The 144,179-nt window shown below is 43.6% G+C and overlaps 3 protein-coding genes across 3 annotated transcripts; 2 read left to right on the top strand and 1 right to left on the bottom strand.

The window, feature by feature from the left end:
- Positions 1-5,717: 5,717 nt before the first annotated feature.
- LOC139412966 (tau-tubulin kinase 1-like) lies at positions 5,718-41,914 on the bottom strand. Its single transcript, XM_071159889.1, has 15 exons — positions 41,770-41,914; positions 39,647-39,805; positions 37,851-37,998; positions 36,549-36,622; positions 36,086-36,229; positions 34,585-34,689; positions 32,495-32,560; positions 32,236-32,328; positions 31,789-31,914; positions 31,338-31,495; positions 26,913-27,117; positions 26,183-26,367; positions 23,681-24,230; positions 6,758-8,883; positions 5,718-6,501 (listed from the first exon to the last, which is right to left on the bottom strand). Exons 2-15 carry the CDS (start codon positions 39,752-39,754, stop codon positions 6,045-6,047), a joined length of 4,545 nt encoding a protein of 1,514 aa, XP_071015990.1. The 5' UTR covers positions 39,755-39,805; positions 41,770-41,914; the 3' UTR covers positions 5,718-6,044.
- Positions 41,915-74,424: 32,510 nt separating this feature from the next.
- Positions 74,425-85,763, top strand: LOC139417896 (monocarboxylate transporter 12-B-like). The gene is made up of 6 exons (XM_071166878.1): positions 74,425-74,543; positions 76,789-76,892; positions 83,408-83,551; positions 83,704-84,718; positions 84,959-85,218; positions 85,390-85,763. Exons 1-6 carry the CDS (start codon positions 74,425-74,427, stop codon positions 85,596-85,598), a joined length of 1,851 nt encoding a protein of 616 aa, XP_071022979.1. The 3' UTR covers positions 85,599-85,763.
- A 20,197-nt stretch (positions 85,764-105,960) lies between these two features.
- Positions 105,961-133,421, top strand: LOC139417885 (nephronophthisis 1). The gene is made up of 20 exons (XM_071166865.1): positions 105,961-106,153; positions 106,281-106,345; positions 106,466-106,529; positions 106,696-106,826; positions 107,106-107,337; positions 107,443-107,544; positions 107,641-107,714; positions 107,932-107,968; positions 108,087-108,171; positions 109,592-109,686; positions 118,349-118,477; positions 119,481-119,555; positions 119,690-119,800; positions 119,984-120,066; positions 120,531-120,607; positions 120,751-120,853; positions 120,951-121,063; positions 132,299-132,372; positions 132,547-132,591; positions 132,845-133,421. Exons 1-20 carry the CDS (start codon positions 106,088-106,090, stop codon positions 133,088-133,090), a joined length of 2,007 nt encoding a protein of 668 aa, XP_071022966.1. The 5' UTR covers positions 105,961-106,087; the 3' UTR covers positions 133,091-133,421.
- The last annotated feature ends 10,758 nt before the right edge of the window (positions 133,422-144,179 follow it).

The following is a 144,179-nucleotide window of genomic DNA, read 5'->3' as shown; positions in this document are numbered from 1 at the left end:
TATCGTAGTCATGCCAGATAATATTTTTATTTTATTTAGACTCAGTGGGTTTTGTCCAACATGTCTCGGGACCTACGCATTGCCACAATCATACCCTGGTTCTAGTTTTGTCCCGTGGAATAGATATTGTGGATCTAAATGTTTTTCTTCATAATACTGGAATATTGGACCACCATTTTATTACGTTTTCAATCGCAACAAATAATTAGCTCAGACCCCAACCAAGGATATCAAAAGCCGCGCTATAAATTCTGTGACAACCTAAAGATTCCTTGATGCCCTTCCAGACTTCCCTTTCACACTGGAGTACAAAAACATGTTAACCACCTAACCAAGCAGCTAAACTTAACCTTGCGTAATACCATAGATGCAGTCGCACCGCTAAAAATAAAACATATTTGTCACAAGAAACTATCTTCCTGGCATAAAGAAATTACCAGAGCCCTGAAGGAATGGAAATGGCGCCCCACCAAATTGGAAGTCTTCCGATTAGCTTGGAAAGACAGTACCATGCAATATTGAAAAGCCCTCATTGCTGCTAGATCAGCCTACTTTCCCACCCTGATTGAGGAGAAGAAAAAATATCCTACATTTATTTTTGATACTAAAAAGCAGCATTCCCCAAGTGAGGATGGCCTTCACTTCAGCAGTGATGAATTCATGAACTTCTTCAATGAAAATATCATGATCATTAGAAAGCAAATTAAAGACTATGCGTATTTATTTCTACAAAACTCAGTTGTCCTGAGTCTGCACAGAACTCCCAGGATCTCGGATCAATGGAGAAGTTTTTTAATCCTGTATCTCTAGACACAATAATAGTCATCGCCTCTAAATCTTCCAGCTCTAAACTACTGTAAGAGCTACTTCCTGTGCTTGGCCGTCCTATGTTGAACATAATAAACGGCTACCTATACTCTGGATGTGTACCAAACACACTAAAAGTGGCAGTAATAAAGCCGCTCCTTAAAAAGCCTTGAGAGAGATAAAAAAAAAAACTATCTGCCAATATCGAATCTCCCATTCCTCTGAAATTGTCTGTCCTCGTGCTCCTAGACATTTGTGCCGCTTTTGACACCATCGATCACCACATTCTTTTGGAGAGATTGGAAAGCGTAAGTGGTTTACACAGACGTTTATGTGTGGTTTAGATCTTATCTGTCGAAAATATATAATTCTGTCTCTGTGGATGGTTTATCCTCTGAAAAATCCAAATTAAGTTTGGGTGTTCCTCAAGGTCTGTTTTAGGACCACTATTTTTTTCACAATAGATTCTACCTCTTTTGGATGTAATTCGGAAACACAATGTCAACTTTCACTGCTATGCAGACAACACAGCTGTACATTTTGATGAAACATGGTGAAGCCCCAAAACTGCCTACCCTGGAAGCCTGTGTTTCAGACATAAGGAAGTGAATGGTGGCAAATGTTTTACTTATAAACTCTGACAAAAGAGAGATGCTTGTTCTAGGTCCTAAGAAACAAAGAGACCTTCCGTTGAATCTGACAGTTAATCTTGATGGTTGTACAGTTGTCTCAAATAAAACCTAACCTACAAAGCATTACATGGACTTGCTCCTACCTATCTCTCAGATTTGGTCCTGCCGTACATACCTACACGGTCACAAGACGCAGGTCTCCTCATTGTTCCTAGTGTTTTTAAGTAAGCAGCTAGCGAGGGCTTTCCCCTATAGAACTAAATTTTTATGGAATGGTCTGCCGATCCATGTGAGAGATGCAGAATCGGTCTTGACCTTTAAGTCTTTACTGAAGACTCATCTCTTCAGTAGGCCCTATGATTAAGTGTATTCTGGCAGAGGGGTGCGACGGTGAACGGCAAGGCTCTGGAGTGACGAACCACCCATGCTGTCTCTGACTAGCTGGCTCCCCTCTCTCCACCGGGTTTCTCTGACTCTGTCCTTATTATGGGGGCTGAGCTACTGGCTTGTTAGTGCTCTCCCATCCCGTCCCTAGGAGGGGTGCATCATGTCGTGCCAGGCTTTATTCCCGCTATACTCGACTTGAGTGGGTTGAGTGATTGATGTGATCTTCCTGTCCGGTTTTGCACCCCCTCGGGATTGTGCGGTAGGGGAGATCCACCTTGTCTCAGGGTAGTATGTTGGTGGTCTGTTGATATCCCTGTGGTGGTGTGGGGGCTGTGCTTTGGCAAAATAGGTGGGGTTATATCCTGCCTAGTTGACCCTGTTCGGGGGTATCGTTGGACGGGGCCACAGTGTCCCCCGACCACCCCCTGTGTCAGTCTCCGATATCTATGCCGCAATAGTCTATGTGCCGGGGGGCTAGGGTCAGTCTGTCCTATTTGGTGTAATTATCATGTCTTATCTGATGTCCTGTGTCATCTTAAGTATGCGCCCTCTAATTCTCCAATCTCTCACTTGCTCTCTCTCTCCCCTCCAGGAGGACCTGAGCCCTTGAACCATGACTCAGGACTACTTGGCCTGACAACTCTTGGCTGTTTTCCCTCCCAAGTCCACCTGGTCATGCTACTGCTCAATTATTGCTGATCTGCCTGCGGCTATGGAATCCTGACCCGTTCACTGGACATGCTCCCTCGCACTCTCTCTCCATCCCCTTCTCTCTATACCACACCTGCTGTTTCAACCTCTGAATGCTCAGTTATGAAAAGCAAACTGACATTTACCCCTGAGGTGCTGACCTGTTGCAACCTCTATAAACACTGTGATTATTATTTGACTCTGTTGGTCATCTATGAACGTTTGAGCATCTTGAAGAACGATCTGGCCTTAATGGCCATGTACTCTTATAATCTCCACCCGGCACGGCCAGTAGAGGACTGACCACCCCTCAGAGCCTGATTCCTCTCTAGGTTTCTTCATAGGTTCCAGTCTTTATAAGGAGTTTTTCCTAGCTACCGTGCTTTTACATCTGCATTGCTTTCTGTTTGGGGTTTTAGCCTGGGTTTCTGTAAAAGGGTCTAGTCTGCTATTTAAGAAATACATTGTGAAGGATTTGTGACAAGCTACAGGCAGGCAGGAGTGGTCAGCATTTCAACAGCACATCAAAAACAGCACTTTAACGACATGCCTATACATTTTTCATTAAGGCTGTTTAAAATAATTACTTAGAATGAAATATCAATGAAACAAAAAAATCCTAATTGGGCTACACTGTCATTCTACAGTGCCTTTGAATTGACTTTTAGAAACATGAGTTTGGCACGTCTTTGGTTTGAGGATCATGTGGTGAGCTATGCATGTCTATTTTGTAACAGGAATGTAACGGAATAAAATAGAATGAATTAGAAAATGATAGTTTCACAATTGAAAAAAGTTGCAAGTGCATATAGGCCTATGATCTGCGGCTACTGTGTTAAAAAACAAATGCATTTTCTCTAATTCATTGATGATCAGATACTCAGTCATAACTGGTTCGGTTGTTCTACATGTTTACAGTTGATAGACAACTTTAGCACTGTTCCAAACTGAAGACGATCCTATTTTTTTAACAATAGCGTATAGAAATCAAAATGTCTCCTGTGCTGCAGCATGCGCTCATTCGTTGTCATGCACTGTTGAGGTATTAGACGAAATTCTGCTTCTGAGTTGATAAAAGGCTATTTTTTTCTCAGAACTGCAAATAAGATGATAGATTCATGCAGCGCTTTTATTATAAAGCAGAGCTTTTCACCACTACCCTTGTCCACAGTGGTCTGCGAATCCACAACCTTCTGGCCCACCGCCCTTGCTACTTAGCCATGTAATGCTTACGAAACGGTTTCATGTAATGCTTACAGTTTCTAAAACTGCATATCTAAGGCTCTTGTCTGTCCTACGAGTGAGGGTAAACATTAGGCATGTTGTCTGCTATCCACTTTGTTTGAATTATTTTTTGGGGTATAGGGGAAGGTCACTAGTGTTTTTTCAAGTGTGCAATATTTTTTACTGAAGGGAGGGCCATCAATTTTATAATTTTATCATCATTATAAATAAAGTACAGTCCCTAATACAACAATAACAGAAATCATGCTCATTTGGACACATTCCACAGTATCTATCTTTAAATGTGTTTCTGATTTAATATGAGCCTCAAATGGCAACCTACTCCCTATGGGCTCTGGTCAAAAGTAGTGCATGAATTGGGAATAAAGAGCCATTTGGGACTCTGTAGGTACATCTAATGAACTCCTCCAAAATAAAAGCCACTCATGATCATATCTGGGTGAACCGTTTCCCAAGGTAGACAAGAACACATGCTGACCATTACAAAGCCACAAGTACATCGACTTTATGCATTCATTTCGATTCCCTCAAAATCCTTTTCTATCTAAATGAAAAAGACAGAGGAATAATGAGACTTATTTCGGTAACACTTTACAATAAAGGTACCTTAATTTAAAGCGTCACCCTTAGTTCAAACAGAGATATTGGCCTACTGCATGAAACATTTAGCAGCACTTGAAGCAGCTCCTGGTGAAGTGTGATATTGTCTAATGAACACTTTCATAGGGCTTTATGAGACTGTATACTACTCTATGGCGGTTATCATACAGTAGGTCGGGCACAGGTTTTCATTCCAAAATGCAAATTTACCAGTCCCTGATTATTATCTACATGACGGTAACTTTACTCAAAGCACCTTGTAAAGTGTTATAATGCTTTAAAAACCTTAATAGAATCTCATAGATGCAGTCATTGAGCATTGTGAAACTTGACAATCAAGTAATAAGGCATGAGAGAGATATTCATAATATATAACAGTCTCTGGTACCTAATTGCTTTATTGTAGTTTCATAATGCTCCATGACTTCTATAAGGTGCTATGAACGCTTATAACGCAATATAACAGTTCAGAACTCTTCATAAGAAGGAACGTCAAGTGTTACCTAAACTACTATCCGTGGTCTGACCTAAATAACGTTCATCCTATAATTTAGCTATATTTTATTTTCATATCACACGTAATCATTTTAATTTAAAGCACTTCTTTAAGCAAACTAGTAAGTGAGAACAGAGGAGGCTGCTGCTCTGCTGTTGCAGTTTTTTTTCTTCCCTGGAAGCGTAAGTGATGGGAGGAGTAGACAAGAACTGGTCTTAGAACAGGTCTTATTAAGGCATACGAGGGCTGCTGTACTGAGTCAGAATCACAGGGGGGCTAGGGGAGGCTAGTGGAACCCCATAACAAATCAGGCACCCCACAATCGATATGGACATTGGGCACCATCATCGTGCAGAGCCCCAAGAGTCAATGTGTAATTCGAACCCTGCTAAGGAACAAGTTCCCAGACAGGTGCAGGGAGGCCTCAGCTGCAGAAGGAGGTAACGAACACCCACTTCCATAGTCTGTGGCATTGGGGGTCACACCCACTTCCCTAGTCTGTGGCATTGGGGGGTCACACCCACTTCCCTATTCTGTGGCATTGGGGGGTCACACCCACTTCCCTAGTCTGTGGCATTGGGGGGGGTCACACCCACTTCCCTAGTTTGTGGCATTGGGGGGTTACACCCACTTCCCTAGTCTGTGGCACTGGGGGTCTCACCCACTTCCCTAGTCTGTGGCATTGGGGGTCTCGCCCACTTCCCTAGTATGTGGCATTGGGGGGGGGGGGGGGGGGGGGGTCACACCCACTTCCCTAGTCTGTGGCATTGGGAGTCTCACCCACTTCCCTAGTCTGTGGCATTGGGGGTCTCACCCACTTCCCTAGTCTGTGGCATTGGGGGGTCACACCCATGGTCACACCCACTTCCCTAGTCTGTGGCATTGGGAGTCTCACCCACTTCCCTAGTCTGTGGCATTGGAGGTCACACCCACTTCCCTAGTCTGTGGCATTGGGGGTCTCACCGCTGCCTGGTGCTCTCTATTACTGGTTTTGTTCTTGGCCTTAACTGTGATTAGAAGCAGACCCCTCTTTGTTATCTTAAGCTGAGAGTTGAAACATAGTGTTTTTGCACAAACACGTTTGAGGTCGTGGAGTTACTCTGACATACAGTAGATAAAGGGGTGTGTGAAGTGCAGTGTGGATGTTCTGGTGGATAGATAGCCCTGATACACTAAGCTAGGCTATATTATCTGGTGGTTGTCTTGCTCTCAGAAGCATCTGACTTCCCCTTGGTGGGTGTGGATGTAGATGACAACGGGTAAAGTTTGCCTCGCCTCCTGGGCGTCCCAGGGGCTGAGGAATCATCGGTTTGAGGCGGTCTGGGTTTTAGCGGAAGTGCAGTCTGCGCCCGCACGGATATGAGCTGCCTCCGGACTTCTGTAACTGCAGCCCCCCGGCGTGGGCGCTGAGGGGAGGGGCTGTCGGTCCGGGAAGTGGAGTAGCAACAGGGGGAGGTGCTGAGGCTACGGGGGGAGGGGCATGCAGAGAGAGGGGTTCGGGAGATGACCCCACGCAGGGGGGTCTGGGGGGTGGATAATAAGAAGGAGGAGTTGGCCCCGGGTCCGGGTCGGGACTGCAGAGTCTGGGACCTCTGGTGCAGTGGAACATTTATTCTTGGGGTCCTAGTTTTGTGAGATTGATGCCTGAAACACAGAGATACAATACAGAGATAGTCATATATGTAGAATGATGCTTTGAATTCTGAATTATGTTCTAGAATTATGCTTAAAGATCATAATCTGGAGGTTTTCACATAGTATTATTATCCATTCAGAATATTATGCAAAGGGCTGGGTGAACAACAGAGTGGATAAAAGGCAGCCTTGGCGTGAGCCTCTAGAGATCGGGAATTGATAAGAACATGCGTTTCCTGTCAAATACGCTTTTAATTGAACCTACCTAGCATATATAGTTGAAAGTTGGGGTTTGTGGAGATTAGCGCTGGGGCCAGTTTGGGAGACAGCATGAAATGGTGTAACAGAGGATCCCTGTAGCTTAACAGGCATGACAGGACGGGGTATTCTGCTCCTTTGACGCCCCTCACTCCTCTCCCCCCAAATTCCACTCTCCTTCCTGGGCAGATAGTTGTCCTCATCATGGGTGTCTTCCTCTGACTGGATCTCTGCTGGAACTTTACAGCCATCATCCGCAGAGGACGCAGAGGAAACAGAAGCCAGTCTTAGCATGCGACCTTGCCTCCTTTCCATGACCAGCCGGGCTAGGTGAGGTCGCTTGGCCCTCTGACGAGACTTGAATGACTGGGACGCCGCCGACTGGTCCTGGTCCGAGCTGGTGTCCTCCTCAGACCGGGAGAGAACCGGGATTCGGCTCATTTTCCGAGGCCTGGTCTGTTTGCTGCCCTCTGCCAATTTTTCTGGATCACCAGGGTCCTTGGGTTCCTCCTGTGGAGAAGCCTCATTGTTTTGTTCGAGATGGATCTGGCTCTCCTTCTCTGCTAACATCTCGTCTTGGGCAGGCTCCATCTCAGGCAAAACGACAATAGGGGTGTCCTCTGTTTCAGAGTCTAACTTGGTTTCTATTGAAATGGCCAGGATATCCTGGGCTTCAGGTTCTTCTGGGGCACCAAGAATGGGAGAGGAGAGGTTTGACTGGATCGTTGGCTGGGCTTCGTCCCCAAGTTCTGGCTCTTCTTCCATCTCTTTTTCTGGGAGGATTAACTCCTCAAACTCTTTCTTTGCAACATCCTTTTCCTCCTCCTTAGCCCTGTTGTCTCTCTCTGGGGAACCTGGGATTTCTCTCTCGGGATCTTCCTCCTTGGACCTACTCTCTCTCTTCTCCTCTTCCTCCTCCTCAAACCTGCTCACTTCGTCCCCGTCTTTCTCAAAGACGTTGCTTTCTGATCCACTCTCCCTCCTCTGTACATCGTATGTCTTTTGGAACTCCCCTTCAGATCCACTCTCCCTCCCCTCTTCACTGTCTCTGTTTGGAACCTTGCCCTCAGATCCACTCTCCCTCCCCTCTTCACTGTCTCTGTTTGGAACCTTGCCCTCAGATCCACTCTCCCTCCCCTCTTCACTGTCTCTGTTTGGAACCTCGCCCTCAGATCCACTTTCCCTCTCCTTCTCAAAGTCTGAACGGTCCACATCGGATCTGCTCTCCCTGCTCCTCTCTTTCTCTCCATCCAAGACATCCTGCTCTTTCTCTTCCTCCGAGTGGTTCTCCTGTTCGTCTGTGGGCTCCTCAACCAGCCCAGGGAGCAGCAGCCTGAGCTGCAGAGTCCCTGAGGAGCTCATCACATTATGGTGGGTAGTCTCAGCAATATGTACGAATGTCCGCTCTACTTTGGTGAAAGGAGGGGAGGTGCTGGTGGGGGTAACAACATTGGGCGCCACATTGACCAGGATGGCGGAGATGGCCGTCGAAGGCGGTTTGGGCTCGGACTTCAACTGCGAGAATAAAGTACATGGCTCAGACACGTCCAGCAGGCTTCCCAGAGGTCCCAGAGCTCTCTCGCACTGGGGTGTGATGGCTGCCAGCGTCCCCTGGTGACTCCCGGCATCGTCCGGGGGCAGATCACCCACCACGGCAAGGGACCTCCTCACGTCTCCAGGGGAGAAGAGCACCAGGGTCTTGGAGCCTTCCTCCAGCTCCAGGTCCGGATCACCACCAAACCCCACTCCCGAAGAGGCCCGGCGAGGGTATTCCCGAGGAGGCTCGTCTGCAAGGAGAGTAGAGGGAGCTCCATCATCACCCTCTTGGCTGTGCTCGCTGCTCTTGGGGCTCCCATCACCGCTGTACACTGCCCCAGCCCCAGCCCCAGCCACGACCTCAGCGGCATCCACATTCCCATCCTGATCCTGCTCAACACATGTTCTGGAATCAACCTCAAAGGAGGTTTGGAGTGGTGGAAGGGTGGCGGCGCCGGTGAGCATGGCAGAGAGGAAGTCCACCCGTCGAAAGCGATGCTGGGCCAGCGTGGGTAGTTTAGGCCTCTCTCTCTCTACACCCTGGAAGTTGAGGTTCTCCCCACTGCCACCCTGGTATGGGCTGATCTGCTCCAGGTCCTGCAGCACATCACAAAGAGAGGCTGTAGTACACAAGTATCAAAGAGAAGGAAATACTTTCCCTGAACCCCATACTCTTAGAAAAAAAGGTGTTATTGTGTTATTCAGCTGTCCCCATGGGATAATCCCTTGGAGAACCCTTTTTGCTTCCAGGTAGAGCCCTTTTCACAGTGGGTTCTACATGGAACCAAAAAGGGTTCTATCTGGAACCAAAATGAGCTCTCCTATGGGGACAGCTGAAGAACCCTTTTGGAACCCTTTTTTCTAAGAGTGTAGGACATAATAATGAAATATCAGATGTATTATCTAACAATGAGTTAATGAAATGAAAAGGACAAACATACGAAGAACACCCTCACAAAGACTTCAGTACACATCAATACACACAGACACCTGCAAACTGTTGCAGAGCAGAACCAGTGTATGGCCTTAAAAACATGAATATATCAGAAAACTTTGGATACGTTTAAAAATGACTACCATAGCATCAAACCATTTTCCATTAGCCATTACTGAATAAACGCAAAAGGCAGCAAAGGCTAAATGAAGTACTTCCCAAATCCTTTAATCATATTTTGGTTGTATACAAGCGTCTGAGAAATGTCTAGTATAGTTGACATACATGGATGAAAAAAGGCACAGAAAGTCCATAGCACAGCATGATACATATAATACTGTATATATGTACATGTTATGTTCTCTGTTTTCTTTTAAATTGCTCAACCCAGGTGTGATTTCATGTGTAGCCATGGTTACAAACAGTGCATTGGCAAATATATGTACAGCTGTGATCACACGACGAGATGACATCAAAGTGATGAAGCGTTGTCGATCAATGTACTAATATCCATTTTTTGTGTGTTTCTTTCAAAAATGGCTGGATATACATGCTTTTAAATACATAATGTTATACATAACTCTACAGGGTTATTGTGATACAAAAACAAATGCTTCTAATATATTCACAAAAAGAGAATAGTGACTGTACTGTCCTCTACCGAGAGACACTCACGGATCACGATGTTGTTCAAATAATGGTTGACATATTTTACATTCGCTCCAAAGTGTTAAAAAACTATGATTGCCACTGTATTATCTTACATATTCCCATTCCAACCCACATCCCACATACATTATTTGCAATGAACAGGAGAACAGTTCCGTTTTTCCAGTACTGCGAGTCATTAGACAGCCTTTGAAGAATTTGAGTCGAGAAGGACTTTTATACAAGAGTCTCTTCTTTCACTGAACAGATGTAGGATCTTCATTTGAGCACTCTTTTGATGCTGAGAATTTTCCAGCACGGCGGGAAATGCAAACTTGTAGTGCATTTGAGTTGTGTTTGTCGATTCCACTTGATTTGGATGGTATGAACCATACAAAAATGTCAAATCATTATAATCCAGATAATAATTCACATTTCCTGGTGCTGAAGGATTATTTTCCTTCTGTAGCAAACTGGATCAAATTAAGATCCTACATCTGTATCACTCACAGACCCATTTGTATTTTTTTATTTCTCCTTTATTTAACCAGGTAGGCCAGTTGAGAACACCTTTATTTAACCAGGTAGGCCAGTTGAGAACACCTTTATTTAACCAGGTAGGCCAGTTGAGAACAAGTTCTCATTTGCAACTGCGACCTGGCCAAGATTGGGACACTGGGCAATAAATAAGTGACTCAGAAACCAGACAATGTTTTTCCTCTTGCCGTCTGTCTTTCCACAAGCACAAATAAGTCACCAAGATCTACATGCAATCAGGACAGTACACACAGGACTGGAGCAACATTACACAGGCTACTAAGCAGCATCATTACAGTATATGATTGCATGCCATTTTACATGAGAATGTCTTGAGAATGTGTAGGAAAACTCCCAAAACCCACTTCAACATTACCAGACAAACTAAATGTTTTTAACAAATGTTTTAAACAGATGCCTACCAACCCTACTTAGGTATTCACTGATCCGTGGGTGTACTTTTCTGGTTAAGAAATAAACCAAAGTGCAGCAGATAAACTGTAGACCTGTGTAAACAAGGACCTATCACATCAGACTTTACTAGTTCAAGCGAAGTGGCGTCCGATATTATTTATTGTACGAACTGAACTGATAGGGCCCATATTCACAAAGCATCTCAAGAGAAGGAGTGCTAATCTAGCATACATTTTTCCTTTTAGATCATAGTGAATTAGATTACATGGACAGGGGATACCTGATCTTAGATCAGCACTGCTACCCTAAGATGCTCGACATAGAGCCTCAGAACTAAGCTTCATCAGAGGGTGATGAATACATTCAGTGAATGTCATTATTGGATCACTGAAAACAGTGAAATGGATGGAAGACCAACTGGGCAACTGTATTATAATCCCCCCCCCCCCCCCCATTATACAATCTAGACATGGCCTCAATTCAATTAAACCTGCATTGTGGTGTTAAAGCAGTATAGCTCTTCTTTTCCCATGGTCAAATGAAATGAATTGATAGAGTGGTGTTGGGTCAAATCCATAGAATTAGGAATCAGAATGGATCATAACAGGAGTGGTGTGATGGAAAACATCCAATCATGTTGATTTGATCAACATTGGTGTCATATTGGCTTAGATGTGATGGTAGGAAGATTTGAATTTCACATTGACATAAATCAATGCCTACTAATAATTAAATAGTGTCTCTATGATTAAATCCTGGATTTAACCATGGCCCAAAGCGAGCAGCTCCGGCACCATATAGGCCTACTCCCCCTTGCGGCAGGGATCCCGGTTCAAACCCCAAATGAGCCCTGCTGCTCCTATCCTGTCATTAAATAATTATTATGGAAAGGAGTTTGGAAATTCTCCTTTGTAAAAAAATAAAAAGCACTAGTACTAGGTAGAGAGGTAAGTTTGTAAACAAAGGCACTGCGTAAACATTACTAGGCCAGGTTTAATTGAATTTCAGCCTAAGTCCCCTCCTTTTAAAACAATTACAGTAGTTAGAAACACATCTTGACAATATGGATATTTCACAAATCTATAGTTAAGACTGGTGCATCAAAATGAAGGTGTGTTCTTAACAAGAGCCGTGTCCTCTGTCCAGACTGAAAGGCAAGATTAATTAAATTATTCACAACAGTAAACGAGATACAATTATGGAAAATAAATCATTATTGCTGGTAACACTGGTAATACTGTCACAACTGAAACTGAATACAATATGATAGACATGTTATAAACGTGTATATACATCTTATAAACATTTATATGCAGTAAGAAAGCAGCATTCCACTGCAATGAGGGAAACTATTGCCTATCAATCTACTGTTTATCAATCTACTGCTTATTAATCTATTGCATATCAATCTATTGCCTGTCAATCTACTGCCTATCAATCTACTTCCTATCAATCTACTTCCTATCAATCTACTTCCTATCAATCTACTTCCTATCAATCTACTGTTTATCAATCTACTGCTTATTAATCTATTGCATATCAATCTATTGCCTATCAATCTACTGTTTATTAATCTATTGCATATCAATCTATTGCCTGTCAATCTATTGCCTATCAATCTACTGCTTATTAATCTATTGCATATCAATCTATTGCCTGTCAATCTACTGCCTATCAATCTACTTCCTATCAATCTACTTCCTATCAATCTACTTCCTATCAATCTACTGTTTATCAATCTACTGCTTATTAATCTATTGCATATCAATCTATTGCCTATCAATCTACTGTTTATCAATCTACTGCCTATCAATCTACTTCCTATCAATCTACTTCCTATCAATCTACTTCCTATCAATCTACTGTTTATCAATCTACTGCTTATTAATCTATTGCATATCAATCTACTGCCTATCAATCTACTGCCTATCAATCTACTGCCTATCAATCTATTGCCTATCAATCTACTGCCTATCAATCTACTTCCTATCAATCTACTTCCTATCAATCTACTGCCTATCAATCTATTGCCTATCAATCTACTGCCTATCAATCTACTTCCTATCAATCTACTTCCTATCAATCTACTGCCTATCAATCTACTGTTTATCAATCTACTTCCTATCAATCTACTGCCTATCAATCTATTGCATATCAATCTATTGCATATCAATCTACTGCCTATCAATCTACTGCCTATCAATCTACTGCCTATCAATCTATTGCCTATCAATCTACTGCCTATCAATCTACTTCCTATCAATCTACTTCCTATCAATCTACTGCCTATCAATCTATTGCCTATCAATCTACTGCCTATCAATCTACTTCCTATCAATCTACTTCCTATCAATCTACTGCCTATCAATCTACTGTTTATCAATCTACTTCCTATCAATCTACTGCCTATCAATCTACTTCCTATCAATCTACTTCCTATCAATCTACTGCCTATCAATCTACTTCCTATCAATCTACTTCCTATCAATCTACTTCCTATCAATCTACTGTTTATCAATCTACTGCTTATTAATCTATTGCATATCAATCTACTGCCTATCAATCTACTGCCTATCAATCTACTGCCTATCAATCTATTGCCTATCAATCTACTGCCTATCAATCTACTTCCTATCAATCTACTTCCTATCAATCTACTGCCTATCAATCTACTGCTTATTAATCTATTGCATATCAATCTACTTCCTATCAATCTACTGTTTATCAATCTACTGCTTATTAATCTATTGCATATCAATCTACTTCCTATCAATCTACTGCCTATCAATCTACTTCCTATCAATCTACTGCCTATCAATCTACTGCCTATCAATCTACTGCCTATCAATCTACTGCCTATCAATCTACTGCCTATCAATCTATTTCCTATCAATCTACTTCCTATCAATCTACTGCCTATCAATCTACTGCCTATCAATCTACTGCCTATCAATCTATTTCCTATCAATCTACTTCCTATCAATCTACTGCCTATCAATCTACTGCCTATCAATCTACTGCCTATCAATCTATTTCCTATCAATCTACTTCCTATCAATCTACTGCCTATCAATCTACTGCCTATCAATCTACTGCCTATCAATCTATTTCCTATCAATCTACTTCCTATCAATCTACTGCCTATCAATCTACTGCCTATCAATCTACTGCCTATCAATCTACTGCCTATCAATCTATTTCCTATCAATCTACTTCCTATCAATCTACTGCCTATCAATCTACTGCCTGTCAATCTACTGCCTATCAATCTACTGCCTATCAATCTACTGCCTATCAATCTACTGCCTATCAATCTACTGTTTATCAATCTACTGCCTATCAATCTACTTCCTATCAATCTACTTCCTATCAATCTACTGCCTATCAATCTACTGCCTATCAATCTACTGCCTATCAATCTACTGCCTATCAATCTACTGCCTATCAATCTACTGTTTATCAATCTACTGCCTATCAATCTACTGCCTATCAATCTACTGCCTATCAATCTACTGCCTATCAATCTACTGCCTATCAATCTACTGCCTATCAATCTACTGCCTATCAATCTACTGCCTATCAATCTATTTCCTATCAATCTACTTCCTATCAATCTACTGCCTATCAATCTACTGCCTATCAATCTATTTCCTATCAATCTACTGCCTATCAATCTACTGCCTATCAATCTATTGCCTATCAATATATTGCCTATCAATCTACTGCCTATCAATCTATTGCCTATACTGATCCATGACAGTAATCATGTCTCTCTGTTCATCTCAACATCCTGGCACATTGACTGTGATAAAGCAGCATCTCCAATGACCATTCAACATTTTGCTATGCTTTATTTGAAATAACAAAAACAAACGGATTTTGGCTTTAAACTAGATCAAACAGGAACAACATGTGAATGAAGATGGCAATAGTGGTGGTGGTGATGATCTACACACACGCATGCCTGCACAAGTCCTAAAGCACTTCTAAGCATGTGCAGATGAATGCCCGGGCAGAGCAGAAATGACACAAAGCCCAGACTCTTTGCCTAAAAGTCTACCTCTCAGAAAGATACAGTACTCAGTGCTTGAATAAAAACAGCATCTTTCAAAAAACGAGTGTCAGTGTACAATAAAGTGGTGTGTACAGTGTCTGGAACATGTGGTTCTCTCTCCCCCTCCTGGTTCTCCTTCTCTGTCTCTCCACGGAGCTGTATGCCTCGTGGGGTGGCCTGGTTCGGCTCGGATATCCAGGGACCTTGCCTGCACTTCCTCAAGAATGACAAAATGCAATCCTACTATTCCTGGCCCACGGTCCCACAAACCCACAGGCACACGTGGAGCACAGGGTACAGGCTGGGCCGGGGGGCCTCAGTTTACTGCACAATAAAAAAAACATTTTGTAATATTCCCTTTTTTAAAACCTTCTAACCCCCCTAGATGTAGCCAGGGCGGTGTTGTTTTCTGTGAGGAGGAGGAGGGATATTGTTGTTGTGGTTCGTGAAAAGGCTCTGCATGTGGTTACACAGAATGTCAGATACAACCCCTACTGGGCTTATTTATTCGATCACGTCTTGTTCATTAGTTTAGCCAGCATCTGTTGTATCTGGAGTCGGGACAGGTTGAGGACGGAGTGTCGTGGTCGCGACCCCCCGGGGCTGCCGGGTACCAGGGGCATGTGGCGCCGCGAGGGGAGACGGGCTGGGCTGCTCTCGGCAGAGCGGCTTCTCTGGATCAACGCCCCAGCTTCCAAGTTACCATGGGGATACTGCTCCGTCTCCAGGGTAGAGGACGAGAACACGTACGACGCCAATCTTCTCAATTGGTTGGGCCTCGGGAAAGAGTGGTGCGGGTGGTGGGGGTGGGGCCTATCCTCCTCCAACTGAAAAAGACCAATAAGAGTGGAGGAGAAAGGCATCAGGTGGGGGTGTGGCCAAGAATACTCCGTCTCTTCTCTATCTCTGCTGTCATGGGAATGTCTGTGTGTCTGTCTGGGTCTCTGTGCGTCTGGGTCTCTGTGCGCCTGGGTCTCTGTGCGCCTGGGTCTCTGTGCGCCTGGGTCTCTGTGCGCCTGGGTCTCTGTGCGCCTGGGTCTCTGTTTGTATGTGCGTCTGGGTCTCTGTTTGTATGTGTGTCTGGGTCTCTGTTTGTATGCGCGTCTTGGTCTTTGTTTGTATGCGCGTCTGGGTCTTTGTTTGTATGCGCGTCTGGGTCTTTGTTTGTATGCGCGTCTGGGTCTTTGTTTGTATGCGCGTCTGGGTCTTTGTTTGTATGCGCGTCTGGGTCTTTGTTTGTATGCGCGTCTGGGTCTTTGTTTGTATGCGCGTCTGGGTCTTTGTTTGTATGCACGTCTGGGTCTCTGTTTGTATGCGCGTCTGGGTCTCTGTGTGTCTGGGTCTCTGTTTGTATGCGCGTCTGGGTCTCTGTGTGTCTGGGTCTCTGTTTGTATGCGCGTCTGGGTCTTTGTTTGTATGCGCGTCTGGGTCTCTGTTTGTATGCGCGTCTGGGTCTCTGTGTGTCTGGGTCTCTGTCTGTATGCGCGTCTGGGTCTCTGTTTGTATGTGCGTCTGGGTCTCTGTGTGTCTGGGTCTCTGTTTGTATGCGCGTTTGGGTCTCTGTTTGTTTGTGCGTCTGGGTCTCTGTGTGTCTGGGTCTCTGTTTGTATGCACGTCTGGGTCTCTGTTTGTATGTGCGTCTGGGTCTCTGTTTGTATGTGTGTCTGGGTCTCTGTTTGTATGCGCGTCTGGGTCTTTGTATGCGCGTCTGGGTCTCTGTGTGTCTGGGTCTTTGTTTGTATGCGCGTCTGGGTCTCTGTTTGTATGCGCGTCTGGGTCTTTGTTTGTATGCGCGTCTGGGTCTTTGTTTGTATGCGCGTCTGGGTCTTTGTTTGTATGCGCGTCTGGGTCTTTGTTTGTATGCGCGTCTGGGTCTTTGTTTGTATGCGCGTCTGGGTCTTTGTTTGTATGCGCGTCTGGGTCTTTGTTTGTATGCGCGTCTGGGTCTTTGTTTGTATGCACGTCTGGGTCTCTGTTTGTATGCGCGTCTGGGTCTCTGTGTGTCTGGGTCTCTGTTTGTATGCGCGTCTGGGTCTCTGTGTGTCTGGGTCTCTGTTTGTATGCGCGTCTGGGTCTTTGTTTGTATGCGCGTCTGGGTCTCTGTTTGTATGCGCGTCTGGGTCTCTGTGTGTCTGGGTCTCTGTCTGTATGCGCGTCTGGGTCTCTGTTTGTATGTGCGTCTGGGTCTCTGTGTGTCTGGGTCTCTGTTTGTATGCGCGTTTGGGTCTCTGTTTGTTTGTGCGTCTGGGTCTCTGTGTGTCTGGGTCTCTGTTTGTATGCACGTCTGGGTCTCTGTTTGTATGTGCGTCTGGGTCTCTGTTTGTATGTGTGTCTGGGTCTCTGTTTGTATGCGCGTCTGGGTCTTTGTATGCGCGTCTGGGTCTCTGTGTGTCTGGGTCTTTGTTTGTATGCGCGTCTGGGTCTCTGTTTGTATGCGCGTCTGGGTCTTTGTTTGTATGCGCGTCTGGGTCTCTGTGTGTCTGGGTCTCTGTATGCGCGTCTGGGTCTCTGTGTGTCTGGGTCTCTGTTTGTATGCGCGTCTGGGTATCTGTGTGTCTGTGTCTCTGTGTGTATGCGCGTCTGGGTCTCTGTTTGTACGCGCGTCTGGGTCTCTGTGTGTCTGGGTCTCTGTTTGTATGCGCGTCTGGGTCTCTGTGTGTCTGGGTCTCTGTTTGTATGCGCGTCTGGGTCTCTGTGTGTCTGGGTCTCTGTGTGTATGCGCGTCTGGGTCTCTGTTTGTATGCGCGTCTGGGTGTCTGTTTGTATGCGCGTCTGGGTGTCTGTGCGTCTGGGTCTCTGTGTTTCTGGGTCTCTGTGTGTCTGGGTCTCTGTGTGTCTGGGTCTCTGTGTGTCTGGGTCTCTGTGTGTATGCACGTCTGGGTCTCTGTGTGTCTGGGTCTCTGTGTGTATGCGCGTCTGGGTCTCTGTTTGTATGCGCGTCTGGGTCTCTGTTTGTATGCGCGTCTGGGTCTCTGTGCATCTGGGTCTCTGTTTGTATGTGCGTCTGGGTCTCTGTTTGTATGCGCGTCTGGGTCTCTGTTTGCATGCATGTCTGGGTCTCTGTGTGTCTGGGTCTCTGTGTGTATGCGTGTCTTGGTCTCTGTTTGTATGAGTGTCTGGGTCTCTGTTTGTATGTGCGTCTGGGTCTCTGTGTGTCTGGGTCTCTGTGGGTCTCTGTGCGTCTGGGACCTCTGTGCGTCTGGGACCTCTGTGCGTCTGGGACCTCAGTGCGTCTGGGTCTATGTTTGCAAGGGTGTCTGGGTCTCTGTGTGTCTGGGTCTCTGTGTGTATGCGTGTCTGGGTTTCTGTTTGTATGTGCGTCTGGGTCTCTATTTGTATGTGCGTCTGGGTCTCTGTGTGGCTGGGTCTCTGTGTGTATGAGTGTCTGGGTCTCTGTGTGTATGCGTGTCTGGGTCTCTGTGTGTATGCGTGTCTGGGTCTCTGTGTGTATGCGTGTCTGGGTCTCTGTTTGTATGAGTGTCTGGGTCTCTGTTTGTATGTGCTTCTCGGTCTCTGTGTGTATGTGCGTCTGGGTCTCTGTGTGTCTGGGTCTCTGTTTGTATGAGTGTCTGGATCTCTGTTTGTATGAGTGTATGGGTCTCTGTGTGTCTGGGTCTCTGTGTGTCTGGGTCTCTGTGCGTCTGGGTCTCTGTGCGTCTGGGTCTCTGTGCGTCTGTGCGTCTGGGTCTCTGTTCGTATGTGCGTCTGGGTCTCTGTTCGTATGTGCGTCTGGGTCTCTGTTCGTATGTGCGTCTGGGTCTCTGTTCGTATGTGCGTCTGGGTCTCTGTTCGTATGTGCGTCTGGGTCTCTGTTCGTATGTGCGTCTGGGTCTCTGTTCGTATGTGCGTCTGGGTCTCTGTTCGTATGTGCGTCTGGGTCTCTGTTCGTATGTGCGTCTGGGTCTCTGTTCGTATGTGCGTCTGGGTCTCTGTTCGTATGTGCGTCTGGGTCTCTGTTCGTATGTGCGTCTGGGTCTCTGTTCGTATGTGCGTCTGGGTCTCTGTTCGTAGGTGCGTCTGGGTCTCTGTTCGTAGGTGCGTCTGGGTCTCTGTGTGTCTGGGTCTCTGTGTGTCTGGGTCTCTGTGTGTCTGGGTCTCTGTTTGTATGTGTATCTGGGTCTCTGTTTGTATGTGTATCTGGGTCTCTGTTTGTATGTGTATCTGGGTCTCTGTGTGTCTGGGTCTCTGTGTGTCTGGGTCTCTGTTTGTATGTGTGTCTGGGTCTCTGTTTGTATGTGTGTCTGGGTCTCTGTTTGTATGTGTGTCTGGGTCTCTGTTTGTATGTGCGTCTGGGTCTCTGTTTGTATGTGCGTCTGGGTCTCTGTTTGTATGTGCGTCTGGGTCTCTGTATGTGCGTCTGGGTCTCTGTATGTGCGTCTGGGTGTTTGGGTCTCTGTGTATCTGGGTCTCTGTTTGTATGTGTATCTGGGTCTCTGTGTGTCTGGGTCTCTGTTCGTATGCGTGTCTGGGCCTCTGTTTGTATGCGTGTCTGGGTCTCTGTGTGTATGTGTTTATGTGTGTCTGGGTCTCTGTGTGTATGTGTGTCTGGGTCTCTGTGTGTATGTGTGTCTGGGTCTCTGTGTGTATGTGTGTCTGGGTCTCTGTGTGTATGTGTGTCTGGGTCTCTGTGTGTATGTGTGTCTGGGTCTCTGTGTGTATGTGTGTCTGGGTCTCTGTGTGTATGTGTGTCTGGGTCTCTGTGTGTATGTGTGTCTGGGTCTCTGTGTGTATGTGTGTCTGGGTCTCTGTGTGTATGTGTGTCTGGGTCTCTGTTTGTATGTGTGTCTGGGTCTCTGTGTGTATGTGTGTCTGGGTCTCTGTTTGTATGTGTGTCTGGGTTTCTGCGCGTCTGTATGTCTGGGTCTCTGCGCGTCTGTATGTCTGGGTCTCTGCGCGTCTGTATGTCTGGGTCTCTGCGCGTCTGTATGTCTGGGTCTCTGCGCGTCTGTATGTCTGGGTCTCTGCGCGTCTGGAGTCTCTGTCTGTATGTGTGTCTGGGTCTCTGTCTGTATGTGTGTCTGTCTGTATGGGTGTCCGGGTCTCTGTGTGTTTGAGTCTCTGTTTGTATGTGTGTTTGAGTCTCTGTTTGTATGTGTGTCTGGGTCTCTGTCTGTATGTGTGTCTGTCTGTATGGGTGTCCGGGTCTCTGTGTGTCTGGGTCTCCGCACGTCTGGGTGTCCGCGTCTGGGTCTCTGCGTGTCTGGGTCTCCGCACGTCTGTGTGTCTGGGTCTCTGCGCGTCTGGGTCTCTGCGTGTCTGGGTCTCCGCGCGTCTGGGTCTCCGCGTCTCTGTGTGTCTGGGTCTCCGTGTGTCTGGGTCTCCGTGTGTCTGGGTCTCCGTGTGTCTGGGTCTCCGTGTGTCTGGGTCTCCGTGTGAGTGGGTCTCCGTGTGAGTGGGTCTCCGTGTGAGTGGGTCTCCGTATGTCTGGGTCTCCGTGTGTCTGGGTGCATGTTGCAGTGAGCCCACCACACACACGCACAGACAGCAGAAATATAAAGGGAGGGATCTCTTTTTTGTGAGGGATAAACGAGACCTGTGCACAATCGTTTGGGTGGGGTTTTATTTTGGATGGATGAAAAGGGATGTTGTTCGAGTGTTTCAGTTTTTGCCGACTGTCACTGGACATGGATATGCAGGTACAGGCCAATGTTATTTTGGCAAGATATTTAAATCGGGTTTCGAAGAGGCAGAGATAGACATGGCGCGGAGAGGGAGGAGAGACATATCACTGCTTGTGTTGTGGAACAGTTTTTGTGTACTGGAACAGTTTATCATCATGACCCATGACACTCCTACAGTACATGCTCCTTTGATTGACACATGTCAATCAGACACATATTTGCTATCAGAACATGCACTGACACCACAGCATCATCCTGCATCATCAGCACAACATGGTTGAAATGGCTGCTATCTTGAACAGGTCTCTAGCAAAATATATATTTGTATCAATGAGAAAATAATCATGTTTAAACCAAATAAAAACGAAAGGGAACACTTTATATGGATATTCTATCTGTAGATGCTCTACAGACTATCAGTTACATTTCAACTATCTACTAACTCTAACACCAGTGGTTTAAAGTACTTAAGTAAAAAATATTTTTTGGGGGGTATCTGTACTTTACTTGACAATTTATATTTTTGACAACTTTTACATTTTACTTCACTACATTCCTAAAGAAAACAATTTACTTTTAACACCATACATTTGACAACCTAAATGTACTGCTTAGCAGGACATGAAAATGGTCAAATTTAATTTATCAAGAAAACATCCCTGGTCATCCCTACTGCCTCTGGCCTGGCGGACTCACTAAACACGAATGCTTTGTTTGTAAATGATGTCTGAGTGGCTATGGCTACATTTTGAAAACAAGAAAATGGTGCCGTCTGCTTTGCTTAATATAAGGAATTTTAAATGATTTATACTTTTAGTTTTGATACTGAAGTATATTTTAGCAATTCCATTTACTTTTGATACTTAAGTATATTTAAAACAAAATACTTTTAGACTAACTCAAGTAGTATTTTACTGGCCGACTCACCTCTACTTGAGTAACTTTCTATTAAGATATCTGTACTTTTACTCAAGTATGACAATTGGGTACTTTTTCCACCACTGCCTAACCCTAGCTCTAAACCTGACCTTAACCCTTATCCTATCGCTAAACTTAACCCTTACCCTAACCCTAGCTCTAAACCTGACCTTAACCCTTATCCTATCACTAAACGTAACCCTTACCCTAACCCTAGCTCTAAACCTGACCTTAACCCTTATCCTATCACTAAACTTAACCCTTACCCTAACCCTTTCCCTAACCATAGCTCTAAACCTGACCTTAACCCTTATCCTATCGCTAAACTTAACCCTTACCCTAACCCTAGCTCTAAACCTGACCTTAACCCTTATCCTATCACTAAACTTAACCCTTACCCTAACCCTTTCCCTAACCCTAGCTCTAAACCTGACCTTAACCCTTATCCTATCACTAAACTTAACCCTTACCCTAACCCTAGCTCTAAACCTGACCTTAACCCTTATCCTATCACTAAACTTAACCCTTACCCTAACCCTTTCCCTAACCCTAGCTCTAAACCTGACCTTAACCCTTATCCTATCGCTAAACTTAACCCTTACCCTAACCCTTTCCCTAACCCTAGCTCTAAACCTGACCTTAACCCTTATCCTATCGCTAAACTTAACCCTTTCCCTAACCCTAGCTCTAAACCTGACCTCAACACTTATCCTATCGCTAAACTTAACCCTTACCCTAGCTCTAAACCTGACCTTAACCTTTATCCTATCGCTAAACTTAACCCTTACCCTAACCCTATCTCTAAACCTGACCTTAACCCTTATCCTATCGCTAAACTTAACCCTTACCCTAACCCTAGCTCTAAACCTGACCTTAACCCTTATCCTATCGCTAAACTTAACCCTTACCCTAACCCTTTCCCTAACCCTAGCTCTAAACCTGACCTCAACCCTTATGCTATCGCTAAACTTAACCCTTACCCTAACCCTAGCTCTAAACCTGACCTTAACCCTTATCCTATCGCTAAACTTAACCCTTACCCTAACCCTTTCCCTAACCCTAGCTCTAAACCTGACCTCAACCCTTATCCTATCGCTAAACTTAACCCTTACCCTAGCTCTAAACCTGACCTTAACCTTTATCCTATCGCTAAACTTAACCCTTACCCTAACCCTAGCTCTAAACCTGACCTTAACCCTTATCCTATCGCTAAACTTAACCCTTACCCTAACCCTAGCTCTAAACCTGACCTTAACCCTTATCCTATCGCTAAACTTAACCCTTACCCTAACCCTTTCCCTAACCCTAGCTCTAAACCTGACCTCAACCCTTATGCTATCGCTAAACTTAACCCTTACCCTAACCCTAGCTCTAAACCTGACCTTAACCCTTATCCTATCGCTAAACTTAACCCTTACCCTAACCCTTTCCCTAACCCTAGCTCTAAACCTGACCTTAACCCTTATGCTATCGCTAAACTTAACCCTTACCCTAACCCTAGCTCTAAACCCTTATCCTATCGCTAAACTTAACCCTAACCCTTACCCCTTTCCTAAACCTAACCTTAACAAGCAATTGCTCATCAACAGATAGTTGATAGTATGACCATCTGCAGATCATTTACAGATAGAAAATCAAACTTTCACTGCACCCATTTTAATGATGTAAATCTATGTAACTGCCCAAATTAATGTTAGTAAAACTATGGCTGTAATTCAGTCATTGCAGATAACAGTTCCTCCACACTGCTGTGCTTCATGAAGTTTGTTTGCACAGCTGTGTATCCCGGATGGAGGCAGTACATTTTTTATACGCTACAGGAATCTGCAGTGTTGTTGCATACACTGGATGACTTACCAAATACAACACTACCGGTATAAATACAGTACAAATATTATTCATTGACTTTGTGACAGCTTTGTCAATACAGGCTTTAGTCAGTGGATAGATGAAGCGGAAATACAGTAAGCTCTGCACTGCACTGAAAATGATCAAGTGAACAGTGTGTTTCCATACACGCTTATGGACCTTCAAAAAGTAACTACCAAAGCCTGAGAAGATTAAGAATAAGTATACCATTCTTTCAAATTGTGTCCAGTTACATTGTGGACACAGGAAATAACAGGGTAACCTAGACATAGACCCACAAAAAGACAAACACAGATGCAGACAAAGACAGTCAATTCAGTTCAAATGGACCCCAACCAGACAAACACTCACACACCAACACACAGACCATTTCTCTACCCCACAGCCCATTGCTCTTACCTGTCCGTGAGCTCCAAAGTACTCCGACTGTGGCCGTGGTCTGTGTCCACGGCTATGAGGCAGAGTGTGATAACCTGGGTACCCAGGACTGGCCCCATTAGACCCCTCCCCTTCTGGCTGTGCCCCAATGCCTCCTGCTCGCATCTTTGGCCTCACCACCACCTCTCCACCTCCAGCTCCCCGTAACCTCCTCCACTCCTCCATTTCGTCTAGGGGCCTCAGCTCCTCAGGCTCCTCGTCGGTGGTGGGCCCCGAGGTGGTGGGCTCAGCCCCTGGGCCCAGGAGACCCAGGAAGTCCTGGAGCTCAGTCTCCTTGTCGATGATCACCCACTCCTTGCTGTCAAAGTCTTCCTCCTCGGCGAGTGGTACAGACCGGATGAACGCGTTACTGTGGGCCTCGGGGTCGGCCACAGAGGCTACGGAGACCTCTTGACCTGGTCTACCACTGCCACCCTGCCGGTCCCCACCTCCTCCCTCCAGGGAGTGCATCTGGGCCGGCTGGGAGGACTGCACGTGGCGGGACGGGGATCCCAGGATGTCCATACGAGACCTGGTAGGGAGACACAAAATCATTGTCAAAAACCTTGGTAAATGTTAATTTTGACTGTGTGCATGTGTGTTGTGTTTTAATGTGTTTTCAGTGTATGTATGTGTTTGTGTGTCCCCCCCGGGGGTGCCAGCGGGCTCTGAAAATGTAATAAAAATTGTTTATTTTTGGGGGGTTGGGGGCCCCCTGGATGTCACCCCCCCACTCCCCAGATAGAATATAAACACGTCACAAGCCACAGCAAAAATATTTTGAATTACAGGAGATTAGATATAAAACTGCAATTTTCCTCTCTGCCACATTTCTCTCCCTTGCTCAGACCTTGCAGTGGGGCCCTGTGAAACTGTGGTACACCACTGGTCTCAGCGTAGTAAGTTAGTGGTCTGTTGAAATCCCTTAAGTGGTCGGTGGGGTTAACTCCTTCCTGGTTAGCCCTGTCCAGGGGTGACCCTGTCTCCCGACCCACGTGTCTCAGTCCCAAGTAGTTTTGCTGCAATAGCTTGTGTGTGCCGGGGGAGCTAGGGTCAGCCTGTCTTATCTGGTGTACCGTGATCTTAGGCTCCCACTCCATCTCTTTCTTGTTTTGTTTGCTTCGGGACCCGTGGTCCGTATTGACGCCATTCTGGGTCCGGATCCGAACTGCAGTCGACCTGTTGAGTATGGCTGCTCTATAGCCATGGTTACTATCTGACCCTGTTGGTCATCTATGAACGTTTGAACATCTTGAAAAAACGATCTGGTCCTAATGGCCACGTACTCTTATAATCTCTACCCAATACAACCAGCAGAGGACTGGCCACCCCTCGCAGCCTGGTTCCTCTCTAGGTTTGTTCCCAGGTTCCTGTCTTCTTGGGAGTTTTTCCTAGCCACTGTGTTTCTGCCTCTCCAATGCTTGACCTTTGGGGGTTTACGCTGGTGCTGATGCAAAAAGGGCTTTATAAAATCTATTTGATTGATTGATGTGTGGTGTGTACATAACGTATACATATGCACAACAGTGTTTAACTTGTCTGCACTATACACTGAGTGTACAAAACATTAGAAACACCTTCCTATATTGAGCTGAACCCACTTTTGCACTGAGAACAGCGCAATTGGGGCATGGACTCTACAAGTTGTCAAAAGAATTCCACAGGGATGCTGGCCCATGTTGACTCCATTGCTTCCCAAAGTTGTGTCAAGTTGGCTGGATTTCCTTTGGATGGTGGACTATTCTTGATACACACAGGAAACTGTTGTGCATGAAAACACCAGTAGCATTGCAATTCTTGACTCAAACCAGTGATCCAGGAACCTACTACCATTTATTGATTTTATTTTACCAGGTAAGTTGACTGAGAACACTTTCTAATTTACAGCAATGACCTGGGGAATAGTTACAGGGGAGAGGAATGAGCCAATTGTAACCTGGGGATGATTACGTGACCGTGATGATATGAGGGACAGATTGAGAATTCAGCCGGGACACCAGGGTTAATACCCCTACTCTTATGATAAGTGCATGGGATCTTTAGTGACCACAGAGTCAGGACACCATTTAACATCCCATCCGAAAGACAGAAACCTACACTGGGAAATGCCCCCAATTACTGCCTTGGGAAAGAGTGCCTCCTATTGGCCCTCCAACACCACTTCCAGCAGCATCTGGTCTCCCATCCAGGGCCCAAACAAGACCAACCCTGCTTAGCTTCAAAAGCAAGCCAGCAGCGGGATGCAGTTCAAAAGCACTTCAATATTTTGTCTTGCCCATTCCCCCTCTGAATGGCAGACATACACAATCCATGTCTCTATTGTCTCAAGGGGGTCTCCTCCCCTTTATCCACACTGATTGAAGTGGATTTAACAAGTGACATCAATAAGGGATCATATCTTTTACCTGGACTCACCTGGTCAGTCTGTCATGGAAAGAGCTGGTGTTCCTAATGTTTTGTACACTCAGTGTAGAGCGCCCTCACCCTCGTTTGTCGTAGATGTCTGGTCTCCCGTCTGCAGCGGACAGGCGGTCTGACTCTGGGCTGTTGATCCTCCGGTACCGCAGAGCGCAGACCTGAGCACCAGTCATTTCTGGGGGAGCTCCACCCACGAGAGCATCAGGACACGTCCCTCTAGCAGGCTCCTCTTCCTCCGCAGCCAACTTCCCCTGGGGGAAAGGGCGTTTCTAGGGTTACCACTGTTAACTATCACTGTCAAGAGTTAGACCTATTGTGTACTGCAGGTATATAGCAGCTTGAACTGTATTGTATTGTTATTATTTACTTTGCCATGTTTGAGCACTTTAAATTCATTGTAAACACAGTACCTGAAATACAGTTGAAGTGGGAAGTTTACATACACCTTAGCCAAATACATTTAAACTCAGTTTTTCATAATTCCTGACATTTAATCCAAGTAAACATTTCCTGTTTTAGGTCAGTTAGGATCACCACTTTATTCTAAGAATAAAATGAGTTTACCAGTCAAATTGTCAGGGTTAGAGCTTACAAGCCCATTCTATTCATCTATTTATATGGTCTATATCCTCTGAACGTAATAGGTGGTCATTGAAAACCAACAACAAAGTAAACTATCCCTTCTAATGTACTTCTACCATTTGAATATATTTAAAGACTGTAAGAAAATGTTTCATAGTGCTGACAGTACCATGGTGAGATACAATGAGGACACATTAGATGGTCCCTCCTGTACCTTGCTGATGCTGATCCTGAGTTGGTTGCGGTTTAAGTCGGTGTCGTTCCACGCCTCGGCTTCCATCGGGGGAGGTGTCCCCTCGCAAGGCCTGCTGGGTACTGCAGGTGGAGCGTTCTCCTGGTCACTCAGGTGCTCGTCTTGTAGAACGTCATCTGTGTTCTCCCTCGGCAGCTCCCCAGGAACCAGAGTCACGTTCACCACCCTGGGAAACACAGAACATGGACTGATATAGACTATTTTCTTTATTTTTTATTAATTATTTCATTACCTGTATTTAACAATGTAAGTTATTGAGAACATTCTCAATTATTACATTATTACATTAATGAGAGCACATTCTCTTTTACAAAATGACCAGGCGATTAATTAAATTAGTGTCGTTGTCGAAAATATCCTATATCACTTCAAATGCACTTCAAATGTTACAAATCCTCACAGTTGCATTCTAAATCTGAATGAATTGTTACAACCCAGCATTAGACTGTTTGTTCCTGATTCTTTAAGTCAAATAGACTACAGGTAAATGGGAATTGTGTAATTTCTTGGCTGGCTAGATATTTTCATATTTTATATTGATGTCTCCATTTGTGTGTGTGTGTGTGTGTGTGTGTAGGTAAGTAAAGAAATAAAACAACAGTAAAAAGACATTTGAAAAAAGAGTAGCAAGGCTATATACAGACACCGGTTAGTCAGGCTTATTGAGGTAGTATGTACATGTAGGTATGGTTAAAGTGACTATGCATATATGATGAACAGAGAGTAGCAGTAGCGTAAAAAGAGGGGTTGGCGGGTGGCAGGACACAATGCAGATAGTCCGGTTAGCCAATGTGCGGGAGCGCTGGTTGGTCGGGCCAATTGAGGTAGTATGTACATGCATGTATAGTTAAAGTGACTATGCATATAAGATAAACAGAGTAGCAGAAGTGTAAAAATAGGGGTTGGGGTGGGGGGCACACAATGCAGATAGTCCGGGTAACCATTTGGTTACCTGTTCAGGAGTCTTATGGCTTGGGGGTAAAAACTGTTGAGAAACCCTTTTGTCCTAGACTTGGCACTCCGGTACCGCTTGCCATGCGGTAGTAGAGAGAACAGTCTATGACTGGGGTTGCTGGGGTCTTTGACAATTTTTAGGGCCTTCCTCTGACACCGCCTGGTGTAGAGGTCCTGGATGGCAGGCAGCTTTGCCCCAGTGATGTACTGGGCCGTACGCACTACCCTCTGAAGTGCCTTGCGGTCAGAGGCCGCAACTGTTGCAGCTGTAGAATCTTTTGAGGATCTCAGGACCCATGCCAAATCTTTTTAGTTTCCTGAGGGGGAATAGGCTTTGTTGTGCCCTCTTCACGACTGTCTTGGTGTGTTTGGACCAATCTAGTTGTTGATGTGGACACCAAGGAATTTGAAGCTCTCAAACTGCTCCACTACAGCCTTGTCGATGAGAATGGGGACATGCTCGGTGCTCCTTTTCCTGTAGTCCACAATCATCTCCTTAGTCTTGGTTACGTTGAGGGATAGGTTGTTATTCTGGCACCACCCGGCCAGGTCTCTGACCTCGTCCCTATAGGCTATCCTCGTCGTTGTCGGTGATCAGGCCTACCACTGTTGTGTCGTGAGCAAGCTACCTACCCTCACCACCTGGGGGCGGCCTGTCAGGAAGTCCAGGATACAGTTGCAGAGGAAGGTGTTTAGTCCCAGGATCCTTAGCTTGGTGATGAGCTTTGAGGGCACTATGGCGTTGAACGCTGAGCTGTAGTCAATGAACAGCATTCTCACATAGGTGTTCATTTTGTCCAGGTGAGAAAGGGCAGTGTGGAGTGCAATAGAGATTGCATCATCTGTGGATCTGTTTGGGCGGTATGCAAATTGGAGTGGGTCTAGGGTTTCTGGGATAATGGTGTTGATGTGAGCCATTACCAGCCTTTCAAAGCACTTCATGGCTACGGGTCTGTAGTCATTTAGGCAGGTTGGCTTTGTGTTCTTGGGCACAGGGACTATGGTGATCTGGTTGAAACATATTGGTATTACAGACTCAATCAGGGAGGGACATGTTGAAAATGTCAGTGAAGACACCTGCCAGTTGGTCAGAACATGCCCGGAGCACACGTCCTGGTAATCCGTCTGGCCCCGCAGCCTTGTGTATGTTGACCTGTTTAAAGGTCTTACTCACGTCGGCTACGGAGAGCGTTCGTCCGGAACAGCTGATGCCCTCATGCATGCCTCAGTGTTGCTTGCCTCAAAGTGAGCATAGAAGTGATTTAGCTCGTCTGGTAGGCTCGTGTCACTGGGCAGCTCGAGGCTGTGCTTCCCTTTGTAGTCTGTAATATTTTTCAAGCCCTGCCACATCCGACGAGCGTCGGAGCCGGTGTAGTATGATTCAATCTTAGCCCAGTATTGACGCTTTGCCTGTTTGATGGTTCGTCGCAGGGCATAGCGGGATTTCTTGTAAGCTTCCGGGTCCCGCACCTTGAAAGCGGCAGCTCTACCCTTTAGCTCAGTGTGAATGTTGCCTGTAATCTATGGCTTCTGGTTGGGGTATGTACAGTGCCTTGCGAAAGTATTCGGCCCCCTTGAACTTTGTGACCTTTTGCCACATTTCAGGCTTCAAACATAAAGATATAAAACTGTATTTTTTTGTGAAGAATCAACAACAAGTGGGACACAATCATGAAGTGGAACGACTTTTAATGGATATTTCAAACTTTTTTAACAAATCAAAAACTGAAAAATTGGGCGTGCAAAATTATTCAGCCCCTTACTTTCAGTGCAGCAAACTCTCTCCAGAAGTTCAGTGAGGATCTCTGAATGATCCAATGTTGACCTAAATGACTAATGATGATAAATACAATCAACCTGTGTGTAATCAAGTCTCCGTATAAATGCACCTGCACTGTGATAGTCTCAGAGGTCCATTAAAAGCGCAGAGAGCATCATGAAGAACAAGGAACACACCAGGCAGGTCCGAGATACTGTTGTGAAGAAGTTTAAAGCCGGATTTGGATACAAAAAGATTTCCCAAGCTTTAAACATCCCAAGGAGCACTGTGCAAGCGATAATATTGAAATGGAAGGAGTATCAGACCACTGCAAATCTACCAAGACCTGGCCGTCCCTCTAACCTTTCAGCTCATACAAGGAGAAGACTGATCAGAGATGCAGCCAAGAGGCCCATGATCACTCTGGATGAACTGCAGAGATCTACAGCTGAGGTGGGAGACTCTGTCCATAGGACAACAATCAGTTGTATATTGCACAAATCTGGCCTTTATGGAAGAGTGGCAAGAAGAAAGCCATTTCTTAAAGATATCCATAAAAAGTGTTGTTTAAAGTTTGCCACAAGCCACCTGGGAGACACACCAAACATGTGGAAGAAGGTGCTCTGGTCAGATGAAACCAAAATGGAACTTTTTGGCAACAATGCAAAACGTTATGTTTGGCGTAAAAGCAACACAGCTGAACACACCATCCCCACTGTCAAACATGGTGGTGGCAGCATCATGGTTTGGGGCTGCTTTTCTTCAGTAGGGACAGGGGAGATGGTTAAAATTGATGGGAAGATGGATGGAGCCAAATACAGGACCATTCTGGAAGAAAACCTGATGGAGTCTGCAAAAGACCTGAGACTGGGACGGAGATTTGTCTTCCAACAAGACAATGATCCAAAACATAAAGCACAATCTACAATGGAATGGTTCAAAAATAAACATATCCAGGTGTTAGAATGGCCAAGTCAAAGTCCAGACCTGAATCCAATCGAGAATCTGTGGAAAGAACTGAAAAACACTGTTCACAAATGCTCTCCATCCAACCTCACTGAGCTCGAGCTGTTTTGCAAGGAGGAATGGGAAAAATGTTCAGTCTCTCGATGTGCAAAACTGATAGAGACATACCCCAAGCGACTTACAGCTGTAATCGCAGCAAAAGGTGGCGCTACAAAGTATTAACTTAAGGGGGCTGAATAATTTTGCACGCCCAATTTTTCAGTTTTTGATTTGTTAAAAAAGTTTGAAATATCCAATAAATGTTGTTCCACTTCATGATTGTGTCCCACTTGTTGTTGATTCTTCACAAAAAAATACAGTTTTATAAAAGTTCAAAGTTCAAGGGGGCCGAATACTTTCGCAAGGCACTGTATGTACAGTCACTGTGGGGACGACGTCCTCGATGCACTTATTGATAAAGCCAGTGACTGATGTGGTGTACTCCTCAATGCCATTGGAAGAATCCCGGAACATGTTCCAGTCTGTGATAGCAAAGCAGTCCTGTAGTTTAGCATCTGCTTCATCTGACCATTTTTTTTATAGACCGAGTCACTGGTGCTTCCTGCTTTAATTTTAGCTTGTAAGCAAAAAAACACATAATAGCACAATTGGTTAGGAGACCGTAAAACAAAATAGCTAAAGCTATTAGCTCATTTTGATTCCCTTACCCGATCACGGCGGGAGTCTGTCGTGTGTTCTGTTGAGGGGGCGTTGACGTGCTGGTGGAGAGAGGCACTCCATCCGTCCCTCCCTTCTCCCAATCAAAAGGCTCGTTCTCTGTGATGATATGTTCCTTCATACTGTTCTCAAAGACCGACATCAGCAACTGCATAGACGATCACAGGGAAAAGGTTTTCGGAAAAGGTAAAGTATAAAGTTGAAATTCAACCAAACCTGCTATACAATAATAAGCTTCACTTTTAGTACTAAAATGTATTTTTCGTCAGACGTTTTTTTCATTACTGAAAATGAAGAGAGAGGGTATGGTATGGGAGTTAGTCTCACATTGCCACACTTCCATGTCTTGTTCCCTCTGCTATTGAAATGAACGCCAGAAAAACAAGATTCAAAGGGGGATAAATCATTTGAATGCACGTGCAGGGAGTGAACAGTAGGTACCTGGTAATCTGGTTTGGTGAAGTAGTCAAGGCCTAAAACATGATCCAGGAAGATGTAAAACTCAGAAGGCATGTGTTTGAGCAGCATTCTGTGGTCGTAGCGCTCTTTAATCTGACCCACTTGCTCCTGGTAACAAACAAGAGATACAGTAGAAAGCATTAGATACCAGTTGAGCCCAGCAGACACCAGTAGACACTAGTAACCATTCTCTACTGCAGGGTTTCTTAATCCTGGTCCTGGAGACCCCAAAGGGTGCACATTTTATTTTTGCCCAAGCACTAGTGAAAGGTTTGATGATGAGTTGATTAGTGGAATCAGGTGTGTAGCGCTAAGGGAAAAAATAACACTGTGCACTTTGGGTCCCCTAGACCAGAATGAAGAAATATTGGAAATAACTGATATTGGGAATTGTAATAATTATAATAGCAACAGTAGATAGTAGCTCACCTTATCTTTAATTTTTCTCCATGGTAACTGACCGACTGCAAACTCTACCAACATGTAAAATAGCGACCATAGATCGTCATGGCGACCCATTTCCTGAGAAGGTAAAAAATGGATTAATCAGATAATAATTTTCATGATTTACTGGAGTACATACACAACAGCTATTTTAGATTTCCTGACAAACTCATGTAACACAAAACCCTCAGGTTGGAATTCATTTGTAATACATTAAAAAAATTCACCCCCAAAATAAACTTACTTTGTTTTTATGAGCATTTACTGACGCATAACGAACAGTTCCCCGAAATCCCGCCACAGTTCTGGGCTGGAAAATAAAATGCGGTAAGTTCTTTTCAGGACGAAACCTGAAACATAATTTCCCACAGACAACTAGAAAGAAAACGATTGATGGAACTAAAGTACTTAAATGAAAACCTAAAACGAGACCAGGAAGGATATGGAAAATTTCTCAGGCAGGGAGAGATAATAAAAACGTAAATGGGATCAAGCACCTTACTGATGAGACGAATCACAAGCATGCGCTTCGAACAGAAAAGCCCAAAAAGGAACAGCAAAACTGCAAAAAATAAAACCACACAGGTGAATAAGGAACAGCATCACATGGCAGCATAACATCTGTAAAAACCTTAAAGGAAAAATGAACTTAAAACTATCTTTTAGTATTTTTTCATTAGTCCACTGTTGATACAGTCCCAAAATGTTTTGCATGTGTTTTGGGGACTGCATCAACAGTGGCCTAATGGAAAAAAATACCAAAAGATAGTTTTTGAGTAGTTTTTGAGTAGATTTGTCCTTTATCATCAACGCTATGTGAACATATAACAAGGCAATTTCCAAATAAATTATGCATTCATTAATGTTAACAAACTATTAACTAATGAATTTACACAGCTTAAGGCATAACTTAAATGTACCAGAATCAGATGACATCATCTTCTTGGACATCTTCCTAATGTTTCTAGTTTCTAATTGTCATTGGCATCTCTGATACAATAACTGGAAACTGGGCATGTGCACCACCATTTTGATAGTAACACCCATTCCTTCTGAAGAAAGTCCCAGGAATAGTGCCTCAGAAACTGCATGTTAGATTTTACAACAGTGTGTTTGTGTGCGTGCATGTGTGTGCTTGAGTGTGTGTGTGGTCCCGTCGCTGTTCTATATCTGCAGTACAGGCCTGCCTATCTAATCGATGACTGGAGGCTGAGTCAGCAAGAAGAAAAACAGAAAGAACCTCCCCTGTTGCCCAAGCTAGCCAACTGTATATTAGCCTGTATCAGGCTAGCCAACTGTATATTAGCCTGTATCAGGCTAGCCAACTGTATATTAGCCTGTATCAGGCTAGCCAACTGTATATTAGCCTGCATCAGGCTAGCCAACTGTATATTAGCCTGTATCAGGCTAGCCAACTGTATATTAGCCTGCATCAGGCTAGCCAACTGTATATTAGCCTGTATCAGGCTAGCCAACTGTATATTAGCCTGCATCAGGCTAGCCAACTGTATATTAGCCTGCATCAGGCTAGCCAACTGTATATTAGCCTGTATCAGGCTAGCCAACTGTATATTAGCCTGTATCAGGCTAGCCAACTGTATATTAGCCTGCATCAGGCTAGCCAACTGTATATTAGCATGCATCTTGTTTGCCAACTGTCAGTGGTGGGAAAAGTACCCAATTGTCATTCTTGACTAAAAGTAAAGATACGTTAACAGAAAATGACTGAAGTAAAAGTCACCCAGTAAAAAACGACTTGAGTAAAAGTATAAAAGTATTTGGTTTTAAATATACCTAAGTAAAAGTATAAATCATTTCAAATTCCTTTTACTAGGCAAAGCATACGGCCACATTTTCTAGTTTTTATTTATTTACGGATAGCCAGGGGCACGATCCAACTATCAGTCATAATTTACAAACAAAGCATGTGTTTAGTGCGTCCACCATATCAGACGCAGTAGGGATGACCAGGGATGTTCTCTTGATAAGTTTGAATTAGACCATTTTCTGTCCTGCTAAACATTCAAAATGTAACAAGTACTTTTGGGTGTCAGGGAAAATGTATGGAGTAAAACGTACATCATTTTCTTTAGGAATGTAGTGAAGTAAAAGTAAAAGTTGTCAAAAATGTTAATAATAAAGGAAAGTACAGATACCCCAAAAAACTACTTAAATAGTGCTTTAAAGTAATTTTACTTAAGTACTTCACAATACTGCCAACTGTATATTAGCCTATATCATATTATATATATTGTTGTTAGAATGATTCAATAGCTTTGAATATTAACATTCTGTAATACATGACATTAACAAAATCCTTCCATGGCTACTTACCGGTCGAACCTCTCCGGTAGTGTTGGTGTACTGGCGAGCCAGGCCAAAGTCTAACATGAAGCACTTTCTATAGGTGGAGGGGAGTCGACCCATAGCAAAGTTAGACTGGGAAAAAAAACGAGAAACAGATTGAGTTGAGGATATCACAGGAATATAAACAGGCGAAGCCCAAAGCAGTGTTTCCCCCTATCATTGCATAGACGTGAGACTAGCTTTTGCCCAGCACCTAAACGAATTAGACTTCAATTGGTTTTAATTGACAATATTGGCGCCAATAAGGCCTAGATGTTACGTTGAGGCTCACTAACCCAAAGTGCTATCCATTTTTGAGCACACAGACTGAGATCAACATTGTCTCTCTTACAGCTGCTTAATTAATCAAATTCTGATCAAAATTGAAATATTGATGTGCAATATCCATATCGCAAGAGATCCATATCGCAAGAGGTCCATATTGTAAGAGATCCATATCGCAAGAGATCCATATCGCAAGAGATCCATATCGCAAGAGGTCCATATTGTAAGAGATCCATATCGCAAGAGGTCCATATTGTAAGAGATCCATATCGCAAGAGATCCATATCGCAAGAGATCCATATCGCAAGAGGTCCATATTGTAAGAGATCCATATCGCAAGAGGTCCATATTGTAAGAGATCCATATCGCAAGAGATCCATATTGTAAGAGATCCATATCGCAAGAGGTCCATATTGTAAGAGATTCATATCGCAAGAGGTCCATATTGTAAGAGATCCATATCGCAAGAGGTCCATATTGTAAGAGATCCATATCGCATGCAATATTTTGAAATGCTACCCAGCCGTGTATGACATCAGTTTTTATAGTTTTACTTCGTTTTTTTCTACTCTTGCGGCTGCTTCCCACACACACCAGGCCCCGCTCCCCTTTCGCAGTTCCTCCCCGCTGTTAGATTCACTATACGTTCCCATGCTGGTCTGTTAGGTTAAACAGATTGTTCCATACAAAAACGATGCTGCTTTCCACTTTGCTTCTTAATATAAATCATTCTACATTTCTATGACTTCAACAGTTCACCAAAGTGTTTTGATCTACTGTACAGTATATTGCGATACAAATTGCAATCACAATATTTGGTCAAAAAAATGTAATCGCAATTATTTTGCCGATATTATGCAGTCCTAGTCTCTCTTTCTCCGTCTCTCTCACACACTTCCATCTGTCTCGCCCCCAATCGGTCTCTCACTCTCTCTCACACACTCCCATCTGTCTTGCTCTGTCTCACCCCCAATCGGTCTCTCACTGTCTCTCACACACTCCCATCTGTCTCGCTCTGTCTCACCCCCACTCGCTCTCTCACTCTCTTTCGTTCTCTCTCACTCTCTTTTGTTCTCTCTCACTCTCTTTCATTCTCTCTATCGCACCACTAATCTTTCAACCCCTTACAATGCATTGTAATCACACATCATAATGCCTTATACCTGCAGGCATTAAGTTAATAGTTACTGAGAATGCCACCTACAGGCTTGATGTCTCTGTGCAGGAAGCCCACAGAGTGGATGGCCTCTATGGACTCTAGAATCTGTTTGCCCAGGCGTAGCGTGGTGCTCATGGTGAAGGTGCCGCGAGGCTGACTCCTCCTCAGGTCTGCTAGGTTTCTCCCCTGCTGGGGGGGAGAATGGGTAGGGAAAGAGTGGGGGAGAGGGCGGGGAGGAGAGGAGAGGGAGAGAGATGGGGAGAGGGTTGGGGGAGAGAGGGAAATAGGAAGGGGAGGAGGAGAAAGAGGGGAGGGGGGGAGAGAAAGAGGGAGGAGGAGTGGGAGAGATAGGGGAGAGGGGGGATGGAGAGGGAGAGAGGGGGGGGGGGGGGGTGAGAGGGAGAGAGAGATAATTAATTTTCATTCATTGTTTTCTACTTATTTGTAGCCTGGCTGTGATTATCTCTACCTAAGGCAATTCTATCAGACTGTTTTGATAGATGGTTACCTGAAGTTGCATGACCACATAGTTAAACTTCTCGTTCCTTCCACATCCGATGAATTTACATACATGATTTTTTCCTGTGAAAGAATGGAGAGAGTTAGTGTAAATGTTACAATACAGTCAGTATAACATTAGCTATCTATAAATCTACTTGTACCATCACAGTTAAACAACTGATTCAGTTGGATGTTAGACCAACCCTTGTAATAATCCCAAAACATTTTGGATCATTGTTAGAAGAATTGGGATCAGATTGCTTTCCTAGGACCTGATACATTCAGAATGTGGTATCTTCCTATATGAATAAAGCATTTATCAGAGAATTAAATATATTAAAAGTCATGTAGTCCCTAGATTTAGTCATACAATACAATTAGGGCATGCTAACTTCAGGCAAGTAATTTCCAATGACCTTAGTCTTTCAGGTTGATTTGCATTTCAATAACATTAGTAAGAGAACATTCAGGGTATTTCCCCAAGTCATTTGAAGAAGGGTGCTCACAAACAGAAGCACAGCCAGGCAGACACACACTCACACAGTTTCATGCTCATTAACAATCCTCCCTGCCAGCAGTCACAGTTCTGTATCTGTTCTTGGGGCTACAGACCAGAACAAGCCACAGAAATACCCCAAAATAAATGCTGCCTAAGAAATTAGAATCTCTGCATATTTCAACACAATATGCTCATGCTCAGGTGGATTGTGGCAAGCTGTTTTTTACGGGATTCGAACAATGTGAAACACTCAATGCCGAAATATAATTTTGCACAAAGCAGTATAAACCCCAGTGCAACAGACATGTCAACCGATTGACTATCCAACTCATCCAACCCCCGAGCAAAACAAACAATCACCACGCCTTCAACCTTGTCCAGACAGATGCCAATAACACTAATCAAATAGCTAGACAGACGAACGTTTACCTCACTTCACTGTAGACCATAGATAGACAACTTAATTAACTTCGCCATGCTTATTCATGTACAAGGTGATGTTGCCATTGATTGATTCGTGTCCTTAGTGATCCCTATCCCTCCTTGATAGATGCCTGCCCTTAACTTGCACTTTCTATCTATTTCATAACAGGAGAGTGGAATTCCATCACAGAGGGCTATATACAGTATAGTGCAGGAGGAGGGAAAGACTGGCAAAGGCGGTCCCAGGGACTGAACCCACAACCTTTGGGGATTTAATACGTGCTTTGTATGGGTAGCGTTACAGGTGCTTAACCACACCTGTAACATGTGTGTGGATGTGTGTACGTGTGTGTGTGTTACTGCTCAACCACAAAGGCCCTTCCTTACCTTGCAGTTTCTTGAGGACGGCCACCTCCATCTTGAGAACCTGTTTAGGCTGCTGGGCTGACTCTACCTTCAGAGCCACATTCTCCCTGGTCAGCAGGTCCAATGCTTCATAGATCTCACCAAAACCTCCCCCACCAATCTTCTTCAGCTGGAAGTGTTGGCAGAGAAGAATAAACACTGTAAAAAACTGAGTAATGTGGATGTCTGCTAATTATGGCTTGCTGTCTGTTCTTTAAAGTGAACATTAAAAGAAATGCTAGTTCTCAACTAGCCTGGTCCCAAAACTGTTTGTGCTGTCTTGCTAACTCATATAATCATTGTCACACCTAGCACTAGGCAGGTTTCCATTGACCCAGGTTTATTCTACAAAATGTTTTATTGCAATGTGTAATGGAAAGGCTGTCACACCCTGACCTTAGTATTCTTTGTTTTTCCTTGTTATTTTGGTTAGGTCAGGGTGTGACATACGTATGTGTTGTTTGTCTTGTCTAGGGTTTTTTGTATATTTATGGGGCTGTCTCCTTTCTAGGTATGGTGTATGTCTATGGTTGTCTAGATTGGTTCTCAATTAGAGGCAGCTGTCTATCGTTGTCTCTGATTGGGAACCATATTTAGGCAGCCATATCCTGTGGGTACTTTGTGGGTGATTGTTTCCTGTCTTTGTGTTCGCTACACCAGATAGGACTGTTTGGGTTTTGCCACGTTTGTTATTTTTGTATTTGTGTAGTGTTCACGTTATCGTCTTTCATTAAAACATGTTGAACACGAACTACGCTGCATTTTGTATTCTTTGTTTTTCATTTTGTGTTCTTCAGACGAAGAGGAGGAACTCAGCCATGACAAAGGCAGGCAGATATAGCAGAAAGGTTCTAAAGATCCATAACATTTTTATCCATTTGTCAGGGATGGATTTAACATTTTTGTCTAACTTTCTTATTGCGACAAATGATGGTGGAAACTGTGTTTTTCGAATAAATGACTGCCGGATAATTTTGAAGATACACAGGGCACGTGATGACAATCGTGTAACTATAAAACTCCACTCCACATTTCATTCTAAATGCCTACTGCTGGCTAAATCTCTTTTGTCAACTATAAAGAATAATGCTTCTTTGCAGGACAAGAATGTCCTTACTTTGAAGAATGCCTGAATTGCTTCACCTTGCTTTTCTGGTTGGCTGGCAAGTTTCACCATCCAATTATTTCAGATCTACAGGAGTGCAAATTTCCCCATGACAGAGAATTATTAGAATATGGCAAATATCAGTCAATTATTGCAATCTGGCCATGCCGTCATTCGCGGGCTACCTGAGACAAGAATCAGATAGGTGGGAGGGTATACAGGCTGTCGACTATTTATTCATGAGCAATTTGCCTAAATGGGTTATGGAAACACTTCAACCAATCATTTGTTTTGACACTAGGTTTTTGTGAAAAATGGTTTTATTGTTTGTTGGTGTGACATCATTACGTCCAGCTGTTTTTATTGACAAAATATAGTTACATGTAAACGGACCCTAGCAGGCAATTGTCACATCTAATGTATATGGAACTTTCTAAATGCCGACAAAAAATAACTGGACAAGTCAATGGAAACATACTGACCGTACGATTTGGCAAGAGAGCACCAACAGCTGTGACCAGGCTAGTTCACATCAGGGTAAGGAATATTCCAAATCAGGGATTCTCAACGAATAATTTAATTTAATTTCAATCAATTACTCAATTATTCAACCAATCACTCCGCTGAGACTCAATTAAATGGTCAAAATGGCACTGAAAATAAATAAACTCACCACTTTCCATCGGTCCTTTACCATGCAGTTGGGAGACAGGATGTCCACCTGCTCCCCCGCTCCGTTCATGTTTTCGTCGGGCTGGGCGACCGTCCCTACACACTGCATTGGTCGGCCAGACAGAGGCACAGTAGCTCCCAACTTGATTCAGCCATTTACCTGGGAAGAAAAACACACTAATGTAGGCTACAAACCCCTTGTAAACTGGAGACATCTCACTCACTAACACCTCTGAACCCCAAATGTGTCTATGGGCTAATAAGTAAACAATTCAGCTCCACAGACAGTACCGCAGCCTGCATTCAAAACAAACGTGTTGGTCGCAGATTTAGCACCAGGGACAGCAACAGTTAGAGCTAAAACGTGTGATTGCGTACAAATTCGCTGCAAACGGAATCCATAAGCACAGGTGTGACAGAATCTCTTTTCAGCACATTGGACAGCGCCACTCATTACAGCACCATCCAGGCCCAAAATAGCGCCCCAGACCCCCTAATTTTACACACCTGCTGGCATTCCCTAAGATTGTGCTGCCTGCCAGACACCACACCTATTAGAACAGCTGGGGTCAAGGCATTCTCAAATCAAATGCACAAGCATGAGAGAACATGGTTAGCCTCACACCAGTGTGGAAGCTTCCCACTGCCCTAGACAATGTGCGGAAGATACCCTCAATGCAACAATACATGCAAGTCTGAAGAACAAGCAGGCAGATTCTGCAAATCTTCTCAAAGATGTCAGAGGAATGGAGTGTAAAGGAATAAAGCAAAATACACGTTAATTAACTCTGTCATGTAATCCATTCCAGGTTCAATAATGCCAATTTACACTTAGTTGATTACAGTAAAGTACATGAAAAAATTATTAAGTTTACCTGGCAGACATTTTTTTTTTTTAAATTGATCTCCCTTTTCTTCTCCCAGGTTTTAGCAACCTGCATTAGGGACTTTGGATTGAACAACTACAATACCACACACCCAGATTTGGCAAAACCCTTCATATATTTGAGTCATGTCTTTATATTCTTCAAAATCTGTAACTAACCAAAATCTAAAAAATAAAAAAATAAAAAATGACAGCGGTCAATTGTAACAATTGTGATAATTGTGGTTTCGATTCCCGAAAATGTATGGATTCACTCACTGCTGTAGGTCGATCTGGATAACAGCGTCCGCTAAACGACTAAAATGTAAAACAAGGGTGTAGCCTACCATTTCAGTAGCCCACTGCACTTATCTGAGGTTGGGCCTATGCATTGCCATTTGCGCTCCCACCTTACTGCTACAACGGGGAGGGACTCGTTCTGTTTCTAATATGCTTTCCTTAGATATAACTCCATAAGGCACAACCTTTTCATCGCAACTAACAGCAGTCCCCGGGCACAGAAGCTCTACTATCATTATCCTCCTACTGTTACATTTTCTCCGCACTGCAGTTTCAGTGCTCCCTCAACGGGTAGGCAACCATTCGAGCGTCAGGCGGCGCGCACAGTCCATCCAGAGTAGGCTTGACGTTTTCCAAGAATTCACCATTGCACACATTCACCATTGCACTGCGCCCTTGGCACAATGGGTATGTTGTGTAGCTTTGCTCTGCCCCTAAAAAAATATTTCGGGAATCACCTAATTGACCAATATCACACATTTCAACCGCGATTCAACATTCCACTGCATGGGATGGACGCAAGTGGCACTACGGGAAATGTCGTTAACAATCGGGAAAGCCCACGCAAAGGAACCCGATTAGATGCTTGTAACAGACTCCATCTCCCGTTGTGAGTGAATCAAATCCCTGACGTAAGTCTGCATTATAGGGTGATTTTTTATAAATTATTAATGATTATTGTTATATAGATGTAAAATAAACGAATTGTCATGTTTAAGCTCTTGACATCATCTGGCAACGTTGTCAATAATTGTGTTGTAGATTGCCAATAATCTATTCCAGATTTCTTTCTTCTCTAGAAACAGCAAAGGGGCGTTTGCTATCCCAAGTTATCATAGCAAAGCGAGCGACCGTGTATAAGCATTATTATAGCCAAGGTGCCAATGCCTTTGAATGTGCTTTATGTCCGCAAGATCATTTACGTCAATTCAACAAAGAGAAAAACATTGCATCCAGACCTTATCTTCTGACTTCGGTGTAAGGCCTCGGTGCGCGAGGAATTTGAGAGGGCATCATTTCTTGAGCGAGGTCGTGGTAAAGACATAGGCTATGTGTCGTTTGTCGTTGCACCAGTCTCCATTCTCCCCGTTATCCGCTTCGTTCTACTCCTCTGAATCAGGGTTTCCACTAGTTACCACAGCCAAAAAGTCTGGCTATCGAAAAAATGCATGATTTTGTTGTTGCTTTTTGGTCTTAATTTAAGGTTAGGGTTAGGCATAAGGTTAGCAGTGTGGTTAAGGTTAGGGAATTAGGTTTAAAATCAGATTTTAAGCATATAAATGGTAAAATAGGCGGGATTTATGACTTTGTGGCTGTGGTAACTACTGGCGACTCTGAATCAGCATCACCGAGATACTCCCAGTATGCAACGCGCTAGGTCCTGCGTGATCATGGATGGTTGTTGCGTGGCAACGTGATGAGCAGCGCTCGAGAAGCGCATATTGAGGATTGACACATGTGCCAGAAGTGGCAGTTTCAGTAGCAGTACCAAATTAACAGTGTGTCTGCCATAGTGTAGACTATAGGGCAATGCACTAATGCACAACAATCTCACACTGAATCTCCCATGGCCTCTTTTGTGGATATTTAATTTTACGCACAAGAGGGCACTGTTTTCCCACAGATAAATGAAAATGATCAGTCGTGCAGTTTACCTTGATATTTGGCCCTCAAGACCAGAGTTTACAGACTTTATTTTTTATTTTATGTTAAGTAACTCAGTTGCGGACTCAACTTACTGTTGAGAGTTATACAGATGGAATACACAAGCTACAAGTTGGACATTTGGTAGTGCATCAGCAGTTTTTCACTTGTTATGTCAGTCAATGACAGTCACTCAAAGCCCATGTTAGCAAAAACATTTTATATTGCTAGGTAAGGTAGTCTAGCCAGCTATCTAAACCAAGTAGTAGCCTAATCATCATCAAATTACAGACTGGGCACACAGGGCATTGGTTTTGTTAGTCACTCTCACTCAGATATCGTATGAAAATGGCATTAGTCAATGCAAAATGCCTAGAATTGTAGGAATTGATTTGAATGTGCAGAATTGCATGAAATTAGCTATAAAACTGCAAAAGAACAATCACCACCTCATGGCAAAATGAGTAGAATTGCATGACATTAGTTTTAGAACTGCAACATTTTTACTTTAACACTGTACCAAATCTCGCTTAGGGCCTTCAAAAGGCTAGGGGTCGATCTGCTCAAGACTCTCAATAGGATCATCCGTATGGTGTGTTCATATAGACGTTTCTGAGAGGACGTTGCAAGTTGCAATCACTATTTAATTCGCAGGAGGTTCCTTTCGGGATGGCAGGCCAATCAAGCGACTGGAGAAAAAACGGCTGCAGGATAAGCTCTCAGAAACACAGAAGAAACTGTAATGAGAGTGGAGTGGCTGCGTAAGTGACAACTGTGAAGTGAGCATCATTAATGATATTGGAAGTGAGCAAAATTCCAACAATAGTGGAATCAGCAGTTCACCTTCAAAATATGAGCACCGCATTGAAAACGGATGCAAACAAATAGGCCTACAGTTATGCCACAATTGGACTAGGTAATGTTAAACAAGGTTGAAATGTTATTAAAACATTTAAACTAAAGACAAATAGTAAAAATCAGTTGAAACCTCACTGTGGATGTATTGGACTGCATAATTGCATATGGGGCCCTGCTGGAAAATTCAGTTTAGACCAGCTTGGATTTTAAGCTGGTCGAGATAGTTGTGATAGATGCTTGTGGTACATTGCTTGTAGTGTGTATTTCAGTATTTAATTTAAAAAACATTGTTTCTTTTGGTATTTCAGTCAGCTTTTCAACATACGTCATGATCTTGATGCATTGGTTGTTTCGAGATGCTGCACTAAAAAGCTGAACTATGAGTACAGTACAAGAGTGTCCACTTCTGTTTTTTATACCTGCCTTTCTCACTGAGAAAGTCTACATTTCTTCTGCAAACCCTGTCCCATGATGACAACCGGTGATGCTGTACAATTGCCTCGTTTTTAATTTACCTCGTTATGTCTTTTTTGTTTTGTGTTGTTTCATCTAACATAGTTGCAAGAAAGCTATAGAAACACTGGCAGCAGTTAGTCTACATGGGGATTTAAACGTTTTTTTGTCTTCCTAAGACTGTCTGTGTCTAGGTGGGAGTTCCTGTCCCAGTTCAAAGGTTCCATTACCTACAGTTTCAACAGGAAATCTCTCTTTTGGCCCCCAAAGCCATTCCCAGCTGCTATCTGTTCAGTTACTAAAGCTATTCAATGCAAGTGTGCTTGGAGCTACAATAATGAAGTATCACCCCACTAGACTGGAACATGTATTACTTACTGACTTAGGTACAGTGCCTTCGGAAAGTATTCAGATCCCTTGACTTTTTCCACATGTTGTTTATGATACAGGTTTATTTGAATGAATTTTTTCAGCAATCGACACACAATACCCAATAATGACAAAGCAAAAACAGGCTTTTAGAAATGTTTGCAAATTATATATAAAAAAAACAAAACAGAAATAGCTTATTTACATAATTATTCAGACCCTTTGTTATTAGACTCGAAATTGAGGTCAGGTGCATCCTGTTTCCATTGATCATCCTTGATGTTTCTACAACTTGATTGGAGTCCACCTGTGATAAATGTAATTGATTGGACATGATTTGAAAAGGCACACACCTGTCTATATAAGGTCCCACAGTTGGCAGTGAACGTCAGAGCAAAAACGAAGCCATAAGGTCAAAGGAACTGTCCGTAGAGCTCCGAGACAGGATTGTGTCGAGGCACAGATCTGGGGAAGGGTACCAAAACATTTCTGCAGCATTGAAGGTCCAAGAACACATTGGCCTCCATAATTCTTAAATGGATGAAGTTTGAAACCACCAAGACTCTTCTTAGAGCTGGCCACCGGCCAGACTGAGCAATCCGGGGAGAAGGGCCATGGTCAGAGAGGTGACCAAGAACCCAATGGTCTAGAGTTCCTCTGTGGAGATGGGAGAATGTTCTAGAAGGACAACCATCTCTGCAGCCCTCCACCAATCAGGCTTTTGTGGTAGAGTAAAGTACAGAGAGATCCTTGATGAAAAACTGCTCCATAGCGCTCAGGACCTCAGACTGGGGTGAAGGTTTACCTTCCAACACAACAACCACCCTAAGCACACAGCCAAGACAACGCATGAGTGGCTTCGGGACAAGTCTCTGAATGCTTTGAGTGGCCCAGCCAGAGCCCAGAATTGAACCCGGTCGAACAGCTCTAGAAAGACCTGCAAATAGCTGTGCAGCGACGCTCCTCATCCAACCTGACAGAGCTTAAGAGGATCTACAGAGAAGAATGGGAGAAATTCCCCAAATACAGGTGTGCCAAGCTTGTAGCATCATACCCAAGAAGATGTTCTAAGGTGTTTCAACAAAGTACTGAGTAAAGGGTCTGAATACTTATGTAAACGTGATATTTCCATGTTTTAAAAAAATAAATTAGCAACATTTTCTAAAAACTGTTTTTGGGGCATTGTGTGTAGATTAAGGAGGGGTGGAAAAACTATATAAGCAATTTTAGATCTGGGCTGTAACACAACAAAATGTGAAAAAAGTCAAGGGGTCTAAATACTTTCCGAAGGCACTGTATTTCAAAAGCCAGCAATAACTGACCAGCAAGTATTGAAGGAAACATCAATTTATTGCACCCATTGACTTCTTTCATAATGACCTTATGAATAAAATGTTTCTTTTTGGCAGCTCCTTTTTTAGAATAAAACTGTTGCATCCAATGCCCCAACATTTGCTACTATGACATCACAGAATGTTCTGTTCTGTTTGTTTGTTACTCTTTTGCCTTCCTTCTCTCCATGTTGGTTAATTGCCTCATCATCTTAGGTGCTACTCTGTTCTCAAACTGGGTGGCAGTTAATTTACAGGCTAATCTGGGCCACCGTCTTCTTATCTCCACCCTATTTGTTGCCCTCGTGGTTTTTTTTTGTGGAACTACATGTCTGTGCTCTTCTTTAAAAATAAATGTTTTGGGAGGGTCTTTCCTTTCATTTAATGTATTTACACTTCAGTGTGTTGTTTTAAAGGCTCCAGTTAGGCCTATAAGAAACCAGAGTCCCTCTGCAGCTGTCAATTTTCCTGCAAAGCAGTAAATGCAAACTTGTAGTGTATTTGAGTTTTAAAAGGCTTCTAAGATTTTTAATTTTCACTTTGACATTTGAGACTTGATTTTACCTAATGAAAAGTGTATCAACCTCTACAAAATGTCCATTAATTATAATCCACATAATAATTCATATTTCCTGTTGCTGCAGGATTCTTTTCCTGCTGTAGTAAACTGGCTCAAACTAAGATCCTCCATCTGTAGTGTTTAGGATAGTAGTTGGCACATCATTCATCTGCATGGGACTTCATAGACTGTTCTCTCTGCTACAGCACAGCTAGCGGTACGATTCATCAAGTATGGAACCAACAGGACCCTGAACAGCGTTTAACCCCAAGCCATAAGACTGCTAAATATAGTTAGCCTAATAGTTACTGAAGTCCCGAGCTGTAAGAAGGCAGTATTATAAAATTAAATTTCTGTTTGCTTCCAAACCTCTAATTTCTTAAATTGTTGTATCAAGTTAAAATAAGTATTTTTCCTTTTTCAGTGGTCCATATGTTATATCCATGTATTTTGACACTCCTGAAGACCACCTCCAAGTCTAGTATTGATGCATTTGGTAATACAACATGCCCTTCAAATCAGTGTTGTGGGATTATTATTTCCTGAGTAATTATTTCATTTATATGTCAGTTATACACAGTGCTAATATGTGGTGAATCTGTTTTACAGGAAATAACTGTGTTTACCTATTTCTTTACCTGATACAAATTATCTGTTTTCCTATTGGCCAATGCTTTGACTGTGTGGGGTTAAACTTTATTGATACAGGAAGTGACAGACAGTTCTAGTTCCGTGGCTGATGGTGTTTAATGTGGTTTTACCCGATAAAGCTGCTTAATAGTTATCAGTCTCCATCCAGTCCTTGCACCTACAGAAAGTCACCTGTATTCGGACACTTAATTTACAGTATGTTAGTCTGGCTCAATGTGAAGGTCCTCTTCACAGGTGTTTGCGTCTCATGAATTCAGCCATCAAATCTGTCTTATGTAAGAGCTCGGTTTGTACAGACATTTGTAAAGAAATATTACTTGTCAGCACAAGGACAGCAATTACCTTATGCGCCTGTATTAAACCCATAATAAAGATCTATTGAGTGATTGGAGTTATTGGAAAAGCCTAGAGGTGTCCCTTGTCCCTTCATTACACAGTGTTGTTTAAGAAGAGGAGTTTGATCCCTGATAACAAGAGAACATATTGATCTCCATGTTCCAGCAATGCTGTCAACTACCAATAACCCAAAACGAGCAAGTGATTGTTCAAAACTCTTAATTTGTAATGTTGACAATTATGCAAACTAGTTTGTCTTTGCCCTGAGAATAACATTTTAGCTTGATTGAGTGAGTCCTGCTAAGTTTTAAACGATACTAACAGTACTTTGAATGCTTTAGCGGATGGACCTTTTATCATTGTTCATCTAAATGTACAGAGACATGTAAATATGCCCACCAGCAATATGTCTGCTAATGAGATGTCTAACCTCCTGATGGTTACCGCGTGTACGTGCTTAACTCGCTCGCTTAAGACAAATTACAAGAAAGGGAACACTGGCAATATGCTGTGTGCAATGTGCATGTACTGATTGAAGAGATTGTATGGGGGGGATTGTCCAGATGGGGAAAACATTTGTGGATTTGTGGTAATGGTGCATTGGCCGGACTCATCTAGAATTCTGCTATAATCCGATGTAAAACAATGACAATTGATATGAGATGTGAGTGTTAGTTGGAACCTATACTTGGCCATGGTCACAGTAATCTGAAAACATATAGGCCTACCTTTATCCACAAACATCTACTACAAAAATCTCTGAAACTGGAAACACTTATCTCCCTGACTAGCTTTAAGCACCAACTGTCAGAGCAGCTCACAGATTACTGCACCTGTACATAGCCCATATATTATTTAGCCCAGACAACTACCACTCCCCCTACTGTATTTATTTATTTTGCCCCTTTGCACCCCATTATTTCTATCTCTACCTTGCACATTCTTCCACTGCAAATCTACCATTCCAGTGTTTTACTTGCTACATTGTATTTACTTCGCCACCATGGCCTATTTATTGACTTTACCTCCCTTATCTCATCTCATTTGCTCACATTGTATATAGACTTATTTTTCTACTGTATTATTGACTGTATGTTTGTTTCACTCCATGTGTAACTCTGTGTTGTTGTATGTGTCAAACTGCTTTGCTTTATCTTGGCCAGGTCGCAATTGTAAATGAGAACTTGTTCTCAACTTGCCTACCTGGTTAAATAAAGGTGAAATAAAAAAAATATATATCTCTGGAAGGTCTCTCAATAATCTCACTTAACTAATTTAATTTGGCCTCTTAAATCCATATTGTTGTGTGATTTGCAGCACATAGACCATGTAATAATAATTTGCAGCACATAGACCATGTAATAATAATTTGCAGCACATAGACCATGTAATAATCATTTAAGAAATGGAAGAGTAGAAAAGGTGATCTCCCAAAAATATCAAAAGAAAAATGGTTTTCTATGCATGGTGCTTTTATTATTAAAAAAACTGACTCGTTTCGACTTTGTCAAAGCTAGATTATTTAGTGGATGTGGCACCTTCCTTTATGGGAACTGGGCCTCGTCTTTAGATTGACACAGGTGCAGTCTGAAAAACAGGTTAACACATTAAACACTTACTGTCACGACTCCCACCGAAGGGAGTCGGCGGACAAAAACTGTGGTGAAGTGGGGTCCACGTCCCGCACCGGAGCCGCCACTGTAGGTTTAGGTTTTGCGGCCGGAGTCCGCACCTTTGGGGGGGGGTACTGTCACGTTCTGACCTTTGTGTCCACCCACAAAACACAAAGGAAAACAGGCTACCTAAATATGGTTCTCAATCAGGGACAACGATTGACAGCTGCCTCTGATTGAGAACCATATCAGGCCAAACACAGAAATAGAAAATCATAGAAAAACTAACATAGACAACCCACCCAACTCACGCCCTGACCATACTAAAACAAAAGTCAAAACAAAGGAACTAAGGTCAGAACGTGACATCTCATCTGTATTATTCGTAGCCATCTATTTACCACCACAAAGCTCTCAACCAACTCTATAAGGCCATAAGCAAAGAAGAAAATGCTCACCCAGAAGCGGCGCTTTGGTCCTCTCCTTCTTCCACCTCTGAATGCCGTTACAGAACCACCCACCAAAAAAGGACCAAGCAGCGTGGTAACGGGCAGCAGCAGCAGCAGCGGTCACAGGACTCCTGGACATGGGAGCGAGATCTGGACTATGTCACAACTTGGGAGGAGATAGACAGGTGGTCAGTCGACCCAGGGAGAATGCCGAAGCCCGCCTGGGATTCTCTGGAGCAGTGTGAGGAGGGATACCGGCGAATGGAGTCATCACGGCGGCGCGGAAGGAAGCCCGAGAGGCAGCAACCAAAAATGTATTGGGGGGTGGCACACGGGGAGTGAGACGAGTTCAGGTAGGAGAGAGAGGAACCGGGCAGGCACCGTGTTATGCTGTGAGGCGCACGGTGTCCCCGGTGCGGTACATCCCAGCTCCTCGTATCGGCTGGGCTAGAGTGGACATCGAGCCAGGTGCCATGAAGCCGGCTCAGCGCATCTGGTCTCCTGTGCGTCTCCTCGGGCCGGTGTACATGGCACCAGCCCTACGCATGGTGTCCCCGATTCGCCAGCACAGCCCAGTGCGGGCTATTCCACCTCGTCGCACTGGCCTGGCTACGGGAAGCTTTCAACCAGGCAGGGTTGGGCAGGCTCGGTGCTCGAGACCTCCTGTGCGCCTTCACGGTGGTCTATCCGGTGCCACCTCCACGTACCAGCCCTCCGGTGGCAGCCCCCCCGCACCAGGCTGTCTCTCCTTCTTCTGCCTACAGGTGCTCCCTCCTCTCTGGCGCTGCCAGAGTCTCCCATCTGTCCTGAGCTGCCAGAGTCTCCCAGTCTGTCCTGAGCTGCCAGAGTCTCCCAGTCTGTCCTGAGCTGCCAGAGTCTCCCAGTCTGTCCTGAGCTGCCAGAGTCTCCCAGTCTGTCCTGAGCTGCCAGAGTCTCCCAGTCTGTCCTGAGCTGCCAGAGTCTCCCATCTGTCCTGAGCTGCCAGAGTCTCCCGTCTGTCCTGAGCTGCCAGAGTCTCCCGTCCGTCCTGAGCTGCCAGAGTCTCCCAGTCTGTCGTGAGCTGCCAGAGTCTCCCAGTCTGTCGTGAGCTGCCAGAGTCTCCCAGTCTGTCGTGAGCTGCCAGAGTCTCCCAGTCTGTCGTGAGCTGCCAGAGTCTCCCAGTCTATCGTGAGCTGCCAGAGTCTCCCAGTCTGTTGTGAGCTGCCAGAGTCTCCCAGTCTGTCGTGAGCTGCCAGAGTCTCCCAGTCTGTCGTGAGCTGCCAGAGTCTCCCAGTCTGTCGTGAGCTGCCAGAGTCTCCCAGTCTGTCGTGAGCTGCCAGAGTCTCCCAGTCTGTCGTGAGCTGCCAGAGTCTCCCAGTCTGTCCTGAGCCGCCAGTCAGCCAGGAGCTGCCAGAGTCGCCTGTCAGCCAGGAGCTGCCAGAGTCGCCTGTCACACCGGCGATGCCGGAATCGCCCTTCACTCCGGAGCAGCCGGAGTCTCCCGCCTGTCCGGCGCTGCTGGAGTCGTCCTTCACTCCGGCGCTGCCGGAATCTCCCGTCCATTCGGGACCCATGGCTAGGGTCCCCGGTCGGAGGTCGGCGGCGAGGGTCGCCGCTCGTAAGAGGCCACGGGGGCGGTTGAGGAGGCGGACAAAAACTGTGGTGAAGTGGGGTCCACGTCCCGCGCCGGAGCCGCCACTGTAGGTTTAGGTTTTGCGGCCGGAGTCCGCACCTTTGGGGGGGGGGGGGGGGGTACTGTCACGTTCTGACCTTAGTTCTTTTGTTTTAGCATGGTCAGGGCGTGAGTTGGGGGGGTTGTCTATGTCCGTTTTTCTATGATTTTCTATTTCTGTGTTTGGCCTGGTATGGTTCTCAATCAGAGGCAGCTGCCAATCTGATTGAGAACCATATTTAGGTAGCCTGTTTTCCTTTGTGTTTTGTGGGTGGTTATTTTCAGTCTTTGTGTGTCTGCACCAGATACAACTGTTTCGGTTGTCACTTTGTTGTTTTGTATTTTTGAAGTGTTCAGTTTTACATTAAAAAGATGAACACTAACCACGAACACTTTGGTCCTCTCCATCTTCCACCTCTGAATGCCGTTACATGAGAACTCTCTTGGTAGATAGTGTTGTCGACAGCTTATCATAAGGTTCTCTACCTCAGGCGACCAATACCTCGAGACTTCTTTAATATTAGACATCGCGCACCAGCTGTTATTGACAAAAAGACACACACCCCACCCCTGGTCTTACCAATTTCAATGCACTTTTATGACTCAAAGAAGTCTTCAACGATAAGATGCATTTTTTGTTAGCTATCCTAGATGTGCGGTTGAGGAACTAGAGAGAGCACAGTAGTTTTCATTGGATCACAACCCTGCATCCCCGCCTTTACACAATTACTGTTTACTGTTTATGCTATCAAAAAAGGGCCATTATAAATAACAACCTGGGTCAGGTGAGCATCATTTGAAAGGTTGTTCTATTGCCAACATGACTAGCTAAGTTATAAAATACGATCTTACAGTGTCAGGCTTTCACATTGCAATTCAGAGAAACAGATCGTAATTTTGGTGCGCATAGAAAGGAGTCATGAGTGCATTCAGATTTGTGGTCTGCTTCAAATTTTCTTCACAAATCAACCAACATAGGCTTATTCTGTTCAGGATAAGCTAGGGTATAACGCCATGTCATATTGTAACTGTACACCAAACATAGTGATCATAAATGTTGACACTGTATATGACATGACTTTTATGATATGGAATATGAAATGCACATTTGGATTTATGGGTGTTTGCCTTGCTTTCTATGACATCACAGCGGTATTTATTATAATCCTCAACATCTCATCTTTCAAAATACATTGAAAATACAAAATACATTGAGTCTGTCACGCCCTGACCTTAGAGATCCTTTTTATTCTCTATGTTTGGTTAGGTCAGGGTGTGACTCGGGTGGGAAAGTCTATGTTTTCAATTTCTTTGTTTTTGGCTGTGTGTGGTTCCCAATCAGAGGCAGCTGTCTATCGTTTTCTCTGATTGGGGATCACATATAAGTTGTCATTTTCCTTTTGGATTTTGTGGGATCTTGTTTTCTATTTAGTGTTTCTGCCTGACAGAACTGTGTGCGCTCTTTTTCACTTTTGTTTGAGTGTTTTTTGAATAAAAGAATCATGAACACTTTCCACGCTGCGCTTTGCTCCACTCTTCCTACCACCAACGAAAGCCGTTACAGAGTCCCCGTAATTTACAGCAATTCCCTAACTCAGACAACAAAAACAGCAAAAGTTGGCAAATTAGCGGGAGGGATGGTGACAGCTTCCCAGTGTCCAAATCTGCCATTTTCAACCCGTATACAGGTTCGAGTGTAAAGGGCTACCAACAATAGTGAAGTACAAAACTATATAAATAGGCATATCATATATGGTAGCAGTACTGGGGGCATCCTTGTGTTTTTAGAGTGTGCTTAGGGGAGTACTGAGATTTCATTAGATATTACATAAGGGGTTCGTTTCCATATACCATAGAATCCAGGCACTTGTCATCTCCCGTCTGGACTACTGCAACTCGCTGTTGACTGGGCTCCTCGCTGGTGGCATCAAACCCCCTTATCCAGAACGCCGCAGCCCGCCTGTTATTCAACCTTCCCAAGTTCTCCCATGTCACCCCCCTTCTCCACACACTGCACTGGTTTCCAGTAAAAGTTTGCATCCACTACAAGACCATGGTACTCGTCTACGGAGCAGCAAGTGGGACTGCCACTCCCTACCTTCAGGCTATGCTCAAACCCTACACCCTGTACTCAAACCCTTCACCCTAAACTTTGTCTGTACACTATGCCTGATCCAAGATGACGTAGCAGTCAGATGTCTTTGTCTTTGTCTGGTCTCGTCCCATGTGTATATATATTTTTCTTTGCGTTCTTTTTAATATTTTTCCTAAACCTCAACTTCAAAATACTCTCCTGCAACCCACCTCACCCAATGTGGTGTGGATCTGTTTTTTGTTTTTTTCTATTACCTAGTATTCTATTTACCTCCGAACTGGAATACCTCAACTGAAGCTAGCTAGCTAACTAGCTACCAGCTATCAGTCAGCTAACCACTGCTAGAGGTCATCAGCTAACCTTTAGCTCGGAAAGCTCTCGCCAGTTCATACAACGCGTTTCAAACCAGAGCATACCGGACCTATTTTTCTCTCCATATCCCCGAAATCCTACCACAAACCTTTTCATCTGGATCATCACAGCTAGCTAACCGCAACCCGGGTTGACTACTCCTGGCTAACGTTTCTGTCCCAGAGCTAGCACCAACTAGCCTGGGCCTACTGCCGGTACGGGCAAAGAGCCCCGCCGATCCTCTACGACTGGAATACCGACATAATCTGCCCGATGATTCCAACAGGCCACTCAGGCGCGATGTCCGCTAAAGGCCCGTTCTGCTAACCTTCTAGGCCTGCTAGCTACCTAGAGCTACTTGGAACCCTACTAATTCCACGACTGGTCTATCAACGTCACCGCACGAAGAGGAAAAAAGAGACCTACCCCCATCGCAACGTCCCCATAGGCTAACTTGCTAGCCCCGGTCTGCTAACTGCTAGCTTGCCTTCCCCGTTCTGCTAACTGCTAGCTTCCCTGCCTCGGTCTGCTAACTGCTAGCCCCTACAAACTGCTTGCTTGCTAATCCGGTCTGCTAACTGCTAGCTTGTTTAGCCCCGCCTACTAACTGTTAGCATGTTAGCATCGGCCTGCTAACTGTCTGAATCGCCGTGTCCCCAGTCAGCCCAACCACTCACTGGACCCATATGTTCACTTGGCTACGCATGCCTCTCTCTAATAACAATATGCCTCGTCCATTACTGTCCTGGTTAATGATTACTGCCTTATTTCACTGTAGAGCCTCTAGCCCTGCTCAATATGCCTTAACCAACCATGTTGTTCCACCTCCTACATATGCGATGACATCACCTGGTTTAAACGTCTCTAGAGACTATATCTCTTTCATCATTACTCAATGCCTAGGTTTACCTCCAATGTACTCACATCCTACCTTACCTTTGTCTGTGCACTATGCCTTGAATCTATGCTATCGTCCCAGAAACCTGCTCCTTTTACTCTCTGTTCCGGACGTGCTAGACGGCCAGTTTGTATAGCATTTAGCCGTACCCTTATCCTACTTCTTCTCTGTTCCTCTGGTGATGTAGAGGTTAATCCAGGTCCTGCAGTGCCTAGCTCCACTCCCACTCCCCAGGTGCTCTCATTTGTTGACTTCTGTAACTGTAAAAGCCTTGGTTTCATGCATGTTAACATTAGAAGCCTACTCCCTAAGTTTGTTTTACTCACTGGTTTAGCACACTCTGCCAACACGTATGTCTTAGCCGTGTCTGAATCCTGGCTTAGGAAAACCACCAAAAACCCTGAAATCTCCATTGCTAACTATAACATTTTCCACCAAGATAGAACTGCCAAAGGGGGCGGTGTTCTACTGAAAAGATAGCCCGCAGAGTTCTGTATTACTATCCAAGTCTGTACCCAAACAATTTGAGCTCCTACTTCTAAAAATGCACCTTTCCAGAAACAAGTCTCTCACTGATGCCACTTGCTATAGACCTCCCTCTGCCCCCAGCTGTTCCCTCGATACCAGATGTGAATTGATTGCCCCCCATCTATCTTCTGAGCTCGTGCTACTAGGTGACCTAAACTGGGACATGCTTAACACCCCGGCCATCCTACAATCCAAGCTTGATGCCCTCAATCTCACACAAATTATCGATGAACCTACCAGGTACAACTCCAAATCCGTGAACACGGGCACCCTCATAGATGTCATCCTAACTAACTCGCCCTCCAAATACACCTCTGCTGTTTTCAATCAAGATCTCAGCGATCACTGCCTCATTGTCTGCATCCATAATGGTCTGCGACCAAACGACCACCCCTCATCACTGTCAAACGCTCCCTAAAACACTTCTGCGAGCAGGTCTTTCTAATCGACCTGGCCGGGGTATCCTGGAATGATATTGACCTCATCCCGTCAGTAGATGATGCCTGGCTATTCTTTAAAAGTGCCTTCCTCACCATCTTAAATAAGCATGCCCCATTCAAAAACTGTAGAACTAGGAACATATATAGTCCTTGGTTCACTCCAGACCTGTCTGCCCTTGACCAGCACAAAAACATCCTGTGGCGTTCTGCATTAGTATCAGAATTTTTCAGCGAAGTTAGGAACAAATATACACAGGCAGTTAGGAAAGCTAAGGCTAGCTTTTTCAAACAGAAATTTACCTAAATATGGTTCTCAATCAGGGACAACGATTGACAGCTGCCTCTGATTGAGAACCATATCAGGCCAAACACAGAAATAGAAAATCATAGAAAAACTAACATAGACAACCCACCCAACTCACGCCCTGACCATACTAAAACAAAAGTCAAAACAAAGGAACTAAGGTCAGAACGTGACATCTCATCTGTATTATTCGTAGCCATCTATTTACCACCACAAAGCTCTCAACCAACTCTATAAGGCCATAAGCAAAGAAGAAAATGCTCACCCAGAAGCGGCGCTTTGGTCCTCTCCTTCTTCCACCTCTGAATGCCGTTACAGAACCACCCACCAAAAAAGGACCAAGCAGCGTGGTAACGGGCAGCAGCAGCAGCAGCGGTCACAGGACTCCTGGACATGGGAGCGAGATCTGGACTATGTCACAACTTGGGAGGAGATAGACAGGTGGTCAGTCGACCCAGGGAGAATGCCGAAGCCCGCCTGGGATTCTCTGGAGCAGTGTGAGGAGGGATACCGGCGAATGGAGTCATCACGGCGGCGCGGAAGGAAGCCCGAGAGGCAGCAACCAAAAATGTATTGGGGGGTGGCACACGGGGAGTGAGACGAGTTCAGGTAGGAGAGAGAGGAACCGGGCAGGCACCGTGTTATGCTGTGAGGCGCACGGTGTCCCCGGTGCGGTACATCCCAGCTCCTCGTATCGGCTGGGCTAGAGTGGACATCGAGCCAGGTGCCATGAAGCCGGCTCAGCGCATCTGGTCTCCTGTGCGTCTCCTCGGGCCGGTGTACATGGCACCAGCCCTACGCATGGTGTCCCCGATTCGCCAGCACAGCCCAGTGCGGGCTATTCCACCTCGTCGCACTGGCCTGGCTACGGGAAGCTTTCAACCAGGCAGGGTTGGGCAGGCTCGGTGCTCGAGACCTCCTGTGCGCCTTCACGGTGGTCTATCCGGTGCCACCTCCACGTACCAGCCCTCCGGTGGCAGCCCCCCCGCACCAGGCTGTCTCTCCTTCTTCTGCCTACAGGTGCTCCCTCCTCTCTGGCGCTGCCAGAGTCTCCCATCTGTCCTGAGCTGCCAGAGTCTCCCAGTCTGTCCTGAGCTGCCAGAGTCTCCCAGTCTGTCCTGAGCTGCCAGAGTCTCCCAGTCTGTCCTGAGCTGCCAGAGTCTCCCAGTCTGTCCTGAGCTGCCAGAGTCTCCCAGTCTGTCCTGAGCTGCCAGAGTCTCCCATCTGTCCTGAGCTGCCAGAGTCTCCCGTCTGTCCTGAGCTGCCAGAGTCTCCCGTCTGTCCTGAGCTGCCAGAGTCTCCCAGTCTGTCGTGAGCTGCCAGAGTCTCCCAGTCTGTCGTGAGCTGCCAGAGTCTCCCAGTCTGTCGTGAGCTGCCAGAGTCTCCCAGTCTGTCGTGAGCTGCCAGAGTCTCCCAGTCTATCGTGAGCTGCCAGAGTCTCCCAGTCTGTTGTGAGCTGCCAGAGTCTCCCAGTCTGTCGTGAGCTGCCAGAGTCTCCCAGTCTGTCGTGAGCTGCCAGAGTCTCCCAGTCTGTCGTGAGCTGCCAGAGTCTCCCAGTCTGTCGTGAGCTGCCAGAGTCTCCCAGTCTGTCGTGAGCTGCCAGAGTCTCCCAGTCTGTCCTGAGCCGCCAGTCAGCCAGGAGCTGCCAGAGTCGCCTGTCAGCCAGGAGCTGCCAGAGTCGCCTGTCACACCGGCGATGCCGGAATCGCCCTTCACTCCGGAGCAGCCGGAGTCTCCCGCCTGTCCGGCGCTGCTGGAGTCGTCCTTCACTCCGGCGCTGCCGGAATCTCCCGTCCATTCGGGACCCATGGCTAGGGTCCCCGGTCGGAGGTCGGCGGCGAGGGTCGCCGCTCGTAAGAGGCCACGGGGGCGGTTGAGGAGGCGGACAAAAACTGTGGTGAAGTGGGGTCCACGTCCCGCGCCGGAGCCGCCACTGTAGGTTTAGGTTTTGCGGCCGGAGTCCGCACCTTTGGGGGGGGGGGGGGGGGTACTGTCACGTTCTGACCTTAGTTCTTTTGTTTTAGCATGGTCAGGGCGTGAGTTGGGGGGGTTGTCTATGTCCGTTTTTCTATGATTTTCTATTTCTGTGTTTGGCCTGGTATGGTTCTCAATCAGAGGCAGCTGCCAATCTGATTGAGAACCATATTTAGGTAGCCTGTTTTCCTTTGTGTTTTGTGGGTGGTTATTTTCAGTCTTTGTGTGTCTGCACCAGATACAACTGTTTCGGTTGTCACTTTGTTGTTTTGTATTTTTGAAGTGTTCAGTTTTACATTAAAAAGATGAACACTAACCACGAACACTTTGGTCCTCTCCATCTTCCACCTCTGAATGCCGTTACATGAGAACTCTCTTGGTAGATAGTGTTGTCGACAGCTTATCATAAGGTTCTCTACCTCAGGCGACCAATACCTCGAGACTTCTTTAATATTAGACATCGCGCACCAGCTGTTATTGACAAAAAGACACACACCCCACCCCTGGTCTTACCAATTTCAATGCACTTTTATGACTCTCATTTGTTGACTTCTGTAACTGTAAAAGCCTTGGTTTCATGCATGTTAACATTAGAAGCCTACTCCCTAAGTTTGTTTTACTCACTGGTTTAGCACACTCTGCCAACACGTATGTCTTAGCCGTGTCTGAATCCTGGCTTAGGAAAACCACCAAAAACCCTGAAATCTCCATTGCTAACTATAACATTTTCCACCAAGATAGAACTGCCAAAGGGGGCGGTGTTCTACTGAAAAGATAGCCCGCAGAGTTCTGTATTACTATCCAAGTCTGTACCCAAACAATTTGAGCTCCTACTTCTAAAAATGCACCTTTCCAGAAACAAGTCTCTCACTGATGCCACTTGCTATAGACCTCCCTCTGCCCCCAGCTGTTCCCTCGATACCAGATGTGAATTGATTGCCCCCCATCTATCTTCTGAGCTCGTGCTACTAGGTGACCTAAACTGGGACATGCTTAACACCCCGGCCATCCTACAATCCAAGCTTGATGCCCTCAATCTCACACAAATTATCGATGAACCTACCAGGTACAACTCCAAATCCGTGAACACGGGCACCCTCATAGATGTCATCCTAACTAACTCGCCCTCCAAATACACCTCTGCTGTTTTCAATCAAGATCTCAGCGATCACTGCCTCATTGTCTGCATCCATAATGGTCTGCGACCAAACGACCACCCCTCATCACTGTCAAACGCTCCCTAAAACACTTCTGCGAGCAGGTCTTTCTAATCGACCTGGCCGGGGTATCCTGGAATGATATTGACCTCATCCCGTCAGTAGATGATGCCTGGCTATTCTTTAAAAGTGCCTTCCTCACCATCTTAAATAAGCATGCCCCATTCAAAAACTGTAGAACTAGGAACATATATAGTCCTTGGTTCACTCCAGACCTGTCTGCCCTTGACCAGCACAAAAACATCCTGTGGCGTTCTGCATTAGTATCAGAATTTTTCAGCGAAGTTAGGAACAAATATACACAGGCAGTTAGGAAAGCTAAGGCTAGCTTTTTCAAACAGAAATTTACCTAAATATGGTTCTCAATCAGGGACAACGATTGACAGCTGCCTCTGATTGAGAACCATATCAGGCCAAACACAGAAATAGAAAATCATAGAAAAACTAACATAGACAACCCACCCAACTCACGCCCTGACCATACTAAAACAAAAGTCAAAACAAAGGAACTAAGGTCAGAACGTGACATCTCATCTGTATTATTCGTAGCCATCTATTTACCACCACAAAGCTCTCAACCAACTCTATAAGGCCATAAGCAAAGAAGAAAATGCTCACCCAGAAGCGGCGCTTTGGTCCTCTCCTTCTTCCACCTCTGAATGCCGTTACAGAACCACCCACCAAAAAAGGACCAAGCAGCGTGGTAACGGGCAGCAGCAGCAGCAGCGGTCACAGGACTCCTGGACATGGGAGCGAGATCTGGACTATGTCACAACTTGGGAGGAGATAGACAGGTGGTCAGTCGACCCAGGGAGAATGCCGAAGCCCGCCTGGGATTCTCTGGAGCAGTGTGAGGAGGGATACCGGCGAATGGAGTCATCACGGCGGCGCGGAAGGAAGCCCGAGAGGCAGCAACCAAAAATGTATTGGGGGGTGGCACACGGGGAGTGAGACGAGTTCAGGTAGGAGAGAGAGGAACCGGGCAGGCACCGTGTTATGCTGTGAGGCGCACGGTGTCCCCGGTGCGGTACATCCCAGCTCCTCGTATCGGCTGGGCTAGAGTGGACATCGAGCCAGGTGCCATGAAGCCGGCTCAGCGCATCTGGTCTCCTGTGCGTCTCCTCGGGCCGGTGTACATGGCACCAGCCCTACGCATGGTGTCCCCGATTCGCCAGCACAGCCCAGTGCGGGCTATTCCACCTCGTCGCACTGGCCTGGCTACGGGAAGCTTTCAACCAGGCAGGGTTGGGCAGGCTCGGTGCTCGAGACCTCCTGTGCGCCTTCACGGTGGTCTATCCGGTGCCACCTCCACGTACCAGCCCTCCGGTGGCAGCCCCCCCGCACCAGGCTGTCTCTCCTTCTTCTGCCTACAGGTGCTCCCTCCTCTCTGGCGCTGCCAGAGTCTCCCATCTGTCCTGAGCTGCCAGAGTCTCCCAGTCTGTCCTGAGCTGCCAGAGTCTCCCAGTCTGTCCTGAGCTGCCAGAGTCTCCCAGTCTGTCCTGAGCTGCCAGAGTCTCCCAGTCTGTCCTGAGCTGCCAGAGTCTCCCAGTCTGTCCTGAGCTGCCAGAGTCTCCCATCTGTCCTGAGCTGCCAGAGTCTCCCGTCTGTCCTGAGCTGCCAGAGTCTCCCGTCTGTCCTGAGCTGCCAGAGTCTCCCAGTCTGTCGTGAGCTGCCAGAGTCTCCCAGTCTGTCGTGAGCTGCCAGAGTCTCCCAGTCTGTCGTGAGCTGCCAGAGTCTCCCAGTCTGTCGTGAGCTGCCAGAGTCTCCCAGTCTATCGTGAGCTGCCAGAGTCTCCCAGTCTGTTGTGAGCTGCCAGAGTCTCCCAGTCTGTCGTGAGCTGCCAGAGTCTCCCAGTCTGTCGTGAGCTGCCAGAGTCTCCCAGTCTGTCGTGAGCTGCCAGAGTCTCCCAGTCTGTCGTGAGCTGCCAGAGTCTCCCAGTCTGTCGTGAGCTGCCAGAGTCTCCCAGTCTGTCCTGAGCCGCCAGTCAGCCAGGAGCTGCCAGAGTCGCCTGTCAGCCAGGAGCTGCCAGAGTCGCCTGTCACACCGGCGATGCCGGAATCGCCCTTCACTCCGGAGCAGCCGGAGTCTCCCGCCTGTCCGGCGCTGCTGGAGTCGTCCTTCACTCCGGCGCTGCCGGAATCTCCCGTCCATTCGGGACCCATGGCTAGGGTCCCCGGTCGGAGGTCGGCGGCGAGGGTCGCCGCTCGTAAGAGGCCACGGGGGCGGTTGAGGAGGCGGACAAAAACTGTGGTGAAGTGGGGTCCACGTCCCGCGCCGGAGCCGCCACTGTAGGTTTAGGTTTTGCGGCCGGAGTCCGCACCTTTGGGGGGGGGGGGGGGTACTGTCACGTTCTGACCTTAGTTCTTTTGTTTTAGCATGGTCAGGGCGTGAGTTGGGGGGGTTGTCTATGTCCGTTTTTCTATGATTTTCTATTTCTGTGTTTGGCCTGGTATGGTTCTCAATCAGAGGCAGCTGCCAATCTGATTGAGAACCATATTTAGGTAGCCTGTTTTCCTTTGTGTTTTGTGGGTGGTTATTTTCAGTCTTTGTGTGTCTGCACCAGATACAACTGTTTCGGTTGTCACTTTGTTGTTTTGTATTTTTGAAGTGTTCAGTTTTACATTAAAAAGATGAACACTAACCACGAACACTTTGGTCCTCTCCATCTTCCACCTCTGAATGCCGTTACATGAGAACTCTCTTGGTAGATAGTGTTGTCGACAGCTTATCATAAGGTTCTCTACCTCAGGCGACCAATACCTCGAGACTTCTTTAATATTAGACATCGCGCACCAGCTGTTATTGACAAAAAGACACACACCCCACCCCTGGTCTTACCAATTTCAATGCACTTTTATGACTCAAAGAAGTCTTCAACGATAAGATGCATTTTTTGTTAGCTATCCTAGATGTGCGGTTGAGGAACTAGAGAGAGCACAGTAGTTTTCATTGGATCACAACCCTGCATCCCCGCCTTTACACAATTACTGTTTACTGTTTATGCTATCAAAAAAGGGCCATTATAAATAACAACCTGGGTCAGGTGAGCATCATTTGAAAGGTTGTTCTATTGCCAACATGACTAGCTAAGTTATAAAATACGATCTTACAGTGTCAGGCTTTCACATTGCAATTCAGAGAAACAGATCGTAATTTTGGTGCGCATAGAAAGGAGTCATGAGTGCATTCAGATTTGTGGTCTGCTTCAAATTTTCTTCACAAATCAACCAACATAGGCTTATTCTGTTCAGGATAAGCTAGGGTATAACGCCATGTCATATTGTAACTGTACACCAAACATAGTGATCATAAATGTTGACACTGTATATGACATGACTTTTATGATATGGAATATGAAATGCACATTTGGATTTATGGGTGTTTGCCTTGCTTTCTATGACATCACAGCGGTATTTATTATAATCCTCAACATCTCATCTTTCAAAATACATTGAAAATACAAAATACATTGAGTCTGTCACGCCCTGACCTTAGAGATCCTTTTTATTCTCTATGTTTGGTTAGGTCAGGGTGTGACTCGGGTGGGAAAGTCTATGTTTTCAATTTCTTTGTTTTTGGCTGTGTGTGGTTCCCAATCAGAGGCAGCTGTCTATCGTTTTCTCTGATTGGGGATCACATATAAGTTGTCATTTTCCTTTTGGATTTTGTGGGATCTTGTTTTCTATTTAGTGTTTCTGCCTGACAGAACTGTGTGCGCTCTTTTTCACTTTTGTTTGAGTGTTTTTTGAATAAAAGAATCATGAACACTTTCCACGCTGCGCTTTGCTCCACTCTTCCTACCACCAACGAAAGCCGTTACAGAGTCCCCGTAATTTACAGCAATTCCCTAACTCAGACAACAAAAACAGCAAAAGTTGGCAAATTAGCGGGAGGGATGGTGACAGCTTCCCAGTGTCCAAATCTGCCATTTTCAACCCGTATACAGGTTCGAGTGTAAAGGGCTACCAACAATAGTGAAGTACAAAACTATATAAATAGGCATATCATATATGGTAGCAGTACTGGGGGCATCCTTGTGTTTTTAGAGTGTGCTTAGGGGAGTACTGAGATTTCATTAGATATTACATAAGGGGTTTGTTTCCATATACCATAGAATCCAGGCACTTGTCATCTCCCGTCTGGACTACTGCAACTCGCTGTTGACTGGGCTCCTCGCTGGTGGCATCAAACCGCCTTATCCAGAACGCCGCAGCCCGCCTGTTATTCAACCTTCCCAAGTTCTCCCATGTCACCCCCCTTCTCCACACACTGCACTGGTTTCCAGTAAAAGTTTGCATCCACTACAAGACCATGGTACTCGTCTACGGAGCAGCAAGTGGGACTGCCACTCCCTACCTTCAGGCTATGCTCAAACCCTACACCCTGTACTCAAACCCTTCACCCTAAACTTTGTCTGTACACTATGCCTGATCCAAGATGACGTAGCAGTCAGATGTCTTTGTCTTTGTCTGGTCTCGTCCCATGTGTATATATATTTTTCTTTGCGTTCTTTTTAATATTTTTCCTAAACCTCAACTTCAAAATACTCTCCTGCAACCCACCTCACCCAATGTGGTGTGGATCTGTTTTTTGTTTTTTTCTATTACCTAGTATTCTATTTACCTCCGAACTGGAATACCTCAACTGAAGCTAGCTAGCTAACTAGCTACCAGCTATCAGTCAGCTAACCACTGCTAGAGGTCATCAGCTAACCTTTAGCTCGGAAAGCTCTCGCCAGTTCATACAACGCGTTTCAAACCAGAGCATACCGGACCTATTTTTCTCTCCATATCCCCGAAATCCTACCACAAACCTTTTCATCTGGATCATCACAGCTAGCTAACCGCAACCCGGGTTGACTACTCCTGGCTAACGTTTCTGTCCCAGAGCTAGCACCAACTAGCCTGGGCCTACTGCCGGTACGGGCAAAGAGCCCCGCCGATCCTCTACGACTGGAATACCGACATAATCTGCCCGATGATTCCAACAGGCCACTCAGGCGCGATGTCCGCTAAAGGCCCGTTCTGCTAACCTTCTAGGCCTGCTAGCTACCTAGAGCTACTTGGAACCCTACTAATTCCACGACTGGTCTATCAACGTCACCGCACGAAGAGGAAAAAAGAGACATACCCCCATCGCAACGTCCCCATAGGCTAACTTGCTAGCCCCGGTCTGCTAACTGCTAGCTTGCCTTCCCCGTTCTGCTAACTGCTAGCTTCCCTGCCTCGGTCTGCTAACTGCTAGCCCCTACAAACTGCTTGCTTGCTAATCCGGTCTGCTAACTGCTAGCTTGTTTAGCCCCGCCTACTAACTGTTAGCATGTTAGCATCGGCCTGCTAACTGTCTGAATCGCCGTGTCCCCAGTCAGCCCAACCACTCACTGGACCCATATGTTCACTTGGCTACGCATGCCTCTCTCTAATAACAATATGCCTCGTCCATTACTGTCCTGGTTAATGATTACTGCCTTATTTCACTGTAGAGCCTCTAGCCCTGCTCAATATGCCTTAACCAACCATGTTGTTCCACCTCCTACATATGCGATGACATCACCTGGTTTAAACGTCTCTAGAGACTATATCTCTTTCATCATTACTCAATGCCTAGGTTTACCTCCAATGTACTCACATCCTACCTTACCTTTGTCTGTGCACTATGCCTTGAATCTATGCTATCGTCCCAGAAACCTGCTCCTTTTACTCTCTGTTCCGGACGTGCTAGACGGCCAGTTTGTATAGCATTTAGCCGTACCCTTATCCTACTTCTTCTCTGTTCCTCTGGTGATGTAGAGGTTAATCCAGGTCCTGCAGTGCCTAGCTCCACTCCCACTCCCCAGGTGCTCTCATTTGTTGACTTCTGTAACTGTAAAAGCCTTGGTTTCATGCATGTTAACATTAGAAGCCTACTCCCTAAGTTTGTTTTACTCACTGGTTTAGCACACTCTGCCAACACGTATGTCTTAGCCGTGTCTGAATCCTGGCTTAGGAAAACCACCAAAAACCCTGAAATCTCCATTGCTAACTATAACATTTTCCACCAAGATAGAACTGCCAAAGGGGGCGGTGTTCTACTGAAAAGATAGCCCGCAGAGTTCTGTATTACTATCCAAGTCTGTACCCAAACAATTTGAGCTCCTACTTCTAAAAATGCACCTTTCCAGAAACAAGTCTCTCACTGATGCCACTTGCTATAGACCTCCCTCTGCCCCCAGCTGTTCCCTCGATACCAGATGTGAATTGATTGCCCCCCATCTATCTTCTGAGCTCGTGCTACTAGGTGACCTAAACTGGGACATGCTTAACACCCCGGCCATCCTACAATCCAAGCTTGATGCCCTCAATCTCACACAAATTATCGATGAACCTACCAGGTACAACTCCAAATCCGTGAACACGGGCACCCTCATAGATGTCATCCTAACTAACTCGCCCTCCAAATACACCTCTGCTGTTTTCAATCAAGATCTCAGCGATCACTGCCTCATTGTCTGCATCCATAATGGTCTGCGACCAAACGACCACCCCTCATCACTGTCAAACGCTCCCTAAAACACTTCTGCGAGCAGGTCTTTCTAATCGACCTGGCCGGGGTATCCTGGAATGATATTGACCTCATCCCGTCAGTAGATGATGCCTGGCTATTCTTTAAAAGTGCCTTCCTCACCATCTTAAATAAGCATGCCCCATTCAAAAACTGTAGAACTAGGAACATATATAGTCCTTGGTTCACTCCAGACCTGTCTGCCCTTGACCAGCACAAAAACATCCTGTGGCGTTCTGCATTAGTATCAGAATTTTTCAGCGAAGTTAGGAACAAATATACACAGGCAGTTAGGAAAGCTAAGGCTAGCTTTTTCAAACAGAAATTTGCATCCTGTAGTACTAACTCAAAAAAGTTCTGGGCCACTGTAAAGTCCATGGAGAATAAAAGCACTTCCTCCCAGCTGCCCACTGCTCTGAGAATAGGAAACACTGTCACCACCGATAAATCCACTATAATTGAGAATTTCAATAAGCATTTCTCTACGGCTGGCCATGCTTTCCACCTGGCTACCCCTACCCCAGTCAACTGCCCGGCACCCTCCACAGCAATCCGCCAAAGCCCCCACCCTTTCTCCTTCACCCAAATCCAGAGAGCTGATGTTCTGAAAGAGCTGCAAAATCTGGACCCCTACAAATCAGCCGGGCTAGACAATCTGGACCCTCTCTTTCTAAAATGATCTGCCGAAATTGTTCAACCCCTATTACTAGCCTGTTCAACCTCTCTTTCGTATCGTCTGAGATTCCCAAAGATTGGAAAGCTGCCGTGGTCATCCCCCTCTTCAAAGGGGGTGACACTCTAGACACAAACTGCTACAGGCCTATATCTATCCTACCCTGTCTTTCTAAGGTCTTCGAAAGCCAAGTTAACAAACAGATTACCAACCATTTCGAATCCCACCGTACCTTCTCCGCTATGCAATCTGGTTTCAGAGCTGGTCATGGGTGCACCTCAGCCACGCTCAAGGTTCTAAACGACATCATAACCGCCATCGTTAAGAGACATTACTGTGCAGCTGTATTCATCGACCTTGCCAAGGCTTTCGACTCTGTCAATCACCACATTCTTATTGGCAGACTCGACAGTCTTGGTTTCTCAAATGATTGCCTCGCCTGGTTTACCAACTACTTCTCAGACAGAGTTCAGTATGGCAAATCGGAGGGCCTGTTGTCCAGACCTCTGGCAGTCTCTATGGGGGTGCCACAGGGTTCAATCCTCGGGCCGACTCTCTTCTCTGTATATATCAATGATGTTGCTCTTGCTGCTGGTGATTCTCTGATACACCTCTACGCAGACAACACCATTCTGTATACTTCTGGCCCTTCTTTGGACACTGTGTTAACTAACCTCCAGACGAGCTTCAATGCCATACAACTCTCCTTCCGTGGCCTCCAACTGCTCTTAAATGCAAGTAAAACTAAATGCATGCACCTGCTCGCCCGTCCAGCATCATTACTCTGGACGGCGCTGACTAAGAATATGTGGACAACTACAAATACCTAGGTGTCTGGTTAGACTGTAAACTCTCCTTTCAGACTCACATTAAGCATCTCCAATCCAAAATTAAATCTAGAATCGGCTTCCTATATCGCAACAAAGCATCCTTCACTCATGCTGCAAAACATACCCTCGTAAAACTGGCCATCCTACCGATCTTCGACTTCGGTGATGTCATCTATAAAATAGCCTCCAACACTCTACTCAACAAACTGGATGCAGTCTATCACAGTGCTATCCGTTTTGTCACCAAAGCCCCATACACTACCCACCATTGCGACCTGTACGCTCTCGTTGGCTGGCCCTCGCTTCATACTCGTCGCCAAACCCACAGGCTACAGGTTATCTACAAGTCTCTGCTAGGTAAAGCCCCGCCTTATCTCAGCTCACTGGTCACCATAGCAGCACCCACTCGTAGCACACGTTCCAGCAGGTATATCTCACTGGTCACCCCCAAAGCCAATTCCTCCTTTGGTCATCTTTCCTTCCAGTTCTCTGCTGCCAATGACTGGAACGAACTGCAAAAATCTCTGAAACTGGAGACTCATATCTCCCTCACTAGCTTTAAGCGCCAGCTGTCAGAGCAGCTCACAGATCACTGCACCTGTACATAGCCCATCTGTAAACAGCCCATCTATCTACCTACCTCATCCCCATACTGTATTTATTTATGTATCTTGCTCCTTTGCACCCCAGTATCTCTACTTGCACATTCATCTTCTGCACATCTACCATTCCAGTGTTGCACTCACTGTTTATATAATTTTATTTTTATTTTATTGGACTGTATTATTGACTATGTTTTGTTTATTCCATGTGTAACTCTGTGTTGTTGTATGTGTCAAATTGCTTTGCTTTATCTTGGCCAGGTCGCATTTGTAAATGAGAACTTGTTCTCAACTAGCCTACCTGGTTAAATAGAGGTGAAAAAAAAACCCACCAAGTATTCTGTTTTGCCACCGCTGATCTCTAGGCTCCGCCCAGTCAGACCTTTTCGCTGTCCTGGCTCCCCAATGGTGAAACTTGCTTCCCCCTGAAGCTAGGAGAGCAGAGTCCTTGCCCATATTCCAAACGAATCTAAAACCCTATCTCTTCAAAGAGTATTTTAAATAATCCCACAGCAGGCAGCCCCCCCCCCCCCCAAAAAAAAACAACACTCACACTTGACTTTACCTCCCCCCTTACTTGCACTGACTTTGCTGATGGCTACTTTATTGATGAAACATTACTATGGCTGAGATACAGTGCCTTTACAAAGTATTCACACCCCTTTACTTTTCCACATTTTGTTGTGTTATAACCTGAATTTAAAATGGATTAAATTGAGATGTGACACTGATCTACACATAATACCCCATAATGTCAAAGTGGAATTTTGTTTGTGGAACATTTTTTAAATTAATAAAACATGTAAAGCTGAAATGTCTTGAGTCAATAAGTATTCAACCCCTTTGTTATGGCAAGCCTAAATAAGTAATGGAGTAAAAAAATATACTTAACAAATCACATAATAAATTGCATGGACTCATTCCGTGTTCAACAATACTGGTTAACATGATTTTATAATGACTAACCCATCTTTGTACCCCTCACAAACAATATTCTGTAACGTTCCTCAATCAGGGAGTTTTTCCTAGCCACCGTGCTTCTACACCTGCATTGCTTGCTGTTTGGGGTTTTAGGCTGGGTTTCTGTACAGCACTTTGAGATATCAGCTGATGTACGAAGGGCTATATAAATAAATTTGATTTGATTTGAATCAGGCAGTGAATTTCAAGCACAGATTCAAGCACAAAGACAAGGGAGATTTTTCAATGCCTGGCAAAGAAAGGCACCGATAAGTTGAAGTGTAAAAAAAATAAAAAGATGCTGAATATATCCCTTTCAGCATGGTGAAGTTATTAATTATGTTTTGGAAGGTGTATTAATAAAACTAGTAACTACAAAGATACAGGCGTACTTCCTAACTCAGTTGCCGGAGAGGAAGGAAACTGCTCAGGGATTTCACCATGAGGACAATGGTGATTTTAAAACATTTACAGAGTTGAATGGCTGCTTTATGATAAAACTGAGGATGGATAAATAACATTGTAATTACTCCAAAATACAAACCTAAATGACAAAGTGAAAACAAGGAATACAAATATTCCAAAATATTATAATACACTTTTTTTCCTGAATATTTACGGAAAATCCAACACATCACATCACTGAGTACCACTCCTGATATTTTCAGTATGTGGTGGCTGCATCATGCTATGGGTATGCTTGTCATCGGCAAGGACTAGGGAGTTTTTCAGGATAAAAAATAAACATAAGAGCGTCTGCTAAAGAACTAAAATGTAAATGTAATGTAACAAATTATTTAGGAGATTTTGAATTTTTTGTACAATTTTGGCAGTTGAGTTTGAATAGCCCTTCAAGGTTCAACAAATATGTAAAGTATACATCACCCAATGGACTACCAATTCCCAAGAAAGCCAAGTAGGCCAGTAGTGACATTGCAAGTACAGAGAATATTTGAATGCTGTCATTGACATTTTGCTCTTGTCGTTGGTTACAACTTTAGTCTTATTGTTGCTCTGTTACTTTGTGGAACTGAGTGTTCCAAGGCCATGCACAGATAACATTTAGGATCCGATGACTGGTATACAGTGGATTCAGAAAGTATTCAGACCCCTTGATTTTTTCCCACATTTTGTTACGTTACAGCCTTATTCTAAAATGTATGATTTGTTATAATGCAATTGAGCTCAGGTGCATCCTGTTTCCAATGGTCATCCTTGAGATGTTTCTACAACTTGATTGGAGTCCGCCTATGGCAAAGTCAATTGATTGGACATGATTTGGAAAGGCACACACCTGGCTATATAACATCCCACAGTTGATGAAACCTGCCCCAGAGTGCTCAGGACCTCAGACTGGGGCAAAGATTCACCTTCCAACAGGACAACAACCCTGTGCACACAGCCAAGACAATGCAAGAGTGACTTCGGGACACGTCTCTGAATGTCCCTGAGTGGCCCAGTCAAAACCCGGACTTGAACCCGATCTAACATCTCTGGAGAGACCTAAAAATAGCTGTGCAGCGTTGCTCCCCATCCAACCTGACAGAGCTTGAGAGGATCTGCAGAGAAGAATGGGAAGAATTGGAACTCCCCAAACACAGGTGTGCCAAGCTTGTAGCAACATATTAAAAAAAAGAATAGAGACTGTAATGCCTTATTATTATTGGACCATGCTGGTCATTTATGAACATTTGAACATCTTGGCCATGTTCTGTTATAATCTCCACCCGGCACAGCCAGAAGAGGACTGGCCACCCCACATAGCCTGGTTCCTCTCTAGGTTTCTTCCTAGGTTTTGGCCTTTCTAGGGAGTTTTTACTAGCCACCGTGCTTCTACACCTGCATTGCTTGCTGTTTGGGGTTTTAGGCTGGGTTTCTGTACAGCACTTTGAGATATCAGCTGATGTACGAAGGGCTATATAAATACATTTGATTTCATTTGATTTAATCGCTGCCAAAGGTGCTTCAACAAAGTACTGAGTAAAGGGTTTGAATACTTATGTAAATGTGATATTAAAGTTTTTTATTTTGAATATATTTGCAAAATGTTCTAAAAAACGTTTTTTTCTTTGTCATGTGGTATTGTGTGTAGATTGATGAGGAAAAGAAAGCTATTTAATACATTTTAAATTAAGGCTGTAACATAAGAAAATGTGGAAAAAGTCAAGGGGTCTGAGTACTTTCCGAATGCACTGAACGAAAATATAAATTCAATATGCAACAATTTCAAAGATTTTACTATGTTACAGTTCACATAAGGAAATCAGTAAATTGAAATGAATTCATTAGGCCCTAATCTATGGATTTCACATGACTGGGCAGGGGTGCAGCCAGGCCCACCCACTGGGGAGCCACGCCCACCCACTGGGGAGCCAGGCCCAGCCAATCAGAATTAGTTTTTAGTTTGTTTTCCCCCACAAAATGGCTTTATTACAGACAGAAATACGCATCATCTAGGCCACTTGTGCGTGGTACAACGATGATACATGTTCATCATTGGTTCAACAGGCTGAAAGTTGTAGACTATGGGGTTGTTTCACGTATACAGATCAATGGAGAATCTTCATTGAAAGTGAGACACCTATGCCTGTCCTTTTTGAGAGGAATGGTAATTTCGAGGATATAAAGCATGAAAATGAATTTATAAAATAACTCAGTGTTGTGGACACTAAAGATAAACACTAAAATATATATGGTGGGAGGGTGAGGGATAATTCCCCTTAGTCAACAAGTAGAAAAGAAGAGTTTCACATGCGAGCATGTGTTTCTGGGAGCAGAAGTGGAGGGTGTACACAGTTTATGTGCATAATGGCTTAATTCCAGGGTGGGTGGGAAGCTTGTAGTCAGGAGAAGGGTTCGGTCACTCCCCCTTGATGCTGCGTATGCAAATCACTTGGTTTTCCGGAGTTCCTTGAACTCTAAGTCGCAGAATGATGGGGACCGCCGGGCACAAAAGGCACTATAAAAACGTGGAAAATAATAGGATACCTCACTCGTGAGCATATTCAGCGTAATGCGCGGAAGAGGCAAGCGACGATACCGTTAATCGTGGGTGTTGATGTAAGTATTGTTTGGCTGTCTAATTTAGTTAGGTCATAGTTGTAAAGTATACATTGTGACTTGCAGAACTACTTCGCACATACAACTCGTAACTGCAATTGTTTTTTATGTGTTATAGCCTATTCCCCGTCATCCTTATTTAATATGGAAAGGTCAATGGTTATTTTAATGCAACGCGGATGGTTTTATGGACCCTGTTCAATAAATGTAAAACATTTTGGGATGTGTAAACGTGCAAACCGAGTTGACGGTGTGTTTGTCTGAAGGGTTTCTTAGATGGCAATATGTTCTGAATTTAGGCTACTTTTGTTTTTTTGCTAAATTGTTTTCGGTAAGTAATAACATTTCCAATATAGCTTTTAGAACATGTATTCAATATTTAAATTGGCAGCTTTTCATAGGAAGAACATCCAGTCTCCTTTGTTGTAGTGGTTTATGACGCGTCTGTATGTCCCTTCCCTTGAAAGAGGCTGTGTGAATCACATAGCCCCAGGTGAGAAGCGATTCCAGAGGGATGGTGCTGAACTATTATCTGATGCAGCCCAAAGACGTTAAGAAAAACAATTATACTAAGAAACGCTATTTACAGTAGGTCTTGTGATTTGCTTGTCTCTGAGATAAGCAACATTACTTGCATCTACAGAATATTCATATTACTAATGAACAAATATTATTGAAATCCCCAAAAACAATGGTATAACTGTCCCACCTCCATGTTTCGGGCATGCCAGAATCCATGGGGGTGGGATTGTTATTAGTGCCAGTGGAGAGAAATGTTGTGCTACCAAAAAGAGTTAAACTGGTTTGATCTGGTCAGTCAGGAAGCCATCCCCCATAGGTTGAGTGGCTTGAAAAGTGGCAGTGTGGTGCCAGCAAACTGCATGGTGACTACTGAGTCACATGGAGAAACCACCAGCAAACAAAGGGGCTCCCTTGGATGGTAATAGTCCACTGTTTACTGGACTCTTCACACTCTCTCTCTTCTCTTTCTCTATCTACACTCACATTACATTTAGCAGACACTCTTACCCAGAGCGACTTACAGTTGCATTCATCTTAAGGTAGCTAAGCAAGACAACCACATATCAAAGTCATAGTAAGGACATTTCTATTTAAAAAGCCCAATGCACTTACATGTGAAGTTCATCATTTCTCAAAAATATTGACACTCTTAAAGCATATCAAATTTTTTCAACCATTTTCCATAGTAGAACAATTTGAATAAGCAAAGGCTTTTGGTCTTGTTTGGTGGTGGAGCTCATTAGAATAATAGACAGTGTGTAGAATAATTATCCACTTCACTTACTGTAGTTCTATAACCAACATATCTTTTTTCTAATTCAAGGTGTCATATCATAGCTGACACCCCATTATTTCTGCAGACGTCTTTGAATCTTAAAATGTGGTCACATAAAGAACCACGGCAGTTTTCACCGTCTTTCTGTTACCACACTTAACCTCTGCACTGTTCTTCGAGTTCATCTGTTTTTGTCAAATTTTCAGTGGAAATTGTTCGAAGTAGTAATGGTTTTTTTTAACTTTGAAATCAATGTTTTTTGTTTGGCATACATTATAAAGTGAATAAGTGGAGTCTCGGTGTCATTCTGTTACCGTGGAATTACCCAGAAGTAAAACCTACTCAATAAATTCACCAGTCAGCCGCTAGTAAGATAAGACACGTGTTTCAGTGTCAAAAATGTTTGACCATTAAAAATCCTATTTTCCCGCTATCATTAACTTTAACCCCCAAAACCCTAACCCCCCCCCCCCCCCCCCAAACCCTAACTCCCAAAACCCCAAACCTAACATCCAAAACCCTAACCTCCAAAACTCCAACCCTTATGCTTCAAATAGCATTTGAACAAATTCAGGACGATTTGAACAAGTTATTGTTTTCCTACCCTTTCAGGAAATTCAGGTGAAGTGTTAGGACATATGGGGTCCTGATAATGTAGGAATACAAGTACACACACACACACACACACAATGAATGGATCCCACCCCCCCTATCTCTCCCCCTCTCTCTTTAAGAATGTAAATGCTATGCAAATGTAGGAATTTAAATTTAAAGAGCACATGAGGATTGACCACTCATTGACCACTCAGGTGGTCATAATGAGACATTCAACATGTCCTCTCCGCAGTTATCTAGCCAGCTATCTGACCACATCCCCGGAATGGTCTTGAACTTGACCTGATTAGTTTGGTCCCCATTTGTAGCTTATATGACTCCTACTTCTCATCATCCTTATCAATGTGAATGTAAACATGACCATACAATTCTCACCACATATGGGTGTTGTTCGGGATGTTCCTAAGTGGCAGGGCCAGAGTGGCTGGTCTAGTGGGTCCCTGTTTGACCCACCCTCGTAGTCTGAACAGCGTGCTACAGCTAGGGAGGAGGGAAACGTGACATAGACACGTTTTTTCCCCTCCTTCAAATAACGGGGAGTTGTGTTGTTTTCAGCTACAATGTGTTGGAGCATATGATAGTCCCTCTCTCAGTGTCACACCAGAGCGCAGCACTGGAGAAAGGAGAATCCTGGCCTTTGTTTGGTTTTGTACGCTGCGTCTCCGTGCAAGGTTCCGCATCAACAACACGTCTTTTCTTCGCCCTACTGTGATCTCTAGTGGTCCATTGGGGTAGCCTTTTGTTTGGACAGTATTTGTTCATCTGTCCACTAAAGATACCGATGAAGCTGTTGCAAGAACATGAAGATGTTAATGGTCAATTGAATTAGAGACCGAGACCTTAAAGTGATTCATTCCAAATGCCTTGGCCTTGTTTTGAGGCTGTATGTGATATAGTTAATGTTCATGTTTGTGGTTGAAATGGGTCATATCATTCCTATACAAAATTGTTTATCAAACATGTATCCATTTTTTTTACATCTGGCAGCAAAGTTTCACCATAGAAACACCAACTGTATTGTAATAGTAAGTAACTACTAGGATGTGATGTCAGACAGTTTTTTTTAAAACACTGTAAATGTCCTCTTGTGTTCTACACTGCCTTACCATAGACAGCTGCTCCCACGCCTGGTGTGGCAGAGAATAAGAGTAGGGGTCAACAGAGACAAGCCCTGGAGTTGTGCGGAGTGTGGCTGGGTTTGGTGATCTTCTTGGAGGACGCATATTACCGTAACACAGAACAGCACAGGAGCCAGCCCCAGGACCAGAGGGGAAGGTAGCAAAAGAGACCAGCAGCACGGCGGTGGCACAGAAGGAATGACACCAGAGGGAAAAAGTCCCAGAGGGGCACCGGTAGCCCCTCCTGATGGAGGCTGGGGATGGATGGTTGTGGCCGGCTGCTTCCTAGTCACCATCTGCACCCGTGCCGTCACTAGGTGAGCCTTTGGAGCTGTGTGTGTGTGTGTGTGTCAGAGGGACTATAGTCCTCAAATCAAATGTTATTGGTCACATTCAGATATTTACAGATGTTATTGGTCACATACAGATATTTAGCAGATGTTATTGCGGGTGTAGTGAAATGTTTGTGTTCCTAGCTCCAACAGTGCAGTAATATCTAACAATTCACAACAATACACACAAATCTACAAGTAAAATAAGAAATATATAATATTAATACAGTAGAATATAATATAAACAAATGAAAAGAGTAAAACAGTCTGCAAACATTATTAAAGTGACCAGTGATTCCACGTCTATGTACACAGGAGGGCAGCAGCCTCGAAGGTGCAGGGATGAGTAACCGGGTGGTATTTGGGGAATTGGGTGACACAAGGAGATTGAACTGAACCTTTCATAACTCCTCATTTGACATGTTTGTGACATCGTAGAGTCTCTCGATGTGTTTTGCCCTTATTGTCTCTCTGCAGAGTATTTGCAAGGTATGTGTTTTGTTCAGACAGCTGCTAGGCTCCCATGGTGAGGATTATTTTGTGTGAAGATAGCTTTGGGATATTACAACGAGCGGTTGTCGTTGTATGCAATATAAACTGAAATGAAATCAGACATCATGTTAATGTTGTGTTATCCCTTTGTCTGTTCCATGCATGTCAGGTGGCATCATGTTTCTGTATGGGCAGTGTGATCTAACTCTGTTTTGGGAACCAGAAAGGTTGTGATGAGCCAGCGATTGCTTTAGCCGTTTGTCAGCTCAGGTTAAAAGCTTTTAAATCAGACACCGGGACACATAGTCAACGCAGGTTTGGTACCTATTGTGTGTTCCTGTTAGGTATTGTTGAGTCCCTAGTGAGAGAAAAAATTGTTTATGCATACAAATGCCACTTTTCATGTAAGTGAAGAAGTTACAAGGACTTTATGTATGTATTTCGTGTCACACACTTTTTAAGAAATCAGACTGGCTAGTAAGATGCTCTGGTTTAAGTTTGATTCCTCTGGTACTTGGTAGGTTGGTGAATGCTGTGCTCCTTTGCATTAGACTGTTCCTCCTTCTCTAGGTAGCTTAAGAGAGAGAATTAAAATTCCACTCTCCACATGTGCTTTGGTCACATGCCATAAGCCTTCGCCGTGTAAAAAAAACCTTACATAATTTTTAAACGCTCAGCATGAACAAACTACAGTCAGCTTAGGTTATTGGTTATTGGGTACCGTGCTGCTGAATGGAAACGACTGTAACTCAAACAATTCCTCAACTCTATTCCCCAACTCTATTTCTCAACTCTATTCCTCAACTCTATTACCCAACTCTATTCCCCAACTCTATTCCTCAACTCTATTCCCCAACTCTATTCCTCAACTCTCAATTACTCAACTATATTAATAAAATCTATTCCTGAACTATATTAATCAAATCTATTCCTCAACTATATTAATCAAATCCATTCCTCAACTCATCCCGTATTTAGTGTTTTGATTTAATCGAGTTTTTCTTTAGGGATTCATGTCAGTGCACTTAAATTCAGTCACTGGTCTTAATCTCTAAATTGTATCGACAAAGCTCATTATTGTGGCATACACTGAGGATACAAAACATTAAGAACACCTGCTATTTCTATGACAGACTGACTTGGTGAATTAAGGTGAAAGCTATGATCGTTTATTGATGTGACTTGTTAAATCCACTTCAATCAGTGTAGCTGAAGGGGAGGAGACAGGTTAAATAATAATTGTTAAGCCTTGAGACAAATCAAATTGTGTTTGTCACATACACGTGTTTAGGGTGAATGGGCAAGACAAAACATCTAAGTACCTTTGAATTGGGTATGGTTGTAGGTGCCAGGTGCACCGGTTTGAATGTGTCAAGAACGGCAACACTGCTGGGATTTTCCCGCTCAACAGTTTCCCATGTGTATCAAGAATGGTCTACCACCCAAAGGACACCCAACCAACTTGACACAACTGTGGGAAGCAATGGCGTCAACATCCCTGTGGAACGATTTTGACACCTTGTACCCTGACCAATTGAGGCTGTTCTGAGGGCAAAAGGGTCTCAAAGGGCAAAAGGGTCTCAATATTAGGAAGGAGTTCCTCATGTTTTTTACACTCAGTGTATATACTATGTCCATGTCAAATAAACCAGTCCAGTCCTATACCTTCCTAATATACCCTGAAGAACAGTTTGCCAGTGTTGAAACTCACACTGTTCTTTCTCCTTTCTATTTCTAGATGTGTGTCAATCTTCTTTGTGGAGTTCCAGATGCACTTTGGTCGGGACTACTCTGGCACGGCCTGGATCCACTCGCTAGTCGACTGCACCACCTTCCTCTTTGGTGAGAGTCAGCCATGACTAGATGATTTCCTTACCAGCAATTTGAACACCTTGAATGTCCCTTTTTATTCAATGAAACTGTATTTATGTATTTATTATCTGGGTTTGATTCATTCTCAAGCTATTTATAATTATCTCTGGGGCCTGAGGAAATTCTACCTCCATAGATTTTGTTAGCTATAAAAGGTGCAGAAACAGATTCACAAGCATAAAATCACAGATTAAGTGTACTAGTAGTGAACTTTATACTCACAATCAATTAAAAAGCAATATATGCCCCTAATAATTCTGATTGGGAGGTAGCGCATTATGATAAGAAATTTGTCTACCCGAACATACGCCTTTCCTAATCAGGAAATGGCAAATCTTGATAAATCTGATGTGAAACACAGAAACCCGGACCCAGTTCTCCTTGCATGAACATTATGCTGTGATTAGGACTGCCCAAGGAGACCCCAAATAACTAATTTCTGAAGACAAAAATGATAGTTTTCTTTCCAACGTAATTGACAATGTATTATAAAATGTGTGGTTTGCATCACCGGAGTCTCTTATATGTCACATGAACATTTCAAGTGACGGCACTTCGCCAAAAATTAATATCATTCTTTGAAAATGTACTCAGGCGTCTTTGGACATATTATGAGCATTTTGCATGCATTGAATCTCAGACATGCACATTTTGACAAATACTAGACTTTGGGAGGAGCAGATTACCGTTTTTACAGGCTGGTGAAATCAGCCATTTTCATGTGTAATTACAAATATCGGCCACCAGGTAGTGCCAAAAGTATTTATTAGGATCTCTTTCAGCCCAATTCTGATATTTTTTTTCCCACTAATTAATCCTTTGACCAATTACATCAGATCTTTACACGTCAGATATTTTTCAGCTGATCTGATTGGCCAAAAAAACTATTTGTGAAATATCAGAATTGGCCTGAGTTCTTAAAAATAGTGGTTTCTTTTAATTTATTGTTCATATACAGACAATTTACCAGGTGTTTAAATACATTGTGACATAAGACATTGTGACATATATAAGACATCGTGCTTTAAGGGTGAAAAGGAAAACAAACCGATTCACAAGCACTAAACCACACACTAATTCAGATTAGTAAACAGCATACAGTGTATTCGGAAAGTATTTAGACCCCTTGACTATTTCTACATTTTGTTACGTTACAGCCTTATTCTAAAATTTATGAAATAGTTTCCTCCCTCATCAATCTACACAAAATACTCCACAATGACCAAGCAAAAACAGTTTTTTTTAAAACAATTTTGCAAATGTATTAAAAATAAAAATGTAAACATCACATTTACATAAGTATTCAGACACTTTACTCAGTACTTTCTTGAAGCACTGTTGGCAGCGATTACTGCCTCAAGTCTTCTTTTGACGCTACATGCTTGCCACACCTGTATTTGGGGAGTTTCTCCCATTCATCTCTGCAGATCCTCTCAAACTCTGTCAGGTTGGATGGGGAGCGTCACTCCACAGCTATTTTCAGGTCTCTCCAGAGATGTTTGATCAGGTTCAATTCTGGGCTCTGGCTGGGCCACTCAAGGACATTCAGAGACTTGTCCCGAAGCCACTCCTGCATTGTCTTGGCTGTGTGCTTAGGGTCGTTGTCCTGGTGGAAGGTGAACCATTGCCCTAGTCTGAGTTCCTGAGCGCTCTGGAACAGGTTTTCATCAAGGATCTCTCTGTACTTTGCCCCGCTTATCTTTCCCTTGATCCTGACAAGTGTCCCAGTCCCAGCAGCTGAAAAACATCCCCACAGCATGATGCTGCCACCACCATGCTTCACCGTAGGGATGGTGCCAGCTTTCCTCCAGATGTGGCGCTTGGTATTAAGGCCAAAGAGTTCAATCTTGGTTTCATCAGACCAGAGAATCTTGTTTCTCATGGTCCGAGTCCTTTAGGTGCCTTTTGACAAACTCCAAGTGGGCTGTCATGCTTTTTACTGAGAAGTGGTTTCTGTCTGGCCACTCTGCCACAAAGGCCTGATTGGTGGAATGCTGCAGAGATGGTTGTCCTTCTGGAAGGTTCTCCCTTCTCCACAGAGGAACTCTGAAGCTCTGCCAGAGTGACCATCAGGTTCTTGGTTACCTCCTTGACCAAGACCCTTCTCACCCAACTGCTCCTTTTGGCCGGGTGGCCAGCTTTAGGAAGAGTCTTCTTCCATTTTAAGAATGATGGAGGCCACTGTGTTCTTGGGGACCTTCAATGCTGCAGACATCATGTCCAATCAATTAAATTGACCACAGGTGGACTCCAATCAAGTTATAGAAACATCTCAAGGATGATCAATGGAAATAGGATGCACCTGAGCTCAATTTCGAGTCTCATAGCAAACGGTCTGAATACTTCTGTAAATGTGATATTTCGTTTTTTTTAATTTGCAAAAATGTCTAAAAACCTGTTTTTGCTTCGTCATTATGGGGTATGGGATATTGTGTGTAGATTGATGAGGAAAATGCTTTGTTTAATCCATTTTAGAATAAGTCTGTAATGTAACAAAATGTGGAAAAAGGGAAGGGGTTTGAATACTTTCCAAATACACTGTATATGCCCAATAACCTCAAAAGAACATGTGCCCTTAATAAGTAAGATTAGAAGATGAAGCATTAGGATAAGAGAATTGTCTACCCAAGCCTTTGCCTTTCCTAATCATTACATGGCAATCTTGATACACCTGCTGTAACTTTGCAAAAAGAAATGACATAATCTGGAACATTGACATGATGATCAGATGATTACATGAAACGATTTGACCAGCAGTCTTCACCTAATTTTAGTACCCCTAAGCTATTGTAAAAGTTGTGTGAGGGCTGTCTGGGCACATGCAGTGCAGTCTGGGCAATCCCCAGGAGTGACTTTGGAATCATGGGGATACGTGGCAGTCGGTGCTGTGATAGACACGGACACATTCAACACCGGCTTGCACTCTCTTGCTAGTAGCTATCTGATCTAGGGTGTAATCAATTGTCCAACAGTTGCAAATCTGAGTTTCTGTTGGGCAAATTCAGGTATGTTTATCTCCTTTTCGTTCCATTGGTTTCCATTTAAGAAACGTTTTTCAACAGAATCAGCGGAATGAATACACCCTTGATTACACTCAAAGACAGTTCATTTTCATAGCAGCCACATAAAAACAGCATGATCACTTTGCTCGTTGTGTATATATAATTCCTTCTCGCAACTATCTATGCGCTCTCCTCTCACCTTTTCCCTTCGCCTGTGAACTTCAGTGCACAACACATCAGCTGTCAGTGACCAGGCAAAAAACCTTCCCAAGTCAAACCATATCATGACTTCTAACCGCTACACACAGCCTACATTGTCATAGTCAACATAGCTACTAGAACTAATGCGTTAGTAACTCCACTACAATTATCCTGTGTGGCTCAATTGGTAGAGCATGGTTCTTGCAACACCAGGGTTATGGGTTTGATTCCCACAGGGGACCAGTGTGGAAAGAAAAGTATGAAAATGTCTGCCCTCACTGCTGTAAGTTGCTCTGGATAAGATTGTCTGCTAAAATGTAAAAAAATCATGCATTGCAGTTTAGTAGTTACACTGGCAGGCCCTGGTGGCAATAAATGAATAAATTCTTACCTTGACTTGGAAGAGTTCCAGTGTTGGATAGACAGCTAGCTAACATAGCATCCATCTCTGCTTGAGTAAGCTAAACCAGCTAGCTAAGTGAACATTTAAAAAAATACAACAAAATATCTGTCTTTTCATTTGTTCAACTATTGTCTTTCTCTTTGAGTCAATTACTCACCACATTGTATGCACTGCAGTGCTAGCTAGCTGTAGCTTATGCTTTCAGTACTAGATTCCTTCTCTGATCCTTTGATTGGGTGGACAACATGTCAGTTCATGCTGCAAGAGCTCTGATACGTTGGAGGACGTCCTCCGGATGTTGTCATAATTACTGTGTAAGTCTCATGAGCCTCCTAGGTTTTGTATGTACTGTATGTACCCAGAGGAGGACAGAAGCTAGCGCTCTTCCGGCTGCACCATAGTGTTACCCTACAGAGTGTGGTTGAGGCTACTGTAGACCATTGCAAACCAGTGTGTTTTAATCAATTATTTGGTGACATGAAAATATAAAGTTTTATCTAAAAAGGATAACTTTTAATGTTTCACTATTTGTATTTTTTTTTTAATTCACTGAGGAGGATGGTCCTCCCCTTTCTCCTTTGAGGAGCCTCCACTGATGGGGATTCCACAGCCCCTTGGAAACAGCTGTTGTTGATAAGATACAGTGGGGCAAAAACGTATTTAGTCAGCCACCAATTGTGCAAGTTCTCCCACTTAAAAAGATGAGAGAGGCATGTAATTTTCATCATAGGTACACTTCAACTATGACAGACAAAATGAGAAGAAAAGAATCCAGAAAATCACATTGTAGGATTTTTTATGAATTTATTTGCAAATTATGGTGGAAAATAAGTATTTGGTCAATAACAAAAGTTTATCTCAATACTTTATTATATACCCTTTGTTGGCAATGACAGAGATCAAACATTTTCTGTAAGTCTTCACAAGGTTTTCACACACTGTTGCTGGTATTTTGGCCCATTCCTCCATGCAGATCTCTTCTAGAGCAGTGATGTTTTGGGGCTGTTGCTGGGCAACACAGACTTTCAACTCCCTCCAAAGATTTTCTATGGGGTTGAGATCTGGAGACTGGCTAGGCCACTCCAGGACCTTGAAATGCTTCTTACGAAGCCACTCCTTCGTTGCCCGGGCAGTGTGTTTGGGATCATTGTCATGCTGAAAGACCCAGCCACGTTTCATCTTCAATCTTCAATTTTGAGGTTTTCACTCAAAATCTCACGATACATGGCCCCATTCATTCTTTCCTTTACACGGATCAGTTGTCCTGGTCCCTTTGCAGAAAAACATCCCCAAAGCATGATGTTTCCACCCCATTCTTCACAGTAGGTATGGTGTTCTTTGGATGCAACTCAGCATTCTTTGTCCTCCAAACACGACGAGTTGAGTTTTTACCAAAAAGTTGCATTTGGGTTTCATCTGACCATATGACATTATCCCAATCTTCTTCTGGATCATCCAAATGCTCTCTAGCAAACTTCAGATCTGCCTGGACATGTACTGGCTTAAGCAGGGGGACACATCTGGCACTGCAGGATTTGAGTCCCTGGCGGCGTAGTGTTACTGATGGTAGGCTTTGTTACTTTGGTCCCAGCTCTCTGCAGGTAATTCACTAGGTCCCCCCGTGTGGTTCTGGGATTTTTGCTCACCGTTCTTGTGATCATTTTGACCCCACGGGGTGAGATCTTGCGTGGAGCCCCAGATCGAGGGAGATTATCAGTGATCTTGTATGTCTTCCATTTCCTAATAATTGCTCCCACAGTTGATTTCTTCAAACCAAGCTGCTTACCTATTGCAGATTCAGTCTTCCCAGCCTGGTGCAGGTCTACAATTTTGTTTTTGGTGTCCTTTGACAGCTCTTTGCTCTTGGCCATAGTGGAGTTTGGAGTGTGACTGTGAGGTTGTGGACAGGTGTCTTTTATACTGATAACAAGTTCAAACAGGTGCCATTAATACAAGTAACGAGTGGAGGACAGAGGAGCCTCTTAAAGAAGAAGTTACAGGTCTGTGAGAGCCAGAAATCTTGCTTGTTTGTAGGTGACCAAATACTTATTTTCCACCATAATTTGCAAATAAATTCATTAAAAATCCTACAATGTGATTTTCTGGATTTTTTTTCTCATTTTGTCTCATTTTGTCATTTTGTCTGTCATAGTTCAAGTGTACTCTCATCTTTTTAAGTGGGAGAACTTGCACAATTGGTGGCTGACTAAATACTTTTTTGCCCCACTGTATATAGGGAAAGGTAATAATGTTTTTATTCATATTGAGACTAAAGTCTGTTTTGAAAATTAGCTGTGCACAATACAAAAATGAACACATCAATAGGCAATTATAGAAAACATAAATATACACATTAAATACACATTAAGATACAAAACACAGTCAATTAAAACAAACACATTCTTCATTATAAAAATCCTCTCTCAGCTGTATGACTTGCCCTAGGGACATCAAAGTATCCAGTCGAAAGCTAGTTTGTTTGTTTTGCCACTTCGGTTAGTTTGAACAGGGTGGTATCCATCCGGATGCACTTTTTTAAACTGATATTCAAGGATTTACATCAAATAATTCAACCTTGCCCCGATTTATCATTAGCCTGGACTTACATAACATCTGTGCCAGAGTTTGTTAGACTTTTACAAGCAGCTGTTTAATGAGCAATTCACAGTTTCACTGTACTGGCCGTGTGTTCTTAGACTTGCATGGCTTAATCTTTGAGTCAAACATTTACTACTGACCTGCTCTGAACTTTCATGTCAATAACACACTCGATGTGTATTACAGTGGATTGAGTCTCAGCTACATCCAATCCAAGCGATAAGTCTGTCACATTTTCCTCTTGATGTGAGGATGATTGTCTATGTATTGTTTTTTTCCAGCTCCTCTTGGCAGCTTCATCGGGAACCGTCTGTCCACCCAAGCCACTGTGATCATGGGAGGCGTCCTGTCCTCTGCCGGCCTGATCCTCAGCTCCTTTGCCACCAGTCTGGAGTACCTCTACCTCACCCTGGGCGTCCTTACAGGTACGCCCCTGTCTCTCAATGTGGATGTCATCACATTGTTTTTAGGACTTTGGCACAAGAGGGAGCTGTTGCATTATGGATACTTGTGTTGACTCTAATGACAGAACGCAACTGTAGCTGTCATGACTCCATCCCCAACTCTCTCCTCGTAGGGTTGGGATTTGCCCTCAGCTACACTCCAGCGGTGGCCATGGTTGGATCCTATTTCAACGAGAGGAAAGCACTGGCTTATGGGATGGCAATGTCTGGGACTGGGATTGGGACCTTCATCCTGGCCCCTGCTGTGCATCTCCTGATTGAACATTACTCCTGGAGGGGGGCCTTGCTGATTCTGGGAGGGTTTGTGTCCAACCTGTGTGTCTGCGGGGCCCTTATGAGGCCCCTGGTGCCTAAAGGTAGAGGACAGAGGTGGCACAAGACAGCAGAGCTTGAGAATGGGTATGCCATCCCACCGGTGGATGCCAACCTAGCAGAAGGGAAGGTAATGGACACAACACTTCCAGGCTTAAAGCTGTTGGACCCCAATACAGAGGTTGTGAATGTAACAGATGTTAAGCTTGAAACTGATAAACTTGCAGAAATTAAACTCACTGAAATGAAACTAGCAGAGGCACTCCTTGCGAATGTACAACTAGCTGACTCGAGGCTGGCAGACATGACAATAGTAGAGGGCATGGTTGTGAATGTGAATAGCGCACTAACAGAGAAAATGCTTGAAGAGATCAAGCTAGCGGATCAAAATCTAGCCAACGGGAAGCTGAAGGACATTAAACTAATGGAGAACCTTGTCATCGGTAGCCAGCTCGCTGATGTTAAGCCTGTAGACACAAAGGTTGCTGATGCAAAACTAGCGGAGTTAGTAGATGCCAAGGTTCTGGCTGGCCTGGCTGCCCCTGGGCCAACTGGTCCTCTGACAGGGCCTAAGCTGGGAGGGTGCCTCTGTCTTCAGTCAATGGAGGAGTTTAGCTTCCTGCTGATGCCTGACTTCATGCTGCTGTCCGTGTCCTTCCTGTTCCTGGCGTACGGCTGCAGTGTGCCCTTTGCCTACCTGGTGCCTTATGCCCTCAGTGTGGGCGTGGAGCACCAGCAGGCTGCCTTCCTCATGTCCATCCTGGGGGTCACCGGAATCGTAGGAAACATCACGTTCAGCTGGCTTACTGACAGGAAGTATGTCACATATGCAGAATAGTTTGCACCCCCCCCCCCCCCCCCCCCCCCCCCCACACACACACACATTTTCTATAGCATCACCCAAATAGACTGTAGCCATAGTCAAAATATTTATCATGATGCTTTCAAAACTATGGTCTTGGGCCTGTCACACACTGCATGGCCACATTCTCTAGTGTTGTAACATACTTCCTGCTGTAACATACTGCCACCTAAGTCTGCGTTCCCCTCTTGTAGGTGTGTGAAGAAGTACCGGAAAGTGAGCTTCATGTTTGCTGTGGGTATGGAGGGTCTCTCCTGCCTCCTGATTCCTCTGCTACGTTCCTTCACCCTGCTGGTGCCTTTCTCCATGCTCTATGGCTATTTTGATGGTGCCTACTCTGCCCTCATACCAGTGGTGACGTCTGACTTGGTGGGCTCATCGTACCTATCCTCAGCCCTGGGTGTGGTCAACTTCTTACATGCCATACCCTACCTGGTTAGCCCACCAATAGGAGGTGAGGATGAGGAGAGAACAACTCAAAACGAACACACATAGTGCATGTACATACACAATTTTCAAATGAAACATCTTGATTCTGAATATCATGATTCCATTGTCTGGACTCTGTTGTTGGTATGAAACTTCCCGTTGAAATTCCCAGCCTAACGCTTTCTCTTGGTTTCAGGCTGGTTGGTAGACTGGACTGGTGACTATACTGCAGCATTCTTCCTCAGTGGATTCTCTCTTATCCTCAGCTCACTCTTTCTGGCTACTGTCATGCTGATCCAACGATGCTGGGGACCACAAACATTCTCCACCAGCGATGCCGATTCAACGTTCGCCTCCTTGAAGAATGGCCAACGTACAAGGCAGCACATGATGAACCAAAGCTAGCAGGGACCGTCCCTGCATGTTGAGACATTTTTCTAAGCATTTTTTATTGAGTGAGTGGATGTTACTGTAATACCAAAGTGTGTTGTTCCTTAATGGAAGCAAAACAATAAAGTTCCGGGAACAACAAAATGCAGTTATTCCTGTCAACGTGAACTTGTGAAAATCCTATAACACCATCACATATTCTGTGTTGATTACCAGTCAGGAAAAGATAGTCTATTTGTTGTTGTTTTTTTTAAATAAAAGTTGATTAAGAATTGGTGGCTCTGTAGAATAACACATCACTTAGTACCAGTGTTTGTTTATTATTTTGAAGATTATGACTACATTAAACATGCAATATAACACCAAAGTTATGCAATAATAACATATACATTTGTGTATAACATTAAATAGATTTCACAAAAATTCACTGAAGAGAAGCTATTTGTACTGGGCATGTCCATGTGAAAGGACCCATGAGCACCACCAGGAGAAAAGCATAGGAGCATGTCAAATGAAAGCTAAGAGTGTATTTTTGAGAAAGTTATATTTATTATTAAGGCATATTTACATTTTCAACCATTTTCCATCCTAAAAATCAGCAACGGCTTTGATTTCTGGTCAGATGGAAAAAGTCTTAAAAGGTCTTAGAAATACTGTGCATCAAAACACAAAATTTGAACCAATCATAGACCTCTATGTTTCACAAGTTTGGATAGCACAGCACAGTACAGTATGGAAAAGTATAGTTCAGTACCGTAGAGTACACTATAGTATACTCTAGGACACTAGAGTAGACTATAGTGTAATGTATTGAACTGTACTCTACTGTACTGTGATGTCCAAAATTGTGAAACATAGATGTCAGTGATTGGTTCAGATTTGGTCTGGTCCAGACCAACCAAATGTTGTCTTGTTTGGGGGCGGAGCTCATTAGAATAATAGCCAGTGTGTAGAATAATACCCAAATATGCAAAATAAGGATATTGCATAATTATTCCTTTGTGTACCTATTCAGGATACATCACCATGAACAGAATGACACTCATATCCATAATTAAGCATTTCTGTGTTGTACAGATCAGGGACTCATACTGTAATCCCATTACCATAATTCCGTTACCAGATGTAAATCCACTTTACTGCAATAACCAAAATATTTTTTCCCCAAGCTCAAGGTGTCATGTCAGAGATATTTAACAGTTTTGGGGAAACTGAGGGAGATTTTTCAACTTTAAAATCAGTGGATTTTCTTTGGCATACATTCTAATGCAAAAACTCTGAGTCAAAGCGTAATTCCGTTCTGGTGGAATTGCTCTACTGTGACTGGACGCATCACTTTGTAGTGTTGTTCACAAAGTGCGTTAGAAACCCACACTGTGAAATATGGACTTGTGTTTCACATATACTAAGATGTCACTCAAGACCAAACAGAGCATTGGATGTTCAAAAGGTGGCTTCCCCCCAAAAAACAAGTGATCAATGATTCCTTCACCTGCTGCTGTGTTTGAAAATATGAGTTGAGATGTATCCATATTTTGAAAGAGAAGAATGTGTTGTTTTTTTGCACATTAATGCCTACAGGGACAAAAATACCATGAATGCCTACATGTCCTATGTGTTTATCTTCACCTTTTCTAATGACATATATTCATCAATTGAAAAACATGAATATGATGCCTTGTTGGGTTGCCGTCAAGCAGCACGGTCAATATTTGTACTATCGTAGAGAGTTATAATGACAGTCTTGAGTCTTCCTCTGAAAGTTCAGAACTCTTTTCTAGTTTTAAATTGTTTAAACATGTTATTTTGTTGAACGCACATCTAATGGTTCCTTTTCTGATGATGTGGTGTTGAGATAAAGCAAATTGATGTCTCATTTGTCATGTGTCCTATTTCTAATAATAACCTATAACCATAACCTAATAAGACTATTTGGATTTTATATTTAACTAGGCAAGTCAGTTAAGAACATATTCTTATATACAATGAAGAATGAGGAACGGACCAAAGCGCAGCGTGGTTAGTGTTCATGATTTTTATTTAGCAAAACACTTGAACAAAATAACAACGTGAAAGATGAACAGTTCTGTAAGGCAAATAAATTATGCAGAAAACAACTACCCACAAAACACAGGTGGGGAAAAAGGCTGCCTAAGTATGATTCCCAATCAGAGACATCGACAGACAGCTGCCTCTGATTGGGAACCACACCCGGCTAAAGACAAAGAAATAGAAAACATAGAAATAAAGAAAATAGAATGCTCACCCTAGTCACACCCTGGCCTAACCAAAATAGAGAATAAAAACCTCTCTATGGCCAGGGCATGACACTATATTAACCATTGTTAACAAATAGCAGACTGATGAGTATTGTTTTTCTGGGTACTTACAGGTACTTACAGGTACTTCGGTCGTCAGTTGAACAGTGTTTCCTCTGACACATTGGTGCGGCTGGCTTCCGGCCTAAGCGGACGGGTGTTAAGGAGCACAGTTTGGCGGGTCATGTTTCGGAGGACGCGTGACTCGACATTCACCTCTCCCGAGCCCATTGGGGAGTTGCAGGGATGAGACAAGATCGTAATTGGATATGACGAAAGGGTGTTTGTCAGGTCGGTGTGAGAGTGGCTGTTTGTCAGGTTGGTGTGAGAGCGGGTGTTTGTCAGGTTGGTGTGAGAGTGTGTGTTTGTCAGGTCGGTATGAGAGAGGGTGTTTGTCAGGTTGGTATGAGAGAGGGTGTTTGTCAGGTTGGTATGAGAGAGGGTGTTTGTCAGGTTGGTATGAGAGAGGGTGTTTGTCAGGTCGGTGTGAGAGAGGGTGTTTGTCAGATTGGTATGAGAGAGGGTGTTTGTCAGATTGGTATGAGAGAGGGTGTTTGTCAGGTTGGTATGAGAGAGGGTGTTTGTCAGGTTGGTATGAGAGAGGGTGTTTGTCAGGTTGGTATGAGAGAGGGTGTTTGTCAGGTTGGTATGAGAGAGGGTGTTTGTCAGGTTGGTATGAGAGAGGGTGTTTGTCAGGTTGGTATGAGAGAGGGTGTTGGTCAGGTTGGTATGAGAGAGGGTGTTTGTCAGGTCGGTGTGAGAGTGGGTGTTTATCAGGTCGGTGTGAGAGTCGGTGTTTGTCAGGTTGGTATGAGAGTAGGTGTTTGTCAGGTTGGTATGAGAGTAGGTGTTTGTCAGATTTGTGTGAGAGTGTGTGTTTGTCAGGTCGGTGTGAGAGTCGGTGTTTGTCAGGTCGGCGTGAGAGTAGGTGTTTGTCAGATTGGTATGAGAGTAGGTGTTTGTCAGATTTGTGTGAGAGTGTGTGTTTGTCAGGTCGGTGTGAGAGCAGGTGTTTGTCAGGTCGGCGTGAGAGTAGGTGTTTGTCAGATTTGTGTGAGAGAGGGTGTTTGTCAGGTCGGTGTGAAAGTGGGTGTTTGTCAGGTTGGTGTAGGTTTGGCTGTTGGGTTTGGCTCAGGGTATTGACTTGAGTTGACTTGATGTGTGTGCGTCAGGTGGTGGATGTTTGAGGGTGTGTCATGGTGCTGGTCTGGGTTAGTGTGCTGCTGTGTTTGTGTTAGACTGTTGGCTTGGATGGCCTGCAGTGTCCTGGTGCATTTCTGTGTGATTGGAGACTTTCTAGTCACCAGTTGAAGTTGTTGTAGCTGAGAGAGAGAGGTGACTAAGGACATCTGAATGAGCGTTGTTAAGGCAAGAGGGAAGTTAATGTGAGTAAGAGGAGAAAATACATTAGTTTTAGGAATGAATGAATGTTGAAGGGGTATCTGGGTATCTGATCACTGCCACTCTGCTTCTCCACTTTCTTGAATGGAGGGACCATGGACACGCCCACAAACCCTCTCTGACTCGGGTACTTCTCATAAGGAAGAATGATCCAGGAAGCAGAAACGCACTCAGAATTTAGGAAAACTATCGAGATGACCTCCCTGCAGTTCACAGACTAATTCACCGCAGTTCACAGACGATCTCACCGCAGTTCACAGACGACCTCACCGCAGTTCACAGACCTCACCGCAGTTCACAGACTAATTCACCGCAGTTCACAGACGAACTCACCGCAGTTCACAGACGACCTCACCGCAATTCAGACGACCTCACCGCAGTTCACAGACGAACTCACCGCAGTTCACAGACGACCTCACCGCAGTTCACAGACGACCTCACTACAGTTCACACAATGTGTTGTTTGTATCCTGATCTAGTTACTGCATGTCTATAGCATACTACTTTTACTTTATAGTTATGTTATCCCACCGTAATACCAGTTACTACCAGAAAAGGTGCCACTATACCTGTTGATATAACATGGCATGCAGTATAATCAATGTGATAGAAGGCTGTTCAAGGCTCACTGATAACCCTAGCAGTGACAAAGAATGACATAATGAGCATAGACGTGTTGAATGTAGTTCATTTTGCAAACACTCTGAGGTCCTTGATATAGAAGGGTACAGACATCGCTGTAGCAGCTTGGCTATCAGCTGGGAGGGAGGTAGAGCCATGGGATATAACACCTTCACTACCACCCACCTCTGGCTCTTTACAGCAGGGCTCTCCAACTACTGTCCTGGAGATACTGTGTGTTCCATTCCAGCTCTAACACAGATGATTCAGGTAATTGTGATCCAGGTTGAAGACCATTATTTAGTGATTATTTGACCTGCAAACATCGTCTGTACACCTAGTAGCCCTTCAGGACCTGAGTTATGAGGTCAAACCCAAACAGATTGGATAACTTTCCTGGGGAAATACATCTCTGTGCATTAGGCCTATTTCTATAGGGTCACGTACTCAGGGAGCAGCAAATGACAACCGCCGAATTCCAATATGTGAAACAACACTTATCCAATCAGATTTTTATTTTTATGTTGTTCCCCTCTGGAATCAAATTCCAGAAAACGTTTAATGTGTGCCTGGTATTAATGAATGAACAGTGGAAGAGAAAAAAGCACAGAGAATGTAACCACTAATGCACGTGACTGCAAACAAAAGTGTGATGGTGCAATGCATCTGACTGTTGAAGATTCAATGTGTCAGTATTTTCAATGTATCTGTCACAAAAAAATACATTATTGTTAGTATTGTAGTTTCATTTCTCAGAACCAAGAGATACAGGCATGCAGTCATGAACATTCACTCTGCATTTACTTCACTCCCTCTCCTGAAAGAAGGTAGAGTTAATATTCATGACTAGCTTTATCTCTTGATTCAGAGAAATTCAAACTAAAGCTATAGTACTCTATATATACAAAAGTATGTGGACACCCCTTTAAATTTGTGGATTCGGCTATTTCAGCCACACCCGTTGCTAACAGGGGTATAAAATCGAGAACACAGCCATGCAATCTCCATAGACAAACATTTGCAGTAGAAGGGGCCATACTGAAGAGCTCAGTGATTTTCAACATGGCACCGTCATAGGATGCCACCTTTCCAACAAGTCAGTTCGTCAAATTTCTGCCCTGTTAGAGCTGCCCCGGTCAACTATAAGTGCTATTATTGTGAAGTGGAAACGTCTAGGAGCAACAACGGCTCAACCTTGAAGTGGTAGGCTACACAAGCTCACAGAACGGGGCTGCCGTGTGCTGAAGTGCATAGCACGTAAAAATCGTCTTTCCTTGGTTGCAACACTCACTACCGAGTTCCAGACTGCCTCTGGAAGCAACATCCACACAAGAACTGTCCGTTGGGAGCTTCATGAAATGGATTTCCATGACCGAGCAGCCGCACACAAGCCTAAGATCACCATGCGCAATGCCAAGCGTCGGCTGGAGTGGTGTAAAGCTCACCACCATTGGACTCTGGAAACGCGTTCTCTGGAGTGATGAATTACTCTTCACCATCTCGCAGTCCGACGGACTAATCTAGGTTTGGCGGATGCCAGGAGAACGCTACCTGCCCGAATGCATAGTGCCAACTCTAAAGTTTGGTGGAGGAGGAATAATGGTCTGGGGCTGTTTTTCATGGTTCGGGCTAGGCCCCTTAGTTCCAGTGAAGGGAAATCTTAACGCTACAGTATTCAATAACATTATTGTCAATTCTGTGCTAACAACTTCGTGGCAACAGTTTGGGGAATGCCGTTTCCTGTTTAAGCATGACAATGCCCCCATGCACAAAGCGAAGTCCATACAGAAATGGTTTGTCGAGATCGGAGTGGAAGAAATTGACTGGCCTGCACAGAGCCCTGACCTCAACCCCATCGAACACCTTTGGGATTAATTGGAATGTGGACTGTGAGTCAACGGTTCCGTGTTTCACTGAAAGAATAAACGTTTTGTTTTCGAAATTATAGTTTCCGGATTTGACCATATTAATGACCTAAGGCTCATATTTCTGTGTGTTATTATGTTGTAATTAAGTCTATGATTTGATAGGGCAGTCTGACTGAGCGATGGTAGGCACCAGCAGGCTCGTAAGCATTCATTCAAACAGCACTTTCGTGCGTTTGCCAGCAGCTGTTTATGACTTCAAGCCTATCAACTCCTGAGATTAGGCTGGTGTAACCAATGTGAAATGGATAGCTAGTCAGCAGGGTGCGCGCTAATAGAGAACGTCACTCGCTCTGAGACCTGAAGTAATTGTTCCCCTTGCTCTGCAAGGGCCGTGGCTTTTGTGGAGCGATGGGTAACAATGCTTCGAGGGTGGCTGTTGTCGATGTGCTCCTGGTTCGAGCCCAGGTAGGGGCAAGGAGAGGGACGGAAGCTATACTGTTACACTGGCAATACTAAAGTGCCTATAAGAACATCCAATAGTCAAAGGTATATGAAATACAAATGGTATAGAGAGAAATAGTCCTATAATTCATATAATAACCTCAACCTAAAACTTCTTACCTGGGAATATTGAAGACTCATGTTAAAAGGAACCACCAGCTTTCATATGTTCTCATGTTCTGAGCAAGGAACTTAAACGTTAGCTTTTTTACATGGCACATATTGCACTTTTACTTTCTTCTCCAGCAGCATACCACCCTGCTGGCGTGCTTCTGAAGCTAAGCAGGCATGGTCCTGGTCAGTCCCTGGATGGGAGACCAGATGCTGCTGGAAGTGGTGTTGGAGGGCCAGTAGGAGGCACTCTTTCCCCTGGTCTAAAAATATCCCAATGCCCCAGGGCAGTGTTTGGGGACACTGCCCTGTGTAGGGTGCTGTCTTTCGGATGGGATGTTAAAATGGGTGTCCTGACTCTCTGAGGTCATTAAAGATCCCATGACACTTATTGTAAAAGTAGGGGTGTTAATAACCTCGGTGTCCTGGCCAAATTCCCAAACTGGCCCTCAAACCATCATGGTCACCTAATAATCCCCAGTTTACAATTGGCTCATTCATCCCCCTCCTCTCCCCTGTAACTATTCCCCAGGTTGCTGTAAATGAGAATGTGTTCTCAGTCAACTTGCCTGGTAAAATATTGGATAATAAAAAACTTTGTTTTTGCATTATTTAAACCAAATTGAACATGTTTCATTATTTATTTGAGGCTAAATTGATTTGATTGTTGTATTATATTAAGTTAAAATAAAAATGTTCATTCAGTATTGTTGTAATTGTCATTATTACAAATAAATACATTTTAAAAAACTCGGCCGATTAATCGGTATCGGCTTTTTTTGGTCCTCCAATAATCGGTATCGGCGTTGAAAAATCATAGTCGGTCGACCTCTAGTTCCAACATCTAGTGGAAAGCATTCCAAGAAGAGCAGAGGCTGTTATAGAAGCAAAGGGGGGACCAACTCCATATTAATGTCCATGATTTTGAAATGAGATGCTCGACAAGCAGGTATCCACATAATTTTGGTCATGTAGTGTATTATTACTTAGATTTTCACATCCTACCGTTTGAAATACTCCATAAAACTGAACAGTCTGGAACAGCTGAGAAGGATAAGCTTTAACAAGAAATGAAGTTACTGTATAGAAAACAAGATGTGTTATATTCGAAAGCAGTACCTGGATTACAATTAGGGTTGCAAAGGAATGGTATATTACTGGAAACATTAAAAGTTCACTAGTAAATTACCAGAATTCTGGTAACATTCAATCTTTATTTGGAATTTTAACAGGTGACATCTAGTGGCCTTTTTGGGTACTTAAGATTGTCACAGGTGTCTGTAATTATATCTGTCCATCTGTGTGGCCTTATCACATATATAATATCTAAAATAAGAGATAAACTATCAACTTAGTGATACCATTCTTATTTTATAATGTATGTGGGTTTCAGGATGAAATATACTTGATATATATTGTTAGACACTTTTATGTATTTTACTATGTCAATATGTCTTTGTTGTAAATGTTTTGGCGCCAAAATGGAGGAGTTGTGAAAAAAGTCAATAGTTTGAAGAGTTGCAGATTTAATTGAAAATTATCCCATTGTGTTACCTTTATTTAACTAGACAGGTCAGTTAAGAACAAATTCTTATTTTCAATGACAGCATAGGACCCGTGGGTTAACTGCCTTGTTCAGGGGCAGAACGACAGATTTTTACCTTGTCAGCTCGGGGATCCGATCTTGCAACCTTTCGGTTACTAGTCCAACACTCTAACCAATAAGCTACCTGCTTCCCCATTGATTAGATAGCTTTTTTCATTAATTAGGCTATATTCTCTTGAACCATAAGGTCTATCCACTAGGAACTCATAGACAATATGGACATAGATATAACAAATGCATACTATATATGAATAAAATACAAATCAAGTATAAATGACTAAAGTTACCATAGATTGGCATAGATTACCGGTTAATTACCAACATTTCTGAAGATTCTGGTAACTTAGGTAAATTAACAGTAGCTTTGCAACCATAGTTACCTTATAAACAACAAACATAGACATACCCAGCTGGCCATTTCTAAAAGTAACTGCCCTTAAAGGCATGCCTCTGTCAGAAAGATATGGAAACAGTCCACCAAGAATCAGGTCCTCTGTCAGAAAGATATGGAATCAGTCCACCAAGAATCAGGTCCTCTGTCAGAAAGATATGGAAACAGTCCACCAAGAATCAGGTCCTCTGTCAGAAAGATATGGAAACAGTCCACCAAGAATCAGGTCCTCTGTCAGAAAGATATGGAATCAGTCCACCAAGAATCAGGTCCTCTGTCAGAAAGATATGGAAACAGTCCACCAAGAATCAGGTCCTCTGTCAGAAAGATATGGAAACAGTCCACCAATAATCAGGTCCTCTGTCAGAAAGATATGGAAACAGTCCACCAAGAATCAGGTCCTCTGTCAGAAAGATATGGAAACAGTCCACCAAGAATCAGGTCCTCTGTCAGAAAGATATGGAATCAGTCCACCAAGAATCAGGTCCTCTGTCAGAAAGATATGGAAACAGTCCACCAAGAATCAGGTCCTCTGTCAGAAAGATATGGAAACAGTCCACCAAGAATCATGTCCTCTGTCAGAAAGTTATGGAATCAGTCCACCAAGAATCAGGTCCTCTGTCAGAAAGATATGGAATCAGTCCACCAAGAATCAGGTCCTCTGTCAGAAAGATATGGAAACAGTCCACCAAGAATCAGGTCCTCTGTCAGAAAGATATGGAAACAGTCCACCAATAATCAGGTCCTCTGTCAGAAAGATATGGAAACAGTCCACCAAGAATCAGGTCCTCTGTCAGAAAGATATGGAAACAGTCCACCAAGAATCAGGTCCTCTGTCAGAAAGATATGGAATCAGTCCACCAAGAATCAGGTCCTCTGTCAGAAAGATATGGAAACAGTCCACCAAGAATCAGGTCCTCTGTCAGAAAGATATGGAAACAGTCCACCAAGAATCATGTCCTCTGTCAGAAAGATATGGAATCAGTCCACCAAGAATCAGGTCCTCTGTCAGAAAGATATGGAAACAGTCCACCAAGAATCAGGTCCTCTGTCAGAAAGATATGGAAACAGTCCACCAAGAATCAGGTCCTATGTCAGAAAGATATGGAAACAGTCCACCAAGAATCAGGTCCTCTGTCAGAAAGATATGGAAACAGTCCACCAAGAATCAGGTCCTCTGTCAGAAAGATATGGAAACAGTCCACCAAGAATCAGGTCCTCTGTCAGAAAGATATGGAAACAGTCCACCAAGAATCAGGTCCTCTGTCAGAAAGATATGGAAACAGTCCACCAAGAATCAGGTCCTCTGTCAGAAAGATATGGAATCAGTCCACCAAGAATCAGGTCCTCTGTCAGAAAGATATGGAAACAGTCCACCAAGAATCAGGTCCTCTGTCAGAAAGATATGGAAACAGTCCACCAAGAATCATGTCCTCTGTCAGAAAGATATGGAATCAGTCCACCAAGAATCAGGTCCTCTGTCAGAAAGATATGGAAACAGTCCACCAAGAATCGGGTCCTCTGTCAGAAAGATATGGAAACAGTCCACCAAGAATCAGGTCCTCTGTCAGAAAGATATGGATACAGTCCACCAAGAATCAGGTCCTCTGTCAGAAAGATATGGAAACAGTCCACCAAGAATCAGGTCCTCTGTCAGAAAGATATGGAAACAGTCCACCAAGAATCATGTCCTCTGTCAGAAAGATATGGAATCAGTCCACCAAGAATCAGGTCCTCTGTCAGAAAGATATGGAAACAGTCCACCAAGAATCAGGTCCTCTGTCAGAAAGATATGGAAACAGTCCACCAAGAATCAGGTCCTCTGTCAGAAAGATATGGAAACAGTCCACCAAGAATCAGGTCCTCTGTCAGAAAGATATGGAAACAGTCCACCAAGAATCAGGTCCTCTGTCAGAAAGATATGGAAACAGTCCACCAAGAATCAGGTCCTCTGTCAGAAAGATATGGAAACAGTCCACCAAGAATCAGGTCCTCTGTCAGAAAGATATGGAAACAGTCCACCAAGAATCAGGTCCTCTGTCAGAAAGATATGGAAACAGTCACCAAGAATCAGGTCCTCTGTCAGAAAGATATGGAAACAGTCCACCAAGAATCATGTCCTCTGTCAGAAAGATATGGAATCAGTCCACCAAGAATCAGGTCCTCTGTCAGAAAGATATGGAAACAGTCCACCAAGAATCAGGTCCTCTGTCAGAAAGATATGGAAACAGTCCACCAAGAATCAGGTCCTCTGTCAGAAAGATATGGAAACAGTCCACCAAGAATCAGGTCCTCTGTCAGAAAGATATGGAAACAGTCCACCAAGAATTAGGTCCTCTGTCAGAAAGATATGGAAACAGTCCACCAAGAATCAGGTCCTCTGTCAGAAAGATATGGAAACAGTCCACCAAGAATCAGGTCCTCTGTCAGAAAGATATGGAAACAGTCCACCAAGAATCAGGTCCTCTGTCAGAAAGATATGGAAACAGTCCACCAAGAATAATGTCCTCTGTCAGAAAGATATGGAATCAGTCCACCAAGAATCAGGTCCTCTGTCAGAAAGATATGGAAACAGTCCACCAAGAATCAGGTCCTCTGTCAGAAAGATATGGAAACAGTCCACCAAGAATCAGGTCCTCTGTCAGAAAGATATGGAAACAGTCCACCAAGAATCAGGTCCTCTGTCAGAAAGATATGGAAACAGTCCACCAAGAATCAGGTCCTCTGTCAGAAAGATATGGAAACAGTCCACCAAGAATCAGGTCCTCTGTCAGAAAGATATGGAAACAGTCCACCAAGAATCAGGTCCTCTGTCAGAAAGATATGGAAACAGTCCACCAAGAATAATGTCCTCTGTCAGAAAGATATGGAATCAGTCCACCAAGAATCAGGTCCTCTGTCAGAAAGATATGGAAACAGTCCACCAAGAATCAGGTCCTCTGTCAGAAAGATATGGAAACAGTCCACCAAGAATCAGGTCCTCTGTCAGAAAGATATGGAAACAGTCCACCAAGAATCAGGTCCTCTGTCAGAAAGATATGGAAACAGTCCACCAAGAATCAGGTCCTCTGTCAGAAAGATATGGAAACAGTCCACCAAGAATCAGGTCCTCTGTCAGAAAGATATGGAAACAGTCCACCAAGAATCAGGTCCTCTGTCAGAGTTTTGTCTTGAAAAGGTTTCCAGGAAGTGTTGTTTAAAGACATGTTCGCTATGTACTCAACACAATACAACATTATCCTCAGATTACAAGCTCTGTTCTCTATTGTAGAGATATTTGTCTACTGTACTATACTGTACTGCACTGTACTGGGTGGGCTAAGTTTGTAGCACATCTATTGGTTGTTCAAACCACCTAAAAGCAACTTATTCATAGGTGATGGTAATAATTAAAGCATGCTGTAACATCCTCTAGCTCCAAAATTCAAATAATTGTTTTTTTCTGTTTTAAGGGTAACGCACTGTGTTTTGTGCCCAAGAAAAAACTGTCATGAAAATACAGTAGGTCTGTTGAGAATATAGGTGATTCTGTTGGAACTTGCAACGCCACTCCTCTGACTATTGTTGTTATGATGCCAAGAATCAAAATCACCTGTATTCAAAATATGCCATGGATTATGTCTCAAATCAAAGCACAGCGGAATACAACTGGTGTAGACTTGTGAAATGCTTGTTACGAGCCCTTCCCAACGATGCAGTTTAAAAATGATAATACAAATTAAATAGTAACACAAAACGAAAAAAATAAAATACACAGGGAGTAACCAGTACCTGACTAATGTGGAGCTATATACAGGGAGTAGTCTACCAGTACCAGACTAATGTGGAGCTATATACAGGGAGTAGTCTACCAGTACCAGACTAATGTGGAGCTATATACAGGGAGTAGTCTACCAGTACCAGACTAATGTGGAGCTATATACAGGGAGTACCAGCACCAGACTAATGTGGAGCTATATACAGGAAGTAGTCTACCAATACCAGACTGATGTGGAGCTATCTTCAGGGAGTAGTCTACCAGTACCAGACTAATGTGGAGCTATATACAGGGAGTAGTCTACCAGTACCAGACTAATGTGGAGCTATATACAGGGAGTAGTCTACCAGTACCAGACTAATGTGGAGCTATATACAGGGAGTACCAGCACCAGACTAATGTGGAGCTATATACAGGGGGTAGTCTACCAGTACCAGACTAATGTGGAGGTATATACAGGAAGTAGTCTACCAGTACCAGACTAATGTGGAGCTATATACAGGGAGTAGTCTACCAGTACCAGACTAATGTGGAGCTATCTTCAGGGAGTAGTCTACCAGTACCAGACTAATGTGGAGCTATATACAGGGAGTACCAGTACCAGACTAATGTGGAGGTATATACAGGGAATAGTCTACCAGTACCAGACTAATGTGGAGCTATATACAGGGAGTACCAGCACCAGACTAATGTGGAGCTATATACAGGAAGTAGTCTACCAATACCAGACTGATGTGGAGCTATCTTCAGGGAGTAGTCTACCAGTACCAGTGTTACGGATACAGGTATCCTGTGTCTGTGTGTATCCTGTGTGTTTCTTTTCTCTCCGTCTTCCCTCACAGGTGAAAGTCATCACTCCCCAATCAGTCAACAATCAACCCATCAATCAGAAGACACACCTCCTCCTGTTTCCTACCCTATCACAGTTCCTTCCCCATGGTAGATAGCTGTTCTTTGTAGATTTCAGGAGAGCTCAATCTTTGTAATGCCAAGTTGGTAGAACTCTGCTCTTGATAGATTTCTAGCTTAATCTCTTTGTAATGCCATGTTTGTAGATCTCTGTTCTTCGCTCGCTCTCTGTGTATTAATTAACCTCTCTTTTGTTTGAGCACCTCCATATCACTTTGTCATCTCCTGTGAGTATTGTTTTTGCTTATGGTGTTTGCTGGTGGGAAAAGGGGAAACCAAGACAAGTCGCCCATGGGCATACACTACCCGTAGGTAAACTTTGTTAAAAACACTAGTTAGAACTGGGTGGACCACCCACTGTATTTTTGGTTAGTTAGTTAGCTGTTGTTGAAATAGGCTAGTCTAGCTTAGGGGTGTTTTTGCATATTTGTTTCTTTCCTTGGGTCCAGCTCAGCCCCTTTTCCTGCTCCCCCCCCCATTACCGTGTGTTTATAATAAACCCTGAGTTTGACGGTATTGTTTCGGTTGTCGTGGTTATTTCGTTCACTTTTACTTTGTCACTATTATAATTTACATGAGTTATGTTACGGGTCTCACTACCATCCCCCTTAGACTGTCGGGCCAAAAGGAATTCGTAACATAAGTGGGGGCTCATCCGGGATCTGTCTTTACTGACACCCATGCCGCTCATGTAGATTGTTGTAGTGGTATAGTTCAGTGTTGAGCGTCATAGCTGAAGTAGCATTAGTGTTTGCTATTTTCGTTGGCTCTTGTGAAGTAGTGTAAGATGGCTACTTTTGATTTGAAGTCCTTTTTGGATAATCCTTCGTGGGAGGTTTTTGATAAATGTCGTAGAGTTGATTTAGTGACCTTGGCTGACCATTATTCAGTATCGTTTTCGCAGAGTTTAGTTAAGGCGGAGGTTAAACAGCTAGTGTTAAATGTATTGTTGGAAGAGCAGGTGCTTGTGTTACCGCTGCCTGAGCATACTACCACTGTAGGGGATGTAACTGCTCCTATAAGCCCATTGGTGTCTGATAATGAGGGCGAGGCTAAAACACCAGCCACATTGTCCCATTTTGATCCACTCTCCCCACTGTCAAACGGTGATGCCAGAAGGGATGTCCGTTTAGCACAGTTACAACTAGAGGTGGAAGAGAGAGCCCAAATTAGGCGAGAGACTCTCCAGTTGGAGATGTGTAAAATTGAGGCAGAAAGAGAACAACGGCAGATGTGTAAAATGGAGGCAGAAAAAGAACGAGAACAGAGGCAGATGACGTTTAAAATGCGCCAGATGGAACTGGAGGCAGAGACAGCGAGGCTAGCCTTCGTTCCTACTGTCACTGTTAGTGAGTCGTCCTCACCAGCTGTGTCCTCAAACACGTTTGACATTAGTAGGCAGATAGCCTTAGTACCTTTGTTCAGAGAGTCAGAGGTTGACTCCTATTTTTGTGTATTTGAGCGTATAGCCGTAGCATTGAAGTGGCCTGAAGAGGTATGGTGCCTATTACTTCAGTGTAAATTAACTGGTAAAGCCCAAGAGGTTTTGTCAGCGCTACCTCTGGAGGACAGTTTGAATTATGAAGTGGTCAAAGCTACTGTTCTTCGTGCCTATGAGCTTGTGCCTGAGGCATACCGACAGAGATTTAGGTCTCATAGAAAGTCTTCTAGTAAGACTTATGTGGAATTTGCTAGAGACAAGGGAAATCTGTTTGATAAATGGCATGCTGCTAGTAAGGTAACTGATTTCAACTCTCTCCGGGAGTTAATCTTGTTGGAAGAGTTTAAAAATTGCTTACCCGAACGCATTGTAGTTTACCTAAACGAACAGAAAGTATCCTCCCTGGCAGAAGCGTCTGTGTTGGCAGACGAGTTTGTGTTGACGCACAAGAGTGTGTTTTCGGCTCAAACTGAGAGTAGATCCACTGAGTTTCCTACCTTTAGCCCTAGTCGGCCCGCAGTAGTATATCAAGCACGCCAGAAGAATGAGCGTTCCTGTTTCTATTGTCATAAAGTGGGACATATGATTAATGATTGCTTCCTGCTTAAACGCAAACGAGGGATGCCTCTTCGTGCCAAGCCACCAACAGGTGTTGCTCTAATTCGTACGGTTGTGAGGTCTGCAACAAAACAGCTGCCTAAGGGTAACTGCAGTTTGAAAGACCCAGTCCCCGACCGTAGTTATGAACCATTCATTTCCGATGGGTTTGTGTCCCTAGCGAATGACGAAGCGTCTCAGCGTCCGGTTAAAATCCTTAGAGATACTGGTGCGGCGCAGTCGTTTATATTGTCTGATGTGTTGCCCTTATCTGACGATACATACTGTGGTTCCAGTGTGTTAGTGCAGGGTATTGAAATGGGTTTTGTCCCAGTGCCATTGCACTTTGTGAAAGTACACTCTGAGTTAATCAGTGGAATATTCAGAGTGGGGGTACGTCCTATGTTGCCAGTGAAAGGTGTGACCTTTATACTGGGTAACGATATTGCCGGAGGAAAGGTAGTACCCGTATTGGAAGTATTGGATAAAAGTGACCACTCTCTCTCGAATGAGTTGGCACAGAGTTATCCACATGTGTTCCCCGCTTGTGCTGTCACTCGTGCTCAGGCACTACAAGAGGGTGACGTGATAGATTTGTCGAACACTGTTCTGTTCAAAGAGGATGATCAAGAGGATGGATTGTGTGATACCTCTGAGAAGTTGATCACCTCTGACAAACAGCCCAGGAAAGAATTAAAGAACGTTGAACTTATTGCTGATGCAATACAGTTACCAGTTACTCGTGAGCAGCTGATTGCTAACCAAAAGGTTGACAACAAGCTTGCTAAATGTTTTTCTAGTGTTGTCTCGTTAGAAGAGGTGAAGAAGAAGAATGTGGCTTACTTCATTGATGGTAATCTCCTCATGCGTAAATGGAAATACCATGTTGATGCAGGTGGAGATTGGAATGCTGTTTACCAAATAGTGATTCCTACAGCCTTTCGACAGAATGTGTTATCCCTTGCTCATGATCACCAGTGGTCTGGTCATTTAGGAATTACAAAGACGTATGATCGGATCCTTCGACATTTCTTTTGGCCGGGTTTAAAACAAGATGTGGCTCAGTTCTGTCGGACATGCCACACCTGTCAGATAACAGGAAAACCAAATCAGGTTATTCCTCCTGCTCCTCTTTGTCCTATACCTGTCATAGGTGAACCATTTGAGCATGTGGTGGTTGATTGTGTCGGACCTTTACCGAAGACAAAATCGGGTAACCAGTTTTTGTTAACGATAATGTGTATGGCTACAAGATACCCCGAGGCTATTCCTCTGAGAAGGATTACAGCTCCGATAGTGAGTAAAGCCTTAATAAAATTCTTCACGACATTCGGGTTACCTAAGGTGGTACAAAGCGATCAAGGTACCAATTTCCTATCCAAGCTCTTCAAGCAGGTGTTGAAATCCTTATCAATTACGCACCGTGTATCAAGCGCCTATCACCCAGAGTCTCAGGGTGCGCTTGAAAGATGGCATCAGACACTGAAGTCTATGCTACGTAAATATTGTTTGGAATCTGAGAAAGATTGGGATGAGGGAGTTCCTCTAGTTTTGTTTGCTGCTCGTGAAACTGTGCAGGAGTCCCTAGGTTTCAGCCCGGCTGAACTAGTGTTTGGTCACACAGTAAGAGGACCAATGAAAGTCCTTAAAGAACAGTTCTTGTCCCAAGAGTTGTGTACCAGAGATGAGAATGTGTTGGACTATGTTAGTCGCTTTCGTGAGCGCCTACACCAAGCTTGTGCTCTTGCAAAGGAAGCTCTGTCTTCCTCACAGAGGAGCATGAAAAGACACTATGATAAAGAGGCTGTTTCTCGTCCACTACAGCCAGGTGACCAAGTACTGGTGTTATTACCTGTTCCAGGATCTTCACTGTCAGCTCGTTTCTCTGGTCCTTATTTAATTGAAAAGAAAATAAGTGAAACTGACTATGTGCTTCAAACTCCTGATAGAAAACGCCAATCTCGTGTGTGTCACATTAACATGTTGAAAGCATACCACACCCGACCCATCACACAGTTAGATAGTTCAAAAACAGAGGAAGGTACTGCTGTCTCCTCTGCTACTACTGCGATGATAGTGGACTGTCAAATTGATGATGTTGATGGCTTGGAGTTGCGCAATACTCAACAGCAGTGTGTTAGATTGCCCAACTCAGAAATGCTGCTGTCTATCCAGTCAGGTCTGGTTCATTTAACGGATGGACAGGCTAATGATATTGTGAGGCTACTACACAGTTTTCCATGTCTCTTTAATGACGTTCCTACTCGCACAAATGTGTTGGAACATGACATTAATGTTGGAAATGCTACACCTATCAAGCAACACCCATATCGTATCAACGCTTCCAAGAGGAAGATAATGAGGGATGAGGTGAGATATTTGTTGGAGAATGACCTGGCTAAGCCAAGTTCAAGCCCTTGGAGTTCTCCTTGCATTCTGGTTCCTAAACCTGATGGTACGTCCAGGTTATGTACGGATTATCGAAAGGTAAATTCTGTCACAATGCCAGATTCGTTCCCGTTACCCAGACTGGACGACTGTATCGACACTATTGGTGCTGCTAAGTATGTGACCAAGTTGGACCTCTTAAAAGGTTACTGGCAGGTTCCGTTAACTTCACGTGCTTCTGAGATTTCTGCCTTTGTGACCCCAGACAACTTCCTTCAGTACTCAGTCATGGCTTTTGGGATGCGAAATGCACCAGCCACTTTCCAACGACTGGTTAACTCTGTATTAGCTGGCGTTCCTAATTGTAGTGCATACCTTGATGACCTAGTGATTTATTTGTCTGAGTGGTCAGATCATGTTGACTCGCTAAGGGTAGTATGTGAACGGTTGGCAGCTGCTTCTCTAACCCTGAACTTGGCAAAGTGTGAGTTTGGGAAGGCTACTGTTACCTATCTCGGTAAAGAGGTTGGCCATGGACAGGTGCGCCCTGTTGATGCCAAGGTCTTGGCTATAACTGCATTCCCTGCACCTACCACTAGACGAGAGCTACGCCGCTTTTTAGGGATGGTTGGCTACTACCGTAGCTTCTGTAAAAATTTCTCTGTGGTAGTTGCTCCATTGACCGATTTGCTTAGTCCGGCTAGACCATTTGTGTGGTCCCCTGATTGTAAGAGCGCTTTTGAATCTGCGAAAGCACTCTTGTGTAGTACACCTGTACTTGCTGCTCCAGATTTTGAACAACCATTCAAGCTTGAGGTAGATGCTAGTGCCAGAGGTGCTGGTGCTGTTCTACTGCAGCAGGACAAGAGTGGAGTAGATCATCCTGTTTGTTATTTTTCCCGTAAATTTAATAAATGTCAAACAAACTATGCGACAATAGAACAAGAAGCTCTTGCTTTGTTGTTGGCTCTGCAATACTTTGAAGTATACATTGGTTCCAGTGCCCTACCAGTGATTGTGTATACTGACCATAACCCCTTAGTTTTTCTCCACCGAATGTACAACCAGAACCAGCGCCTTATGCGTTGGGCGCTGATTGTACAAAATTATAATTTGGAGATCCGCCACAAAAAGGGTTCAGATAATGTGTTGGCAGATGCTTTGTCTCGTGTGTAAAAATGATTTTTGTATGTTTTGGCAAGGTTGACATTGTTGTTGTTGTAGGTATTAATTTTGTTGTGAGTATTAATTGTAATACTGTGGTCGCAATCCCTAGGGTTGCTCTTTTAAGGGTGGGAGTGTTACGGATACAGGTATCCTGTGTCTGTGTGTATCCTGTGTGTTTCTTTTCTCTCCGTCTTCCCTCACAGGTGAAAGTCATCACTCCCCAATCAGTCAACAATCAACCCATCAATCAGAAGACACACCTCCTCCTGTTTCCTACCCTATCACAGTTCCTTCCCCATGGTAGATAGCTGTTCTTTGTAGATTTCAGGAGAGCTCAATCTTTGTAATGCCAAGTTGGTAGAACTCTGCTCTTGATAGATTTCTAGCTTAATCTCTTTGTAATGCCATGTTTGTAGATCTCTGTTCTTCGCTCGCTCTCTGTGTATTAATTAACCTCTCTTTTGTTTGAGCACCTCCATATCACTTTGTCATCTCCTGTGAGTATTGTTTTTGCTTATGGTGTTTGCTGGTGGGAAAAGGGGAAACCAAGACAAGTCGCCCATGGGCATACACTACCCGTAGGTAAACTTTGTTAAAAACACTAGTTAGAACTGGGTGGACCACCCACTGTATTTTTGGTTAGTTAGTTAGCTGTTGTTGAAATAGGCTAGTCTAGCTTAGGGGTGTTTTTGCATATTTGTTTCTTTCCTTGGGTCCAGCTCAGCCCCTTTTCCTGCTCCCCCCCCCCCCCCCCATTACCGTGTGTTTATAATAAACCCTGAGTTTGACAGTATTGTTTCGGTTGTCGTGGTTATTTCGTTCACTTTTACTTTGTCACTATTATAATTTACATGAGTTATGTTACGGGTCTCACTACCATCCCCCTTAGACTGTCGGGCCAAAAGGAATTCGTAACAACCAGACTAATGTGGAGCTATATACAGGGAGTAGTCTACCAGTACCAGACTAATGTGGAGGTATATACAGGAAGTAGTCTACCAGTACCAGACTAATGTGGAGCTATATACAGGGAGTAGTCTACCAGTACCAGACTAATGTGGAGCTATATACAGGGAATAGTCGAAAGATAAAGGATTTTATAATTCTTATTTTATTATTGGTCAAATATTTTAGGGAAACTTGGCTTCCCTTGGCTCTAATGAATACAAGCCACTGCTACACGCTACTTAACGTTGTTGTATTCCATAATTGTCTTTCAGTTCTAGTGCATTCTTTTATTTTGAAATCAGTTACAGTGCCTATCGTACCTTTATTTAGAAATATGTGGTGGAACGGAAGTCGTTGCTTAGCGACAACTAAAAGCGTCTGATAAGTGTGAACTTTCAGTTGCTAGCGGCGTAATTTTGTTTTGTATAATATTGTAATTAGAATAAAAAATATATAATATACATATATATATAGCTAGCTATGCCACCAAAAAGACAAGGGCCTCTTCAAACAGTGCAAAGAGAGACGGATGATATCAAAAGACAGGTGAGCCAGCTAGCGTTAGCTAGCTAACTCGAGTGCAATGCATGGTAGTTTACCTGCTTTGCTTGGTTGCAGTCATCTTAGGTTACGATCCATCATATATGTGGTACCTGTGTTTTACTTTCCATAGTTTGACAGTCTGATAAAAGATGCACGGCTGTCGGATGGGTCAGGGCGCACAGAGGCATATCAGAGGTAGCTAACGTAGCTACACCCTTCACGTATTCAAATCTGCTAAACATTAGTTATAGCTAGCTAGCTACTAACTCATGGATATTATAACTAGCTAACTTAAAACGTTGCCTTTTCTTCCAGCCGATGCATACGTCTACAAAACTTAGTGGAGGAGACAACCAGGAAGCTCAAGAAGTTAACCAAGGTAACGTTATGTATATACAGCATTTATTAAGCTAGCTAGCTAGCTACATTCTTCCCCCCCATTCATTTTCATCGTTGTTTGGTCTTTAAAATGCTGCTCCATACTTTTGTTGTTTTAGCTAGCAACTATACTTAGCTACACATTTTTCATCTGCTCCACACTAAAGGCTGATGAGCCAGCCCCAGTGGGGAATTACGAACAGAGAAAGATGGAGGAGGAAAGACGTCTGCGGGGGATTGAGGAGAAGCTGCTGGTCCTAGTCCAGGAGCTCTCTCCGCCTCAGAAACGTGAGGGAGGGTGAGGACCATAGCAATATTTCTTAATTAACACATTCAATACTCTAGTCCTTGTGATTGTGTAACATTGTCTACATTCTGATCCATGACTTGTGATGATGGTTTCTGTCTCTCAGGCCTCATAGGTGAGTTGTAGGCCCTTTGTTCAAAACATACTTGCCTGGCTTCTGCTAGTGTATTGAGGTTGTTATCTACCGAGTAGCTATGTGTTCAATTAAGACAAGTTCTTGAAACTGCCAGTGTCCAAAGAGAAAGATAATCTGCCCATTTTTTTCCCCAGGTCATCCCAAGCCCAGGAAGATGAAGAGGAGGAAGACAGTGAGGAAGACAGTGAGGAAGACAGTGAAGAAGAGGAGAGTGAAGACGAGAGTGTAGAAGATGAGGAAGAAGATGATGATGATGAGGAAGATGTAGTCACAAAGACCATGGAACAAATTCCAGAGTCAGGCACTGCCACGTATATGGTCATCAGTGCCTTTAAAGGAGAGCAGGAAGGAGATCTTACCATTCAGGTCAAAATACTGCTCAGGCAAATTCACTCGCATACAAAGATCATATCCTGACTGTTTGTCATAATGTAGTTAAACAGTGGTGATATTTTTTGCTTATCTTTTCAGATGGGTGAGGTCCTGGCGATTCTCAGTAAAAATGAGGATGGCTGGTGGCTTGCTCAGGACTCAAAGGGCAGTAAGGGACTAGTCCCCAAAACCTACTTGAAGGTACCATCAGTTGAACAATTCTTTGATGTTGATTGCTGTCATTCTAATTACATCAAAAACATATGGTTTTATGTATTTTGTGTTTGTATGTTTCAGAGATATTCAGACCAGGATGAGGATGATGAGGAAGCGTCAGAGGATGAGGAGCTTGAGTCCAAAAGGAAGCAGAGGTGAGGTTCTCTTCATAACCACTAGATGGCAATGTTCACAAATGCGTCGCTCGAAGGCTATGACTCCTTGGAACAGAATTATTATGAATCTTTCTGACTGCTAGACAATCAACTTTGTTGTTGTTCTGTAATTGATAACACATACATTTACAGTGATGATGATGGTATTCTAGTGTTCCCAATGACTGTGACAGTGAATATCTTCTCACATTGACAGCTCAAACTGGGACTGTGTGAGGAGAGCCATCACTGAGGTAAGAGGAGCTAGTGGTGGACCAGTTCAACTAGATTCTAAAACATCATCTATTACTTGTGTGTGTGTATGCACATGTGCATTTGTGTGTGTCTATTCCTGTGTGAAATTCTTTTCAGATTGATGCTACTGATGTTCTGTCAGCCATGGGTGCCATCCCTGCTGGGTTCAGGTCATCCACCCTCTCTAAACTACTAGATGAGGGTAAGTCTCTGAGCTTAGATCAGTCTTGTCTCACAGAGGCATGACATTCTGCCGGGAACAGAAAGACTCACCTGATCAACAAAAAATGCATGTAGATAGTTCTCCCGAATAATATTTAATCACGTATCATCAGCTTGTGTACTGTGGGCCAGATTGGATGTCATCGATAAAGAACACCTGCGTCATCTTTTAGTACCCTGTGTTCTGCTGTACCATTATCTTCATCAAATACACACATTTACCCTAACCCTCTGTGCTACACACACACACACCGCTAATATGTCACAGCAGGCATGCATGCACACAAAGACATAGACATTTTCTGCCATGTCGGTCACCCCAGAGGCTGTATGCTTTTCATGCTCTGCATAATTCTTCAATAGTTGGATGGTTTGTACAGTCAAACAAAGGAATAGCTAGTGGACAGGGTGACATCCAATGTTCCCTCCAAGCTGCGTGCGTCAGCGGCCGTGCACTTCCTCCAGGACTGCCGTGTAGAAGAAATGCCAGGCAGCGCAGAGACGCAAGAGATTAAACTTCACTGAGTTCACCCTATTCATTTGTACTATATAGATTGTTTTTTCTGCCCCTTTTCAATGCAACAAACCAAAACAACTTTGTAAGATTGAGTCTGATTTTGTGGTAGGCAGAGCCAGAGTGCAAAGGAGTAGAATTTTATTGGTGGTCTTTCAATCACCAGCGAGTGAATTTGCTTTTCAGATCAGAGCGCAGTGCACATTAGTTGATATTCTTTGCTAGTTAGTGTGTAATTAGCCCCTTTAGAAATAAGTATAGGTCAGCAATGGGGAGTTACGACTTCCTACAAGAGAACACAACCTGTAGGCTACATTTCAAGCTGAATTTATTAAAGGGGCAGTGTTGTATTTTGAGACAGGCTTGAATATGCAAATAAGCCAATAGGCAGAGGGGTAGCCTACATTGTCTAATTATCTGTATGGTAATAAGAATTATTTTTATTTTGTAAAGTGGTTTCTTGAATCATAAAATACAATTTAATTTACAGTCACCTATTTAGCTCATGGTGTTACAGACCAAGTAAATAATCATGAATTAATGTCAACTTTTTAAAGTCTCATGCAATGTAGGCCTGCATTGAACACCACATATAGGCTACTGTAGGCTATATCATAGAAATCAAAAGCTATTTCAACGTGAAAATGTTATGGGATTTTGTCAATTTTTTGTTGGCTTTGTTGGCAGGCCTACAGTACATTATGCTCAAATATCCAAAATGCCCTATTGGCTACTGTCTAAAACCGTAAGTGTACAGCCTCAGTGTTCACTGTAAATGCACCCCGGAAGTTGCACAAAATTCTCACAACGTTGAAGTTTCCGCTCATAAGACCTATAATTTGCTTGTAATGTTTTCATAAGGGCCTGTGGCCTGTGTGTTTTACAGGGATTACCTACAGAGCAAGTCACTACATCCAGCCCGAGTTGAGCCAATCCAAACTGTCCTTCAAAGACCTCTTCCGGGACCCAGACACTGGAAAAGTAAGGATTTATACTGAGATGACATTAAAGCAGTTATGGCCAACTTGCAAAGGTCACATCACACAAATAGGTCCTCCTTTAGATGTATGTTGGGGGTGTGTTGTGGAAATTTCCTGTATTACCAAATCATGAGAGAGCAAACCACACACAAGTCAGAGTATATTATAAAGTCCCATCTTTAATTATATATGAGCTTCACCATAGCCCTGTGACTCTCAGATCAATTCAGTGTCTTTAAATGAATTCTCTGAGAGTGCTTAAAAAACAGTTCTTAGTATAATTTATAGCCAAGACACACCCATCTCAACTCACATGACGAATAACAGATCTTAGGAACATTACACAAAGGAAGATTTACTTGAAAGAGGAGTATCCCACAGCATTACCAATAAATTATCGTTCAGTTTGCCCTCTTACTTCTCGTTCTTGGTACAACATACAGTAGGGCAAAAAAGTATTTAGTCAGCCACCAAATGTGCAAGTTCTCCCACTTAAAAAGATGAGAGAGGCCTGTATGGTGTATGGTGTTTTTACCAAAAAGTTATATTTTGGTTTTAATCTGACCATATGACATTATCCCAATCTTCTTCTGGATCATCCAAATGCTCTCTAGCAAACTTCAGACGGGCCTGGACATGTACTGGCTTAAGCAGGGGGACACGTCTGGCACTGCAGGATTTTGAGTCCCTGGCGGTGTAGTGTGTTACTGATGGTAGGCTTTGTTACTTTGGTCCCAGCTCTCTGCAGGTCATTCACTAGGTCCCCCCCGTGTGGTTCTGGGATTTTTGCTCACCGTTCTTGTGATCATTTTGACCCCACGGAGTGAGATCTTGCGTGGAACCCCAAATCGAGGGAGATTATTCTTCCATTTCCTAATAATTGCTCCCACAGTTGATTTCTTCAAACCAAGCTGCTTACCTATTGCAGATTCAGTCTTCCCAGCCTGGTGCAGGTCTACAATTTTGTTTCTGGTGTCCTTTGACAGCTCTTTGGTCTTGGCCATAGTGGAGTTTGGAGTGTAACTGTTTGAGGTTGTGGACAGGTGTCTTTTATACTGATAACAAGTTCAAACAGGTGCCATTAATACAGGTAACGAGTGGAGGACAGAGGAGCCTCTTAAAGAAGAAGTTACAGGTCTGTGAGAGCCAGAAATCTTGCCTGTTTGTAGGTGACCAAATACTTATTTTCCACCATAATTTGCAAATAAATTCATTAAAAATCCTACAATGTGATTTTCTGGATTTTTTTTCTTCTCATTTTGTCTGTCATAGTTGAAGTGTACCTATGATGACAATTACAGGCCTCTCTCATCTTTTCAAGTGGGAGAACTTGCACAATTGGTGGCTGACTAAATACTTTTTTGCCCCACTGTAGTACCAAAACATTACCTCATCCAATGGCATATATCAATGGTCAATTCTAGATACTCCCATCAAAAATACATCCCCTCCTGGACAAGATCTAGTCAGAGGAGTGACTGGCACACAGACATTGTGGAGCCAACTAACTGGTTCCCCTTTAATCACGCCATCCCTTCACATGGTTTAGGAATAGTTACAGACACATTCACAGATAAGACTAACCTGACCTCTCCCCTCTCTGGGCCCAAGTATCTTTACCACATAAGCATATTTATGAACATTGATAAAACATCTTATTTATCAATGTTACCTAAAGAATTCTGATTCTGCCACAACAGGTGTGGCAGTCATTACATTTTGTCAGCCGGTCATTGTCAAACAAATAACTGCCGGTCTCATGGTATTTGACCGTTAATTAACATAAACATGTTTAGCATCTCCTGGCTTCCACACAGCCTACAAGCCACTGATGCAGACATTTGGAACATCTACATTTTAAAATGTCTAAGAAATCCATTTAATATAACCTACACATCACAGTAAATCCGTTATTTATTTTAGATAGACTATTTTCTTCATATCATGTTTCTTTAGACTATTTCAGAAGAACAGAATAGCGTACTTTGAGTTGTCCTTATGTTAAGCCCTAATAAGACTGTCATATGGCTGTGGGCTACACTAGTTCATTTAGCAAAGAAGATTTGCTCAGAATTCCGTGGCATTATTTTATATTATTTTATAGTATGAACAATACAATTGAACATATATGAATAAAATAGAAAGGATATTTTCTCCAAACGATTTAAGGAAGGAAGGAAGTACGCACATTCTGTGTGAAGCGGTTAACAGAGAAACAGGTCCTCCTATATGCTTAATTTAGAGTTATTTATGCAACTTTAGTTGTTCTACAAACGTTGGGATATATTTTTTTTATACATTCTAAGGCTGCATGATACGACTCTAATAATGATTTGAAAACAGCTGATTTGTTTCTTGTGCAGGCTGCACACACTTCACCAGTCTCTCATTCACAGTTTGACAAGCACTTGATAATATTCTCACCATGTCTCAAATTTCCTGGTGGCGTTCCCCTTGTGTGACTGTAATTCCCCCCCAAAAATCCATGCCTTTTGCGGCCAAAGTGCCCGTTGTGACCTTGGGCTGAATATAATAGTTATAATTTCCTTCTCCCAGCTGCCGTGCTCCGAAGTAACTCTCACACACATGGCTGTCTCAGATATCTGTCACAGGCCGGCTCATAGCCTGTGGCAAAAATGAGGGGACACGAACAACAGGTATAAGCCAATCAAAATGGTTCTTTATTGTAAACCAAAACTATTAACTTTAAACAAAGAAAAAGGAGTGAGGTGTGAAAGTATCATAATGTAAGGTGTATGTAAAGTGCAGGGATGCGTGAATCTGTGTGTGTGAAAACTATGCAAAACTACAAAGGAACAAACAAAACAGGATCATACCTGGAGGAGCAGAGAGAGAGAGAGTGATTAGTGAAGCAGCAGTTTAAATACCCTGAGCCCAGGTGACTCCAATCACTAACGACCCTCCTCTGCCTGCAGGAGGAACCGCCCCTGCACTGCAGAGGAGGGGCCATGACATATCTCAATTCTTATTAGCCAATGCCCGTCATGTGATCGGGTCCTTCTCACAGCTAAGAAGTAGGCTGGAAGTGAAGACAGACACAATTGCGTGCGTTCTTCTTATCGAATTCCGAGGCACATATTGAAGATGTTAGAAGAACTGCACACATTTGTCTACTATTCATCAGCCAATAAGATGTGTAGGCCTAACGATCAGCAAAATCGCTAGCCTATGTCAATTTACTATCCCATAGTACACAAGTTGACCTATTCTATTGGTCAACTTGTCCTTCTGTGCAATAAATAAATATTCTAACATACTGTAATGAGGTCTGTGTGTAGCTGGTGTAGAGGAGTCAGGCGCAGGACAGCAGATATGAGTAAATAAACATACTTTACTCAAAATATACAAATGCAATACAAAAAGAGAGCCCACATTAACGAACCGTACTACATACAAACAATTACTCACAAACAGACATGGGGGAACAGAGGGTTAAATAATGAACAAGTAATTGGGGAATTGAAACCAGGTGTGTAAGACAAAGACAAAACAAATGGAAAATGAAAAGTGGATCGGCGATGGCTAGCATGCCGGTGACGTTGACCGCCGAACGCCGCCCGAACAAGGAGAGGGACCGACTTCGGAAGAAGTCGTGACGCATACAGTACCTGTCAAAAGTTTGGACACACCTCCTCATTCAAGGGTTTTTCTTTATTTGACTATTTTCTACATTGTAGAATAATAGTGAAGACATCAAAACTTCATCAGTCTCTCATTCACAGTTTGACAAGCACTTTCCCGGTGGCGCTCCCCTTGTGTGGCTGTAATGCCCCTTAAAAAAATCCATATGCTGACACTTGTTGGCTGCTTTTCCTTCACTCTGCAGTCCAACTCATCCCAAACCATCTCATTTGGGTTGAGGTCAGGTGATTGTGAAGGCCAGGTCATCTGATGTAACACTCCATCACTCCCCTTCTTGCTCAAATAGCCCTTACACAGCCTGGAGGTGTTTTGGGTCATTGTACTGTTGAAAAACAAATGATAGTCTCACTGTGCTGTAGGTGTCATGGAGGGCAGGTAGTTTGACCCCGGTGATGCGTTGTGCAGACCGTACCACCTTCTGGAGAGCCTTGTGGTTGTGGGCGGTGCAGTTGCCATACCAGGCTGTGATACAGCCCGACAGGATGCTCTCAATTGTGCATCTGTAAAAGTGTGAGGGTTTTAGGTGACAAGCCAAATGTATTCAGCCTCCTGAGGTTGAAGAGGCTTTGTTGCGCCTTCTTCACCACACTGTCTGTGTGGATGGACCATTTCAGTTTGTCTGTGATGTGTACGCCAAGGAACTTAAAACTTTCCACCTGTTGTTCCGTCGATGTGGATAGGGGCGTGCTAGCTCTCGTGTTTCCCTGAAGTCCACAATCATTTCCTTTGTTTAATTGATGTTGAGTGAGAGGTTGTTTTCCTAACATCACACACTGAGTGCCCTCACCTCCTCACTGTAGGCTGTCTCGTTGTTGTTGGTAATCAAGCCTACTACTGTTGTGTCGTCTGCAAACTTGATGACTGAGATGGAGGCGTGCTTGGCCACGCAGTCATGGGTGAACAGGGAGTACAGGAGGGGGCTGAGCATGCACCCTTGTGGGGCCCCAGTGTTGAGGATCAGTGAAGTGGATATGTTGTTTTCTACCTTCACCACCTGGGGGCGGCCCGTCGGGAAGTCCAGGACCCAATTGCACAGCGCAGGGTTGAGACCCAGTGCCTCAAGCTTAATGATGATCTTGGAGGGTACTATGATGTTGAATGCTGAGCTATAGTCAATGAACAGCATTCTTACATAGGTATTCCTCTTGCCCAGATGGGATAGTGTAGTGTGATGGCGATTGTATCGTCTGTAGACCTATTGTGGCGGTAAGCAAATTTAAGTGGGTCTAGGGTGACAGATAAGGTGGAGGTGATATGATCCTTGACTAGCCTCTCAAAGCACTTCATGATGGCAGAAGTGAGTGCTATGGGGCGATAGTCATTTAGTTCAGTTACCTTTGCCTTCTGGGGTACAGGAACAATGATGGCCATCTTGAAGCATGTGGGGATTACAGACTGGGATAGGGAGAAATTGAATATGTCCGTAAACACACCAGCCAGCTGGTCTGCACATACTCCGAGGACATGGCTAGGGCTGGCAGCCTTGCGAGAGTGAACACATTTAAATGTCTTATTCACGTCGGCCACAGACGAGAGCCCACAGTCCTTGGTAGCGGGCCATTTGGTGGCACTGTATTATCCACAAAGCGGGCAAAGGTGTTTAGTTTGTCTGGAAGCAAGATGTTGGTGTCTGTGACGTGGCTGGTTTTCCTTTTGTAGTATGTGATTGTCTGTAGACCCTGCCACATACGTCTTGTGTCTGAGCCGTTGAATTGCGTCTCCACTTTGTCTCTATTCTGACATTTCGCTTGTTTGATTGCCTTGCGGAGGGAATGACTACACTGTTTGTATTCTTCTTATTCCAATGGTCTAATGTCCATTGCTTGTGTTTCTTAGCCCAGGCAAGTCTCTTCTTCTTATTTGTGTCCATAGTAGTGGTTTCTTTGCAGCATTTCAACCATGAAGATGTGATTCATGCTGTCTCCTGAACAGTTGAGGTTGAGATGTGTTTGTTACCTGAACCCTGTGAGGCAATTATTTGGTCTGCAATTTCTGATGCTTGTAACTCTAATGAATGTATCCCCTGGAGCAGAGGTAACTCTGGTTCTTCCTTTCCTGTAGCGGTCCTCATGAGAGCCAGTTTCATCATGGCGCTTGATGGTTTTTGCGACTGCACTTGAAGAAATGTTCAAAGTTCTTGAAATGTTCTGGATTGACTGACCTTCATGTCTTAATGTAATGATGGACTGTCGTTTCTCTTTGCTTATTTGAGCTGTTCTTGCTATAATATGGACTTGGTCTTTTTTAACAAATAGGGCTATCTTCTGTATCTTCTGTACTTTGAAGAATCTCAAATATAAAATATATTTTGATTTGTTTTACACTTTTTTGGTTACTACATGATTCCATACTTGTTATTTCATAGTTTTGATGTCTTCCCTTATTCTACAATGTAGAAAATAGTAAAAGTAAACAAAATGTAAAGTAAACAAATGTCCAAACTTTTAACTGGTACTGTCAGGGGATGACGCTGGAGAGGAGAAGCGAGTACGGGGAGTCAATCATTTAATAGGGAACGAGACAGGACAGCGTCAGCACACGGGTAATACAGACAAATTACAACCAATGCAGCAGCGGGGAACAGAGCAGGGGAACTGACAAATATAGGAGAGGTAATAAACATTAAACATGAACATATTTCACCTTTATTTAACCAGGTAAGCTAGTTGAGAACAAGTTCTCGTTTACAACTGCGACCTGGCCAAGATGAAGCAAAGCAGTGAGACAGAAACAACAACACAGAGTTACATGGAATAAACAAGCGTACAGTCAATAACACAATAGGAAAAAAAAGAAAGTCTATATACAGTGTGTGCAAATTGCATGAGGAGGTATGGCAATAAATAGGCCATAGTAGCAAAGTAATTACAATTTAGCAGATTAACACTGGAGTAGATGAGCAGATGATGATGAGCAGATGATGGTGTGTAAGTAGTGATACTGGTGTGCAAAAGAGCAGCAAAGTAAATAAAAACAGCGATCGGTTAGCTGCTCAGGTAGCTGATGTTTAAAGTTAGTGAGGGAAATGTAAGTCTCCAGCTTCAGCGATTTTTGCAATTAGTTCCAGTCACTGGCAGCAGAGAACTGGAAGGAAAGGCGGCCAAAGGAGGTGTTGGCTTTGGGGATGACCAGTAAGATATACCTGCTGGAGCGTGTGCTACGGGTGGGTGTTGTTATCGTGACCAGTGAGCTGAGATAAGGAGGAGCTTTACCTAGCATAGACTTGTAGATGACCTGGAGCCAGCGGGTCTGGCGACGAATATGTAGCGAGGACTAGCCGACTAGAGCATACAGGTCGCAGTGGTGGGTGGTATAAGGCGCTTTGGTAACAAAACAGATGGCACTGTGATAGACTGCATCCAATTTGTTGAGTAGAGTATTGGAAGCTATTTTGTAGATGACATCACCGAAGTCAAGGATTGGTAGGATAGTCAGTTTTACTAGGGTAAGTTTGGCAGCGTGAATGAAGGAGGCTTTGTTGTGAAATAGAAAGCCAATTCTAGATTTGATTTTGGATTGGAGATGTCTGATAGTCTGGAAGGAGAGTTTACATTCTAGCCAGACACCTAGGTATTTGTAGTTGTCCACGTATTCTAGTTCGGAACCGTCCAGAGTAGTGATGCTAGTCGGGCGGGCGGGTGCGGGCAGCAAACGGTTGAAAAGCATGCATTTGGTTTTGCTAGCGTTTAAGAGCAGTTGGAGGCCACGGAAGGAGTGTTGTATGGCATTGAAGCTCTTTTGGAGGTTAGTTAACACAGTGTCCAAAGAAGGGCCAGATGTATACAGAATGGTGTCGTCTGCATAGAGGTGGATTAGGGAATCACCCGCAGCAAGAGGTGACATATACAGAGAAAACAGTCGGCCTGAGAATTGATCCTTTTGGCACCCCCATAGAGACTGTCAGATGTCCGGACAACATGCCCTCCTGATGAGTGAGTCCAGGTGAGTCAATATCGCTGAAGCGCGTGACAAGGGATGGCAGGTGTGCGTAATAGATGATGGCAGGAGTGCATTATGCAGGGGAGCCTGGCGCCCTCGTGCACCAGGAGGGAAGAGTGGGAGCAGGCGTAACAGGTACTGTACTATGAGACAGTTGTGGGATGTGATAGATCCCAAATTAATACAACCACTCGCATCAATTTTAGAAGCAATGAGGCTGATGCAACAGATCAGAACATTGAGGTTAAAATGTTGATGAACTATTAGGCAATTTCTTCACATAAGCACAGCAATGCCCACACGGCATTCGGCTATAAGCACAGGTTTTCCAAAATTCAATCAATTAGCGGGAAAACACTAATCTCAAAAGTGATCGTAACTTGAACCAAACTTGATGTATGTATGTCAGTTAGGCTCTATACTGGTTGTGAAGCGGATTGTCCTTAATTTTAAGAAGGTATTTGGCCACTTTAGTTGTGATACAAACCTTATCAAACCAAATCAAAATCCCTGTGGAATGTCCATGCTCCTCTCTTTGTTTTGCCAGATGTCAGATTCACATCCCGTCCATCTTCATCCTGGGCCTGACGCTGCTCTCTGATCCTAGGCAATTTCCTCTTATCTGATTAGGTCAACTTTTCATACATTTGCATACGCACAGTTTCATGGCCTAAACTCCATTAATACTCACAGTAATCATTCACTAAACAGGATACAAACTAACTACAGTTTAACTTGAAACATGTTACATTTTAATAGAATCCATCACTACTAACGACCATCAGCAGCATCAGAGCTTGGAGAAGCCTAGGTACGCAACTAAACGGTCACATGGAATTTGACTGCGATCATGATGCGTGACCGCCGGTGTGGCGGTAATGTGGTCACTGTAACAGCCCTCATGTCAGTTATTGTGTGTGTGTTGGTGACAATTGTTAGTAGTGTGTGCTGTTTCGTTTGACTCAACCATTGTGAGTCAAGGCTTTATCTTCATTAGGATGGTGTAGGCATGACTATTGTGCATGTATTAGAAGTAAGAAGGAACCCTCTCGTCCCCATAGGTTCGTCAGAGGACAGCGAGGACGTCCCTCACTCTGACTCTGTGGAGCTGCAAGAGTATCCCCACCCCAGGGGTCGGAGTTCAAGTCCTCAGTCGGCACATCCGCCTCTGTGCTTTCGACGGTACTCAGGTGGGATACCTCTACCCTGTCGTGCTCACCCATGATGCCTTTTTTTTTCAATTTAAAGTTTTATTAAGTTTTCTTGTTTTTCATTCAACCAACAAAACACATTCCACATTCACAGATGTGACAGGCTTTAAAAAAAAATAAAATAATAAAAATAAAAAAAATAATAATAATACTTTTGAAAAAATAAAAATACAATTAAAATGAATGATAAAGTCAAATAAAAGCATTTATTTTTCTTAATCTATATATTTTCCTTGGTACATATATATATATATATATATATATATATATATACACGTACATACATACATACATACGTACATACATACACACACACACGCACACGCACTCAAAAAAAAAAAAATAATAAAAATAAAATATAAAAAAAAAAAAAAACAAAAAAAACATTTAACACTTGCAGCAGCACTATCAAGGTTCTTATCAGCTATTTCAAGCATTCGCTGAGACGACGGGCCAATAATTCGTTTTTAGGTTTTACAGTACCTTACACAACATGCGTCTGCGCATTTCCCTAATCACCCCGTTCACTCTGTCCAGTTTGAAATATAGTTGAATAGTGGAGACCAGAGTCTATCAAACTTGGGCTGTCTCTTGTGGAGGTCATAAGTGAGCTTTTCAAGAGGAAGAAAGTCAACAATCTGGTCAATCCACATTTGAAATGTAGGAGGGGTATTAGAGGCCCACAATAGAAGAATACATTTCTTAGCAAAGTATGTAATAGTCATAAGCAAATTTTCTCTGTCAGGATCAAGGACAAAGTCCTGCTGGGCATTAAGAAGATAGATACACGGGGTCATATCAAACTGTACCTCTAGTATCCATGATGCCTTTTTGACTGGATTGTGTCTTTCTACACTCTTCTCTTGCCCAACATTAGTTCCTTTCAACATATCTAGCTCTTTTTATATAATGTCAGTGAGGCTGTTGTGAATGTTGTGAGTGAGGGTCAATCATTTAATTGTTGACCGTCTACTCTTTTTAGGTTCTTAGTAACATCCACACGATCCGAGCCACATGCAATGCAAACAACGTCAAGACCTGGTCCTTTTCTCCCCGGGTACTACATCATTTAGACATCACTAAACACTCAAGCTATTGAAATGGAGCAGAGCGTACCATGCTGTATAGTCTGAATGTATTTCTGTAAAGCTAAAAGTTTAGTTTAAATGCTTGTTTGGTTTGGTTTCGCAGATGACTGGGAATCTACCAAGCCTTTTGGACGGGGACTGTTTTCTGAGGTGCAACTCGGACGCTCCTGAGCTGGGAATATTATTTGAACTTGGAGTCACATACATCCGAAATGTAAGCGTTTCTTATACCATTCCTGAGAAAGACTACTCAAGTCTACATTGTCTCTCAATACACTAGCCATGTCTGTAGACTAACCCCTCTAGCCGTGCCCTAGGGGGTAGCTGTTATTTCTCCAACGGTGTACTTCAAATTATTCTTATTTGCATTTATTTATATTGAGCTCTTGCTCTCCAGTCTACAGGTGAGAGAGGAGACCTGAGCTGTGGCTGGGCCTTCCTGAAGCTCTTTGACACCAACGGAGCACCTGTCCCACACAGGTACTGTACTGCTCCTTTGCTGGCCCAGCGCCACAAAGACTCGTAGCTCGATGTCGCCATCAACACAGATGCCCTAAGAGATATCAAAATCTGATTTCATTGATCAGGTTACATACTGTAATGTACATGAGGGTGTCGTAGAACACGACGCTCATCTAGTCAGATTGGTGTTGCCCCTGTTTCACCTGTTCTGATGATCAGATACAGAGGAGAACCAGACTGCTTTTCCCACAGTAGTACAGTACAGTATGTGTTGCAGTAGCTGTTTGTCACTGATGAGGAATTCTCTCGGGCCGATGTCGTTCCGTCTCATTTCTCCCTAACAGACCTGTTCTGAAGCCAAAAATGACTCGCAGCCCAGTGTCGTCATCAACACATACAGTATGTCAGAAGAGATTTCATAATCTGGGAGTGAATCTCATGCCTGTGTCTGTCTGTCTGTATTTGTCTGTATCTGTCTGTAGGACCTATGAATTGCTTGTGCATGGAGGCACACCGTATGAAAAGGACGTAGAGGTAGATCCATCTTTAACAAGAGGAGGTATGAGCGTGCAAAAAGTGCATGTTAATTACATGTTAATAAGTACATTTCTATTGAATTGAAAGAGGTCATTATTACTAATGTTATGTTGAGAATTGGAGTTTGAGATTCTCATCGTCCCTGTGATCTCTTTCTGGCCCCAGCCACAGGAACAGGCATGTTCCAGCAGATGATGTTGTCCAGGAAACTCCCTAAACTCTTCCTCAAACTGAAATCGCCAAACGTTCGTACAAGGTCACAGCTGAGGTGAGTGTGGATTTTGGAATCGAAGCTACAGCACCTCTTGTCACATAGTAGTTTTGATGTTCCTGTAGCTAGCTAACTCCTCTCCCTGCTTTGTCAGTGCTCTTCCAGACACTCTAGTGGGCAGTCTCTCCAGTATACACCTGCTAGTTCTGCACAGACAACTACTGGCAGATATTCTGCTTATGGACAGGGCTACCATGCAGAATGCAGGTAACACACGCACGCACACACACTCCCACACACTCCCACATACCCATGGATAGGGATAATGGGTGGACTGTATATGATATGTTGGATACAGCATCACCACCATTGATCAGGTCAAATACTTAGTGTACATGATTGAGTCTTCCACGTAGAACAGAGTCCGGTTTCCCAATAGCGATCGAGCTTAGGCTTACGAGTGTTTTTAACGATGTGTCGTTCCTATAATGGCCGAAGATGTCACATATTTTCCAAAACAGCACGCATAGTGACTGTTGGAGCACGTGTTGATACTGATAGGATCGAAAGAAAGGCAGCGCTACTTTCAGATCAGCTTTCTCCATTCATACTGATGATGGATCAGCACCTAGAGATCAGCTCTTCATCTGACTATGTGTTCTCTCATAGCCCGAGAGCATCTGGTTGTTGTGGTGTTGGCACAGGGCTACTCATTTCTCCTAATTGAAGATTTTTGTCCCCTCCCTCACTCACCTGTCCTCATTTGAATTCCATGCTGTCACTGTCACTCGTCAACTCAAGCTTAACATTGTTGTCATCTATCACCCACCAGGTGCTCTTCAAGAGTTCCTCAATGAGCTTTACACCTTGATGAACTAATTTCCTGACAATGGTTCACCGCTCTTTGTGCTTGGCGACTTCAACCTCCTGACGTCTGCCTTCATTTAATTTCTTTCCAACTTTCTTTCCCCTCCTTGCCTCTTTTGACCTCACCCTTTCCCAATCCCCTCCAACTCACAAGGCAGGCAACACACTTGACCTCGTCTTTACTAGAGGCTGCACGCCTACTAATCTCACTGCAACCCCCCTCCAGGTCTCTGATCACTACTTTGTTTCCTTTTCTGTCTCCCTCTCCTCCAACCCTAGCCACTCAGCCCCTACCCAGATGGTCATGTGCCGTCGCAATCTTCACTCTCTCTCTCCCACTACTCACTCCTCTTCTATCCTATAATCTCTCCCTTCTGTTAAATCCTTCTGTCTCCTGGTTCTGCCTCTTCAACCCTAGTCTCATCCTATGACTCGCACTGTCCCCTTTCCTCCCAGCCGGCTCGGTCCTGCCCGCTCATACCTCTCCATCAGGGTTGACAACTCCACGGTGTCCCCTCCCAGAGTGCAAAGAACCTTGTCGTTTTCTGCAAACATCAAAGCAGTGACTCGTTCATGCTCTACATCAAACCCCTCCAACTTATCCTGAACACCACAGCACGCCTGTTGTTCAACCTTCCCAATTTCTCCCATGTCACCCCGCTCCTCTGCACACTCCACTGGCTTCCAGTCAAGGCTCACATCCAATACAAGACCATGGTACTTGCCTACAGAGCCCCTCCCTACCTTCAGGTTATGATCAAACCCTGCACCCCAACCCGAGCACTCCGTTCGGGCACCTCTGGCCTCTTGGCCTTCCTACTCCTACGGGAGGGAAGCTTCCGCTTAGGCCCATCTTTTCTGTCCTGGCACCCCAATAGTGGAACCAGCTTCTCCCTGAAGCTAGGACAGCAGAGTCTACCCATCTCCCGAAAACATCTAAAACCCTACCTCTTCAAAGAGTATCTTAAATAATCCCACCACACCCCCTTTTCACCCGACCCAAAATATTACCACCTATATGGCTGCAAATATTGAGACGGCTTATTCTAATGCTTACCCAATAATGATTCACTAAATCACAGATTGCACATCGTTGCGCACATTTTTACACATTCTGAAATATATTGAGGAAAAGATAAGACTGTATGTGGCCTATTGGAAAAATATAAGTCAATTGATTGAGCAAATTTGATTTTAATATGATTACTATATATACTGTGCCTGCAGAAAGTATTCATACCCTTTGACTTATTCCACATTTTGTTGTTGCAGCCTAAATTCAAAATTAAATTGTTTTTTTTTCTCACCCATCTACACACTGCCCCATAATGACAAAGTGAAAACATGCTTTTAGAACATTTAATTTATTGAACATTTAATATCTTATTAAAATACATGAGTATTTACACCCCTGAGTCAATACTTTGTAGAAGCACCTTTGGCGGTGATTACAGCTGTGAGTCTGTAATATCTACATGTTTCCCTGACCCAGTCTATAATACCTACATGTTTCAAGCAAACCACCATAGTCCCTGTGCTCAAGACTACCGCCCCGTAGCACTCACATCTGTAGCTATTAAATGCTTTGAAAGGCTGGTCATGGCTCACATCAACACCATCATCCTAGACACCCTGGACCCACTCCAATTCTCATACCGCCCCAACAGATCCACAGATGGCACAATCTCTATTGAAGTCCACACTGCCCTTTCCCACCTGGACAAATGGAACACCTATTTGAGAATGCTGTTCATTGACTACAGCTCTGCATTCAACACCATAGTGCCCTCCAAGCTCTTCACTTAGCTAAGGACCCTGGGACTGAACACTTCCTTCTGCATCTGGATCTTGGACTTCCTGACGGGCAAACCCCAGGTGGTGAGTGTAGGCAACAACACCTCCGCCACGCTGACCCTCAACACAGGGCCCCTTCAGGGGTGCGTGCTCAGTCTCCTCCTGTACTCCCTGTTCACCCATGACTGTGTGGCCAAGCACGATTCCAACACCATCATTATCATGCCAACGACATGATGGTAGTAGGCCTGATCACCAACAATGATGAGACAGCCTATAGGGAGGAGGTCAGAGACCTGGCAGTGTGGTGCGAGGACAACAACCTTTCCCTCAACGTGAGCAAGACTAAGGAGCTTCTCGTGGACTATAGGAAACTGAGGGCTGAACACGCCCCCATTCACATCGACAGGGTTGGGAGATTCAAGTTTCTTGGTGTCCACATCACTAAGGCCCTATCATGGTCCAAAAACATAAATTGTGAAAAGTGCATGAAAACGCCTCTTCCCCCTCAATAGGCTGAAAAGGTTTGGCATGAACCCTCAGGGCCTCAAAAGGTTCTACAGTTGCACCATTGAGAGCATCTTGACTGGCTGCATCACCGCTTCGTATAGCAACTGCTCTGCATACAAACGCAAGACGCTACAGAGGGTAGTGCGTACGGCCCAGTACATCGCTCCCTGCCGTCAAGTGAGGGAGCGAGAGAGAGCTAGCTATATTTCACGGTATATATTTTTTTCACTTACTTAGCTAGCATCGAATGCTGCAAGCTAGTTTGGCCTACCCAAACACCCGGCTCAAACAGAGAGGGATGCTATATTAGATAGCTGGCTATCCAACACTGGAACTCTTCCAAGTAAGGTAAGATTTTGTTTTATTAATTTATTGCCACCGGGACCCACCGGTATAACTGCTAAAGTGCTTGCTGCTGACTGTACAATACTGCAGTGGTTCCCAACCTTTTTGGTTATTGTACCATCAACAGAATTTTGCTCTGCCCGGAGTACTCCTGAAGTACCCCCTCATGTGCATTTTACCAGTAAGCCTATGATCTCATGCGTCTTCTCAAGTACCCCCCTGTACTTGTGGATAGGCCAAATTACCAGAGGAGTCCTAGAACTTCTGTTTACTAGGACTCCTACATTAGTTCTAGTAGCTATGTTGACTATGACCTGACACCGATGTAGGCTGTATGTAGCGGTTATGATATGAAGGTTTGAGTTGGAAATGTTTTTTTTGCCTGGTCACAGACCGCTGATGTGTTGTACACTGAAGTCCACAAGCGAATGGAAAAGGTGAGAGGAGGAGAGCACGTAGATAGATGCAAGAAGGAATTATATATACAACAAGCTGTTTGTATGTGGCTGCTATGAAAGTTAACTGTGTTTGCATGTAATCAGGAGTGTATTCATTGCGCCAATTCTGTTGAAAACGTTTCTTAAACGGAAGCGAACAAAACGGGGATAAACATACCTGAATTTGTCCAATATAAACTCTCGTTTGTAACTGTTGGACTAATGTGCACCTACTTTGTAAACTTTCATTCATTAGCTACCATGAACTGGTGTAAACTTTCATTCATTGGCTACCAAGTTCAATGAACTTTCATTCATTGGCAACCTCATGATGGGTGCAGGGAAAATGTAAGTATCATGTAGTAGCCTAAATATATTCTATCGATGTTACATTGAGCTGGGTGAATGGATTATGAATGACAGTCATCCAATATGCCATGTTCATAATTATAAAAATATAAAAAATTCATAACAATGTGGAATAAGTCAAGGGGTCTGAATGCTTTCCGAATACACTGAATTCCCTCAATAACCTCAACTACCTCGTACCCCTGCACATTGACTCTGTACCGGTACTCCTTGTATATAGCCTTATTGTTTTTATTGTGTTACTATGTTTTTTTTATTCAGCAAATATTTGTCTTACTTTTTAACTCTGCATTGTTGCCGAATAGAACCGGTGTAAAGTCTACACCTGTTCTATTTGGCGCATGAGTCTTTGTGGGTAATTCTCTAAGAGCTTTCCACACCTGGATTGTACAATATTTGGCAATTATTATAAAAATATTTTTAAGCTCTGTCATGTTAATTGTTGATCCTTGCTAGACAGCCATTTTCAAGTCTTGCCATAGATTTTCAAGTCAAAACTAACTAGGTCACTCAGGAACATTCAATATGGTATTGGTAAGCAACTCCAGTGTATATTTGGCCTTGTGTTTTAGGTTATTGTCCTGCTGAAAGGTGAATTTGTCTCTAAGTGTCTGTTGGAAATCAGAATGAATCAGGTTTTCTGTTCAGATTTTGGCTGTGCTTATAGCTTTATTCTGTTTCTTTTTATAAAAAACTCCCTAGTTCCTGCCGATGACAAGAATGCCCATAACATAATCCAGCCAACTCCATTGTAGTGGTCTCAGTGACGTGTTGGATTTGCACCAAGCATAAAGCTTTGTATTCCGGACAAAAATGTACATTCTTTGCCACATTGTTTTTGCAGTATTACTTATTAAGTATTACATATTTTCGAGTATTTTAATTCTGTACAGGCTTCCTTCTTTTCACTCTGTCATTTAGGTTAGTTTTGTGGAGTAACTACAATGTTGATCCATCCTCAGATTTGTCATATAACAACCATTCAACTCTTTTAAAATCACCATGGGCCTCATGGTGAAATCCCTAAGCAATTTCCTTTCTCTCCGGCAACTGAGTTAGGAAAGACGCCTGTATCTTTGTAGCGACTGGGTGTATTGATACATCATCCAAAGGCCTTATTGATAACTTCACCATGCTCGAAGGGATTTTCACTGTCTGCTTTTTAAAATTTTACATCTACCAATTGGTGCCCTTCTTTGCAAGGCATTGAAAAACACCCTATTCTTTGTGGTTGAATCTGTGCTTGAAATTCACTACTTGATTGAGGGACGTTACAGATCATTTTATGTATAGGGTAAAGAGTAGTTCTTAATTCTATTTGCTACCATGCAACTTATTTTGCGATTTCTTAAGCACATTTTTACTCCTGAACTAATTTAGGATACTTTCTGTAGGCACTGTAGCCTATTTATCTTTTTATGCAAGTCATCTCTATTGGTTTTCATTTGAAGATGCTTCAAGCTAGATTTTTATCCTTCAATTGTTTGTAGCAATTGTAAAGGTCACAGACAGACAGACAGTCTCTCACTGTTGCCGCCTGTTGTAGACCACCCTCAGCTCCCAGCTGTGTCCTGGACACCATATGTGAATTGATTGCACCCCATCTATCTTCAGAGTTCGTTCTGTTAGGTGACTTAAACTGGAATATGCTTACACCCCGGCAGTCCTACAATCTAAGCTAAATGCCCTCAAATCTCACACAAATGATCAAGGAACCCACCAGGTACAACCCTAAATCCGTAAACATGGGCACCCTCATAGATATTATCCTGACTAACTTGCCCTCCAAATACACCTCTGCTGTTTTCAATCAGGATCTCAGCAACCTCATCACTGTCAAACGCTCCCTAAAACACTTCTGCGAGCAGGCCTTTCTAATCGACCTGGCCCGGATATCCTGGAAGGATATTGACCTCATCCCATCAGTCGAGGATGCCTGGTCGTTCTTTAAAAGTAATTTCCTCACCATATTAAATAAGCATGCCCCTTTCAAAAAATTTTGAACTAAGAACAGATATAGCCCTTGGTTCACACCAGACCTGACTGCCCTCAACCAGCACAAAAACATCCTGTGGCAGACTGCAATAGCATCGAATAGTCCCCGCGATATGCAACTTTTCAGGGAAGTCAGGAACCAAAACACGCAGTTAGTCAGGAAAGCAAAGGCTAGCTTTTTCAAACAGAAATGTGCATCCTGTATCTCTAACTCCAAAAAGTTTTGGGACACTGTAAAGTCCATGGAGAATAAGAGCTCTGTCACAGTACTGACTTTTGCCCGTCGCCTGCAGCAAAAGCCTCTATCCCGTCCTCTGGCTAGACAGAGTACTTTAGGATTTTAGTCACTTCGGTGTAACAAGGGCCTAGCCGTGCGGCCCTACCAACCCCTCTTATTAATTCGTAATGGCCCTTCGTGTGAGTTGGGTTTGTTCCTTCGTTCACGTTGTCACTCCCTTTATAAGTCTATTGTGGGTCCTTAGAGTATTATATTCCTTCTAACTACTAAAGTTTATACTAAGATCTCCTTTAACCACCTGTTCTTTTGATTTATGTATATATCAATACCTAATAATCTCTTATTGATTATTATGCTCGTCAGCTAGTAGTCACTTGGAAGCTAGTATTGTTATTTGTGGGATGTAACTTCTAATCCCTGATATACTTTTTATTGTCCACACAATCAAGTATTCTTTAGTGCTATAGCCTTAACCTATAACCAGTGTCACTTTCTGTTCAGTGAGAGTGTCAAAGGCGTTTGCTCTCCAGGTCGTTAAACTGGCCTAGTTGTCAAAGTTTCTAGCTTTTATTAAATCACTCTGTTTTTTGTCTTATACACGTTATCACACTTCAATGGTCATACAGTTTTCCTTAATACAACAATAGTGCTCAATCAATCCTTAACACTTTATACCAATGCCAGCTAATTATTGCAAATATTAAATGCATTAACACTTCTAACAATATTGACTAAATAGCGAAAATAGTTCAATTACCTTAAATGCTCAGTCCCTTGGTCCTTCCCGAAACTGGTCTTTATAAGAGTAGTAATATTTTGGCAGCCTCCGCTGTTTATAATACTATAATTTCTTATTTAGTCCGAATTTCCTATGGTTACACTTTTTACTGCCTACTGTTTAGATATTGATTTCCTTTTTTCGACCCTTGGCTACTACGAGGCTTACTTATTTCTGGGCTTTTTCAGTCGTGTCAAACTGCTATTGTCTCTGGTACCCAAAAGATGGAACTTGTTTATCTCAAGAGTTCTATACACCTCGCTCAGTTGAGGGGTAAAGTTCTCTCCTGCTCAACGTCGTTGGCTTCTTGTGTGAGTTTCCAGAGTACCATACAATTATTAAGATATAAATGTCAATAGTTTGCTCGTGCCTTAATGTCGAAGTAGTCAATACAAACAGAGTATAGTATAAAGTAATTTACCTTGCCTGATGATTCTCTATGGTATCCAAATCATATATGTCGAGGATCATGCCTAGGCACTGATCTCTCCTCCTGTTATACCTCTTTTAGACACTCAGTTTGGGGGACGATGTTCGGAAGTGCAACTCACACCGATTTTGCCCGTGAGTGCAACCAATTTTGCCTGGGAGTGCAACTGACTTCCTGTAAGTGCAAAAGTCATTATTACTCAGGCCAGTTTTAGGTCTTTCAACACAGATGCCCATACATCTTCTTCCGTTTGGGCTTGGGTTTTGTAAGGTTGTTCATACCACTCCCTTTTAGTTTCCACGCAGGTTAGTTCTTGCTTTATTTCCAGTTCTTTCCCCTGTTGTTCATTCAGCTCCTCCTGCTGGTCACTTCCCGATGTGGCAGTTTCTTCCTGTATTCCCCAGTCAATGGTTGATCCCAGATCCCATGAATGTGGCTCTGGGTCTGGGTTGGCTGCTGGGGGAGGGGTCTGATTTATTTTAGTTTTTGCTACAGCTCCTCCTCCCAGCTGCCAACTGCACTGAGGCTAGGTAACACTGTCACCACCGATAAATCCACGATAATCGAGAATTTCAATAAGCATTTCTCTACGGCTGGCCGTGCATTCCTCCTGGCTACCCCAACACTGGCCAACAGCTCCGCACCCCCAGCAGCTACTTGCCCAAGCCTCCCCAGCTTCTCCTTCACCCAAATCCAGATAGCAGATGTTCTGAAAAAGCTGCAAAACCTGGACCCGTACAAATCAGCCGGGCTAGACCATCTGGACCCTCTCTTTCTAAAATTATCCGCCGCCATTGTTGCAACCCCTATTACCAGTCTGTTCAACCTCTCTTTCGTATCGTCCGAGATCCCTAAAGATTGAAAAGCTGCCGCGGTCATCCCCCTCTTCAAAGGGGGTAACACTCTAGACCTACACTGTTACAGACCTATATCCATCCTACCCTGCCTTTCTAAAGTCTTCAAAATCCAAGTCAATAAAGAGATCACTGACCATTTCGAATCCCACCGTACCTTCTCTGCTGTGCAATCCCGTTTCCAAGCTGGTCACGGGTGCACCTCAGCAACACTCAAGGTACTAAACGATATCGTAACCGCCATTAATAAAAGACAGTACTGTGCAGCCGTCTTCATCAGCTTGGCCAAGGCTTTTGTCTCTGTCAATCACCGTAGTCTTATTGGCAGACTCAATAGCCTTGGTTTCTCAAATGACTGCCTCGCCTGGTTCACCAACTACTTCTCAGACAGAGTTCAGTGTGTCAAATCAGAGGGCCTGTTGTCCGGACCTCTGACAGTCTCTATGGGGGTGCCACAGGGATCAATTCTCCGGCTGACTGTTTTCTCTGTATATATCAGCGATGTCGCTCTTGCTGATTCCCCGATCCACCTCTATGCAGACGACACCATTCTGTATACATCTGGACACTGTGTTAACAAACCTCCAAACGAGCTTCAATGCCATACAACACTCCTTCCGTGGCCTCCAACTGCTCTTAAACGCTATTAAAACTAGATGCATGCTTTTCAACCGTTCTCTGCCCGCACCCGCCCGCCCGACTAGCATCACTACTCTGGACGGTTCCGACTTAGAATATGTGGACAACTACAAATACCTAGGTTGTCTGGCTAGACTGTAAACTCTCCTTCCAGGCTCACATTAAGCATCTCCAATCCAAAATTAAATCTAGAATCGGCTTCCTATTTCACAACAAAGCCTCCTTCACTCACGCCGCCAAACATACCCTCGTAAAACTGACTATCCTACCGATCCTCAACTTCGGCAATGTCATCTACAAAATAGCCTCCAACACTCTACTCTGCATATTGGATGCAGTCTATCACAGTGCCATCCGTTTTGTCACCAAAGCCCCATACACCACCCACCACCCACTTATATTTCCCTCACTAACTTTAAACATCAGCTATCTGAGCAGCTAACCGATCGCTGCAGCTGTACATAGCCCATTCAAACCTACCTCATCCCCATATTGTTTTTATTTACTTTTCTGCTCTTTTGCACACCAGTATTTCTACTTGCACATCATCATCTGCACATCTATCACTCGTGTTAATTTTCTAAATTGTAATTACTTCACTATTTATTTAAATAGGTTAGGCCTATTTATTGCCATACCTCCTCATGCCATTTGCACACACTGTATATAGACTTAATTTCTTTCTATTGTGTTATTGACTGTACACTTGTTTATCCCATGTGTAACTCTGTGTTGTTTGTTTCACACTGCTTTGCTTTATCTTGGCCAGTTCGCAGTTGTAAATGAGAACTTGTTCTCAACCAGCCTACATGGTTAAATAAAGGTGAAATAAAACATTTAAAAATAAACATCTTGATTCTACGTTGTGTACAAAACATTAAGAACTCTTTCCATGACAGACTGACCAGGTGAATCCAGGTGAAAGATAAGATCCCTTATTGATGTCACCTGTTAAACACACTATTTTATTTAACGGTTGTTTAACTAGGCAAGTCAGTTAAGAACAAATTCTTATCTACACTGACGACCAAATCCGGACGACGCTGGGCCAATTGTGCATTGACTAGAATACAGTACATACATATGAAAAGAGTAAAACAGTATGCAAACATTATTAAAGTGACCAGTGATTCCACGTCTATGTACACAGGAGGGCAGCAGCCTGGAAGGTGCAGGGATGAGTAACCGGGTGGTAGCCGGCTAGTGACAGTGATTAGGTTCAAGGAAGGGTGGAGCCAATCAGTGTAGATGAATGGGAGGAGACTGGTTAAAGAAGGATTTCTAAGCCTTGAGACAATTGAGACATGGATTGTGTATGTGTGTAATTCAGAGGGTGAATGGGCAAGACAAAAGATTGATGTGCCTTTGAACGGGGTATGGTAGGCGCCAGGCGAACCGGTTTGAGTGTGTCAAGAACTGTAACGCGGCTGGGTTTTCACATTCAACAGTTTCCCGTGTGTTTCAAGAATGGTCACCTCCCAAAGGGTATCCAGCTAACTTGACACAACTGTGGGAAGCATTGAAGTCAACATAGGCCAGCATCCCATTGAATGATTTCGACACCTTGTAGAGTACATGCCCGAAGACTTGAGGCTGTTCTGTGGGCTAAAGGGGGTGCAACTCAATATTAGGAAAGTGTTCCTAATGTTTTATACAAATTACATTTGAATTAACCTTTATTTAACTAGGCAAGTCAGTTAAGAACAAATTCTTACTTACAATGACGGCCTACTCCGGCAAAACCCTCCCCTAACCCGGAGGACGCTGGGCCAATTGTGCGCTACCCTATGGGGGACTCCCGATCAAGGCCGGTTGTGATACAGTCCGGGATCAAACCAGGGTCTGTAGTGACGCCTCTAGCACTGCGATGTCGTGCCTTAGACTTCTGCGCCACTTAAGAGCAGTGTATATAGTGACACTTAGCTGTTCTGCGAGTGGTCTGAGGCAGTTGGTAAATGACAAGCGTTTTCAAGTTCAACTTTAGTAACGATGGTTTTGGGAAACAGATCAGAGATTTAACAATGCTCCTATGAAGGTTCTAACAATGAATTTAGCCTTAAGATGCTTTTGGGGAACCGGGCCCAGGAAGGTAATCTTGTCAGATTGGTGTTGCCCCTGTTTCACCTGTGCTGATGATCAGATACAGAGAAGACCAGACTGCTTTTCCTACGGTAGTACAGTATGTGTTGCAGTAGCTGTTTGTCACTAATGAGGAATTATCTCGGGCCGATGTCACTCCCCAACAGATCTGATCTGTAGTCCTCTGCTGGCCACCTTCCCAGAGATCCTGGACCAATCGGACCTGCAGGATGCCCTGAGGGTAAATTCCGTTGCCGGATCGAGGCTAGCTCATCTCCCCACCCCCTGATAACCCAATGCAATTCAGACCCTATTTTCAGGAATCAGTGGGCTCTTTTACAGACTTATTGGCTAGCTACAGTGTATTTACTATAATGTTGCATCATCCCCCTGACTGAATTGTTTTTCTGTTCAGAAGTCTTGGTTGGAGGCTGAGAGCAATATGAAGAGATCTGAAAAGGTAAGCAAATCCTTAGAGCAGAACTTTTTGAGCATTCAGACACAGATGAAGCCTAATCCTGGACAGAAGTATTTTTGATTGAGATTCTCCATTTTAAAGTGCTTTTTAGTGTGCACGAAACCCTTATGTATTTTTCTGGTGGTTGAGGAATTGTGAAGCTATTTTTTGTGGCACTGCTGAACTGGCTTGTTCTGTGGGTGTGTGTTTTGTGTGATCGTGGATTTACGTGTGTGTGTGTGTGGGGGTTTTTCAGAGGGACCTACCTCTGCTGAAGAGGAAGTTTGTGAGGGTATACATGGACAACATCTATCCTCTCCTCTACTCGGCTGACTTGCCCCCTCCTCGCTGGGCTGATGAGATGGTGGAGAACCAGCGGGCACGAGTCATCTTCAACAGTTCCCTAGAACCATTCCACACACACACCCCGGACAGCCCCCCTCGCCACCAAGCCTTTGACATCTCACAGCTCACCTATGACCTCCTCTGCATGGCCCAATAGCAACTGCATAAGTCTGTCTGTTTCCAGAGTTATTTATTCAAAATTATAAACTGGGTGGTTCGAGCCCTGAATGCTGACAGCAGTGGTATATCATGGGTATGACAGAACTGTTGGTAACCAGTTTATAATAGCAATAAGGCACTTCGGGGGGGTTGTGGTGTATGGCCAATATACCACGGCTAAGGGCTTTATACAGGCTCTCCACGTTGCTCCTTGCTTAAGAACATCATTTTGGCCATATACCACATCCCCTCTGGCATTATTGCTTAGTTGTATGTCACTATTTAGTTTTGTATTTTTCTATATTTATAATAAACTATAATAGATGACATTGGTCGTCATCCTTTATTTTTTACTCAGATGTTTAAAATACAGTCCCAGAAAGTGCCAGGTGTTACGGTTTTCTTCCGGTGAAAGAGAGGAGGACCAAAATGCAGCGTGGTTATTCATAAACATCTTCAATGAAAGATGAAAATACGAACAATCTACAAAACAATAACCGTGAAAACCCGAAACAGCCCTATCTGGTGCAACAAACACAGAGACAGGAACAATCACCCACAAAACCCAACACCAAACAGGCTACCTAAATATGGTTCCCAATCAGAGACAATGACTAACACCTGCCTCTGATTGAGAACCATATCAGGCCAAACACAGAAACAGACAAACTAGACACACAACATAGAATGCCCACTCAGATCACACCCTGACCAAACAAAACATAGAAACATACAAAGCAAACTATGGTCAGGCTGTGACACCAGGGCTTTGTGTAGAGTGCATTATTGCAAACATCCACTAATAAGTAATGTTGTTTACACACACACACCACACCTTCACTCTTATGAAACTATAATGTACTGTATGGACCTTTGTGTCAGAGCCTGGTAATAGAAGTGAAATGAGATTATGCACGACAGGCTGTGCATATCACTCCCATTGATATGGTTAGGCAAATAGTTGGCTCCAAGAAAAGTTAAAACATTTCCCATTGTGCAGTTGCTCTGGAATGTGTGGTGATACCTGATGCAAGACATTTCACATAAGGCATTATGAACAGTTTTTTTATGTGTGGGTGTGATTATAAGGTGTGGATTTTTTTCTTTCCTTGGGAAATTTAGGCCCACAGTCTAACCCTTTGCCTTGCCTAGCTGAGTAAGAGGTAATTACGACAACAACAAGTGAGATGCAAACCTCTCCCTCTTAGTCACAATGGTGTACAAAGCTAAAGGAAAAACACTGCCTTTCTCCCCAATGTCCTCTTGGATGTAGGACATGTGAAAGTAACTTGCAAAACAGGTGAAGGACGTACGGCGCCTTCTGAAAGTATTCAGACCGCTTGACTTTTTCCACGTTTTGTTACGTTACAGCCTTATTCTAAAATTGATGAAATTGTTTTTGTCCCTCAATCTACACACAATACCCCATAATGACAAAGAAAAATAGTTTTTTTGAAAAAAATGAAAAATCACATTTATGTAAGTATTCAGACCATTTACTCAGTACTTTGTTGAAGCACCTTTGGCAGTGATTACAGCCTCAAGTCTGGGTTTGACGCTACAAGCTTAGCACACCTGTATTTGGGGAGTTTCTCCCATTCTTTGCAGCTCCTCTCAAGCTCTGTCAGGTTGGATGGGGAGCGTCGCTGCACAGCTATTTTCACATCTCTCCAGAGATGTTAGATCGGGTTCATGCCTTAGATCGGGTTCATGGGCTTTGGCTGGGCCACTCCAGGACATTCAGAGACTTGTCCCAAAGCCACTCATGCGTTGTCTTGGCTGTGTGCTTAGGATTGTCCTGTTGGAAGATGAACCTTCACCCCAGTCGGAGGTCCTGAGTGCTCTGGAGCAGGTTTTCATCAAGGATCTCTCTGTACATTGTTCCATTAATCTCTCCCTCAATCTTGACTTGTCTCCCATCCCCTGCCGCTGAAAAGCATCTCCACAGCATGATGCTGCCACCACCATGCTTCACAGTAGGGATGCTGCCATGTTTACTCCAGACGTGACTCTTGGCATTCAGGCCAAAGAGTTCAATCTTGGTTTCATCAAACCAGAGAATCTTGTTTCTCATGGTCTGAGAGTTTTTAGGTGCCTTTTGGCAAACTCCAAGTGGGCAATCATGCCTTTTACTGAGAAGGGGCTTCCGTCTGGCCAACTCTACCATAAAGGCCTGATTGGTGGAGTGCTGCAGAGATGTTTGTCCTTCTGGAAGGTTCTCCCATCTCCACAGAGGAACTCTAGAGCTCTGTCACAGTGACCATCGGGTTCTTCGTCACTTCCCTGACCAAAGCCTTTCTCCCCCGATTGCTGAGTTTGGCCGGGCGGCCAGCTCTAGGAAGAGTCTTGGTGATTCCAAACAATTTCCATTTAAGAATGATGAAGGCCACTGTGTTCTTGTTGACCTTCAATGCTGCAGAAATGTTTTGGTACCCTTCCCTAGATCTGTTCCTCGGCACAATCCTCTCTCGGAGCTTTACGCACAATTCCTTTGACCTCATGACTTGGTTTTTGCTCTGACATGTATATAGACAGGTGTGTGCCTTTCCAAATCATGTCCAATCAATTTAATTTCACACAGGTGGACTCCAATCAAGTTGTAGAAACATCTCAAGGATGATCAGTGGAAACAGGATGCACCTGAGCTCAATTTTGCATCTCTTTGTAAAGTGTCTGAATACTTATGTGAATATGTTTTTTTCTGTTTTTAATTGGTGAGAAATGTGCAAACATTTCTAAAAACCTGTTTTTGCATTGTCATTGTGGGGTATTGTGTAGATTGATTAGGAAAATGTTTTATTTAATCCATTTTAGAATAAGGCTCTAAGGGGTCTCTATGGTTTGTAATTGTATTTATTATGGACCGCCATTAGTTACTGAATCACTCTTCCTGGGGTCCACCAGAATTAAGGCAGTTATACAATTTTAAAAACAATACAATACATTCACAACAGATGAATTGTGTGCCCTCAGGCCACTACTCTACTACCACATATCTACAACACAAAATCCATGTGTACCTGTGTATGTTATCGTGTGTGTGTATAATTGTTTCGGTGCCTGTGTTTGTGTCTCTTCACAGTCCCCGCTGTTCCATAAGGTGTATTTTAATATTTAAAAAATATACGACTAGACAGTAGTCCAGGTGCGACAAAACTATAGGACCTGCCTTGTTGATAGTGATGTTAATAAGGCAGAGCAGCGTTTTGTTTTGAACAGACTTCTCCCCATCTGAGCTACTGTTGTATCACTATGTTTTGATCATGACAGTTTACACTCCAGGGTTACTCCAAGCAGTTTAGTCACCTTAACTTGCTCAATTTACACATTATAAGATTTAGTTGAGGTTTAGTGAATGATTTGTCCCAAATACAATGCTTTTAGTTTTTGAAACATTTAGGACCAACTTATTCCTTGCCATCCATTCTGAAACTAACTGCAGCTCTTTGTTATGTGTTGCAGGCATTTCAGTCGCTATAGTTTGCTATAAAGGATCCCAGTTGCCATTATGTTGACCACTCTCAACTTTTCATTAGAGATACTGAACTGTTGAAAGTCAAAATGCTATTGCAAAAGATTAAATGTTATTAAAGGTTAAGATTAAGCATAACTCTGACTGGTGTGTGATTTGCTCTCTCATCATTTGGTAATTAAGGACATTTCCACGACACATGTTGTTAGTAAAGATTGAAAAAAATTAGGGGCCTAGACAGCTGCCCTGGGGACATTAAATCAGGCTTCCATTAAGAACACCCACAATATAGCAGGGGGTGTAAAGCCATAACACAGTTTTTTCCAGCAGCAGTCTATGAATGATAATGTCAAAAGCCGCACTGGTCTAACAACACAGCCCCCCACAATCTTTTGAATCGAATTTTCTCTCAGCCAATCATTTATATATTTATTTAACTGGGCAAGTCAGATAAGAACAAATTCTTATTTACAATGACAGCCTAGGAACAGTGGGTTAACTGCCTTGTTCAGGGGCAGAATGACAGATTTTTATCTTGTCAGCTCGGGGATTCAATCTAGGAACCTTTCGGTTACTGGCCCAACGCCCTAACCACTAGGTTACCCATGTAAGTGCTGTGCTAGTAGAATGTCCTTCTCTATAAGCGTGCTGAAAGTCTGTTGTGAATTGGTTCACTGTAAAATAGCACTGAATATGGTCAAACACAAGGGTTTAATAAGGGTTGGTTAGTCTGATTGGTCGGCTATTTGAGCCAGTAAAAGGGGGTTTTACTATTCTTAGGTAGTGGAATGACTTTTGCTTCCCTCCAGGCCTGAGGGAACACACTTTCTAGTAGGCTTAAATTGAAGATATGGCAAATAGGAGTGGCAATATAATCTGATATTATCCTCAAATTTTCCATCCAAGTTGTCAGACCCAGGTGGTTTGTCATTGTTAATAGACAATTTTTCACCTCTTCCACACACACTTTATGGAACTCAAAATGACAATGCTTGTCTTTCATAATTTGGTCAGATATACTTGGATGTGTAGTGTCAGCGTTTGTTGCTGGCATGTCATGCCTAAGTTTGCTAATCGTTAAAAAAAACATTAAACTAGTTGGCAAAATCAGTGGGTTTTGTGACGAATGAGCCATCTGAGTCAATGAATGATGGAGCTGAGTTTGCCTTTTTGCCCAAAATTGCATTTAAGGTTCTCCAAAGCTTTTTACTATAATTCTTTATATCATTTACCTTTGTTTCATAGTATAGTTTCTTATTTTTATTCCGTTTAGTCACATGATTTTTCAATTTGCAGTACGTTTGCTAATCGGTTGTGCTGCCAGACTTATTTACCATACCGTTTGCCTCATTCCTCTCACCATACACTCAATAAAATAATAAAAAAATAGGTTGACTGATAACCTGAACCAGGTTGCAGGCGCTGGTTACAGTTTGACGTTTTTTCTTGAGTGGGAAGCTTGATGAAAGCCAGTCAATATTGTACTCTGTTGATATCACATTCAGTACCAGTCAAAAGTTTGGACACACCTACTCCTTCAAGGGTTTTTCTTTATTTTTACTATTTCCTACATTGTAGAATAATAGTGAAGACATCAAAACTATGAAATAACTCATATGGAATCATGTAGTAACCTTAAAAGTTCAGAAGTAGCCACCCTTTGCCTCGATGACAGCTTTGCACACTCTTGGCATTCTCTCAACCAGCTTCATGAGGAAGTGGCCTGGAATGCATTTCAATTAACAGGTGTGCCTTGTTAAAAGTTAATTTGTGGAATTTCTTTCCTTAATGCGTTTGAGCCAATCAGTTGTGTTGTGACAAGGTAGGGGTGTTATACAAAATATTGCCCTATTTGGTAAAAGACCAAGTCCATATTATGGCAAGAACAGCTCAAGTAGGCAAAGAGAAATGACAGTCCATCATTACATTAAGACATGAAGGTCAGTCAGTCCAGAACATTTCAAGAACTTTGAACGTTTCTTCAAGTTCATTCGCAGAAACCATCATGCGCTATGAAGAAACTGGCTTTCATGATGACCGCCACAGGAAAGGTAGACCCAGAGTTACCTCTGCTGCAGAGAGTTACCAGCCTCAGAAATTGCAGCCCAAATAAATGTTTCACATGGTTCAAGTAACAGACACATCTCAACATCAACTGTTCAGAGGAGACTATGAATCAAGCCTTCATGGTCGAATAGATGAAAATAAATCCCTGCTAAAGGACACCAATAAGAAGAAGAGACTTGCTTGGGCCAAGAAACATGAGCAATGGACATTAGACTGGTGGAAATCTGTCCTTTGGACTGATGAGTCCAAATGTGAGATTTTTGGTTCCAACCGCCGTGTCTTTGTGAGTTGCAGAGTAGGTTGAAAAGATTATCTCTGCATGTGTTGTTCCTACCGTGAAGCATGGAGGAGGAGGTGTGATGGTGTGGGGTAGCTTTGTGTGTGACACTGTCAGTGATTTTTTTAAATTCAAGGCACACTTAAACATCATGGCTACCACAGCATTCTGCAGCGATACGCCATCCCATCTGGTTTGCGCTTAGTGGGACTATCATTTGTTTTTCAAAAGGAAAATGACCCAACACCTCCAGGCTATGTAAGGGCTATTTGACCAATAAGGAGAGTGATGGAGTGCCTCATCAGATGACCTGGGCTACACAATCACTCAACCTCAACGCAATTGAGATGGTTTGGGATGAGTTGGACCGCAGAGTGAAGGAAAGCAGCCAACAAGTGCTCAGAATATGGGAACTTCTTCAAGACTGTTGGAAAAGCATTCCAGGTGAAGCTGGTTGAGAGAATGCCAAAAGTGTGCAAAGCTGTCATCAAGGCAAAGGGTAGCTACTTTGAAGAATCTGAAATATAAAAAATATTTTGATTGAACACTTTTTTGGTTGCTACATGATTCCATATATGTTATTTCATAGTTTTGATGCCTTCACTATTATTTTACAATGTATAGAATGGTACTGACTGTTAGCAGTTGGTGGTATATAGCAGCTTCCCACAATAATGGGCTTAAGGTGAGGCAGATGATCCTCTCAAAGCTTTACAGGAATGTGGTTCTTAATATAGACCGCAACACCACCCCCATATCTGTCTTTTCTGTAAATGGTATGACCATGTATTGCTACCACTGTGTCAAAGGTATTATCTAAGTGAGTTTCAGAGGTAGTCAGAACATGAATGTCATCTGTTACTAGCAAGTTATTTACTTCATGAACCTTGTTTCTTAGGCTACATATGTTAACGTAGGCTATTTTTGCACTTTCCTGGGATACTTAATTGTTTTCATTGCTTTACTGGGAAGCTTATCAGACGTAGTCATGCTCATGCTATTTGTGTTAGTGCAGGGTGAGCTTCACATAGTGGACTTCCTGCTAGGGCACACTGCCTCAGTGCTAACAGTAGAACTGGTTCATAGGCACATGATTACTGCATAGAGTTGCTGTGGGATCAGCAGAGGCTTTCAGGGCAGTTAGAGGGACATACATTAAATTACATTGTGTCTTTCAACGCCCCTGGGATGTAATGTACATTTGCTGAAGCATTATGACAACTCAGCAACACAATGGTAGGGGTTAACTGAGCTGGGCTTGGGTCATTGGTAAGTCATTGTCTCAATGCAGCCTTATAATGCTGTGAAAGGATCCAGGAACCCAAATGATCTGGGTGGATCCCATCCTCCTTATAATACAAGCTTTGTTTCCAGAAGGTATCAAAATTGTCAATAAATGTTATACCCACAGAGCTGCAGTAGTCTCGTAGCCAGTTATGGAGGGATAAAAGTCTGACATGTTCAATGCCACGATTTAGGGAGGGGAGTGGGCCAGATATTGTAGGGGGTTTATTGGTGTCAAGCAGAGAACCAATCAGTTCTTTTAAATCCCTCTTTAGCTGTTCTGAGCTGCCCTTCCTAATGAACTATGATAGACTACATTTCCTGGTGCTGGTTTAAAATGTTTGGGAGCAGCTTATTGTCCTGTACTCGTGCTCCTGTATAGCACCATATTTAATTGTGCAATACATTTTATAGATAAAACAATAAGTAGCATATTCTCACTGGGCACAGATGTCAATTCGACGTCTATTCCAAATTGGTTCAATGTAAATTAATTGAAATGACATGGAAACAACCTTGATTCAACCAGTGTGTGCCCAGTGGGTTGTTTTTATGTGTGCATTATATTCTCCTCTGACAATAGAGCTCGTCAGCTTGTAGTCTTAAAAAATGGAAATGAGTTACCTCTGGTTCATTCAGGCATTCATATGTGGAAAATGAATGGGGAAAGAATAGGGTTTTGGAATAAACACCGAAAATAAGGTCAGAGGTTAATGCAGGCATAGGAGATCTTATATGTTTTGTTCTAGGAGATAATATCCGCCAGTTAACATGAACTTTATGAATTATGAAGCCTTTACTGTACAGGTATGTACGTTGTGTTTTTTAAATGACATAAATGCTTAAAGATTCACAAGTGACATTAGCTGAAGGACAAAACATATGACATCTTCTAAGCCTCTGTTTACTAGCTAGCACTAGTCGGCTGTACCTGCGCCAAAACTATTTTTCATCCTATATCTTGTTCTCTATTAGCTCTCAAAAACTGTAGACGGCATTCTGTCTTCTCCCTACAGTTTTCAGCCATTAGCTTTTCCCACAACTACCTCATGTGAACTACAATCACTGCGCTGTGGTTTAACCTTTAGAAACTTCAAAGATCATTGCTTGCAATAAAGCTTTCGAAAAATATGGCCCTTATCTTTCATCAGCAAGAAAGAATCCTTCAAATAAAAAATACACACTTATTGTAGTAGTTACAGATCCATACAGCTATGGAGCCTCCATCTGACAAAACTACAATGTAGCAGTTACAGATCCATACAGCTATGGAGCCTCCATCTGACAAAACTACACTGTAGCAGTTACAGATCCATACACCTATGGAGCCTCCATCTGACAAAACTACACTGTAGCAGTTACAGATCCATACAGCTATGGAGCCTCCATCTGACAAAACTACAATTTAGCAGTTACAGATCCATACAGCTATGGAGCCTCCATCTGACAAAACTACAATGTAGCAGTTACAGATCCATACAGCTATGGAGCCTCCATCTGACAAAACTACACTGTAGCAGTCACAGATCCATTGTCACGTTCGTCGTATGAATCGGACCAAGGTGCAGCGTGGTATGCGTACATTCTTTAATATTATAAGAATAAACACTGAACAAACTAACCAAAATAACAAAATGACACGTGAAGCTATACAAATTAGTGCTGACAGGCAACTACACATAGACAAGAACCCACAAACACCAAAGGGAAATGGCTACCTAACGATAAACAGCTGCCTCTGATTGGGAACCATGTAAGGCCACCATAAACATACAAATCACCTAGACCTACAAAACCCTAGACAATACAAAACCCCTTACGTTACGATTACAGACAGGTGTTCAGAGCATGCCAGACAGCTAACCTGCACAGTTATGGCCGTGTAACAGTTATGGCCGTGTAACAAACCATGTAACATGGAGTTATGGCCGTGTAACAAACCATGTAACATGGAGTTGTGGCCATGTAACAAACTGTGTAACATGAAGTTATGGCTGTGTAACAAACTGTGTAACATGGAGTTATGGCTGTGTAACAAACCATGTAACATGGAGTTATGGCTGTGTAACAAACTGTGTAACATGGAGTTATGGCTGTGTAACAAACTGTGTAACATGGAGTTATGGCTGTGTAACAAACTGTGTAACATGAAGTTATGGCTGTGTAACAAACTGTGTAACATGGAGTTATGGCTGTTTAACAAACTGTGTAACATGAAGTTATGGCTGTGTAACAAACTGTGTAACATGGAGTTATGGCTGTGTAACAAACTGTGTAACATGGAGTTATGGCTGTGTAACAAACTGTGTAACATGGCGTAATGGCTGTGTAACAAACTGTGTAACATGGAGTTATGGCCGTGTAACAAACCGTGTAACATGGAGTTATGGCTGTGTAACAAACCGTGTAACATGGAGTTATGGCTGTGTAACAAACCATGTAACATGGAGTTATGGCTGTGTAACAAACTGTGTAACATGGAGTTATGGCCGTGTAACAAACCATGTAACATGGAGTTATGGCTGTGTAACAAACTGTGTAACATGGAGTTATGGCTGTGTAACAAACCATGTAACATGGAGTTCTGGCTGTGTAACAAACTGTGTAACATGGAGTTATGGCTGTGTAACAAACTGTGTAACATGGAGTTATGGCTGTGTAACAAACTGTGTAACATGGAGTTATGGCTGCGTAACAAACTGTGTAACATGGAGTTATGGCCGTGTAACAAACCGTGTAACATGGAGTTATGGCTGTGTAACAAACCATGTAACATGGAGTTCTGGCTGTGTAACAAACTGTGTAACATGGAGTTATGGCTGTGTAACAAACTGTGTAACATGGAGTTATGGCTGTGTAACAAACTGTGTAACATGGAGTTATGGCTGTGTAACAAACCATGTAACATGGAGTTATGGCCGTGTAACAAACCATGTAACATGGAGTTATGGCTGTGTAACAAACTGTGTAACATGGAGTTATGACTGTGTAACAAACTGTGTAACATGGAGTTATGGCCGTGTAACAAACCGTGTAACATGGAGTTATGGCCGTGTGGGAACTCTAACCCTATACAGGTGTGTATCAATTTAACTTCTTTGGGACTGGGGGGCAGTATTGAGTAGCTTGGATGAATAAGGTTCCCAGAGTAAACTTGTTTGATGCTTCTACTGTGAAGTGGGGGCTCATAAGGGCTGTTTGAGCCAGGTGTCTGGCACCTGGCTCATTCAGGCGCGTTCACTTGAGAGTTAGCTTGCGTTCCATTGCATTTCTGCAGACAAAGGAATTCTCCGGTTGGAACATTAGGATGTTTTTATCATAAATCTTTAATAAAGATTGATTCTATACTTCGTTTGACGTGTTTCTACGAACTGTAATATAACTTTTCATCTGAACTTTCGCATGGACTTGCCTGCGCGTCGTGATTTTGGATTGTGTACTAAATGCGCAAACAAAAAGGACCTATTTGGACATAAATGAGGAACTTTATCGAACAAATCAAACATTTATTGCGGAACTGGGATTCCTGGGAGTGCATTCTGATGAAGATCATCACAGGTAAGTTAATATTTCTAATATTTATTTTTGACTTCTGCACAACATGGCGGATATCTGTTTGGCTGTTTTGTTGTCTGAGCGCTGTACTCAGATTATTGCATGGTGTACTTTTTCGGTAAAGCTTTTTTGAAATCTGACACAGCGGTTGAATTAAGGAGAAGTTTATCTAAAGTTCCATGTATAACACTTTTATTTTCATCAACATTTATGATGAGTATTTCTGTAAATTGATGTGGCTCTCTGCAAAATCACCGGATGTTTTGGAACTACTGAACATAACGCGCCAATGTAAAATCAGATTTTTTAATATAAATATGAACTTTATCAAACAAAACATACATGTATTGTGTAACATGAAGTCCTATGAGTGTCATCTGATGAAGATCATCAAAGGTTAGTGATCTCTATTTCTGCTTTTTGTGACTCCTC

Source organism: Oncorhynchus clarkii, chromosome 1 (genome assembly GCF_045791955.1).
Source record: "Oncorhynchus clarkii lewisi isolate Uvic-CL-2024 chromosome 1, UVic_Ocla_1.0, whole genome shotgun sequence".
NCBI classification, from domain to species: Eukaryota; Metazoa; Chordata; class Actinopteri; order Salmoniformes; family Salmonidae; genus Oncorhynchus; species Oncorhynchus clarkii.
The sequence above is the reverse complement of the archived record's forward strand: the minus strand, read 5'-3'. Positions and strand labels throughout refer to the sequence as shown.

Coding starts and splice junctions, on each gene's coding strand:
- LOC139417885 (XM_071166865.1), top strand. CDS start 106,088: ATGCCACCAAAAAGACAAGGGCCTCTTCAAACAGTGCAAAGAGAGACG. Junction 108,172..109,591: donor CTCTAAACTACTAGATGAGG/GTAAGTCTCTGA, acceptor TGTGTTTTACAG/GGATTACCTACAGAGCAAGT. Junction 120,854..120,950: donor CGTACAAGGTCACAGCTGAG/GTGAGTGTGGAT, acceptor CTGCTTTGTCAG/TGCTCTTCCAGACACTCTAG.
- LOC139412966 (XM_071159889.1), bottom strand. CDS start 39,754: ATGCAGTGTGTAGGGACGGTCGCCCAGCCCGACGAAAACATGAACGGA. Junction 36,623..37,850: donor CGTCCTCAAGAAACTGCAAG/GTAAGGAAGGGC, acceptor ATTCTTTCACAG/GAAAAAATCATGTATGTAAA. Junction 31,915..32,235: donor GGAGAAAAATTAAAGATAAG/GTGAGCTACTAT, acceptor GTTTGTTACCAG/GAGCAAGTGGGTCAGATTAA.
- LOC139417896 (XM_071166878.1), top strand. CDS start 74,425: ATGACACCAGAGGGAAAAAGTCCCAGAGGGGCACCGGTAGCCCCTCCT. Junction 84,719..84,958: donor AGCTGGCTTACTGACAGGAA/GTATGTCACATA, acceptor CCCCTCTTGTAG/GTGTGTGAAGAAGTACCGGA. Junction 85,219..85,389: donor GGTTAGCCCACCAATAGGAG/GTGAGGATGAGG, acceptor TCTTGGTTTCAG/GCTGGTTGGTAGACTGGACT.